Raw genomic sequence first — 144,179 nt, forward strand, 5'->3', positions numbered from 1 at the left:
GCATTTGAGGCTTTTGGAGCTAGATGAGAATGCCTCTCCTCTTTTTCCTCCCCGTTTTGGGTCAGAGCGGAGATTACTTTAAATTTGAAGAAGGAAGCTTGAGTTCCTCATTCTCTATGCCAACAATCCTGAGCACAACTAGATCTGCTATAATGTCCAACAGTGAGAGGGAAGCATTAATCATATAAGGGGGTTTTTGTTGGTTTTTGATGCACATTAGAAATGAGTAAATAGCACATTTGCATGCATTTCCTCATGTGTAGAAGGACGTCAACAACCTGAAATCAAATCTGGTTTTTGTTTTAAAAGAATTATGAGTATTTTTAGGTATTGTACCTGCCCTTGTGTTCCCCGTGCCAGTTTATGGTTTCACAATCACTCATTCCTGATAATATTTTTTCTTTCCCCTGTTTGATTGTGAAAGCCAGACCAAGCATGACACTGACTGGACAGAAACTTTTGTCAAATAAATAAGCAAAGTGGGAAACTCTCCCATCTCTTTCAGAGAAAGTCATTCTACGTGGCATTTCTATCCAAGTCAGTTTAAAAATAATTCAAATAGATGTGTGTGGGGTTTTTTTTTTTAGTTTTGTTTCCTTTTCTTTCACAGAAGAGATTCTTGCACATGAGCTCTCATATCTTTTTAAGTATGCTTATGCAGCCCACAAAAGTCAAGGTGCTACATAATTTGAATTCATTGTTGTTTTTCTGTAGCACTGAAACTAACATCAGTGAAAGCAGCTAATGTCAAAACAGGATGATGGTACTGATTAAAAACCACTAACACTGGCTAAATGAGATGAGAAAAATAAAATTGTCAAATGTCCTGGCTAATTGAATAGATATTATGTGTCAGATACTCTTTTCCACATAAGAAGACCTGGAAGGGGAGGTTTGACCTAAAAAATTCCACTCCAAAACCGTCTAATCTATTAATGAAATTCACCCCTACAAAGAAGAACAAGGTCTGACTACACTGGAACTCTATTTTGAATACTTAAGAGGTGACTAGGCATTATGCGATCTCTGTACAGAATTTCACCATGTGTACTGTTGATGTGCCTGAAATGGAAGTAAGTAATACTTGTGGTAGTAAACACTGAGCTTAGCAGTAAGTGTTGGCAGAACTAGGCCCTCCAGCAGGGTCTAAGTGATGCACGAACCTTGTGAGGTCTTTCTGTTCAGTGTCTGGGCATTTCCCCAGAATCTCTAATAGGTTTGTTGTATTTTTTGTAGATCTCAATTGTAATATTTTTTTTTCCTAGCCAGGCATGAGTTACTATCAGATCTCTCATTTCCATAAAGTCTGAGTGCTGTGTAGTACTAGAATGAAGAAAATTGCTTTGGTGAATATATGTTGTTATAATATCTGTGTGCTTAGCCTGAACTTTTAATTTAGAGACCATTGCCTTGGAGATGTTTTGCTATTTTGAGCTTTAGTTGCATTAACAATGAAGTTTAGTCTGTTGCTGGTTGCAGCCTGTTTTCTGCTGCACACTGCTAAGCCCACGAAGTGTTGTGGAGGTAGGATTTAACTATAAAATATTGGTATCAGTCCAATATGTACATCTGGCTTCCTCAGTAAATGTACTTCTGCAGCAATAAAACAGTAGAAAGGGGGAGGGAAGTGGAATAAAGTAACAAAGTAAAGAGAAGCGATTAATGAGTAGAGATAGAATCTGAAGAAAAATAAGAAAAATAAACCCATTAACCCCACAACTTCTCACCCTGCTGGAGATCAGCCTTCTGAGTGTATCCTGGAAGGAAATCAAACTTCCATTACAGACTGCAGAGTGTCTCAAGCTTTTCTCATGTCCCCAACATTTTTATTAGGTATTTTTCCTGTATTTTATTTTGGGGGGGGAGGGGCTATTATTCATCCTATGAGAATTAAATGCTAATGTTTCAGAAGGGCAATAGGGAACTGATGATATGTTTCGGTCAAAGGGTTTGTGCATTCTGAAGCGGTCATGGTTTTATTGTTTCTTTGTACGAAGCATTTGAAGAATAGGTGCATGTCTCAACGGATTGTCGTCAGTGAAGTTCTCTAGAGAGCTATGAGCTAGTTTGCATCATAGCCATTTCAGCTTTCCTGTTCAGGTTGAATGTTTGTAGGCATGGCAGCAAAAGATAAAAACACACTAAGAATCCTGCAGGAAGCTCTGGTCAGATCTGAGTCTTAATGTAGTTCTCAGGTTCCCCTAAGTCTATGGATTTATGACAAATATAAATTCCTTTGAGTTGGCAGATATGTTGTGCTCATCAGTTCAGTGGGCAGCTTTAATCTTTAATACCTCTTTCTTAATGATTTTGAAATAAACTCAGGGGAACAAGTGGCTGTCCACCTGTACGTGCAAAGCTGTTTCTTTAGTCTCTCTCTCTTTTTTTTTAATCAGCTGCAGTAGACTGAATACAAATAACTGACACAAGTTAAAATCAGAGAATAGATTCAGAGGTCCAAATATTTAAACTTGGATGCCTAAAGTTAAATCCATGTTTGGGCACTGAAATAAGTGGCATGATTTTCAGGGGTGCTGAGCACCTATTCCTTAACTTGAAGCCAATTAAAGTTGTGCACGCTCAGTCTCTCTGAGAATCGGGCCATTTCTATTTAGCTGCCTAAAGATGTCTCATTTTAGACAGATAAGCTTGAATATTTTGAGCAAAAACCTATAATCTCGAGTGATAAAGTCTTCTCATTTGTAATCGTTAGCTTACAACAGTCTTTTGTATGAGACACTTTAATTCCTGTTTTTTAGGTCAGAAAACAAGAGGGCAGGATGATATCCTGAGCAGAGCATGTTACAGATAATGCTCTTCCTGTAACAGTGATTACTCTTTATATTCATTCTTCTCCCAAAAGGAAAAGGGTTCAGTTTGCTATTTGTTGGCCATCTATGTTGACAGAACACTGCAAATTAACGGGAAGAAAATCTTGTCAGTTGTATGCATTTTTATGATTGCTTTGGGTATTCCTGCAGTGACAATAAACAAGGTAAGCGGTAAAGAAGCTTTATTCTGCAATATGTAATATAATTAATTTGATTACATTCTAGTTTATTTCAGAAAATTTCCTGTTATACAGGTAATACAGAAGTATTTGGAGAACTAGCACCTCAAAATCTATAGGCGTATGGCAACTGAAAGACAAAACAACAGTAAAATGCTTTGTGTTAACAAGTCATCTTGCATGATGGTTCTTTCACTCATATTGATTTTTGGTACATTTTATTTTAGACTTGGTTGTAATAGTCCATTAAAGTACTTCCCCTTGAAATGCTCTAGTGTCTTGAGGTTGTTGCAATTTACTTCCTACATTTTCAAGGATATACAAAACACTGCTACAGACAAGTTTTTTTCTCAGAGAAAGTGAGTTACAAGCTAAATCCAGATTCTAAGCATTTTTGGCAGCCATTCTTGTTTGCCAGCAATCAAGAAGAATAATGACATCTTTCTGCTTTTTCCAGAGTTGTTTAATGTTTGATAATTAATATACATTTTAAAACATTTTCATTTCTAAAAATATTTACACTGTACTCCTATCAAAATTATAGTTGCTAACTTAACTTTATAAAAAAGGCAGTTTTATAAGAAAACAAACAAAAAAAGCGATAATGCTTTTTGTGTGTGTGTGTGAAAGAATTAATCTGTCTCCACATAATCAAGACAAAAAGGACACAATGTTGTAACAAATCTGTCTGCTTTTGTATATAACTGCTGGTTTAGATTGAGGTCAGAAACATGTAGCTCTTAGGCTCAGTTCTAGTTGTACTGTATACTCCGTCGAACATATGGCAAAATCAATATCTATTAAGATCAAATAAAAGTGAAAGTTAAGGAACACAGACTTATTAGATGAAATGTTTATAAGTAAGGATTTTAAACAGGAAAACATATTTTAAGTAATTATATTAAATCCATGATGTAAAACACAAACTGTACCATACATGCTAGATCATTTGAACTAAAGCCAGGTAAATAATGTTTAGCAAATAATGTATCTGAAAATTTTAACCTCCTTTTTAGTTTGTGAAATGCATACAAGCAGTTTGTAATTTTCTTGAATTCGCTATTTACCAAATAATTTAGACAAATGCTTCAAAGGGCTGTAGATTGTTACTGAGCATTTCATTGTGACTACTATATTGGGCTATGTCTATACCATGTGAAAAACACAGCCCCCTGACTGATGTCAGTTTCATCAACAAAAGCGCCGGTGTCCACAATGCTATGTCAGCGGGAGAGGCTCTGCTACTGACATAGCTACCACCGCTCATTGGGGGTGACTTAATTAGGCTGGCGAAAGAGCTCTCTCCCATTGGCATAGAGCAGCTACACAGGAAACCTTACAGCAGTGCTGCTGCAGCGGTACAGCTGTGCCGCCGTAAGGTCTGTAGTGTAGACATAGCCTTGATTGGTCTTGATTGGATACATATAATTACGTGTTGTTGTTTCTGTTCCCTGACTGGACAAGCATAACCTTTCGATTCAAGTTTCTGGTGCAAATCCTCACACTCATTCAAAATTCATTTTCAATGCATATTTTTAATATTGACTTCAAATTTACTGCTTCAACAAATATTCTTGCTAGTAAATTTATTCGCTACAATATTTGCAGAAAGCTAACACATAAGGGGGTAAACATAACAAAACAAATGTAATTTTTATTGGAACAAATATTAAAATATTTTTTAAGTTTTCATTCAGCTGTAGTCTCCACAACACACATGCATATAATTAAGTAGGACACGTAAATAGGCTTTACATTTTTAATAGTGCGTGGAAATGGATCACAGACTGGTGGGAAGAGCGTACCCATTTTTGTTCACATGAGGGTAGTTAAACAGTCAATAAATGTACTAGAGCTGGGTCCTCATTCAATACTAAGATGCCACAATTATGTTAGTTTTACCCAGACAACTTTAAATGATATCACACTATGCATCTGCCATATTTTGTGCCTATAGTGAAGTTGCCCCTTGGTAGACGAATGTAAAGTGAAAAATAACTTGTAGGGAAATATTTCCCTACATTTGACTATACCAAGCCCTCCTGTCTCCTCTCCATCTCCTGCTTTCCATCTATGTCCTTTTGGTCCTCTGACACCTCTCCAGTTCCTCTTGGCTCCTTGCTCATCTCCATTCCCTCCCCATGTATCTTCTGTATTCCCTCAGCAGCCTTCTTGCAGAGGCTCTGCCTGAAGGGGATGACAGCCTAATAATAATAATTAATAATAAAAAAGACAAAAACAAAAAACTGTTTTTGTTTCTTTGCACCTGACTTAAGGACTTGGTAATGGTTTGTTCCAAAAGAAACCCAGGTCATAGGCCTCCAATTTGGAGACAAAGTTATTGGAGATCATTAGCTCTGCTTAACAGATTTTAGACAAATTGTTGAGAATAAGTGCTCCACAAATACCATCTTAATAACCATGTGCACCTGTAAGGGTAGACAGTCAGACAGAATATTTGCTCTCATTTCACATATCCTATTCACAACTGTTGTAACCACAAAACATACATAACTTAATATTATACATGTGTTGACTAATATATGCTGGCTAGCATACGTATATATTATGCTGATAATACTTCCTGCCATATATATTCCAAGCATTTAAGTATACATATTAAGTATTAATATCAGTTATATAGGCCAAATTGGCCTGCACTTTATTGTAATCCTTTTCACTTATGCTAAGTATTCCATGACAACTTGCATTAGCTGGAGGAAGTTTTGGCTTAAGTAGATAGGAAAACTGTCAGTATCAGGACATATAATAGTTTCTTCATAGCAACAGAAAGGGAGTTACCCTCACAAACCTATTTATTCTAGTACAGGCCTAGGGGGTGTCTTCATGCCTCTTAGTACCTGGAATGCATGTGCTCAGAACAAAGATAAGGCTACATCATGACCTGGAATGCCTGGTTCAGAACAAAAGATAAAGGGGTATACCATGGTACCAGAAACAAACAAGGTAAAAAGTGGATTGAGTTCAGTTTCAGGCGAAGTATATAGTATCTTTTACTGGTAAATAAGTAGGTTATAAAAAGATGGTTTTAGGGATGTAACTTTGCAGGGCATACCTTCCATGTAAGGTGAATGTAACATTGATGCTTTTTGACACTGGTATCGTACAGAACCTTTTCCCTGTAACATAATAATAAGCCTGACTGATATTGGTTATTTGGTCTCTTGAGTATATTTCATTTAAAAAAAAAACCAAAATGTGGTCAAGCAATTGACTATACAATTTAAACACATGCCATACCAAAAAATGGTGAGAGCATTAAGTTTGCAAAATTACATACTTCAAAGTCAGGAAAATAATTTCTTGATCAGTGACCGCTAAGAAGCTAATACTTTGCACCCCTTTGGATGGACACTTGGATCAATGATCTGTTTGATATTGCAATATATGAAAGACTCACTTTGCTAGACAAGGTGAATTTTGATCGTTCTGTGATCACTAGTACAATTTGATAACTAGTTGGAGACTCCTTTTGGCTCATAAGCCATATGTGCAATTGTGATGGATAAGAGTTGGGGACTGAAGATGTGTAAAGAGGATGTAGGGTTTTGTTCTATTAAGGATCTGTCTGTCTGTCTGTGTTCTTATACCATGTCTCTCTCCAAGTCCTTAATTTAGTGAATTTGCTCAATCTTAATGGTAAAACCTGGACTCAGCATTCAGCCTGAGTACTTGAGCTCTCTGTTGGAGAAGTTTGTCCAAATGAAGGGGGAGTAACTCCATGGCAGGTACTGCAGCCTTGACCCTTACATCTGCTGACTGCACCACCTCTATGGATCCATGCAGCTGTAATTCCACCACCCAGTCTCCCAGCTGACCCAGCACTAAGGCATAATTAAGCCCTTCATGACTACTACTACTATTGTTATTATTTCTTCATTTGCATTATAATAGTACCTAGAGGGTCCACCAAGAGCGGAGTGCCATCATGCCATACAAACACATAGTAAGACATAGCAGTCCTTGCGCAGAAGAGATTACATTGTAAATAGACAAGAAACACAAAGGGTGCGAAAATGAGGAACTGTGGCACAGAGACACTGGTGTTTTCAAAAATACTTAGCATTTGCTTAGCTCTACTACCACAGAAATCAACAGTAAAATTACCATTGACTTCTAAATGCTCTTGAAAATCCACTGTAAGTGTTTTGCCCAAAGTCACACATAAAGTCTGCAGGAGAACCAAGAATTGAATCCACATCACCTGAGTGGAGATGGCCAAAACTTGGGATTTTTAGTTTTGGGGAAATTTTGAAATTTGGTTACATTGTGATTCAGAATGAAACCAATTTTTTTTGTAATTTCCTGCAAACTGGAAAGTCCGAAGAAAAAGTCATTTCTGCAAGACTGCCACATGGTGTTTCTGAAATAAAATATGTTCCCTGGGACTTCCACAGCCGCTGACTTATATTTGTAAGATTTAAACATGTAATATCATAGAAGAAAGCTAATAAAGTACAAGTCATTTTGCTGAAACTAGTCAATGCTAAATTCTGACTAAAAATTGGCACTAATCTAAAGGGCCTTAAAATAAAAATGTAATCCAAGGATAAAGTGGAATGCATTTCAAGACTTTATTTTTTTTTTTTTGGCTAGTGTTATTGTATACTCTGTCTCAGTCCAGTATTCTAATACAACCTACCTCCAACAGTTTTGACATTTTTTGGCCAAGAGTAAATCTCTGTACAGCTCAGCAATTTATTTCAGCTATTATAGTTCATCAGTAAGAAAAACTGATATTATTTTAGACCCCAAGTTAACAAAGCACTTAAGTGTGCACAAGCGTGTGTCATGATTTTAGGTTAATATGTGTTTTGAAAATAGGCCTTAGGTTCCTAGGTCATTTAAGGGCTTTTGGAAATTTTAGCCTATGTCACCAAAGATGATTGCAAAGTACAGGAGGTAAAATGTACCATTTCCTTTTTCTTATTTCTGGATGTCTAAAAGTCTAATAATATTCCATTACTCCCTCTTCTAAGAAGACAGCAGTTTTTAAAGTTCAAATTCAAAATGCATTCAAAATGTCAAGGAGGAATTTGACCTTTGATGTCTGATTATGTTATGTTCTTTGGGGGTTTTTTTACATTATATCTTAAGTGTGCACTTGTCTTTCATCTTAACAAATGACTTGTAATATGAATGATACCTTTTATACAAATATATTTAAAAAGACCAAACTCTTTTAAAAGAATCACTGTAAAATCTGTAACTAAGGCAACTAGACTTAACAGGTATAGGGACATGAAAAATAATGTAAGCGCTCTTTAAATAGTTTTTAAAATCTCTTTTCTGTAAACCATCTGGTATAAACAAAGCATGTGAAGGTATTATATAGTATAGTATAAAGTTTTAACTGGCATTTTTAAAAATGGCCACATAATTTATGACAGTCTATCACATATACTCTATATTGTCTGTGAGGACCCCAGTCTATAAATAAAATCAATAAAAATACTGTACAAATACAATTTATCCAAAAGAACTTTGCAGACATACAGAAAAGGCATCCGTTTTTTTTTTAATACAATATTTTTTCATCCAGTTGCTAAAAACAAAATAGACCACAAGACTCAATTTACTTTGTAGTCAAAGAAATCCAAAAAGGGTAGAGAGACTGTATGAAATCCTGGCCCCATTGAAGTCAGTAGGAATTTTTGCTATTGACTTCAGTAGGACCAGGATTTCACTCTTAGTGCCTTTATACCAAAACGAACATCAAATAACGAGTAACAGATTGCATGGAAGAGAGTAAATGCTAAAGTGAAATTAAAAAAAATGAGTGCCTGAGTCATAATTAACATACATGTTTGTAATAACTTTAAAACACACCTACTATACGCAGTAGCTGTTACTTACCACAAAGAGGATGGGGGTGAGCCAAAAAGTTGTAAATAGGGAAGACAATGTGCTAGTTCTCTCAACCATAACCTACAAATGTTATGATTTCCTGAATCACAAAGGTCTAGATGAGATCTTAAAGAGAAGGGGTTGCAATTTTAATAAGGCACTTATTTAAGTTTGGTTTGTTTGGACTTTATCTAGTTTGGAAGGACTTAAAGAAGGCTCTTTTGACACTCGTGTTTTATTGTCTGAGGCACTGTTCAAAACACATCCATATCCTCTTTTCAAATATGTCTTTAGCAATGTTTCTTTTAAATGTTAGGGTATCTCTTTGGAATGATGATCTGTGAACTTCCAGTTCAGAACAGTTCCAGAAAAGAAGTCATACGCATTTTCAGAAAGTGATCCTCCACACTGTCAAGTTTGATGTGACTTCTAACATAATTTTAAAAGAATATTAAAATTTTAAACTTGGGTTTCTTGTGAAAGAGAGGGCTTTGAGATGGTTTGTTTTCAACATTTGCTAGTTTATTTGGCTTCCAACATTTTATTTTTGATTAATAGCCAGGGCATAATATTAGAGTGGGTCTGATGATCAACCAAAACTAACTGTGTATTGCAGAACAGTTAATAACAATAGTGTGTGTGTATATATATTACCATGACCTTATAAGCCAGTCAATGACCACTGGCAAAGGGCTCGTTATCCGTAACTACAACTGTTATCAGACCTGACAAATTCCTCCTTTTGCACTCTGATTGCTTATCTGTTATTCTTATTAGATAGTCTTGACACCATGGCAAACTCCACTATACATAACACAACCGTTGTCATAATTGTTATCCAAAAAGTATCTTGTAACGTATTGCAGGAAAACTGGTGACACTCAGATAATTAATAGTTTTGTGTGTTACACAGGGTTAGCCTGTAAAAAGTTATGTAGGAGTACTAGAAATATGTTTGTTTGGACCAAGCAATCCAAGTAGAGCTGATAAACAATTTGTCCTAGACAAAGGAATGTTGTTTTGTCTGTTTCCCTTTGTCTCCAGTGTAAATTAAGCAAGGTGATGCCAGAGACAGTGGAAGTTATATTTATATCTGAGTCAACAGGAAAAGCAAATTGAGAGAAGGGCGAGGATTGGAACACAGCATGGTATCAACTTCCTGGAGCACAAGCAGCACAAGAGAAAAGCTTTATCTGGGGATATACTCCAAAATAATACATTTCAAAGGTTTACTGGACTATAAGAAGGGGAGAGAAACCCTTAGTTATCCATCACTTAGTGGACAAAGGGAATTAGTGAATAGTGGATCTTCCTCCTGAAGGGCTGGAGATGCAGACAGCTTGATGGAAGTGAAAAAGCTTTAGTCACTGAAAGTGTGTTATTTTGTTTTACTTGTAATCATTCCTGATTCTTTTCTTGCTTAGAATCGCTTAAATTCATGTTCTTTATTAATAAATTTATGCTTAGTTATACTGCAAATCATCTCAGTGCTGTTATGTTAAAGTGGGGTGTGCATCCTCAGTTGAGCCAACAGGCTGGTGTGGCAGTGGACTTGGTTATTTTCTGAGATCGTCCAATGAGAGGGACTGGACATTTCAGAGATGCCTCTAGGTAATTTGGAACTGGATGCATTAAACATTACCTGCAAGGCAAAGTTTAGACTGTCGAGTCTCAAGGAGTTTGGTGGTGAGGCAGACAGAGTGTGTGGTAGGGAATTGTCACAGTTTAAGCTCCAGCAAAGATCTCTTTTGCTGAGGCAGGGAGGCAACACAGTGATTTACGGTTTTGGGTTCCCTGAGGAAAGCATCACAAGATCACAGGTATAAGAATTTAGCTATTGGATTCGATGGGCCATAGGTTTGAGCCAATATGGCAATACTAGTCTCGGACAGTGATCAGCACCAAATGCTTCACAGGAAGATGCAAGAAACCCACACATGCAGATGTGGGATATAATCTGGACCTTCAGTGAAAATCTCATCCTAATCCTTATTATTTAAAATTAGTTTTAATCTTGAATTGTGAGGCTTCACAAATATTACTTTTTAGCTTCAAACTGCTGAATAAACATTAGTTACGGTATTCCCATTTTGACAGGTTTCAGAGTAGCAGCTGTGTTAGTCTGTATTCGCAAAAAGAAAAGTACTTGTGGCATCTTAGAGTCTAACAAATTTATTTGAGCATAAGCTTTCGTGAGCTACAGCTCACTTCATCGGATGCATTCAGTGGAAAATACCAATTCCCATTTCATCCCTTCCTTCTGACAAACATAGGCCCTTATCCTGCAAACACTGACACACAGCATGCATAACTTTAAACAGATATGTCCGTGTTTGCAGGTTAAGGGCTATAGGGCCTGCAAAGAGTTACCCATCCACATATCCTTACTCCCATAGGCAGGAGCACCAGAAGAGGGGCGGATAGGTGTGAAATCCCCCACTCCTGACACATTTGGTAAAATTTTGTCCACCAGCTGGTAGTGCTGCTGTGGCCTTAAAGACAGCTTGGTGCCAAGCTGGTGGGTCTTCTCCCCTGCCCATAGAGATTGGCAGCAGAAGAACTCAGCTTGCTACTGCTGCCAGCTGGTGTGGGGTGGCGCTGCCCCTCAGGGGCTTCCCACATGCTGTCAGGGAGGATGCTGAGGAGCTGGCTGTGGTGGTGCTGGCTCTGGAGAGGGGGAAATTGGTGGCCTGGGGAATGGTGCCAGACATTTTTTTTTAACTGTGCAGTCTGTGCAAGCCTCCTCCCGCCCCAGAAGTCTGAATTCCACTGCTGTCTCCTAGTAATGCCGGAGGCAGCACGGGGTGAGGCTGGCTGTCCCAGATGTTTGACCGAGCGAAGGGTCCAGCCCGACCGTCAAGTGGTGCTAGCGTGGAGCAAAGGGGATGGTGCAGAAAAGTACCAGCCCTGCCCAGCAATTCAACTTTGTGGCTCAGGAATCGGGATAAGACTTGGTAAGGCCCATCCTCTGCCTGCCTTGACTCACCCAAATCTAGCCTCCAAACCCTCCCCTTCTACTCCACAGGGTGTCTCAATTGCCTCCCTCTGACCCTGCTCCTATTCAGTAAATTTTGGAAAACATTCTGTAATTTTTTTTAGATTTCACCCTCCCGCTGCTTATGACCCCAAGTGGCTCTCTTGCCACTTGTAGTCCCATTGAAATTGGAACACTTTGCAGGACCTGGTACATATTTTAACTGAATTCTGGATCTCTTAATTTGCCATATACCTGTATATAAAAGTAAACTGTTCTTTGCATTACTGGAAACTTTGTTTTAGGGATGGATGGGAAATGCTATGTATTAAAGAGAAATGGGCATTGGGAGGACAACACATTTTAAGAGGTAGGTCCTTCTGCTCACCGAAAGCAGGAAGCATATCCATCTGGCCAAGTTCCTTTTTATTGATTTTTGTAAAAACTGCATTTAGTGAGTGTAATTTCTCAAAGGAGAGGAAAAACTTAAGTCCTAAATATTTAATAGCATTCAGGGAGTACTGATATTAAATTGCATGATCTTACTTTTTACAAAAAGAAAAGGAGGACTTGTGGCACCTTAGAGACTAACAAATTTATTTGAGCATAAGCTTTCGTGAGCTACAGCTCACTTCATCGGATGCATTGAAGTGAGCTGTAGCTCACGAAAGCTTATGCTCAAATAAATTTGTTAGTCTCTAAGGTGCCACAAGTCCTTTTCTTTTTGCGAATACAGACTAACACAGCTGCTACTCTGAAACCTTACTTTTTACAGTGAAAGCTCAGTGGGAATATTTCAGATGTATCATTGTTTACAGGAGACCAAAGAAAGCAGGATCACTGAAAGTTTCTTGATGTAGAAGGGCCTGATTTTCAAAAGGTCAGGCATGAAATTGCATATGCAAAAAAGTGCGTGCGGTTATGAGCCTAATATGCTCATGCAACTATTCTGATTGAATGAATAATTCAGGCAGTTGGTACATAAAAATAGTCAGACTAAGTGGAAAGCTGAATGCCCAAAACCTGCATTGCATAGGCAAACAAAGTAATTGCATGTATACATTAGATGCCCAATGGTATACTTTATTTTTTAAAATGCAGCACTTTGTATATAGAAACATCCTTGATTTTCATGCTTGCTTTGGTTTATCATAGTATAAGTCTAAGATGCTCCCATTGTGTAAAACAAACAAAAATAAAAGCCCTTACAATTCCTTCAGCTGAGACATGACAGATTACTTGCAAGTGCAAATGCCCTTATCCATGTGCATTTTTCATAATTATGATGGATTTATTAACATATTTGCACATGTAATTATGAATTTGACTTTTTTAAAAATTGGGCCCAATATAATTTGGAATAATTAGACTAGTATAATTAACTAGAGTGAAGAAGGAAGGGGGGAAATGCTGCCTTATTCACATATCTAACAGCTTGTCTTGGCTATAGTGTTAGCTCAAGGTATAAATTGAGTATTAGCTCTAACCTGACTCCCATTCATGTGCAATTGGGTGAGTTAAGTGGTACATTAAACTCTAGCTAGCTGGCCCATGGGCGTATGAGTTGAAGCTTGTTGAGAGCTGCAGATACTAGATTTAGTAATATCATAGGTATGCAGCTACAGACTATAGCTGCAGTTAGCATAATATATCAGATGCTAGTCCAATCACTTTGTGCTGCTAATCAAATCGCTCTGTGTAGCTTGAATGCAGTTTTTCAGCTCTCACTGGAGTGAGACTAAATCAGTGGAGTGGCTCAAGTTTAAGTAACTGGAGCTACCTGTTGCTTTAAACTGTAATGTTTACTTGCAGTATGCTATTTAGCCACTAGATGTCTCCTCTGCTGTACAGCGTTTCAGACATGGTTTTGGTTCTGGTAAACAAAGAGTTAGTTAGAACTCAAGCTGTGTGGAACTCCATTTGTCTTCAGTTCATAGTTTTCCTTAATAGTCTCCTGTTTGAGAAGGGGTGTGGCTCTCTATAGCATGACAAGCAGTGCAAGGTCGTACTTCTCTCTGATTCCTCTCCCTTACTGTGAGTCGTTTGTGTGTGTGTGTTGCAGAATGTTCCCCAACTTCCCCCACAACATAACATGAAGTGATTATTTGAATTCTAGTAATCCACAAAATGAGCTATATTCTGCCCACATCTCCACGGGGAAGGACAAGTCCTTGCTCACGTGGTAAGACGGAAAGCAGGATGAGCACTGGAGGGAGGGAAGCGATGGGAGTAGGTGCAGAATTTTCACATTTGCTACCTGCATGCTGGGGGTACGGACAGGCTCTGTGGGAATTCAGCTCCTGTTTTAATTGGTGACAAGATCATTTCCCAGCCCCAGCCAGTGAATGAGAGAAGCTCCTGCTGAGAGCTCCAGAACACCATCCGCCTCTAACCCCCCAAGGAAGCGTTATTGAAAACTTCCCGTACGCTCGAATCTGCTGTTGGCTTCAGACTTGCAATTATCCCCGTTGTGAAGATGCTCTCCTGGTCTGCAGTGCGACGGACACCGCGATGCCCTAAGGGCAGAAGGGGGCGGATTAGTGGTGCGGCGAGCTCACCAGGAACCGATGAAAAGGGGGAAGCAGGAGGGAGGCTGAAGAGGTTCGGGAGGTGCAGGGTTGAGAATGAGGGTAATACAAGGGGACTGGAGGGGAGGAGACCGGGGAGAACATGGATGGGGTGTAGGGAACTAGGAAGAGGGGGCAGGGTAATATGGGGCATGCCTGGGGGAGGGAGGCAGAAGTGGCTCACGGGAATGTGCGGGGGTAAGAACAGAGTAAGGAAAGAGGGGAAGCTGGGCAGCACGAGGGGTGGGGCCGATGCTGGAAAGGGAGAGGAATCGCTAGGGCAATACAGGGGGGCGCACAGACGCGGGAGCTGCCCTGGGGAGACACCAGAGCTGCAGGGGCGCTGGACGCAGCGGCTCCCCCCCCCCCGGGTTGGGCGAGGCGGGGTCCCGCTGGGCTGCTCGCCTGGTACCGGCGTGACGCGCTGCCGCCGGCCGGCCCCGAACCCGCAGGCCGAACACTCCCCGCGGGGGCTCAGAGCTGGGGCGCCCAGCTCCGGGGGGCTGGGCTTGTCCCCCGCGGCGCCTCCGGCCTTCCTCGCCGGGCAGGGCAGCCCAGCCCAGGCCCCGGCGCTCCTCCTCCAGCCCAGCCCCTCGGCGCCGGGGAAGGGGCTGGCAGCGGGGGTGCTGCCGGGTTGGGCGGGGAAGGGGCGGCCGGGCAGAGCCGCGTCATTTCGGGGACAGGGGCGGGGCGGGGCGGGCTGTTTCCCCTCCAGGCCCCACGGCAGGAGCCGCTGCCAGTTGCGTAAAAGCAGCAGCCGGGGCGGGGAGCCGGGACACCATGCCGCCCTGACCGGTAGTGTCCTGAGCGCGCCGCCGAGGTGAGTGCAGCCGGCCCCGCCGCCGCCCGAGCGCCCTCTGCTCTGTGCCGCTCTCCGCCTAGGGCTCCCCCTCCCTCCACTGCTCCCCAAGCTCTGTGCAGCTCTTCCCCTGCTGACTTCCGCCCCCCGGCTCCGGCTACTCGCCCCCTGCTGGCTTCGCCCTGTCCCCCCAAGCGCTGTACTCCTCACCCGCTGTTGGCTTCCCTCTGTGCCCTGGATTCCTTACCCCAACCCTGCTGCCCTCTTCCTCAGCACCCCCTGCTGCTTAGCCCACCGCTGAGCCTGTGTACCCCATTCCGCTCTGCACCCCACACTGTTCACTCCCTGCTTCCTTTCCCCTTGCTCACCACCCTCCGGTCCCTATTTTCTTTTCCACTGATTTTTCTCAAACCCAGATACAGTTTAAATGAACAAATCAGAGTTTCATCTGCAGCACAAAACAATCGTTTGCAGGGCTGTTGTAGCTCTGTTGGTCCCAGGATATTAGAGCGAAAAGGTGGGTGAGGTAATATTTTTTTTTTTTAGTGGACCGACTTCTGTTGGTGAAAGAGACAAGGTCTGGGGCTACACAGATCTGGAGAAGAGCTTGTCTCTTTCACCAACAGAAGTTTGTATGAAACAGCCTAAGTTAGGAGCGGAACTAAAACATCCTTCCGCACCCTTTCATGGACTGCATAAGAAGATTGGTTGAAGACAAGAAACTGTTACTTGAAAGGTGATAATTTATCTTGATGCATTTTTTAAATTAGGTTGAGTTATTGACATCTACTTGTAAGCAATTTTTTTTTCTTTTTTTTTTGGTTGGCTTAGGAAGAAAGTTACACTTGTATTGCCAAGTTTTACCTCTTGGCTGGTCATGCTTATCTTTGCTAAACTAAACCCTATCTTTCCTTTCTTCCAGTTTTAATAAGCAAATGGAAAGCTAATGTCTTGTGTTTTAAACTAAGTTGGGAAGTCTCTAAAAATTCACATGCACTTAAATATTGTTTTAGGTTTGATGCTGTTGTGTGTCAGTTAGAGTAGTAATAGCAACTGGTATTGTAGACTTCCCTGAAAGGAAATAAAAATGTTATCATTTGATGTAACATGTTTCAGAGTAGCAGCCGTGTTAGTCTGTATTTGCAAAAAGAAAAGGAGTACTAGTGGCAGCTTAGAGATAAATTGGTTAGTCTCTAAGGTGCCACTAGTACTCCTTTTCTTTTTGATGTAACATGTTACCTATTTAAATATGCTTTTGAAAAAGCTTATATTAAAAATAAGGGTCTGACTTAAATTGGGAGATAGGGAGAGAGCTAGGAAATTCACAACTTTAAATTCTAGTTTAGATGTCATGTCCACTGTATCCTAGGAATGGATGGAGTCCCTGAACAGAGTGTAATCTTTCAAACCCTCAAGTAAATTCTTCCACTGAAGGTTATTGCATGCATAAATTCCCAGCACATGGTGAGAACTGACCTCAACACCTGCAGCAGTACACAAATACAGTGAGTTCAGGATGAATTAGCTGCCTTAACTTTGAATTCCACAGGTTTTTTTTTCTTTGTTTAAACCTGATTGATAATGATTTATTGTAACTTTCTTGTTTTTAAGTGCATTTTTGTTCTAACAAAACTACTGAATGCATTAGAATCTCTTTAATAATTCACAATAAATTTGACAGGGTGCTCTCACCTCTCAGCAGGTAATAGATGCTGTAGCAGGGTCTTGCATTGTAAAAATAATCTAACCTTAACAAGTATTTTAAACCGGGGTTCTCAAACTCATTTTTTGATAGTGTGGACCTTATCTTAATCTCATGGGCTACCTCCCCTCCCATTTGCAACATATGGACAATAGTCTCTCCTATTCATGATCATATAATGTTCATATGGTATCTACAGCAATCGCTTACATAAAAGTAATATTCGGAAAATATGTAATATAGTTTTAGCTTCTTTTAATGAAACTTATCAATTGGGAAAAAATAGTGGCACCTGCACCATGTTACCAGCCAGCTTTCCATAGACCACCACCAAATGCTCTGGACTGCCAGTGGTCCATGAATTAAAATTTAGAAACCTCTACTGCATTATCATAAATGCTTGAAATTGAACTATGATCAACAACAACAACCCCAAACAAAAAAATCCCCAAACAAAGTGTGTTGTTCATTTGTATGGAATTTGCAAAATTCAGTAATTTGCAGTGGTTATGTGAATTAGTGAGATTGACTTGTTAGCTTCTATTTGGTGTTATATTGAGTTTGTGGTGCTTTACTAGTCGATACGGTAAGAACAGAATGGAGGCTATTGAATTAAATACAAAAATGAAAAATAGGCAGAGAAGGCCTTGTTTATTTTTCTAGTTTGTTTCTAAGATGTGGTAGATTTTGACAATGGCTAACCACCAGCTGGGGATTTTAAACATGGTAGGCAGTTCTGGATTGTGGGAGAAACACATTAGCTGTTCCTGCTACAATGATCATCAGTGAAATAGTTAATGTTGGTAAATATATTGTCATCTGAACGTGTCAGAACCATCAGTCTGTTGAGATGAAGTTTCCCCCCTCTTCATTAAAGGCCTGGTCTTGCAAGATGGTGAGGGTGCTTAGCGCGTCACAAGATAAAGGTTCTGTGGTTACTCTGTTGCAGCCAATTATCCAAATGTTGCTAGAAAGAGCTACCATGTCTTCGTTCATAGAACTCTCATGTGTAGATTGTGCTTTTAGAGCACTGGCATGAAAAGAACAAAGTATGTTCAACTAACAAAGTCTTAGTAAGGTGACAAAGTCTTAGTATGGTGACAAAGTATGGTGACAAAGTATCACACTTAGCATTTGAGACATGTATGTAAAAAAACAAATTGTAATAGTTATGGGACACATTTTCAATACATCCACAGATTGGGTACCTTGTTTAGGTGTAGCCTTAATTCTGTGCTTCTAATAAAGTTTGTTAACTGTAATTTTCTTGGAAGATAATATGTATGAAATCACCATGCCTGCAGTCTTTACATCATCTTAATTAACTTTTGTTGAGTGTAGAGTATACTATATGATCAAGTTTAAAATGTTGTCCCCACGGGATAATTTATGCACACAGGGATGTCCATGAAAGTATAATAAGAGTTGTACAGCTAAATCCTTGGAATTAAAGCATATTTTTTAGGGTATCTGAAAAACTGGCTTCACGATATTTTTCATATTTAAATACCTTGCAGATTGTCTTGATGTGTGTGAGGATATTACCCTGCAATATTACGCACACTTTAAAGTTGAGACAGTTTTATGTGCGCCTAAAGGGAAAAAGGTAACAGAAGGCTGGGAAGTAACGTAACCAAAAAAAAAAAAAAAAGTATAATGCTATGCTGAGGAAAGAGTAGATCTTTGATCTGCTAGACAATGATAGCCTTCCTTTTGAAGAAACTTCAGTCAAGAAAGTTACTTGGGTGCATGCTATAAATAGACTTGCAATGACACATCTGAATTTACTGGTGTAGGATGACCTGTTGCTCATTAGAATTAGGACTGTACAGCAACAAGGAAAAAACAAGGCCCTTATCTTGCCGTGTCTAGTTCTTTGAAATGCTTAGTCCTTGGAGGTCCCACTTGTGGAAATCCACAAGTCTGAAATCCTTTGGCCAACAGTGTTGGGGGCATGTGTGCCCTGCATGTCTTCATGCCCCCTTACCAGGGGGACTAAAGGAGCAGTGCACCTCCAATTACCACTCTGTTTGCTTGCAAATCTAGAATCGTACTTGTATAGGAGGACTCTGAAGTAGTGGGGAAAGGGAGTGAGTCATAGGATTGGCATACATCTCAAAGAACTATCAGTTAGCAGTGCTTCTAAAATGAGGGCTCATGACCCCCAGGGGCATTGTGGGACAGGTTTGGGGTCGGGGGGGGTGCAAGTTTAGGGCTGGCATTATGGGGTGATAAGCAGGGCAACTGCCAGGAGCCACACACCACAGGGAACCCCGGGAAGCTTAGTTACATGCTTCAGCCCCTCGTTGCCCGTAGCTGAAGCCCGAGCCCCATTGCCTGGGGCTGAAGCATATAACTTAGCTTTGTGAGGCCCCTGTGTCATGGGGCCCTGGGCAATTGCCCTGCTTGCCAATACCAGCCATGAGTACTAGTCATAACTTAATGATATTTAAGATAGGGGGTTGCAATTTTTTCAAGTCTTAGTAAGGGAAGGTCACTATTTTTTTTAGCCCAAAGGGGGTCACCAGGTTGAGAAACACTACTGTAAGGTAAGTTTCAGAGTAACAGCCGTATTAGTCTGTATTCGCAAAAAGAAAAGGAGTGCTTGTGGCACCTTGGCGACTAACCAATTTATCTGAGCATAAGCTTTCGTGAGTCACAGCTCACTTCATCCGATGAAGTGAGCTGTGGCTCACGAAAGCTTATGCTCAGATAAATTGGTTAGTCGCTAAGGTGCCACAAGCACTCCTTTTCTTTTTACTGTAAGGTAAGGGCCTTGTTTTTCTTCAATTATTGTGTGTCTGTGTCCCATTCATGGTGACTAGTAAGCAATTCCCAGACCAGATAAGAGGAAAGTCTTAAGAGTCCTGGCTAAATAAAATGCAGAAACATTCTTGCAAACCTGGATGCCAGGACCCACGAGTAATATTTTGATATGTGGATAAAGCTCCAGGTAGCCACTCAGCGAATCTCTTGAAGAGAAACATTCCTAAGGTAAGCAGCATATGTTACCCAGAGTTTTCAGAACCCATAGCAGTGGTAACTTTACTGTTTCACTCCAAGCAGTGTCAAGAATAAATCAATGGGAACACAGTGCTTCAGCTGATGAAAGATTAATACAAGTAAGCATGCTCTTATCTACAACTACAGTTTGTTAGATTTAAGCACACACGGACACAAAACAATAGGTTTAGAACATCCCAAATATTTACGTAAAATCTGGAACGGTATTGAGTAAATTGCAGCAGTTCAGCAATGGCCGGTTGCTTCCCTGCCAGGGAGTAAGGTGTCAGGAAAAAACCCTCTCAGGATAGCTTCAGAAGACTGCTCCAAAGTACACTCTCTAATCCTTCTACAACTAGCTTTTACAAAACACACATCATAATGACCCCTACTAGGTCATCACTTCTCCTAACATCAATACATTATTTATCAACAAACATTCCTAACAATCTTAGTCATAATAAACTTCTATATCAAAGGCGCCCAAACTCCAAGGTTCTCGTTCACTAATTTGCTTTCCTCTCAGTTGTTGACTTTTTCTCTCCTCTCCTCCCATTCTGATTAGTAGAGACTACAAGCCTGCAAATGTATTTGACCTTGCCTCTGGAAACTTTGCTTGTTCAGATTAACCCTTACGTAGGTGGTGGTCCATTTTTATTAATTCATGATGACTGAATGCACATAATATGATTGCAGTGGGCTCAATCAAAATCTGGGGTACACTCACCCCTCAAATCTGGGGTAACACGTAAGCCGCTTTAGATTTAGTAGAATGAACCCTGATACCTGTGGGAGGGGAAAGGCCCTAATGTTTTGTAATAAATAAGGGTATGCTGCCTAATTCTTGTATAATTGGCCTGACCCAGTATAGCCATTCTTATGTACAATCTCTCAAAATAAATTGACCCCTGGGATTGTCCCTGTGTGCTACAAATAAGAGAGATCCTGAATGGCATTGTTCTCTGTAGATACTAACAAAGGTCTCTCTTTACATTTAATGTGTATAATCTAGCTTCCCAATGGTCTGAATGGGGTTTAGCAAAGAAGTGACTGACTGATTCATGTGAAATTTGGAAACCTCTTTAGATAAGAATTTGCAGTGAGACCTCAACATCTTTTTATCCTTATGGAATCCTGTATACTGTGGATCTGAATCTTGATTCAAATCAAGGTTTGAATCTTGCTCACCCTCCTAGCTTAGATGATGGCCACTAGGAAAGGAATCTTTATGGAGAGATGGTAAAGTGAATAGTCATTCATAGCTCAAATGGGGGTTTTATAAGAATGGTTAAGACAATAGTTTGGTGCCAGGGTGGAGGTGGTTCTCTGGTTGGTGGAAAGGAATGGCTCAGGGCTTTAAAGCACTTGGTCACTATGAGGTGATAGAAGGCTGGATTGGAGGGTGACAGATGAAGTTTGCAGCTAAGTAGGACTCTGACTGAAGTGATGTTGAGTCTTGTTTGCTTTTAGTTGGAGAACATAGGATTTTACAAACAGGATCTTTTTGAAAGAGTCACACCTTCCTGGGAGGGCCATATGCAGAATTGTTTCCACTTCCTCTTGAAAGGACTCTGCTGGATGGTTTTCTCTTTTAGCTGAGATGTCTTGTACCTCTGCAGAACAAATGCTGTTTGTGTGGCTCAGCCAGCTGACATGTATGCTATGAAGTCAGGGACTTTGGGAGGGGGTGAAGAATCTGACCTTGGTTCTGAACAAAGTCCCACTCTTGAATGTCCTGCATGTGGAGGTCTTGCACTAGGTGTAGCAGCTCTGTGAACCATAATTGTCTTGCCCAAGAGAGAGCAATGAGGAAAACTCTGGCTGCATCATGTGTGATCTCTGTGGTGACTCTGAGAATCACAGGAACCAGAGGGAAGGTGGCTAATACATCTTTTGACCAGGAGAGGAGAAAAGTGTCTGATAGCTGGGACCTCTTCCTTCTTTGGAACAGAAAAGGGGGCACTTGTTTGCAATGTTGCTGAACAACAGGTTGATAAATTGTATAGTCATTTGCTTGACCAGACTTTGGTTCATTATTTCATTATGAAATATACCTTAGACCAAATCAATATCAGTCAGGTTTATTAATATGGTATAGGGAAAAGGTTCTATATGATACCTGTCTCCGAACAGCGGTCCCATGCAGTGATGTTACATACACTTTATGCAGAATGTGTGCTCCCCGAATTACATGTTTCAGCTGGTATTATTTATGATTTTACAAGTTACACATGTCTTCACACATCACTAAAATCCAGCCCAGCAGTTTGCTCCAGTTCCCTAACTTGTTGTTCTGTTCCTTCCTTACCTTTGTTTTAGATACTAGCGTTCAATGAAGCTACTGATCCGTGAAGCTTGTACTAAGACATAGAATGAATGTATCTTCATTTTGACAGGTTTCCTATCTGCTTGTGCCAAATACTTACTTAGCATAAGTGAACAGGGTTATGATATAGGCCTTTTTAGGCCATATCACTGTTATAATATTTGTGCTTAATGTTGTTGGTACTTAATGCATACTAATATATGGTGCGAATAATGCATACTATTAATATGATATATATTTAAGTTCTGGGTCTGATTGCCTAGGAAGGACTACCACAGAAAGGGATCTGGGGATCATAGTGGACCACAAGCTAAACATGAGTCAACAGTGTAATGCTGTTGCAAAAAAAAGTGAACATCATTCTGGGATATATTAGGAGGAGTGTTGTAAGATTGTAAAGAAAGACCTTTGTTAGTATCTACAGAGAACAATGCCATTCAGGATCTTTTATTTGTAGCACACAGGGACAATTTCAGGGGTCAACTTATTTTGAGAGATTGTTGTAAGTAAGACATGAGAAGTAATTCTTCTGCTCTACTTTGCACTGATTAGGCCTCAACTGGAGTATTGTGTCCAGTTCTGAATGCCACACTTCAGGAAGGATGTGGACAAATTGGAGTGAGTCCAGAGAAGAACAACAAAAATGATTAAAGATCTAGAAAACATGACTTTTGAGGGAAGATTGGAAAAATTAGGTTTGTTTAGTCTGGAAAAGAGAAGACTATGGGGGGACATAACAATTTTCAAGTATGTAAAAGGAGGAGGGAGAAAAATTGTTCTTTTTAAACTCTGAGGATAGTACAAGAAACAATGGGCTTAACTTGCAGCAAGGGAAGTTTAAGTTGGAAATCAGGAAAAACTTCCTGTCAGGATGGTTAATCACTGGAATAAATTTCCTAGGAAGGTTGTGGAATCTCCATCATTGGAGATTTTTAAGAGCAGGTTAGACAAACACCTGTCAGGGATGGTCTAGACAATACTTGGCCCTGCCTTGAGTGTAGGGGACTGGACTAGATGACCTCTCAAGGTCTATGATTCTATGATTTATATGATAGCCAGCATATATTAGTCCACAAGGGATAATCCTCCAGAGATCACTTGGGATGCTCTGAGTACTTTCTACTGAGATGGTGTGCCAGGTCGTTACTTATGCCTGTTTAAGTGAAGGACTGTGGGAATTATGCTCTGTTGAACACACCAGTTCCAGAACCTGATTGCTTCTTGGCACAAGGTGGTGATGGAGCTCCACTTTGCATGTTGTAGTGGTATTGTCTTTTGGGATCTGGCGGGTGGCATCGGACAGAAAGCCTTGCCTACCAGGCAAATTGCCCCAAGCTCCTGTATGTTTACATGGAGCCTAGCTACTTGAGAGGTCCACAGCCGTCACTAGTGCTGAGCTCCCCATTTCTGTGTATGGAAATATCAGTCACTAGGAATGAGGGGGGAAGGCAGGGAACAAGAGTGTGGAAGGGGGACTCATTTGCAGACTGTCTGGATTTATCCCCCTGTTTAGGGAGACTAGAACAATAGAAATCATGAGCTGAATATCCATGTTATGTCTGAATAGTACACTGACCTCAGCCAGCCTTACAGGTGAAGTCAAGAGGTATTACTTATGTGCCCGAGTCCACATGGTGTTGTAGTTTTAGGCAAGTTTTTGCAATGGTGTGTGTATTTCTTTGATGTCTGAAATGAAGCTTAAAATTGTTTGGGATCTTTTTTGTGGAAGGAAGGCCTTGGCTGGAGTCTAGGACTGCTCTTATGAGCTCCACCAATTAATTTGGAGTGGGTACGATTTAGCATACCTGTTTTTCAGTTCCAGAGAGTGGAAGAGTTTGAGAACCAGTTTGAGCTATTAGTGATGTCCTGAGAAGACTTTCCCCAGATGAGCCAGTTCAGGTATGGATAGATGGTGTATTGCTGAGACTCTGAGGGCTGCTACTGTAAAGTATGTGGTTAAAACTTGAGGTTGTAGGGAGTCCAAATGGCATTACTTTGATAATGCATGTTCCCAGCTGGGAATCGGAGCTTCTTCTGTGTGCTGGAAATATTGCCATGTCCATGTGCAAGCATACATCCTGAAACTCCTTACCTACAACTCCCATTTCCTAATCTGGAAGTTGTTTCTCCATACCTCAACAGAGCACCACACTTACTAATTCCATACAGTATCTGGGATAAGAAAAATGCTGTGTTACCAGTAATTCCTCCCAAATGTAACTTGAGGAAGTAGTATCTAATATAGTAGTATCTAAGACTAACCAATTTAACTCTATTAAAAAAAAAAAAACAGATTGCTTTGGAAAGAGTCTCTTCTCAGCAAGGAAACTAGGTTGATTCAATAATCATCTGTTATAGACGAGGATTCATTTAAAATCTTCTTGCTAACAGTAATATTTGGAAGGGAAATGAAAAGGGTAGCTTAAAGAAAATGTGTATGTTTGGGCAAGAAATGTTATGAATGTAGCAATGTTAGGAGGATGTTCAAGATAACTTACTTTGGAATTTAAATTTTTCTGGTCACTATTGCAAGGCAAGCTGACAAAGGAGCAGACTAGCAGTCCCCTCTAACTTTGACACACATAATAAACTAGAAAAAAGTGTACTACAGTCATATGGAAAAAAACTAGATACCATGCCTCACAGGATATTGTGAGACTTACTTGACTAATGTGTGCAAGTGCTTTGAGTTCCTCAAATTGAATGTGCCAAGATAATGCAAAATATTATGTTGTTACTTTCAGCTGCCATTTTAGCAGAATGAAAACTTAACAGTAGATTCAGAATTTTTGATTTGTTTTTAAAATGTTTATTTCAGCTATTGAATACTTTCCTTTTCCTTTCCTTTCTATGTGATTATTTTTTACAGGACACTTTTCTTGTCTCTCTCACTCCCAGAGAATGTTACAAAAAGATAAAATAGAAGAAAGATTATATCCCCATTTTTAGTGACTCCATTGTACATAATTTTCAGGACACTGCACATTATGTAGTTTATGTGACGACTTCAGATTATTTGGGACCTAAGCACTTTAAAAATAAATTCTTAGTCCTCATGGCTTCAGAGAGAACCTGCCAAAGCAAACAAAGTGAAAATGCTGCAGTGACATCTGCCCGAGTCTGCAGACAGCCTGAATCAATGATTCAGTTGAACTCTCTTGTTTTTATTAATCTCACTGGAGTGACAACTCTAAAGCCCAGTGATGACACTTAAATGCTAATTTTAACTATTTAATTGCTGACTATATTAGCAGATAGACTGGGAAAGGGAGTGGGAGTGAAGCCCTTGAGAGGTGTGGGTTTGGAATGGCTGCCTGAAAAGATAAAGAGGAAAACAAGAGACACGGAGAACAGGGAGCGATGGAGAAGGAAGAAATAAAACAGAAGTCGGTTCTATCGATAAATGACACTGAATAAATAATAAAAGTTTGGTTACTACATAAAAGCTGTATTCTCCCATTGATCTCTTCATAAACCTCCAACTGACATCAGGGGAAGCGCTGTCATGGTTTGAGGGGAGTATGACATCCTTTTTTATATCCCAGTTCCTGGACCATAATTGAACATGGGCTCTGGTCCTTTCTTCTGAATGAGTTTGACACTGTGCTGGATCCATCCACGGTATTTTACTGTTCTCTCTCTCATATTGTACATATGAGAGAAGCCTTATAACTCAAACTTTTATGTAAGCCATATACACAGGGTAGGTGGTCTGATCTCCCTCTCACTTTGAATATATTATAGTCACCCAAAAAGTGCCAGAATCATGTCTTCTCTTCTTAAAGAGTGTCATCACTACTTTTGAAACGTATTTTTGAAACAGTTAGTAGGTTCTGGGTTGTCTGGCTACCGTGGATACCTGCACTCCTGGAGTTTTGTTCTTTTGAAGACTTCAGCCAGTTATAAATACAATTTCTCATGATCCTCATTTTTGATTAGCTGTTAAGAGAAGTTCAGTATTCTATACTACTTTGCTCTTCTGTAGTATCTTCCACCAGGGGATTTCTAATGCTGTGATCCAGCTAAACTCCTGCACACATACTTTAAGCACATAAATTATCCTGTTGACTTCAATGGGACTATTTACTTGCTTACATTTAGGTATGTACTGCTATACCTAAATTTAAGCAAGAATACTAGTATCACTGTGTCCCATGGATTATCATTCCATCAAGTGACACCTGTTATATCCATATCCTTTTTTAATATGAGACACTCATGTTCACCCATCTTAGTATTTAGATGTCTAGTGTTTGTATACAAGCACTTATAAAATTTGTCAATATTTATTTTTCTGCCTTCATGTGGTGTAATTGAATGGGACTCTTTTTCAATGGCTGTTTCTTTTCTGTTCCTACCTGTATGTTATCTTCTATCTTCTCCTCTTTGCTAGGATATAGCGTATCCCCTTTAATAAATCATACCCTAAATGATGTGTCACCACACCTGTCAGCTTTCCCCCAGCCCTTGATTTATAAACTCTTCTAGGACGTTTTTAAATTTTGCATGCCAGCAATTTGGTTCTGTTTTGGTGGAGCCCATCCCTCCTGTATAGGCTCCTCCTTCCCCAAAAGTTTCCTAAGGTCATGTCTACACTAAAAACTTAAGTTGAGCTGTGTGTAATGTAGATCAGAGCTAATAAACGTGACCCTTCCTCTGAATGCCATTGTCTCATCCCTTCACAGAGACATTTGAAAAAGTCTGAGATTTTTGAGCCTTCAAAAAGTCTGGGTTTACAGGATGCAGAAACCCAGCTTTTATTTTTCTCCTGGCTCGCATATTAAAAATTCTGTTCTGCCTTGTCTGAGACTCTCTACAGCTTACTGATTACACTCTGCTTTCCATTTCATCTGACTTTCTAATACCACCATCTGGGGGAAAATAAACCACTTTAAATTGTGTTCAGTAAACAGTGTGACATCAAATATTCACAGTAACTTTATACATTATGTAGCCCATCGGGGTTTCTCTCATTTATTAAAAATATTTATTTATTCTGCATTCCATACTATTTGTGTGTTTCTTTATGCACCTGCAGCATGTGGTTTATTTTCCTTGCTTTTATACATGTGGATAAGTAAGGATAGGTTCTTAGTAAACAGTCTATCATTACAGTATATAGACATTTTAAAAATTGGTGGAGGAAAATGTGTGCCTGAGAAGGAAATGTCCTTGCACTTAGATGTGCTTAACCTGACTTCATTGGGATTCCTCACATGCTTAAAATTAAGCATATTCTTAAGTGATTTGCTGAATTGGAGCCTTGATACATTTTGAGACTTTGTTGAAGACTAATGTTTTGTTTTTGTCTTTTGTGGGATAAAATCCCTGTGATAGCTGATAACTAGGTTCCAGGCAGGTAAATTTGTACATGTCAGAATTTCAGAAAATCACCCATGCTTTCTGTTTAACATATCAGACTTTGTTGCTAATTGTGAGCCATTTTGCATCCTTTTGTTCATCCCCCTCCACCTCTCTTACAGTCTGGATTTCCATCTCTACCTTTTAATCTCATTGCTCCATACCAAACAATAGTCTGGCTATGGGCTAAGAAAGCTGTAGTGACCAATGCAAGTATTATGTTACATGAAAGAGATGCCCTCTTTGAGGTCTCTGTTCAGTTTGAGATTACACTGTGTGAGAGAAGTTCATGAGCAGGAACTGTAGTTTTATAGCCAAGAGCCACAGTATTAGCATCTTTTTTTTTTTTTAAATGACCTGCGCAAACAAGAAATCCTTAAAATATTGTGTGTTAAAGAAGCATTACGTTATGATGGAGTTCGGAAGTAAACTTGTTTTGCTTTTTTAAATAGTCTCTCAGGATTGGATGCTTAGAGGGCTCTGGAATAGTGACTCTGAAGGTTTGTAAGTGTTTACCCAGGATAATCATTCAAGGCCAGAAGAGGACTTGGCTCCTCATCTTGGCTAGCGTCAGACCATGTTCCAAGAATGGATTCTTTAAATTCTTTTTTAAAAGGGTGCTAGTAAAATGTTAGGTGCCTAAAATTAGTCCTCTAAATCCATACTTAATCATCTAAATAAGTGTGGCATGAGCTTCTAATGTGTTGAGCATCTACAACTTCTACCGACGCCAACAGCAGTTGTGTGTCCTCAGCACTCCTGAAAATAGGCCTTTTCTTTTTAGGCACACCCATGTTTGAAGGTAAAACTTTGATTTCCCAGAGATCCTGTTAGCAGTTTGTAGTTCTGGTTATTGCAATAGCGACTTTAAAAAACAAAACACCTTTCAAATACGCAAAAAGAAAAGGAGTAATTGTGGCACCTTAGAGACTAACCAATTTATTTGAGCATAAGCTTTCGTGAGCTACAGCTCACAATAGCTTATGCATGATAGCTTATGCTCAAATAAATTGGTTAGTCTCTAAGGTGCCACAAGTACTCCTTTTCTTTTTGCGAATACAGACTAACATGGCTTCTACTCTGAAACCTTTCAAATATGTTAATCTTTCCCCTGTGAAGTAGAGAGAGATTCCTTTTTCTGGTTGCCAGAGTAGTAACACCAATTTCTGGTGCTTTAGGTTTCAATTTAGGAAAACATTCCTATTTTGAACCACTCTTAAGCATGTGTTTAAAGTTAATGACCTGTTAAGCACATACTACTTCACCCCTTGAGTGGTATTTAAGCATGTGCTTAAATGTTGCTCAGAATAAAGCCCTTTAATATATAATGGATAAAAAGATGCAAAGCTTTCTGTTGTGGGGGAGAGGAATATAATTTTGAGCATTCTTACATGAAAGGTCCTCTGTACTGTGTAACATAGGACACCTAAATTACATGGCAGATTTGCAGTGAATTCTGAACAACTTCATGACAGCTATGTTAATTCACCACAAAATCACTGGATAACTTTCACTTGTACTGGAATAATTCCAAAAATAACCGCAAAGTAAAAATAGATAACCAGTGAATCTAGCTGTAGCTCACGAAAGCTCATGCTCAAATAAATTGGTTAGTCTCTAAGGTGCCACAAGTACTCCTTTTCTTTGTTTTAGGAGGTGCACCATCAAGGATAGATGGCGAAAGCATGAAACTCCCCATAAAAAGCTCCTCCTTCTGTGTAGTTCAGGAGGCCGAGATGCCAGCCAGTGTTTCTTTCAAACCGCCCCTAGCTCCCCATGAAACCAGTGTTTATAGCTCTTGCTGCTCTGGCCACTGTCATTGCTGCCTTGAATTGCAAAGGATCTCCCTCTTGTTCTGCTTTCTTCCATTGTAATTGTGGTGAGACAGGGGCTGCAGAAGGGGAAACAGTGAATTCCTATTGTGGGTGAAACATGCTTGATGTGGAGAGTGAATCAAAAATGGTAGGGGGACAAGCTGAGTTGAACAGGAGCTGGCAGGAAAATGTCCACTTTATATAGTACAGAAAGACTTAGGCTGTACCTCAGCCAAAACATGTAAATGCAGTCATTTGCACACCTATATTGTGCACAGGGCCTTAGTATTTATTGGCATGTCTACTCTGCAATTAGACACCTGCAGCTGGCCCAGGCTCGCAGGGGCTCGGGCTGCAGGGCTGTTTAATTGCGGTGTAGATGTCCAGGCTTATGCTGGAGCCTGGGATCAACAACCCTGTTAGGTGAGAGAGTCCTAGAGCTCTGGCTGCAGCCCGATTTGGTATGTCTACACCACAATGAACCAGCCCCGTAGCCTGAGCCCTGTGAGCTTGAGTCAGCTGGCCCAGGCCAGCTGCAGGTGTCTAATTGCAGTGTAGATGGGTGGGTATGTTACTGTCTAAAATCATCCATAAAGTACAAATGAACAGTAAAACCAACAATTTCAAATGTGATGTTTCACTTTAAAACAAAAAGTCAGTAACATAAAATCGTTAGTGTAAAGGATTAAAATTGAAAAATAAAAACCATTCTTTCCACCATAGAATTTAGAATGACAAAAGGAAGAAGGAAATTTAAATAATTGTTATATGGCAGAGAGGAATGAGCAGAGCTGCACTGTAAACTTGTTGATTGTACAAGACCTCTCATTCATGGTAGTCTTTTGAATTTAATTTTGATTTTTCTGGAGGGAGAGGGGTTTGGTGGTTCTGTGGCATCTCTTTCCCACGTGTCCCTGGAAGAACAACACTTGCCCTTAAATGGAAACTTTTACAAATAGCAAAATGACGGTCCCAAGCAAGTATTAAAATCAGTTTTATGATATGATGGAATATACTTGAATTTCAGCATTGACTTCCTGCAACATTTCCTAAACGTTTGAAATGAATTATTTTCAAACAATTACTGTAGGTTGTCTTGAGACTGTGTGCCAGAGAGCCTTACATTTCTTGTTCAAAATAGAGGAAAAACTGTATTAAATGGTCTCCTTTGTGAAATGGCACTATTTAGAGAACATTTATCAGATCAAACTGAAGTAGGATTCTTTCATAAAGATAAAATAAACTTTGAATACCTCCTCTGGGTTTGGTTTATACTGTTAAACAATAAAAAGTATTAACTGGTGGATCTGTTTTGTTTTGTTTTGCCTGCACTATCTGAAACTTTTGTGATTTGAGTGTTAAATTCAGGCATTTTATCTTAGAGTTAAGTGTTACTCTTATATCTGAAAATTCTCAGATCAGGTTCATGTCTTTGGGTTATGAGTCTGCTCTAAAATGTCACACATCTGGTTGGTCAGAATTATTGTACTAGAACACTGTTTGTTTTTCAAACTGCGGGTCAAAACCCAGTACTGGGTTGTGGAATGTAAGGTACCGGGTCATGGCAGCTATGGTCAGCACTGCCAACCGGCTGTTAAAAGTCCCGTTGGCGGTGCTGCCCGGCTAAGACAGGCTAGCCCCTACCTGTTCTGACACCGCGCTGCACCCCGGAAGTGGCCAGTAGCAGTCCGGCTCCTAGGTTGGGGAGGCGCAGCTCCGTGCGCTGCCTTTTCCCCGAGCACCCGCTCCTAACTATGAGGAGTGGGTGCTCGGGGCGGGGGCAGTGCACGATGCCCCTTGGGCCCGGCCCTCTCTCTCCCCCACATTTCTCTTTTCTCCGCCCCCCCCCCCTCGGCCTAGGAGCCAGACCTGCTGCTGGCGCAGTCCGCAGTGCCACGAAGCCTGCCTTAGCATGCCTGCTGTGCTGCTGACAGGGAGCCGCCCAAGGTAAACCCACGCCCCAATCTCCAGTCCTGAGCCCCGCCCCCCCAACCCCACCCCAGAGCCTGCACCCCCCCAGCCCAGAGCCCTGACCCTATCCTGAACCCCTCGTTCCCAACCTCACCCCCGCACCCCAAACCCTCTGCCCCAAACTTGTATTTTGCAACTGCAGCTGTTTTTAGTACCAGGAACACACTTACAAGGCATCTTGGGATGGAGCAGGAAGATCCTGATTCTCGGGCTCTGGTGGAAGAGCTGGCACAGTTTTTCCTCTTTCTTTTGCGTAGCCAGGAACTCATGAATCGCTTTCTCTATCTGCGGCCTGAAGATGTGGTTTAGTTTTGGATCCACCACCTGAGAAAATTGTGTCCACTCCAGCTTCCAGCATCAACAATTTTCTTCAACTGGGTTGCCAGAAAAAAATATTGAAAACCACTGTACTAGAGGATATCTTTGTTTGATCCAGTTTGCAATAGGTGCTGTCTTTTGTAAAGAAGGCTGAGACTTCAAAGTAATTTGACTTTAAGGCTACATGTTGATTTTTCTTAAGTAAAATCTGAATCAGTATTTTATTTAGAAGTCTAGTAGTTGAGTTTAGTTTACAATGCACATATGGTAAGAGAGCCATTCTTCAAATGCTCATGAAACATTGAACAGTAAATCTGGGAGTGGGGATTAAGTAAATGAGGTTGGGAAATAGCTATGAAAAAATAAAGGGAAGAATGTTGAAAAGTCCATTTGCCACAAGGAGCAGGTGCAAGGAACTTTGGGATAGTCTCTAGAGAATTTGGGCCAATTTGTGCGCTGTCCTCTGCTGTTCCTTCTCTAGCTAGTGTTTCAATGCTTTTAGCTTTCATTATGTGTATAGGAGATGCATTGTCTCCTATAAAAGGGTAATCCAGGCTGTTATTGAACAGGCTGGTTCTCACCCTGGAACAGTGGAGTATCAGATTTTGCAGCATGTGAGACACAAAATTCCCTGCTATTTCTCAGAATAAGATTACCATTGTAATTTCTCTGCTTCATCAATGTGCCTGGCATTTTAGAATATATACTGTAGGACTCCTTTGTTAGTAGAGGAGAATAAAGAGTCTTTGTCTCGTTATTGGTAGGCTCTTATTTCTATCATTCATCAGCACGTGTTATTTAACAGGATCTATAGTCTTTAGTAGATCAAGCTTCACATATATTCAATTTACTCAGCTTTCTCAAATATCCCACTACTAGCAATTTTAATGGGATACATGCTGACTTTCAGAACGCTGCTAGCAGTAAATATGAGACAAAAATTGAAATATAGTGCACATTATGTATCTTTTAAAGCAAACCATAAATTAAGATTTGTCAGTTCTGAACAACTGGCAAGAATGATGGGGGGTCTGGGAACCATATTTTTAATGGGTCTTTGTCACTAGCTCCCTCAAAGAGAGGTTGCTAGCAACTGGAACAAAAATCCTTCTCTATGTTGGGTGATAAGTGCCAGGGTCTGGAGAGGTCATGTAGCTCCCAGACTTTGTGTCACAACCCACGCAGCTTGGCAAAGAGAAGTATCATGAGACCTTGCTGAACAGGATGCAGGTGATCGGCTTATAAAACCATTCCAGACACACCTTTCCTAACAACAAAGTTGTGCTGTAAGTCAAAATTACTGCATGCAGAACATCTATGCTTGTCCTGATTATACATGTTAACATAACTGCATCTAAGGAAGGGGGGGATGGGTGTAAATATGCTATGCCTGAGATTTGTACATATTAAATGAAAAGGGGCCTTTTTGGTGCTTAAAATATGAAGTGAAGGGAATTTCATGCTTCACTTATTGAAGGGAGAACAATGAAGAGTTGATTCAGTTTCTGCATACTGTGGAAATACACGTAGGCATTCTCTGCATAACCATTGTGGGGTTTGTGCTGACATACTGTCTTACTGTTTAACCAGTCACTTCTTAATGACAAAATTATACACAAAAACATTTAATTAAAAATTTGAGGGGATCAGCAATTACTGTGCTGAAATGCTGAGAGATTCAGTGGTTAGATTCCCTATAGCAAATTTTTTGTTAATAAGGTTTTATTTCATTTATGCACAAATGTTTTGAACTGTTATGTTATGGCAAATTCTGGCTACTACGATATTGGTACAGTATAAATAGCGAGAGCAGAGAGAGACGCATATAGTCACGTAACACACATGACCTAAACTATCTGATTGTTTTTCATAATCATTCATTTATTTTTTTCCCCCCTTCAGTGACCTTATAACATGCAAGCCATTGATCACAGGGGGAATTCCCCTGTTTTCCTTCAGCCTCAGAATGGGAGCAGTCATCGATCTTCTGGCTATGTTCCAGGGAGAATTGTTCCTCTTCGTCCATCCCCATGTCCAAAGAGCCAGACTTCAGCCAAATTTACATCTGCAGGACAAGAAGCCCATGCAACATTTGCCCTCTCGCCAGAGGAGCAGCGCCGTCAAGCAGAAGCAAGCAGAAAGAAAAGACACAAAAATACTCTCATTTGCTTTGGTATTTCTAGCTTTTCATTTTTTATTGCACTGGCAATTATCTTGGGAATATCTTCAAAATATGCACCAGATGGTAAGTTGTTGTAATAAGAATTCATTTACACAAGCTATGAATATAGTTTAACAATCATCAGTATTAATGTTAAAAATAAATATATATTTGATGTTTATATTTATCTATTTAAAAAATATATTTTGTTAAAAATAATATAACACATGGGTAAAAAAGGGGAAGTTGATAGCAGTGATGTTAACTGATCTAATTTGTAAGGCAATTTATAAGAGGAGCTAAGGGTATCCATGAAAACTATATGGCCACTAGGGCGAAGGACAATAAGAAGGAGATTTAAATAACTGGGAACAAAAGAAATCTTAGTGGTGCTATAGATCCGTTACTAGATAGGGATGATAAAATTGTCAGCAATGATGCAGAAGAGACAGAAATGTTCAAATATTTCTGTTCTGTATTTGGGGAGAGGCTGGATGATGAATTCATAGGTCAGCGATATTTTTCTATTCCAACCGTGACTAGGGAGGATGTTAAACAGCACATAATAAAATTAAACTTTTTTAAATCTCAGTACCAGATGACCTACGCTCAAGAGTTTTAAAAGAATTGACGAATGAGCTCTTTGAACCATTGATGTTGGGTTTTTCCCAGTATTCCAAAATATGTTAAAGTTCCAGAGGAATGGAAAAAAACTAATACACCAGTATTTTAAAAGGATAAACGGGATGGCCTGGTTCACTGTCCTATAGTTAAACTTGATATCAATCTCATGCAAAATCTTGGAACGGCTAATAGGGGATGCAGTTAGTAAAGAATTAAAGGATGGTAGCATAATTAATGAGGATCAGTTTGTTTGTTTGTTTGTTTGTTTTGGAAAATGTCAAAACAGTTGATTAAATTTTGTTAGTATAGGTAACTCGTAATGTATTTGGACTTTTGAAAGGCATTTGACTTTACTGCAAGACATTCTGATTTTAAAAAAATTAGCACTGTACAAAATCAATGTAGCGCATATTGATTAGATTAAAAACTGATGACTGATTTTAAGAAGTAATTGTAACCTCCATCCAGTGGTGGTATTTCTAATGGGGTTCCACAGAGATCAGTTCTTCACCCAGTACTATTCAGTATCTTTCTTCAGTGATATAGAAGAAAATAAAAATTGGGGTGGTAAATGACAGGTCAGGTCAGTTATATAGTGTGACCTTGATCACTCGGTGGTAACCTGGACTCATTTGAACAACACATGCTTTAAAACAGCCAAATGCAAGTGTGACCATGGTGCCTGGATGGGCCACACTGAGAATGCCACACTCTGGGTTAACTGCAAGGAATAAGGCAGACAATCCCCCACACTGGTGGTTTATTCTATAATTAGATTTCACCAAGCCAATAACTAAACCGCTTCTGTATTACCACACTGGTTACCAAGAAACCAAACTACAGCCTCCTTTAAGCAATCCCATCCAGACAGCCAAGTCTAATATAGCAAGTGATTACTAAAACCTTATTCACCATACTTAAAGTTCTACCAATCCCCAGGGACCGGACATGTTGCCCACTAGGTCAATGAATATTTCAGATCTCACCCAAATACACACTTACAGCCAATCCTTATTAACTAAACCTAAGATTTATTAATCAAAAGAAAGAAGAGAGTTGCTATGGTTAAAAGATCAATATACATACACATATAAGTAAAGTTCTCAGGTCAGTTTCATAGCAGAGATAGTGAGGCTGCTGACTTGTAAAAGTCCTTCTGGAATCCATTTTAAAAGGTTATAGTCCAATAGGCAGTCCATGTGCTGAGTTTGTTCAAATTCTTCCATGAGAATTCCAGAGTTAATCCAGAGTAGACCTGGAGACCTCAGTCTTCTGGGCTTAGACTTTCCCTGTCAAAGTTTAAACGGATGGGAGATTAAAAAGTTTCAGGCCCAAAGCTTTCTTTATAGTTGCAGCCAGACATCAATCAGAGCAGTGCCTTCCTTGGATGAAGAATAGGTAATGTATACTGTTGCTTTGAAGCTAATCTCTGTTTCCTATGCATACACAGGTAACCATTAGCATAAGGCAATTAACCATTCAGGCAGTTCAAAAGTAGTTTACTATGCACAATTTACAAGTTTCAAAGAGAAACGAGGACAATAATATTACAGAATATTTCCCATCTAAATGATGATATCCCCTTTTGATCACTGAATCAGTAGAATGCAGTAATGAAGCATTATGAGACAGGAACAGAATTTTAGCATCTACAAGCTAATTAGATCACATTGTTAAACTTCTAACAAGATATAGGTAAACATAGACAAATATAATTAGTATCTACCCTTTTAAGTCTCTAACAATAGTAAGTAAACATATTAAAGTTTCTAGTCTATTTAACATGGCTTTGATAACTACCTGCAGGGAATGGCCAGGGAATCTGTTTATCATTTCAGTACCTCCTGTGAAGTTGTTATGGGTCATACGCCAGTTGACCAGTCTGTCCGTGTCACAGGAAGGCCACACGTGAGAACAACAAAAGTCAACCCCTCTTACAGGGTGTGGGACTGTCTCTAAGTTCTTCTCACTTTCCATGAGATAGTCAACTGAATATGAGCTCCCAGTGCAGTGCTGTGGGATCCTTGGATGTGTCAATAGGGGAATATTCAATAAGAGTTGGGAGATGGTATTCCCATTGTAATTCCGTTCTGGTGTCAACCCTTCAAAAAAAGATATTGTAAAGGGTTCAAAAGGGGCTGCAAGAATTATTCAAATTCTAGGACAATCTGCTTTACAGTGAATAATTTAAGAGGCTCAATCTAGTTAGTTTTATCCAAAAGAAGGTTAGGAGGAGGTGACTTGAGAAGTCTTTTTTAAAATCTAGATTGGGAGACTTTTAAAGTGGAGGCTCTAAAAAGCAATGGATTTGTTGCAGAGTTTACCAGGTAAATTTCTTTGGGTCGGGTTATGCAGGAGCTCAGATTAGATTATCATAATGATCCCTTCTTGTCTTAATCTGTAAAATTATGAAAGAGTTAGTGTGCTTTTGTGTTCATATGCAGATTGTTTCAAGATGACATTTATTTGATCTGCAGTCATTCCTTCATCAGACTTTTGAACTAGTTGAATTTTGCACCCTCAATAGAGTTGTGCCTTATCAGTACTTGGCAGACTTCCAAGGAAACACAAGGTGTTTCAGGAAGAGGTGTTGATGATTCTGTAGGTGGCACTATTCTCTGAGTTATACCTTAATCACTTCATTAATATGGTAGTGAGCACTGGGTTCCTTGAGGTCCAGTCTACTTTGATGAGATCTACTTGCATTATTGGAGATCTCATTGCTCTCTTTACAAGAGCAGAAGTATTAATCCTGGAATTCAGGCCATTTTCAATACAGCTAGTTACATTCCGCCTGCCTAAAATTTATTCTGTGTGTCTTAAAATAAATGACACATTGATTGGAATTTTCCAAGTATCTATGTAAAGGAGAATTCCACTTATGCCCCTTTAATTAAAAAAAAAAAATCCAAATGTTCTGTCATGTGTAACCATGCTGAACTCTGCATTCCTTCTTCCCCGTCATAGTTTTTCAGCAGGATTGGAATCTTTATATCCACAGTGAAGACTTGTGTCTACCACTTGAGCCAATGGAGTAACTGGTAGCAGTAGTAGGCTGGTACCCTCTGTGAATATTAGAGGTGGGATGAGGCACCCACTTTGCCAATAGTTTTCACAGCTATTTAGTAGTAGAGAAACAGTGAGACTCGGGAACCCTGGGTTGAATTCCAAGTTTTTGGGGTGAGGGCATTGTGCTGTAGTAGTTAGACCCTTTCCCTCTAGCATGCCCCTCCATGAGCTTGTCCCTTTCTGTCCTGTCCTCCCAGCTTGTCCCTCTCTGCTTCTGCCCTCCTCCTTGCTCCTCTCACCCTATGTTCTAGTCAGTCTGTTTGGGTGCCAGCAAGGGAGACCATTGAGAGCACAAGGAGAGACAATCTCCCTGCTCTTGGTACCATTGTCGCATGCTACAAGTGACCCTTGGCTTCAATGAGGAGCAAATGTAGAGAAATTCTGTTTGGCACTTGCAGCCCTGGGCTAGATCATGCTGAGGGTAGACAGAATCTTCAGAGAATTTAGCTGCCAGACTCTTGCGAGCCTCTACCGAGCACATGAAAGTGGTGACTTTTCCAGAGGTTTATACCCCTAAATTTGAGGACTTTTTGTAGGGACAACAAAAGGTTCCTATGTGACCACAGTGGTGACACCTCTACCTACTCAGCCCCCTGCCAAATTTCAAGTTATTGCTCCGAAGCTTCTCAGTTAAAGAGTTAAGATTTTTTTTTTTAAACATTTGGAAAATAGCATATTTTTTTCCCTAAACTTGTTTTCAGAAACAGTTGCACTGCTTTGCTGAAACTTAAAATCAAGCAGCCACCCAGCCTGGAAAATTTTCAGCCTGAACCATTAGTTTGGCAAAGTTATCTTTGCCAAAGTTGCAAATAATTGAAAACAGGAATGTATACTGAAAAGTGTATCTGTGTAAAACACAACTTATCATTTTGGAGGGTGATATATTGTATTAGTATTAAATGCTGGCTGCTTCATTCTGGTCCCTGGTCCTGAAATATCAAGGAAGATTTTCAATGCACTTCCAACTGTGAAAAAAGTCTTAATTTTCTTCATAGCAATCATCAGAGAACAGATGCACATTCTGTGCTTCAAAAGCATATTTATGTTAGAGGAACTTAATTTGTGCCTGTGATGTTCATATCTCCTTTGTCAGCATTTAATTTATCAGAGATCCTAAAACAGTCAATTTTAGAATTGCTCTCTTATCCCTCTGCTTCCTATCTCTGCACTGAAGTTACAGTCCTTAGCACTGTTTCAGAGTAACAGCCGTGTTAGTCTGTATTCGTAAAAAGAAAAAAGAAAAGGAGTACTTGTGGCACCTTAGAGACTAACCAGTTTATTTGAGCATGAGCTTTCGTGAGCTACAGCTCACTTCATCGGATGCATAGCATATCGTGGAAACTGCAGAAGACATTATATACCCACAGAGACCATAGCACTGCACTTTATAGATCTTTTCATAGAACTTATAGTAAATTTACTGTCTCATTAGATCATCTTATTAAATTTCCCTTTGGTGTCCCTGGCAATGTGTTTCCCTACAGCTTTGTACAGTCTAATTCTGAAATAATGGGGCTTCCATTTCCTTTGGAGATTAATCAACAGTCTAGCAGATACTACTATTAAGGAAATGCTTCCTGCTATTTAGCTTAAATTCATTTGTTGAGTTTTATATCATCACCAGTTTGGACCACCCTAAACAACTCTCTCCTGCCCTGATATTTCCTTCCTTTTGTTTTCTTGTAGAGTTTATATTATCCCTTAGGTTTCTTCTGGCCATGTATTTACATATTTAGTTGTCTTAATCTTCCTTTTCTAAGTCAAATCTTGGCTCCTGTGAAAAAGATTGATATGAATTCACAGTGTAGAAAAAGATTGAAGTGAGAGCATGGTGTTAAATAAGTTACAAAATATATATATCAGAAATGCTAATGATTACATTAAAGATGAGATGAATAGTATCTGTTTCATTACAGGGTGGCAATCCCACTTCCTTAGATAGGGCTGTTTACAATTGTCTAGTCTTACATGCCCATTTATTTTCTGAAACTAAATTGCCTTTTGATGTAAGATAGTCTCTGAAGGAGAAATGAGAAGGCTAAATGGATGAATTCCATTGACATGGAACCATCCAACCATTGTTCTAACACTGGGTGCTGGCCTGTTAGTCTTGGCATCTGTTGTATTCACCTCCCCTACCCCCAATTTCTCCTTTTCCAGATGCTTCAGAGAGTCTCTCCAATCTCTGTCTCCACTCCTCCATACTATGAGAAGGCAGGTCTCTACCACTGCAATAGGCAGCTATTTTAACAATCTTAACCCAATTGTTGAGAGAAGAGAATTCTATGTTTTTGTAACTTCAGCTGACAGCATACGGGTCTCCTTGGTATCTAAATGATTGGTGCCCTTTTGGCAGGAGCATTTTGTAATGCTCTTATTGAGCTAAGTGGCTCAGTTGAAGAGCAAGAATACATTCCTTCTATTAAAGCTAGTCAGCCTTCACATACCCTGTCACTGTTTTTGCTACATAAGTTTGAACCCTGATGCGACTAACTGCAGTATCTTCTATGGTACAATTAGGAAAACAGCAGAAAGAAACAAGATCATCCATTATTTCTGATCCCATTCCATCTAATTTGAGAAAGAAACATGTTCCTAATGAATGAAACCTTCATGTTGCTGTAGAGGGAGGAGAACCCCTGACTTCTAGTTTTTTTTACTTTATATGGCTATGTGTTTGTGGTGTTTTTAATTGAATTGGTTATTTCAGAGAATTGTCCAGATCAGAACCCTCGTCTTCAGAATTGGAACCCTGGACAAGATACTGGAAAGAGAGTTATCATCAAAAAGGGAGATTTGTTTCGTCTGAATTTGGATGCTACGGTGCACTCTATAGTCATACAGGATGGAGGTGTGTAATGGCAAAACAAGCCATGTGCTTCAATCAACTGTTATGTCCCATTTTTTAACACATTTCTGATTTATGCTCAAAGCACATTAGACAGGTGTAGGTGAATGTGACAGTGTTGGTTGAAGAGGGAAGGCTGGTGAGGAGGGAAGTTGGCATATACAAACAAACATATACTTCCCTTTCCCCATTCAGGTGTTGCCGAAACACTTGCTCTTCTGCATTAGTAATGTCTGCAGAAACCCTGCAATGAAATATGAGAACTTCAATTTGCGTTTCATTTGAAATATTTAGTGAAAAACTTTGGAAATTAGCAATTGTACTTTAAGAAAATGGGTCTCTTTCACTCTGATGGCTTTTTTTAAAGGAAAGTTCAGAATTGAACATCATTCCAACAAATACTTTTGCATTGAAAATGTTCAGTTTCAATATGAAAATGACCACTTTGAAGAAAATAAAATTGGAGTTGTGAAATCGTCCAGCATTAAATGACTAATATTTTTGCACAAAACTACATACAACTTACTCATCACTTTTGCATCTCTACTGGTAACATGCTTAGGCTCTGTAGCATCTTGGTTTGTTAAGAGTAATATGTTGTGATGTTTTGGGGACCAGACAGATCAGTAAGAAGTTCTGTCACTGTCTGCCTTGTAAATTTTGAAGGCTTGAAACAGTCCCCTGCTTCCCCAGGCGTATGCACTCCACACAGTTTGCACAGCAGCAACCTGCCTGGGATAAAACCTAAATAAAAAGTCTTTAAATAAACACAGATTTAAAGATGAATTAGTAAGGGAAGGCAAACATATACAAGTCACATGGAAAATCAACATAAAAAGACAACCTCAGGCTTTTGCACGTTCATATCAAAGATAAAATCCCTTTTCTAATAAGAGTTACCTGTTGCCTTAAAGCAATTCTCTCCCACCCCCAAAAGCTACTCACCTTGAGCCTGTCCCCCAAGTTATGGATAAAAAAACCTCAGTTCCAAGCCTGCTTTTAAAAGGCTTCTTTAATCTCCCTCAAACCCCACCCTGCCCCATGGTGGTGACTCATGGTTAGTCAGTGTGGGGAGCCAGGATGTTCTTTTCAGTTTCAAATTCTCTGCGTCTTTCCGTTAACTCTAATGGTCCATCATTGTCTTTTCCTGGGCTGGACAATGGGATAGTTTCTTGAGGCTGGTTTTGTATAAACAGCTGGCTTGGGAGATGCCCCTCCCCATGTGACTACTCACTGGCCTGCTGAGAGGTAGCTGAAGTGCACCACAGACTGAGCACAGTTTTCTGCATACACAAATATGTAAATTCATAACCATAGCCTATATACATTACAAGCTTTCATAAAAGACCTTACCTGATGTGTTTTTTATAATAATAAAAATAACACAGTATGCAGTCAGTTGGTTTAACTGCTCGTTGCTGGGGTTTAAATCTTCTCTTCTCCCCTTGGGATGTCTGGACCCTGGTTGTCACACATACACTACATGCAAGCTGCCCACAGCAGGCAATGTGCCTGTATAGTGTTGAATGATTTATGAGTAGATCGCATAATGGGACCCAGGACTCCCATATATCTTCGAAGTCAAGAAAAATGGAGTGATGATTCTAATTCTTGGGAATTAGTTAATTCTTCTTTCTTTCCTATCATACTGTAGGCATTGGTAGGTCTGTCTAAATTTAAACAATTTTGTTAGATCATTCCATGTCCCATATCTGTCTGGTTGTCTTGATGTTCAAGTCATTATTGGTCCAGTGGTATTGCAGCTTTATCAATCACTAGCTCCTCAGCTTTTACTGCACTTCCTGCTTTTGTGTCGAGAGTCTCAAATATATAAACCGATGAACAAATGCCCCTGGCTCTTCAGTGGGACAGCTGCAAGAGACTCTAGGAGCCTTGTAAAGCAGGACTTGGACAGTAACTTTCTATCTGATTGGCGGAATCAGTATTGATGCATTGTTTGTTCAGATGTTGAGAAAACAAATTAGCAATTATCATATCTAGTAAAACTATAAGCCAGTTTTTCAAAATGTTGATATACTAGAAGTTACAATTCTGTTCCAGATAGATTTTAACGTATTACTGCCTGTAAAACCCATTTTCCTTTCCTCAATCCATTTAGAAACCAAAATTATTTAACTTCCCCTAACATTTAGGTTTTTTTATTGCAATGTTTGGCTTGCACTTTTTTTTTTAAAGCAAAATCTGTTTCTTTAAAACATAGCTTAATACTGAAATTATTTCCTATAGGATTGCTTGTCTTCGGTGATGATAAAGATGGATCCAGAAATATCACTTTGAGAACTCGGTTTATCCTGATAAAGGATGGTGGAGCGCTTCATATTGGAGCACAGAACTGTCGCTATAAATCCAAAGCAACTATAATCTTGTATGGCAAATCTGATGAAGGTGATGATGTGCCAACATTTGGCAAAAAGTTCATTGGTGTTGGCTCTGATGGAACACTGGAATTGCATGGGACTCATAAGCTATCATGGACTTTGCTGTCAAAGTCTATGTATTCCTCAGGGCTGGCCTCTGGTTCTTATGCATTTGAAAGGAATTTTTCCCGGGGGCTAAATGTGAGAGTGATTGACCAGGACACAGCACAAGTTTTGGTTGTTGATAAGTTTGATACCCATGAATATCAAAATGAAAGCAGGAGACTTCAGGATTTTTTAAAAGGTCAGGATCTTGGCCGCATTGTTGCTATTGCCGTGGGAGATTCAGCTGCTAAAAATCTCCTGGACGAAACCAGATTGACTATTCAAAATCTTCTGGGAAGTAAGCTTGTCAAAGGATTGAGTTACAGGTAAATAATTTTGTTTTCACTTCAAATCCACTTAGTGCCTCTAGATGTAGAATATATCCTGTGAACAGGGATTTGTGAAACCTTAAGAAAGTATGCTATTTTTTTCACAATCTAACACTGTTCGTCCAAGGTCTGTCCGCCAAAGCTCTTCACACTGGTACGGTATGCAAATAAATGTCTTATTTATGGATAATCCCTTACAGAAGTATTGAAGAGGATTAATTAGTACATTATTTAACAGTGTAAAGGCCTGTAAGTGCTTATTATAACACTGATAGCCGTGTGTATATATAGTGGATTTTAACACTTACTCTAGTGCACCAATCTTCATAACTTCTAATATAATTGTATGACTAGTGTTTATTTTCAGAACTTGTCTTTCTTTTAAGTATACAAATCAAAAGCAGGTGTTGACATCTGATGCATGTTACTGACACCTCTGGGGTAAGAAGTGACCGATTAGAAACCAAATGCAAAGAAGGGGCCCTAATCAGACCAGACCAGACCAGACCAAACCAACTTAACTTCCTCCCAGCCCCACAGAAAAGAGAGAGTAAAAAGTGATACAGACAGCTGCTGCATTCTTCTGTTGTCAGCACTTTTCTCTGGCAATTAATAAGAAACCAATATTCTGACACTGCATCTGCGAGGCATCTCAACTTCTCCTTCGTAATGTGGCCGCAACAGATCAGAATCCCATTCCCTCCCACCTGGTGGTAGAACCCATTTGAAAGTGTGTTGTAGCCTATTAAGTGAGTGTGCATTTGAAAGCCAAGGATATAAAATCTCAGTCTCCAGCTGTGTCTTAGTTCCTCTTTTTCCGCTAGCTTGAGTGGAACCCAATCTTCAGCTTACATTGGGATTTGTTAAATAAATATTTTAACTATAATATTCTAATAGTAAGTCAATAGTATGTCTTTGGTTTTGTGTCTTCGTGCCCCCTCCCACCATCACCTCCCCATATTCAGACTTGGGCTATTATGCTCCCTCTGCTTCAGCAGTACAGGAAAAATGTCAGGGTTCCAGCTTTTTGCCTTGACAAAATACCATTTCGTGTTTATTGTCCTAGAAATATCCTTGTGACTTGAGTGCCTTTTAAAGGGCTTTCCTGCAAGAAAGAGTCCTCTGAGCCATCAGAGAAGGATCTAGTCATCTGGGACTGGGAGGCTTTCCTAAGTCTGGATTCTAGCCTCAGAAGTTTTTATAGGAACAGCAGATATGGGGGCAGTAGAGCATACCATAATATGCACTGGTCCCCTGGATACAGTAAAGACTCAGTCAAAGGTTGGTTCTGATGTGCCCTTGTGTAGACAGCCACATTGGATCCTAAATCTCTTCCTGTGAGCATGAAGTGATTGCAGGGGGACACCTCGGATTCAAGGTGCCCAGAACTACCCCGTGACCTCCTGGGGTGGGTGGATGGGAGTTGGGAGGGTTGTACCTCCTCATTTGTATCGGCATTTGTTCACCTGAAATTGAGAAATTCCCTACCTCATGTGTGGGGAGGGAGCAGGAGGTTTTTTTCCCCCATTCCTCCCCTTCTTGATTCCTGGCTGCTTTCACTGGTAGGCTGAGACTCCCTTCTTAACAGAATTCTGTTTCCCATTATCCCAGCAGCAGAAGACAGTCACTCACAAGTAATAGTCACTCACATCTCATGTCAGTTTAAAAAAATAAAATAAAATAATGCAAAGGTAAGATGACTTCCCTCCCACCCAAAATAAGAGATCTTCAGTCTGACAGTATCTTTTTGAATGTTCTTTCTGTCAAATGCTTATTTTGACTTCATGGATAGTGAGGCTATAGAAAGACATGTTCAGTGTAACATTCTTGCATCGAATCATAGACTATCAGGGTTGGAAGGGACCTCAGGAGGTCATCTAGTCCAACCCCCTGCTCAAAGCAGGATCAATCCCTAGTTTTTGCCCCAGATCCCTAAATGGCCCCCTCAAGGATTGAACTCACAACCTTGGGTTTAGCAGGCCAATGCTCAAACCGCGGAGCTATTCCTCCCTCTTTTCTCCCCCTCCCCCCGATTATCATTGTGATTAGACTAGAATACAGCAGTTATGGAATTTGACCTGTAAAAATACCTGTTTAGACTTTGTTTTATATGCTTATGAATAAACTAGTGTCTTGGCTGAAGGTTTTAAGTTCTGCCTTTAATTGGTGAATGACTGGCCATCCAGCAAGCTGACTGGGTGGCACAGATTCTGTTTGGTATAATAGGATATTTATTTTTTATCAGATTTAGATTTAATCACCTAATCAGTAGTCCTAGGAATAAGGGTTGTACACTTAGTGATATGACCATGCTTGATTTGAGTCCCAGAGCTACAATAGGATTTTTGTCTCAAACCAATGATTGAGAGTGCTGACTATGCAAGTAATAAACATAGTATGGAACAGTGAATGTTTACTAAAAATGTTATTTATATATTTGAATAGGTTTGCTTTGTACAACCTCATCCAATTGCAATACCTTGCAATGCTCTTTAAGAAAATTACTGGAAAGTTTGATTCAGGTGGCTGTGTGATTGGAGTACATAGGGGTATAGTAAGAAAGAGAGGAATCTCAAGATGCTTATAAATTATATTAAGTCAAAACCCAGCTCTGATTTAAAGGGCAGAACACATGAAGATAGGCAGGTGTTAACGATGAAGGAAAGCATGTTATATGAAGATATGTAGTGAAAGTGGTGAATGAAGTAGAGGATGGAAGTCTGGGCTTCTGTTTCAAGTCTCCTGTCTGACTCACTATGGGGTCTTGGGCAAGTAATTCAGGGGGTGTCTATAGCAGTACAAAGTGTATGTATATCACACACACACACACACACACACACACACACACACACACACACACACACACACACACACACACACACACACACACACACACACACACACACACACACACACACACACACCTAAAAACTTCCCACTGTTACTACTGAAAGTTCAGTTCCAACAGTGGATTTGGCACTATAGTCAGGTCTCCAGGCTGGTTAGAGCAGGTTTGTCAGTGCCTACTCTACCCTTAGCACTACCATAGTTGGAAACATTTTAGCAAGTATTCTTTAGTGTAAACAAGGTCTGAATCTCTCTGTACTTTGTTTTATGCACAAAATAACACTTGTCACATGATCTTGTGGTTTGTAAAATACTTTGGTCACTGGACAAAGTATTAACAATATTTCCTGAAGTCTGGAATTTTTTTTTTTTTTGAGAGAGAGGGGGAGGGGAAGGGGGAGGGGGAGGGAGGGAGGGGAGGGGGGAGGGGAGGTGGAAAATGAGTGGTGAGCATTTTCCAGCCTGCTTATGAGAACAACCAAATATTTTCAACAATTATCTCTTGCATGAGGAGTTCCCATTCTTCTACTGCATTTTGGAATTCTATTTTAGAGAGTTTTGGAAAACAGGCAAAAGAAGAAATGTTGTATACGGTGTCTATTTGCAAAGGATTTAATTTAAGGGAATTTTGTGTTTAAACATTTACTTCATTTTTTGCAGGCAAGCCTGGGCTTTAGTCGGTGTTATAGGTGGTGGAAATTCCTCCTATAATGAGTCTGTGAGAGACTATGAAAATCATAGCACTGGGGGAAAAGCTCTTGCTCAAAGAGAATTTTTCACAGTTGATGGTCAGAAGTTTGCTGTGAGAGCTTTCAGTGAATGGAATGAAGGTAGGAAAGTTTTTGTGTTGTGTTTTTTTTCCCCTAAAATCTTCATAGGCAAAATGTTTCAAAAAACAATTTGTATGGATCATTTTCTAGAACAGTTTATTAATGCATGTTAACTTCCTAATTACTGCAGTGGGGTTTTTGTCTGTTTACCTTTAATGTTGCCTAACTTTTGGATGAAATCCAAATAGAGGGGAAGGTATCAAAAATGAAAACTTTAGAATGTTAATCTCCTTATCTGCTTCAGTGCTGTGGGCATCCAACACAGCATCCAGGGGAACCAGGGAACTGTATCCTTAATGCAGGGCTGGCCAACATGTGGCTCCTTGTATAGGCACTGATTCCGGGGCCGGAGCTACAGGTGCCAACTTTCCAATGTGCTGGGGGGTGCTCACTGCTCAACCCCTGGCTCTGCCACAGGCCCTGCCCCCACTCCACCCCTTCCCGCCCCCTCCCCTGAGCCGGCCATGCCCTCAATCCTTCCCCCCCCTTCCCCCCCCCCACAGCCTCCTGCATGCCACGAAACAGCTGATTGGGAGGTGCTGATTGGTGGGGCTGCCGGTGGTGGGAGGTGCTGGGAGGGAGGGCAGGGAGCTCATGAGGGGCTGCTGATGTATTACTGTGGCTCTTTGGCAATATACATTGGTAAATTCTGGCTCCTTCTCAGGTGCAGGTTGGCCACCCCTGCCTTAATACTTAAATTTAAAAACTTAGTTATACAAGCGTGCTGGAGAAATACTAAAATATAAAATCACCTATTGCAGGCTGGAGATCTGACAGGCTTGTGGGTTTTTGTATACCTTTTTCCATGTTTGCCTTTTGGGTTTCTTATCTTTAGTCCTGTTAGAATATTATGTTAATTGCTGTTGCTTGTGATGTTTGGAGAACTCTTAAGCATGACTGATTTTATTTTTCACAAAAGCGTCTCTGATTAGTTGGATTATTCTGACATGCATACTTCTGGCAGCCTGTTGGTCTGGTAGTAAGCAGTATCTGAACACGCAAGAATATTTCTGGTGGTGTTGAATCCTTAACTGCTTTTCTTATTCTTAGCTCCATGGCCTTGGTCCTGATTAGAAAAAGGAAATTGCTTCTGAGGTCAAATTCCTTGGCAATAAATGTTATCAGTACTAGGAGTTCATTTTCATCTTTTATGATGCTAAAGCTCAATCTTATCATTATTTCTTTTAAAAAACAAAAATGGATGCAGGCCACTGAGTCTGGTGACTGCTTGCAGCCTAGTTTTGATCAGGAAAATCTGCACCAAGGCCTGTGACCTATAAATATCCCCAAGTCCCCTTGTACTTTGTGAGGGCATTGTAGGATCCCCATTAAATGTATGGCTCTGCCTTGATGTAGCATCTTTGTCATGGGTAGTAAAGGCCTTTGTGTTCACCACAAAGCCAAGGAATATCTGTCTCTGGATATGTCGAAACTGCCCATGTTACATCGCGCCTGCAGCAGCGCTGTGACATGGGCAGTGTGGTCACACTTCATCACTGGGGGAGAGCTCTCTGGCAATAAAAAATAACCACCTTGAACGAGGGATGGTAGACTCCCGGCACTGAAAGCACTGTCTGTACTGGCGCTTTTCAGAGCTACACCTTTAGTCGTTCAGGGGTATGAAAAGACATCCCCTGAGCGCCAAGTTTTTAGCACTGAAAGTGGCAGTGTAGACACAGCCTAAGTCTCTATACTGGAGCTGTGATGGAATTTCAGATTAACAAAACTCTCCTCTTAATCAGTGGCTCAGTACAATCACATTCTTCTGTTTGCAGTTTGGTCTTTGGTCTTTAAAAAGGATATGTATAAGACTATGTATAATATTCTTGGACTGATTATCAGACTGAAGAGATACCCATGCAGATATGGTCTACCAGACTTATGAGATAGATATGGTTGGGGGATTAGTTGTTTTTCAAGGTCAGAGATACCCTAACTGGTCATGTTAGTGTTATGATGCTGTTCTTCAGCTGATTATCCAGGATGTATGCTGTGAAAGGTTTATCTCCCAATAAGATTTTGTTCTTTGTTCATCCCTTGTATTTTGAATGTTCTGTGATCTTCTTGAAATCCCAGTTATTGTCTGAGTTTGCATTCCTCTGGGATCCTCCCTACTCTAGTTCTGTAAATATATGCAACTGTTAATTTCCTAAGAATAGTTTCTCTTAAATTATTCCAAGAAGTTACAGAATTCCAGACTCTCCTTGTCATGTCATATTTTGGGGGTCACTAAACTCCCACTTCACCACACACTCTTTCAGAGTGCTGCTTACTTCTTTTAAACACCACCTCTCTGCCAGGCAGTTCACTTTCCTGGCAGCTTCTAGAAATTTAGTTTCTAGCATCATATGATTGTGAACAACTGAATTCACTTATCACTTTTAAAGTGAAGGAGTTCCACATATTTTTTCAGTCTAAGAAGATCTACATATAAAAATTAGTTTTTTTTACAAAGTTTTCCCTCACTGAGAGGACTAGTGCATATCTTTTATTCGTTTTGAGATTATACTCTTGTGGGTGATGGGCAAGGTGTGAGAAGGGAATTAACAGTTTGCTTTCATAATGACCAAAATGTTGGTTCTTAATTTTTCAAAAAAACTCTCTGAAAAGTGACTATGGAAAAATGGCACCATCTGTTGAATATGTATACTGAGTTGTATCTACCCACTTGAGTGACAAGTATGTTTGGCTTTTTTATTTGTTAGCCATCCTGGCTCTGTACTGCTAAGTGAGATAGAGCTGTATTCTATTCCTCAGGGCTGGCTCCAGGCACCAGCGAAGGAAGCAGGTGCCTGCGGCGGCCAGTAGAAAGGGGCGGCACGCCATCCGTCATCGGGGCTGCACGTCCGGGTCTTTGGCTGCAATTCGGCAGCTGGCCCTGCAGTCCCTCTCTTCCAGCTCAACCAGGCTTGGGTTTTGTTTTTGTTTTTCCTTCACCTCTTGGTGCTGCAAAAAAGCTGGAGCTGGCCCTGCTATTCTTGCACATGTATCAACAGAATTAATTTGTTGCTGCATCTGTGGAAACCCAGTGAAGGGCGTGTAGTTGCACAAGTGTCACTTGGCTTGCCAAGTCTTTCTTCTGGTGGTGGTGCATAAGGAAAGTACACAGCTTTGTTCTCCGATCCCAGGTTGTATACATAGGCTGAAAGGCACAAAAACTTACCATTTCTACTGGTAAAATGAGATCATTGCATCTGAATCAGACTCACCAAACATGAAGCCCTTGATGCTATTTTACATGCTCCCTTTTCAGGGCAATACCATACTAGAAAGTTTCTTACATTTTGGAAGATGTTAGTTAAATATCAGAGTTCCTTATTAGTTAAAATAACTAAGTATTTGTAAAATAGATGACATTTGAAGTTATAGCTTTATATATTGCTGCATGCATCATTTTTCCTTTTTAGGTGTCCCACGTTCAGGTTTCCAGGTAGAGGCTATAGATGGAGTGATACTAGATCTGTTGGAAGATGTTAGTAAGTGGGAGCCTGAAGACCAGATCGTAGTTGCAAGCACCGACTATTCAATGTACCAAGCAGAGGAATTCACTCTCCTTCCCTGTCCAGAGTGTAACAGATATCAGGTCAAAGTCAAAGGTAGGAGACTGATGAAAATGTAAGGTATGTACAATGTGACTGTGTAATATGTACTAATTAGGGAAATGGCCTCTTATACTGGGAACGGTAAACTCTTGCGAGTGACAGGCTCAGCCCACTCATCCATCTTTCCCTCCCCTCCCAGACTTTCTCCAGCTATATGCAAGGAATGGATTTCATTCTTTTAGTATACAGTTGTCCTGATCTGTGACCATGTTAACTTCACACCCATGAACGCTGCCTTTCGCCTCTTTTTTTTTCCTTTTTCCTTCCTTCGCTTTACTTTTTTCAGTGGACACTTCAGAAACAATCTGGTCCTAAAAATAACTTCTCACCTTCCTTCTTTCTCATTTGGTTCAATCTCCCCACCTTCACTCCCTGAACTGTGATTTTTCAATTCCTTTGCTTCTAGTGCCTTTATTAGCTCTTTTAAATGTGCCATGATATATCCTTATTGTCTTTAAAAAACAAACAAAAACCTTCCTTTGACCCTGATTTTCTCTTTGTAAATCTTTTTTTTTTTTTTTTTTTTCTTTTTCAGCAAAGTGTTTATGCAAATGACTGTCATATCTCTGACTGGTTGCAAACTGTCTTTGTTCTGGGCAAAACACAGAAATGTCTTGCCTACATGTAGTTGACCATTTCATTTTTTGCTGCCTACGACCCCCTTCTGTTTGACTTCACCGCAGTGCAGAGATGACTGGTGCCTGCTGATAGTGGGGGGGCACAATTTAAAGGGCCCTTCCAACAGCTTGTATCACGCCCCTGCTTACATGTCCCTCTCTCTTACTCTCAGCAGCCCCTCCCTGCAGTTCCCAGCTGTTTGCTGCTGCTTCTCCCCACAGCAACAGTACAGCTCCCAGTTTGCCAGCTATAGCTGTTGCCATGCAGGGCTGGGGCCCAGCTGCAAAATGTGACCAAGCAGGGCCAGCAAACTCGGGCAAAAATTGGGGCAGGGGAATGTTGCCCTCCCCCCATTGCCTCTGCAGCCCACTCCGTTCTCTGAGACTGCATCCTTAGCTGTATGGGCGTCTCTGGTTTTCTTATACCTCTTTGCTCCCCCTTCAAGCCAAAACTTTTCCTCTGTGGAGGGGCCTGCAAGTCTCCAACCTTGAGCTTTCATCCCCTTCATCTCATGGCTTTACCCTTAGCAATCACTTTTAACATTGATCAACTCACCATATAATTTGACACCTTCTAGGGATACCTCTGTCTGTCCTGTTGGCCTCTCAGATTTATGATTTTGCCTTGAACAATATGAGCACCTTCACACACAACTCTTATCTCCCCTATTTTTCTCTTTTAGACTCAGAACCCTTTTTTGTTCCCACTGCATGTAATTGTAATATCATCCTTACTTCCTGAACTTTCCTCTTTCTCCTTTGACCGCAGCTCTTTTTCTTACTGCCTCAGTGCCTCTGGTGAAACACGTACTGTTGCAATCATATCTTCTCATCTTGACTATAAGAACTTAATTCTCTAGCCTACGAGTCCTAGTCTCCAGCATCTGTGGAATGCTGCTCCTCAGTTGCTCTCATGTATGGAAGAAGTACAACCAAATTGTGCCCCTCCTAAACAGGTCTGTCTTCCTATTTGTTCTGGATCCAATATCCTTTCTGGTTCTGAAAATGTCTTCCCAGTGTTGGTGGAAAAAGTGTATTGTCTTGCCATCTGGGACAGAATTTTTGTATGTCCTCTCCTTACTGAATCACCATGTGTTTTTCACGTCATCCAAAATGTATTCCTTGTCTATCCCCCCCCCCCTCTTTTTTTACACTTTGAAGCTATTCTGTAACTCCAGAATTTGCGATACAGTCAGTAAATAACTATATTAAATCATATTGTATTTCAGTCACCTTCTAAACTTACTATTTATAAACGCTTCACCTTGGAAAACGTACCTTTTAGTCCATGTATGATTCACTCTAGAGTTGCTCTTCTAGAGCTTGTCAGTAACATTTTTACAGGGCTTATACTAGGGAGTCAAGTACAATGTGCACACCTTCTGAAAGGAAGAGTAATTTGGAGCTTTAAAATTTTTATGTAAATAGTTAGCACTTTCAGAAGAGAGGTGAATTTGCTGATCTTACTACTTTTCAGCATTAACTTAAGTGCTTTTTTCTCATAGTACAGTAGTTTGAAACCAAGTAAAGCAGACAGTAAAGGGAAATTTTATTATGCCCCAAGGCATGTTTTTGTTTTGTTTTTTTTTGTTTGTTTTTTGTCATGCAAACTTGTCAAGCCAAATTCTGTCCTCAGTTTGGTTGGGCGGGGGGCAGGAGGGAAGGGGGAGTATGGTTACAGTATGCCTTGAATCGGCCTCTTCTCACTATTTTCTCTTCTCACTGGTATTTGTATCTTGTACAAACGTGAAAAAATGAAGCAATTTGATAGTTGAGTTTGCCACCACAAGGAAGATTTTAGTATTCCCCTTCCTTAAATTTTGATAGCCCATGTAACACTTGTAGGATACAGAAGTTAGGGGAAAGTATTTTTTGAAGAATGCCTCGGTTTTCTTTCCTTCCTCCTCTCCATCATTCTTTTTTGAGGGGTGGGGAAGAGAATGAGCAAAGATTGCCAGCTTCAAGGAAAATATACCAGTTCTGGTCAGTTTTACATAACATAAGGCATAGTATGAGAAGTACTCCTATTGAAACTTTTCAGCTGGACTCTTTCTGTAGCAGTCAGAGCCAGCTGTGACAGAGATGTCAGCTTTGTATTAAAGGAAGAAGTTGCCTATCAATAGAGAGAGAAATGGAAAAACAAAAGAAGTGCCCCTTTATAGTTTAAGGCTTACTGGGATAATACTTCACATTATATAGATGAATGAAGGTTAATATTTCAGAAGAATTTGTGTGTGAGGGCCAAAATAGATGAAAGGTTTTGTTGTTTTTTTTGTTGTTGTTGTTGTTTTTTAAAGGCCTTTTTCACTAGGATTTTTAACTGTTATGGCAATGTTTCTCCCATTTAGGAAGGAGCCAAATTAGTTGAAAAAAGAAATGGAGCGATGAGTCTGGGAATTTTCTTTCGGTAGTTTTTTTTTTAATGGCTGTTTAAAGTTTTGCTGAATTAGGCTCTGCTCCTGCACTGTTCTACAAGTAGGCTTGCTTTATGCACTGTGAGGAGCCCCGCTGCAGTCAGTGGGGCTACCCACAGCAAGTAAGACTAAGCATGTACACACGTCTTGCGGGATCCAGGCCATAGACCTTGAAAAGGTGTTTGAATTTACTTATCAGTTATCACACACTTCCAGGTTTTCTGATTATTCTGTGTGGGAAAGATTAGCCAATTGGTTTTTTTTAAAGCAACCTCTCCTTTGATATCCTACTGTTTTTTGGTGTTTTTAATAATTTAAACATCCTTAATCTTTTCCATTTCTCCACTTCTATTTCCTGATTGAAGGTTACTGCCACCCTCCTTTCAGTCTCATGGGAGAGCTTCAACACTCATTCTCTTCAGGACCCCCCTCCTTTCCCTTATGGGGAGGGTACTAGTCCCTAATAGTCCTCTCAGTGCACTGTTGGGTGCTTATGTATCATTAAATTGACTACAATCTAAAAACCTGGCTATAGGAAAACTGGTGCTGTTCCTGGTGCCCAGTCTCCTATTCAGCAGCCCTCTGCCTTGTGGAGAGAGTGTTGCCTTCTGTACAGAACCCCATGGCAACAAATATTTGTTGCTTGATGATTATCACCTGCCAGTGATGTGTATTTTGTCTGCTCTAGTGGACTCTTCATCTCCAATGAGAAGTGTTTGTTAACCAATCAGAACATTAGGATTCAGGTATCCAGAATTCCAAGAGGTTTTAGAATACGATGTTGCCTACCCTATCTTCTAGTTGCTTAAGTGAGAATGTTTTATGTAAGCTAACAAATTACATTTCTGGTTTTAATGGATGAGAAGTTAAGTTGGTCATCTACCCTATTTTTCTTTCCTTGAACTGACTTTTTGAACAGAAAATCCCCAGTTCCTTCATATGGGAGATGTCATTGATGGAGTGGACATGAGGGCAGAGGTTGGAGTTCTCACTAGGAATATCCTAATCAAGGGAGAGACAGAAAAGTCCTGCTATGCTGGCAATCAGTGTCAATACTTCAATTATGATACATTTGGTGGACACATCAAGGTTTGAAAAACTTTTTAAGTAGCTTCCTTAGATTGAGGATGGCTTCTGAGCAAAAGTATTAATTCTAAATTTGGGGGGTGAGTTTGTTTCAATATCTTCTAACCTGATATTCACTAAATTCTCACTGAGCGGTTCTGTCTGTCAGTATTTCTTCTCAGCTTTCCTAAAACTGGAAATAATTTGCCAAGAATTAGACTGAAGAATCAAGGACAAGGAAATGTTAATGTGTATAATGTTGTTAGAAGCCTGTTGCTTATGTTTATATTGTGTATTGTTCAACTTCCTGATGATTTGGTATACAAAGGGCAAGATCTTCAAAAGCGACTGATTTTGGGTACCCAACCTGAGTCACTGTAATGGAGCTTGATTTTCAGAAAGTGCTGAGCACATACCATCTGAAAATTTGGGCCCTTTTATGGCATCTGCTGTTGAGCACCCAAAACCAAGAGTCTCCTTTATTAAAATAAAGGGATATAGAAGGATCATTAGTGTTACCACTTCTTATATCTTGCATGGCTATATGTTGAAGGAAGATTAAGGCTGAGATGGAAAGCAGTAGTATAGAAACTAATGGTTAAAGCAGCCGTTCCCAAAAGTTTTGCTGGTATGACCACATTTTAATTAATTTCCTCCCAGGACCCCAGACAGCATGGAGGACGCCAGTTTGAAGAACAAAATAATCTCCACTGCACAGCATGACTTGGCATACACTGCAAGTGAGAGCAAAATGGCTCTTCTGCACAGCAAAATGGTGTCCTCCATGCACATGACCTCACACACACCATACATGTGAGGTCACGCAGTGCAGAACAGAATGGTGTCCTCCCCATACTAGGGATCACCTCAACCCCATTTCGGGTTGAATCCCATAGTTGGGAAGCTGGGTTAAAGATAAAACTTGCCATATTTATTCCAATGGGAATAGATGCAAGGAGTGATTTGAAGTGTTACGGCGGTTCCCAGTAGATGTTAGAAATGTTTGAGGCTTCATCCTTTTAAATGCAAATTGCTTTGCTTTCACTGTTTTTTGTCACAGGCTTAGTCTCCTTTTTTAAGTGTTGGGTATAGATTTTAGTTTCATAATGCTGGAAATAATGGTGGGAAAAATCTACAGTCTCTCTTGTGCTGCAGCCTTTGTTTTGTGGGAGGGGAATAAATTGGGTTTTAAGTTTCCTATTGTGATTAAGATAATGCAGTGGAGAAAGATGTTGACAAGTTGTGAGCATTACAAAGCCTGTCTTTGACTGCTGCAATAACTCAAACTGAGTGGGCCCCTCAGATGCATGAAGATGGAACAGAGTTGTTGAATTGTTCTTGTGAGTCTGTTCTGAATAGTTGGGCAGATGTTGCTTAATTTACATTAGCATTTGTTTATAAACATCTACCACCGAGCATTTTTCAGCTTTTGTTCATTTTGTACTAAATTTGGGTAAAATAGGCTATTACAATTAGTTAAAATGTTTGGACCCAGTAGAAACTACAGGCTGATAAGACCCCTTTTCATGGAAAGAGTGGTATAAGTGTTGTACTGTACATCTGAATCAGGCCTTAATTTGTAGCTTTAATGTTTCATTACTGTGTGTGTTTAAACATTTAAGGGCCAGATCCTCAGCTGGTGTTAATTGGGAGCAAATGCAGCAAGGCCAATTTCTGTCAGCCCTCAGCATTACACTGGTCCTAAATGCTTCTCTGTGGCTCAGAACCTTGTCTCTTCAATAAAGCTATTAGAGAGACGAGGTGGTAAATCTAAGCTCAGTAGCTAAAAAGTTGAAATGGTCAAACACTGCTTCTTTAACTTGCCTACAACATGTAATTGTGTGTTAAGGTATTTATATTTGACAGTCTAATTCACAAGCCCTCAAATGTGCAATGTGGGTAAGTTAATATTACAATGAGAACTTAGTTCAACTCAGTTCTTGATTTGTCAAATTTGCAAACTTAACTTCATATAACTAAGCATTTGCGTTTAGTTTGCTTTTTTAAGACAGAAGGAAGAAGAAATATTTGCAGTTGCCCCATTGTTTTGTGCAATTCCATAACCTTAACAACTTTGATGTACAATACTTAGCTGTGTACTAGCCAATTATGCAATTTAATGTGAAAATCCATAGTTCTGAGGGAATTGCCCATCGTCATGTAGCAAAAGAGCAACCCACCTCTTGTATCTAAAACTGCAGGCTCAAGCTATGTCTACACTACAGATCTTACCATGGCACAGCTGTACCACTGTAGCTGAACTGCTGTAAGGTCTCCTGCGTAGCAGCTCTATGCTGACAGGAGAGTGCTCTCCCACCCCCAATGAGTGGCAGTAGCTATGTTGGCAAAAGAGCATCTCCTGCTGACATAGCGCTGTCCACGCTGATGCTTTTGTCGGTGAAACTTATGGCAGTCAAGGGTGTGTATTTTTTCACACCCCTAACCAACAAAAGTTTTACTGACAAAAGTGCTAGTGCTGTACACAGCCTTACATAGTGACTTCCTTTTGTGAGGGTTGGCCACATGTGAGCTGGTATAGCTGGATTTTGTTTTAGTTTAGTGTGTCATTTTGATGCTGAAAGGATTCTCACACCTTTACAGTCCTCACTTGTGGTGTTAAAGGGAATGATTATTGGGGGTTTTATTCAAATGGAGAATTGTTTGGGAATCTGAGTAATCGAAAGTGCAGTTACAACAAATGTCTACTGGAAATTTAAACTAGAGTATTTGCTTCAAGGAATGTTATAATAAAATACAGGTCTAGAAGTCTTTTGGTTTTGCTAAGTCCCTTATAGTGAGAGTTCAGGTTTTGCCCATTGCTTATAGTAATCACAGAAGATTCATTTTTAAAGATCAGATTTAGTAACTGGATTTTATTGTCTCTCTAAGGCCTTGTGTGCACAAGAAAGTTGCACCAAATTAATTCTGTTTCTAAACTGTGCAATCCCCTTGTGTAGATGCTTAAATTAGTTAACCAGTTTGAGTGTCCATACGATTGCACATGTTTAAATCAAATTTCTAAACCAATTTAGTTAAATCAATACAACTTTTGTCTATATAAGGAGAAAAATTCTTTCTTGTTTGAATACCATTTGGCTGTCTTTAAAGAATGTTTAATTTGTGAGAATTCCAGTAAGAGCCATTTAAAACTGACTTGCTGTAGCAATAAAATTCCTGATGAAACTTTTAGTTTTGGTAACATGAACATTTAGCTTATGTGCATGTCTCTCTTGTTTATGAAGGTCACCGATTTATAGATCTGGATAGAAAGCAAAACCTGACTGATTCTTGTAATATTCCGCTGTACTTGTCTGTGCCTGGAGGAAATCCGTTCACAATGGCTTTAAATTTAAACTTTTACCAATTTAAAAGGGTAATTGATTATTCAGTTAGATCTTCTTGTTACACACTCCAGATTTTGAAGAATTTCACATCTGTTCATCTCTCCCATGTGGAATTGAGGCAAATGGGACAGCAACTGATAGGAAGTTACCCTGTTCATTTCCACCGCTGTGGGGATGTGGATGAGAAAGGAGGTTATAGCTTCAGGACTTATCTGGAAGGCCTTTCCATTCATCATTGTTTCTCCAGATGTGTGACAATTCATGCAACTAATGGCTTGTTGGTAGGTGCCATTTCAAATTGTTTGAAAGTAAACGTTACAAAGCACAGTCGGTGTGAAAATACTTTATTCCATTTTTCAGTTTAAATGTGCAGAACATGACTAAAATATTAATACATAATTACCATGTGTAAACAATGACTTTTGTGACCCCTCTTGGTCTTTCTAATTGAATATTTAGAGCCTTGCAGTTAGCCAACATCTTCAGAAAAAGTCTCTGGGGAACAAATAAAACTTGACATTTAACTTGGCCATTATGGCTGATATTGAAACGTCATTTTGCAGTTATGCCAAGATAGTAAAACTAAACGGCACTTAGCATTCATTGAGATTTATTTGACATTGCTAATGACATAATGAACTTGTATTTCTGCAGATAAAGGACACCATTGGTTATGACACACTAGGCCACTGTTTCTTCATAGAGGATGGCATTGAACAGAGGAATATTCTGTTCCACAACCTTGGACTAGTCACCAAACCAGGCACTCTTCTTCCCACAGACAGGAATAGCACCATGTGTATGGCCATTAAGGATAAAGTATATGGAAATTATGTTCCAGTGCCAGCCACAGACTGCATGTGAGTGTCTGGCTAAGAAAAGAAAATTGAATTAGTTGCCATAATTAAATTTTTGAAAATCTCTTGTTGCTCTACAAATAGGCAAGATTATTTTTTTTTTATGTAGGCTACCAAAGGTGGACAGCTGGAATACAACATTGGCATTTAGAAAAAAGCATTAACAATCTGAACAACACAAATAGAATATATGAACAACTGTGTTGAAATACAGTAACTACTTGATATGGTACCTGATTCAGCAGACTTCTCTTCAGGCTATTTCCTTATTTTTATGCAAAGGCACCAGATGCTATGAAACCCCCATTTTAATGCTTAATTTATGAATTAAGGTATCAGATTTCTTCTGTAAAAGCCAAATACGATTATGCCACTTACTATCAAAATGGTTTATCATTGCATGAAGTATTTTAACCACAAGAGCTTGCAGGAGGACTTGTGAAAGAAACAGTTTTCTTTAGGAAAATATGACTTTCTTCATGATTTCTTACTTGAATCTCATGACAGACTTGCTTTGTATGTCAAGTTAGCACTCACTAATTTGCTAGATCTGAATGCAAAGTTTTCTGTAGGGATTTTACCAGTTATAGCTTCTGAATTATTTATCGTTTCTGAATAATATATTGCAGGGCTGTTTCAACTTTCTGGATTGCTCATCCCAACAATCATCTTATCAATAATGCAGCAGCAGGCTCACAGGTGAGGCACATAGACGTTCTTTGACACACACTATATTCATATTTCAGATAACTAAGACATACGCTGTAAAAAAGGTAGGCATTTCAAAGTTTCACATGTAGATGTCTGTCTTTTTATGGCTAGAAGTACAATGGCATTTTACATGCAAGCTGTCTTTCTAAATGGGCATTTGAAAGATACTGAACATCTTTGTTCTGAAGAGACAGGAGATAATTCTCCTTTTTCTGAATTCTTAATCCTCATATTTATGACTGTGTGTATAGTGAATCATTTGTGAATAAGGGATCTTCTGAATACATCCATGCTAATATTAAGGCTTCAATATTTTCTGTAGTTTATATTGTTAGCGTACTGTATGGCTACTGTTCAGGACTTAAAATTTGGTCATATTTAGTGGAATCCAAAATAGCTGTACTGTGTTTTTCTTACAGTGGACTAAGATGTGTTAATTGTCTTGGCTCTGCGGTTAGTCTGTTGTTTCTCAACACTGATACCTAAAATGACAAGCAGAACACAAATCCTAGAATGATGAGACCCTTCTATCACCAGATATAGAACGCAAGCAGGATTTTGGTGACTTAAAACTATTCTCTTCTCCCCCAATGGCAAACTGTAGGGTACAGCAAAGCAGCTCTATAGTCACTATTCAAGCCTTTTGGGCAAGAGCATCCCTATTTCTCTTAAGAAAAACCCTCACATAGCGAATGCTCAACAGCTCAGATCTTATAGCCACACCATATTAGCGCAGGAACTCTCCCCCGGTGTACTGGGACTGTGGAGGCTCCTACTCAACTACTGTGTCCTTGCCACCTCTCATGCAGGGTAACATACGGGATGGAGGGTTACTGGTAAATGTCACCTTTTTAAGAGCAGTTGTTTGGGGAATTTGAGAGAAAATGGAGAGTGACATAGGTGTGTGAAATAATTGCTGCATATTATTGGCTCCGAGCTCTGAACTGGCCAGACTTCTCAATTTTTTTGAAAGCTCTTGTGAGTGTTTTGGCTGTATCATTAAATCTTGATATGGGCATAGTGATGAGCAATTCTTAAAGACAAATAAGTGGAAAAATATTTGTGTATATTCTACAATAAAATAATTTTGCTAGCTAGTTGAACAAAATATGATTGAGTACACCAAAATGTAATGTGTCATTGAAATGCAAAAGGTTACAGTTTTTCCTAGCGACTTGGAGTTCAGACTTGAAATGTTCAAAATTAGGAAATCTTTGTGGCTAAAAATTTCCTTTTTCTGTGTAACCTTGTAATCCATGCATACAACCTCTTCAAATTTTTAGTTCTACTGCAGACGGTTTTTTTTTTTTTTTTTTTCCAGACAAGATCTAATGTGGAATTCATTGTGAAAGGATATGGGTTGTGTTTTCATTTTATGATTGTTTGAGACGTGAATTATTTTTAAAATGCATTTGATTTATTGGAGAAGTCAATATAGCAGTAATGATGATTTAAACCTGCTGGTGCTAGACAGGTCATTGTCACTTTTTTAAAACATGTTCTCACTCTCTTCTTTGCAGGATGCTGGAATATGGTATTTGTTCCACAAGATTTCAACAGGAGATTCTCACGGTTTATACCCTGAAACCAAAGCAGAGCTTACACCATTAGGCATCTTCTATAACAACAGAGTTCATTCTAATTTCAAGGTAGTGTAGTAATAGCTTGATACCTGGGCTTTAATAACTATAATAATAGTTCAATATTAAGACCTTCATGATTAAACAAAAAAATCATAATGGCAAAGAGAGATGACTGAAAGCTTGCTGCTCTTGAAATTTGTTGTCTAGTATTGTAGCAGATAGTATAATCAGGTACTTGTGCAGTCCTGCGCAATGCTCATCCTCAAAGTAGTTTTTGGTGTTTAATATTCTCTTTTTTAAAAGGTGGGGAGTTGTCGAATTTTGTTCAAAACAAAAATCCATAATTTTTGCATAACATGCTTACAGAAATGTTTAGTTTCTCAACATTGAAATATGAGAGACCGCTCAGTGTTTTAAGGCTATCATTTGGCGCTTTGAAGTGCAATGGTGGTTGACAATCAAGGTATAGCACAGACCAGGGTGGCTATGAACTGAAAGTTTGTAGTTCATAAACTGTCAGTGACCTGTTCCCTTTGGATCATTAACACACAAACTTCAAGTGCTTCTTTATAGTCTCACAGTATTTGACTTGAGAAGCCCATAAGCCATTTTATATGGTAGTTTGGCGTCAGTTCAGATCTAGTGTACCAGTGGGTACATGCAAGGGACTTTTGAGCCATTGAAAGTGATTCAAATTTATTTAAATTAGTAAACTTCAGTTGACAAAATAAGATACTCTCCCTTATAAATTCACAGTGAGCTCTTAAAGCCCTTCAGTAAAAAGCATTATAATTTCATGGTAGCTGCTTTTGTGTGGCAATTTACATCTTGATTTTATAAAACCATCTAGGTATTTCTTTACCCATCTATATTAGCTTAAAGGTGACATAATAGGAGTTCTCTGAAAGTCAGGTCCTAAAGAGTAAATTTTACATACCATATAATTTGGGATGTTAGAAACTGGCTTTTACTACTTTTCCGGTTATAATAACCTTTCCTGCCCCAAATAGCAGTGACAGTATCACAACATGAATGCACAACTTTATGGGGGCTGTAAATTAAAAACAGTTCTGTCTGAAAATTGATGGCAGTTATTGAGAGTTGGACAAATTTGTATTCAAATCAGAAGTATATTATAATGGAGGTGCTTAAACCAAATCACACATTCCTATTTAAACTAAAATGTGGTTGATGGTAGGGAATATTCTAAGCCAAGACTTCAAGTTTTTATGAGGTGACTATGCAGTAGAAAAGTTAACTACATTTTGAAAATAACAGATTTCAAATGTTTTTAATGAATTCTAAACTATAGTATTTCCATGAACATTTTCAGTCCTGTGATAGCACTAAGTATTATTTGAGATATATTTCCCCAGGCTATCTGCTTTTCTGCTTCCTTAGGAAGAGTATGTTAGCTAAGGGAAATGGAGAACTAAAAGAGAGTACGTTTAAAAAACAAACAAACCCAACATTATACACACAGTGACTCACTGTTTTGTGAACTCAATTTCAGATTTATTGTGAAAGATAATTTTGTAAAGCTATCTGGGGCTGGGTCAGGTAAAATTGTTTGTTTCTTTCCTCGCTTGTTTCAGGCTGGCTTATTTATTGATAAAGGTGTAAAAACCACCAATGCTAGTGCTGAGGATCCAAGGGAATATCTTTGTCTGGACAACAATGCGAGGTAAAATCTGTTCTTTCAATACTGTTGAATGCATATTAACATTAAAATAGCTAAGTTCTCAGAATTGAATCCTCTCCTTTCAAAATATTCGTAACCTAATATTAGAAAGTGTTTTTTAAAAAAATTATTTGCAGTTATCTGCAAAACATGATAGTTGTCAGATTTCTGTTTTATTTATATGATCTCACACCCACACCAACCCACCCACCAGTTTTTGAATCAGCAGAGCATGCCTTGTTCTGGGAGCTTGCTGCTCCTTATGCACCCTCATCCTGAGCTGACTCTCTCAACCATAGTAAGGCATTATTTTCAACAGGCTCTGAAAAATGTTTTCCTGTCTGATGTGCAAAGTTGAAAACCTATTAAAGGCTGTTGAATGCTGGACTCCCTAGCTTGTGGTTCAGTCTAAAGTAGTGGTTCTCTGTCAGGGGTATGCAGAGGTCTTCCAGGGAGTACATCAACTCATCTAGATATTTGCCTAGTTTTACAACAGGCTACAGAAAAAGCACTAGCAAAGTCCGTACAAACTAAAATTTCATTCGGACAATGATTTGTTTATACTGCTCTATATACTATACACTCAAATGTAAGTACAATATTTATATTGCAATTGCTTTTATTTTTAGTTATATGGTAAAAATGAGAAAGGAAGCAATTTTTCAGTAATAGTGTGCTGTGGCACTTTTTTTTGTGTTTTTTTTTTTTCTTTTGTGTCTGTGTCATAAATATAAAGGGAAGGGTAAACCCCTTTAAAATCCCTCCTGGCCAGAGGAAATCTCCTCTCACCTGTAAAGGGTTAAGAAGCTAAAGGTAACCTCGCTGGCACCTGACCAAAATGACCAATGAGGAGACAAGATACTTTCAAAAGCTGGGAGGAGGGAGAGAAACAAAGGGTCTGTGTGTCTGTCTATATTCTGTCTTTGCCGGGGATAGACCAGGAATGGAGTCTTAGAACTTTTAGTAAGTAATCTAACTAGGTACGTGTTAGATTATGATTTCTTTAAATGGCTGAGAAAAGAATTGTGCTGAATAGAATAACTATTTCTGTCTGTGTATCTTTTTTGTAACTTAAGGTTTTGCCTAGAGGGGTTCTCTATGTTTTGAATCTAATTACCCTGTAAGGTATCTACCATCCTGATTTTACAGGGGGGATTTCTTATTTCTAATTACTTCTATTTTTATTAAAAGTCTTCTTGTAAGAAAACTGAATGCTTTTTCATTGTTCTCAGATCCAAGGGTTTGGGTCTGTGGTCACCTATGCAAATTGGTGAGGCTTTTTATCCAACATTTCCCAGGAAAGGGGGGGTGCAAGTGTTGGGAGGATTGTTCATTGTTCTTAGGATCCAAGGGTCTGGGTCTGTAGTCACCTAGGCAAATTGGTGAGGCTTTTTACCAAATCTTGTCCAGAAAGTGGGGTGCAAGGTTTTGGGAAGTATTTTGGGGGGAAAGACGTGTCCAAACAGCTCTTCCCCAGTAACCAGTATTTGTCTGGTGGTGGTAGCGGCCAATCCAAGGACAAAGGGTGGAATATTTTGTACCTTGGGGAAGTTTTGACCTAAGCTGGTAAAGATAAGCTTAGGAGGTTTTTCATGCAGGTCCCCACATCTGTACCCTAGAGTTCAGAGTGGGGGAGGAACCTTGACAGTCTGATTTTGTAAGCAAGTAGATTTTAAGTGAGGTGTGACTTGAGGGTATGCAAGACAAATCAGACTCCTGGTTCTGTAGTCTGGAAAGGTTGAGAGCCACTGGTCTAAAGGACCTAGTGAGAGAGACTTTCAAAAGTACAACTCAAATTGCAAGTCAGTGGGAGTTGGTCACCTTTGAAAATCTCTCACTAAGTCTTCCAGCAACTTATTGAATATGTAGCTCAACAGTGCAACTTGAGAGAATCTATTGCAGGGTATTAATTGATTCAGTACACATAGACACATTCCAAATTCTCTCCAGGATTCCTAATCTAGCTTGCTCAGTGGAAGAATAGTGGAGAGGTTCCTTCTTACAGGCTGGCTAACTATTTTTTTTCTTGCATTTCAAATAAAATTAATGAGGAGAAACTGAATAGTTACATCTACCCGTACCCTGCTGTAGAATTTAGTAAAATAAATTACCTTCAAAGTCTTGATTTTTCCTGAGCTGGAAAATGTCATTGGGTAAGAGGACTATATCTGTGTATTTGAACTGACCTCTGTTTAGGAAGGGGACAGTTGAATGATAGGTGTGGACGTAGAGAGGAAAAGGCAAGACTCTGAGAACATACTGTACTTCATGCTTTGGAAATGAACTTCCGGTTCAGAACTTATGATGGAAGGCAGATAAGACCAGTGTGAATTACCAACAAAGTAACCATAGTTTGGGATTTGAGACAAAGTAGTACGTGACATCTTATGAAAATATACTGTAGTCTCACAGGGAACAAAGAAGAGCATTGAAAAACTGAAAGTATTTCATAAAACATTTTAGAGGGCTAAAACAGAGCATGAGCATCCAAGGAAATAAAGTAAGATTCTTTACACAGCAGATTATGGGGGAGAGGGTGACGTTAAATCATAGTGGAGGAACTTAAAACATTATTTACCTAGAATAACTCAGAAATTTCAAGGTGCTGAATGGTATCTATGTGCTGGAGGCTGTCTGGAAACTGAGGGTATGCTTACACAGCAAAGGAAAAGCCTGCATTTGGCCTGTGCCAGCTGACATGGGCTTGCAGGGCTCAGGCTGCGGTGCGGTTTCATTGCTGTTAAATGTCCAGGCTTAGGCTGGAGCCTGGGCTCTAGGATCCTGTGGGGTGGGAGGGTCCCAGAGCTTGGGCTTCAGCCGAGCCTGAAGTCTACGCAGCAAGGAAACAGCCCCGCAGCCTGAGCCCCCTAAGCTCAAGTCAGCTGGCGCAGGCCAGCCACAGGCCTTCTTTGCTGTGTAGACTTACCTTGAGGGACAGGAGTCAGGATGCACATGTATTTGGATAGGCGAGCACTTGGGAGGTAAATGCTATGGCTGGGGGGGGGCGGGTGGTACTAGAGCACATGTCCAAAGAGGCTGGAGGGGGAACCAGTATTTATGAGATGAGGTAAAGGCACATATCCCTGAAGCAAGAATGGATGTTTGGGGAACCAACTCCTTGGAGGGTGTCCGGTGTGGTGGTTGCATGATCAGCAGCAGCACAGAGGAAGGTTGCAAGGAGAAAGAGAAGGATCTGAGCATTTCTGTCTGTCTCTCTCTCTCTCTCTCTCTGCAATTCACTGAGGAAAAACATACCTTTGTGCAGGGAGGGAGTCCATATTAGTATTTAAGAAAACTTCGGTTTCCTGGTAGAGGATGATCATGGCACCTTGAGCAAATAATATCTGTGAGATCATGCATCATCCATCCTGCAGACAGAAACCTTGAGCTTGTCTGAGTTAATTGAAAATAGTTTCAGTGACTATATCTTGTGAAATCCATTGTCTCTCTGATCAGAGAAATGTAACCTTGTCATAACCACTGTCTTTAGTTAAGATTGCACAATCTGCCCTTAAAAGAATCTGACAGACTGCATACGTATGATTATTCGATAGTATTACCCAAAGAAGAATTTAAAATAGTCCATTTTTACTTTAAAGTTGGACTTCTCCTTCACTAAGATTGAAATTAACTCATTGTAAAGTTACTTTATGTAATATACTGCAACAGTTTTTCCCAGATGAAACTGCAGAAAAGTCTTTCTTTTAGTTAATCTTCATACATTTCATTGTTGCCTGAACTGATGTACAGTGACATGATTATTGTGTCAGACTGGTCAGCCATCCATAGTTCTTAAATTCAGGCCCAGATGTTCTTGTCCCAGCAGAAGTCAATCTGCTGTCAGAAAATTTTCTTTTTTAAAAAAGGTTCCTTGCCGCTCTGGATCACTGAGTGGGCAGAAGTAGGCCAGCTGTGAACTGCTTCCTTCTCCAGTCCTTGTCTCTGCCCCTTCTCTGCTACTGATGCTTCTGGGGGCAGAGTAGACAGGACTGGCTGAGAGGAAGGAATAGTGTCTTTCAACTTACTAAACCATAAATGTGGTGCAGAGAGCTCCCTAATGCGTAGGATTGGGCAAGTTTCACAGCAGTTACTTTGTGGGTTTCCCCCTTCGATAAATGTACCTGTAACTTTTGATTCTGTCTAGTTACTTTTGTGTTCATATCAATAAAAATACAGAGTGGGTATGAATTATTTTCCACTTTCCCAGTTAGCTTAAAACAGTGGAACTGAATATGCCTTAAGCCCCCTAGGCTCTCATGGGCTCCCCAACTGGCAGCACCCCCAGGCTATTTCTTCCATCCTCCCTGTTGCTTTTGTGTTTGTACTACGCTGCTAAACTGGGTCAAAAATAGACTGCAGCTGCCACAATGTGGGACCAGCTGGGCAGCAGATATGGAGGAGTGGAGAAACATGTGTCCTACCCAAATGAAGAGCACTCCACAAAATATAGGTGTACTTGAGAGGTCTAGGAGCATTCAGCACCCATCCCTCCAGCCTTCTGTCTAGTGTAACTGCAGTCCCACATGCCCTCTCAGTGGCAGGGTCAATCTTCCTCCTCTCTCTCCATACCCTCAGATTAATGCTTTAAGGAGAAGGGGAGGGAAGAAAGACACCAGGGAAGGCAAGAGAGAAGAAGGGGGTGAGACTCAAGTTGTGGGACAAAGGAGTCGGGGAACAGGAAGGTGCAGCTCAGGAAGAGTAGGATGGGAATCCATAGTGGGAGATATCCTAGCCCTTCTGGGAAGGGAAGAGAAGCTTAATGCTTCGTCTCTTTTTATTGCTTCTTCCCAAGAGTAGGATGGTCAGATCTCTGAAGACACTGCTGTGGGAATGGAGAAATGTGGGGGCACTCTCCATGAAATTAGGGTTCTAGTCTCTGTCATTTTTCAGCATGGGCCTTTTTGTCTCAAGCATGTTGCAGGAGCTGATTTTGCCTGTCCAGTGAGTGCAAGTGTTTATATCTTGGTATATACCACAACAGTGTATATGTGCACAGAGCATAAATCAGATACCTTCTTTTCAGGCGTGTTGGTTTTTTTTCATCTCTTTCTAAGGTTTCGACCTCATCAAGATGCTGATCCTGAGAAGCCCCGAGTTGCTGCTCTGATTGACAGACTAATCGCTTTTAAAAACAATGATCATGGGTCTTGGGTCAGAGGAGGGGACATCATCATTCAGAACTCCGGGTAGGTATCCAAGAGCAAACCTCTACCTGCTATAAAAAGACATTCTCCTGGACTGCGGTATAAAAGCTAGTAGAAGTGAGAGTTGTAAAGTCTGGAAAAGCCTAGATTAACGTAGGGTTATGAGAGAGCATGTCAGAGCTAAACCATTGAAACTGTTTGACTGTCTCATTCCACTAATGGGCTGAAACTAAGTCCATGCAAGATTACATGGGAATTTCATTTAAATGGGAAGCAAACAAAGATTTAAAATTTACATGATAGAGAAAAGTGAAGTCCAAAAATTAACTGAGACCATAGAAAGTACTTTTAAAAATTTTGACTTTTAGTATATTTGAGGTTTCTCTGAAGCTATCATATTACCACTTAACAAAACTATATAGAAACAGTTATACTGATTTTAAAACACCAGAAATCTCTTAAGTATAATAGCTATGGTATTTTTTTTTTGTAAATTTCATTTCATACACAGATCAAGATTCGATTCAGTTTGAAGTGAATCTGTGCTCTGACGCTTTGAGAAGCTAAAATAAAAATACACATTTAATGAACATTAAAGTATTGTATTGTACGTGGTTTGAAATTTGCTTTGTTCAAGAATAATTTTCTCTTGTAGGTTTGCCGACAATGGAATAGGTTTAACTTTTGCCAGGTAAGTATTTTTGTACTGGATTTCATCACTATGTTCAGTCTTCCTAGCTTAATTTTTGTCAGTATATGTCAAATAATAAGTAGTAGATGTGATACTGGGGCTATTTAGAAACCCAAATGTAAAAATATTAGAAATGTGAAAATGATGACAAGAAGGCCAAGAGGGTTTATATAAGGGGAATGTCTCATCAATTTTGACCCTGAGTCTGCTTCTGCTGGAGCTCTGATACATCAAGTCATGATACTAGATAATTAGATGACATGACCAGAACTCTAGGAAAGTGTACAACATCCTACCTTTTCACCTTGTATAATTAAAATGTTCCTAATACTGAATATACACGTTTTAAAGAGGGGACTGGAGGACAAGGGGAACAAGAAAATATAATACTTAAAATCAACTGAATGTGCATTAAGTCAATTAATTGTAATTTTTTTTTAAGGCTGGGGTTTTTGAAAAGCAGAGATTAAATTGTATATTGTAATACACTTCTAAACAAAAGGCTTAGCCTGCTTTGATTAGATAAAGGTAAACAATAGTTAGAAATTGTAGGATGTCTTTGTATTTCAGAGCAATATAACTTTCCTGTTTGCTGTACTATCATATCCGTAATCTCAGACTTCATTTTGATAGTGATGGAAGCTTCCCAAAAGATGAAGGCTCCAGCCAGGAAGTATCAGAATCTTTGTTTGTTGGTGAGAGCAGGAATTATGGCTTTCAGGGTGGCCAAAACAAATACTCAGGAACCGGAGGAATAGACAATAAAAACCGCACTTTGCCTAGAAATCGGTAAGTGTGTTTCAGTGGGTAAAACAAAGTTGCTTTTTACAAAAGTTACTTTCTGTCTGATTTGAAAGTAGCACTATACATTTAGAACTAGTATTACATAGCACAGAATTAAAAAATACTCCAAGATAAAACATGGCTACAAGGGGGTCTGCATGGTTTGGGGACTTGATGACCGTGTGTACCACCTTCTGCTTCTGGGTTAGTGGTTTTTTAAGGTATTAAACTTACTTCAATACAATTTGTAAAGGAAATTGCCAGCCGTCACAAACCGTACTGCACAAGTTTCTTTCTACCTAACCCAAAATAAATCATCAATAGTTTGAACATCAGTACAAAACAAAAAAATGATTTACTGTGCAGAAACTTTCAATTCCAATATCATTTGCCTGCGAACCGCAATGGGGTAGAAAAAGAAAAGTCCTTTACTAATAGTGATTCTGATAATTTCTCTCATTTATTATTTTGGAAAATACTTTTGATTGGGGTAAAAGTATTTTGGCATGAACGTTACATTTTTTCCTTTCTCTCTTTTTCCTTTTTTAATGTCAAATTTGTTGGAGGTGAAAGATCTCAAATGGAAGGTTATGCACCTTTTTTTTAATAGAGTATATGTGGCGTGGGCTATTTCACTCTTTCATGTGTTCTTGCTGTCAAATCTTCATTGATAAGCAATAAAAATTAAAATGTTGGTAATCGAAAAAATTGTGCAACTTTGTAATGAAACAATAGTAATGAGAAAATAAAATTTATTCTCGTACTAAATCCATAATAATTAGTTGAAAGCCGCACATATTAACAGTTGATTTCTGTGCCTTCAAGAAACTAATTGATATGGTGAATTGCATCTTTAACTTCATGTTTCCATACGTAATTTCATGAATTGCTGTAACTTTTAGGTCTTACAACACTAGCAAGTCCAATGGGGTTTGAAATAATTGGGACTGGTAGAGACTAGAAAGTCTGTGGCTAGGGGATTTTGAGTGGCTGGTTTGGGACTACTATGCATAGCCAGTCCCACTCCCCTCCCTGTGTCAGACAAGCTCCACCTCCCCAACGGCTTGCCTTCGGGAAACTGATTCACCCACTGCCAGCTATCACCCCATGCCTCACATAAGAAGGGAGGAGGTGTAGGGCAGATTCAGCTCATGGCAGCTCTGTGCCGGTGGGCCATCTGACAGAGAGAAGTTTAAGATGGTCTGGAAGCCTGAGGCTTCCTGCCTGCCCAAGCACATGGGACTCCCAGTTGGGTACTTCTGCTGTAGGGGTCCCAAAGCATCCTAGGAGGGAGAGGCAAAGGGCAGGAGTTGGGTGAGCTGCAGGCAGCTTGGCTCCCTTTTCTAATTCTAAAATTTGAGGTGTAGGAACTTACCTGTAAGTTAATAGTGGAGGGAAGACTTCATTTGTCTTTAGTGTTCCACTCTACAAACCATTGTCTTAGCACTGCATTCTTAATGCTTTTAAATGAAGGGAAGCATTGCCCCTCAGGGACCCTGAACCAAGACTTCTAACAGGTCAAGTATGTATGAGTGTGTGTGTGTATTAAACATATTCTGTTTTTAACAGGACATTTCCAATCAGAGGTTTTCAGATTTATGATGGACCCATTCATCTTACCAAATGCACATTCAAAAACTTTGTGCCGACTGCTGATAGATACACCAGTGCAATTGGATTCCTATTGAAAAACCCTTGGCAGTTGACACCTAAAAACAACATTTCTCTCATTAAATTTGATACAAATGTAAGTTTATGGAAAAATTCATTTTCAGTGGATGAGGTGGAAAGGGGAGACTTCATGAAGTAGGAAGGGATGAATTCAGTGTCTCATGCAGGAGATTTATTTTGAAAGAATTTTGGTGATGTCCTCCTATTTCTTCAAACGGGAGTCCCATGTGCACTCCCGATATTGCCTACACCTGCCATATTTCTGTGCTGACTGCCACCTCTGGGCCTGGGTTGCCTTTTCCCTGCCTCCCTGCAAGTACCTGCTTTTCTTCAGGCGGATGTGCCCAAACTGACGTCCCCCAAGTAATGTCTGCTGAGCAAGGGAGTTGTAGTTTGGAGAAGGGGAGTCTGACACATTTAAGGACCGTTTGGGCTGCTGTAGAAGGCTCCAGAAACATTGAAGAGGCTGGGAGGTGAGATTAAGCAACTTCTAGGGGACATATGCATGTCCTACATTTCCCATTTTTGGTGTCTGTCCCATGATAGCGTTGAGATGGATGGGTTTGGATAAAATGTCATCCAGCTCCTCCTGCCTTTGCTTACAATTAAGACTGAATTGGACTTTTGAGGGTTGAAAACCATACTTTCCTCCATTGTCACATGCCTTTGAACTTCCTGATTTGAGCCAGAAATGATTGTACTAAAATCTCATGAGAAGTGCTGTTCTTGTACTATTTCTGGCTTACCAGGAAGTACAGGAAATAACAAGTGCCTGTTCGTGTGCAGTTTCTAGCCCAAAGAGTTCCCAGTCCAAACTGCTGTTCAGAACAGAGCTTCCAGACTTTTTTTTAAATTTGCACATCATTAGTTTAGAGTAATCTGTTCTCTATAGCCAATTACATTTACAAATATGTATTCTCTTAGTTTGGAAACTAACCTTTCTTTTTTATTTTGTTTGGTTGCTTGCTTACTTACTCTGGTTACAAGAGTTACTTAAATCATGGCATTCTAATATAGAATTCATAGTGAAGTGAAGAACCACCCCTATTAGGCTGTGCAGTTGCTAACAGAACTGTATAGTGAGACATGAAACTAAAAGACCAGTCAGTGCCTCCCAAACTGAGCTCAGCTGTGGAGACAGGGAATAGACCAGAAATGGGGTTTTGGTTTGGGTTTTTAATGCTTGCTTTGACCTCAAAAACAAGTGATTGTGGACGTGTAATGATAATAATGAGACCAGATTCTTTAAGACCTGAGGCAGCTGAAATAATGAATTTGCATTTATAAATATTAACACAAAATTCTGAAATATTTAGCAGAAGTCTGAACGGGGCTTTGTGTGTTAACTGAAAACCGTGACTACTACAAAATAATGAAATTCTGTTTTGCAAGACTATGTTGTCCTTGTTAGAGAAATTATTCAGCTCATAAACCTTGTCAGATTCCTGATGATCTTTACATACATGGAAATGTTTGTGTGTTACTAACTGTATACATGCAGTAGCACAACTGAAATTGGTGGCTTTATAAGAGAGATTTAATTGGAATGTTTCACTTCCCTTTTATGATCAGGTTTCTCTGAAAGTCTTCTTTGGTAAACCTGGTCCCTGGTTTGAAGACAGTGAGCTGGATGGTGACAAGAACTCAATATTCCATGATGTAGATGGTTCTGTGACAGAATATAAGGACACTTACGTTGGTAGAATGGATAATTTCCTGATCCGACATCCAAAATGTATTAATGTTACACAGTGGAATGGTGTGGTCTGCAGTGGGACCTATGCACAGGTTGGAACTGTTGCAGTTTTTTGTGTATTCTATATTTTATATATATTCACAAGACTTGAAGAAAAATTTATCAAAGCCATGAAATGCCCTTCCTCTTTAGGTTTTTAAAAATTGATTTTACACTTATTTTGCCTTCTAGATGGTTCTGAACAACTTGTTGGGGGAAGGGAGGATTATGATAGCAAATGTAATAAAGCAAATCTTTATGCAGTGAGTTGACTTGCCATCATCTGCATAACATAGTCCTGTTGGCAAAAACATTTTAAGTATAGGTTTCAGAGTAACAGCCGTGTTAGTCTGTATTCGTAAAAAGAAAAAAGAAAAGGAGTACTTGTGGCACCTTAGAGACTAACCAGTTTATTTGAGCATGAGCTTTCGTGAGCTACAGCTCACTTCATCGGATGAGCTGTAGCTCACGAAAGCTCATGCTCAAATAAACTGGTTAGTCTCTAAGGTGCCACAAGTACTCCTTTTCTTTTTTCATTTTAAGTATGGGGGCTTTCTTACACTTGTGGTTCTGTTTCTCACAATATTTTTAAAAATGTGAAATATAGTTTTCTAAATACAAACCCCTCTGCTGGGATCAGTTCCTAGCTGATCACAGACTTTGTGTGACCTTAAGAAAGTTACTGAATCCCTCTGTTTCCGATCTTTAAAATGGGGAAAATTGTTGTTGGCCTTGTCTATTTAGGTTGTAAACTCTACAGGACAGCGGCTATCTTTAACTGTGTGCACAGTGCCAGGCTCACTGGGGCCTCTAGGCATGACATCTAATGTTCTAGTGATAAACAGTATTTTCCCTCATGTATTGTTTCTAGTGAAACTGATCAAAAATTGTCAATTACTTCAAATCTCTCCTCCTCTTCTGTCTAAGGCCTTTTTTTTTTTTTTTTTTTTTTTAATTTTTAAATTAAAGTTATACATCCAGACAAGGAACCCACAGAACCTTACTATGACCATAGTACGAGATGAATACCCATCCAGCACCATGGCACTCCGAGGTATTAACCAGCGAGCTGCCTTTCAACAGTACCAGCCTGTAATGATGCTTCAGAAGGGCTATACGATACATTGGAATGGACAAGCTCCCCAAACCACTTTTCTCTATCTCATTAATTTTAACAGGTATGTTTCCTTTCCTTTCGTTTTTGCCTTAGTATTCCAATGGTGTCTTTTGAATCAATATTGCAAGGATAGTTATACATTCAATATTACAACCATGAGTCAGACTGGAACTTGATTTATCTGAAATAGCAAATATTAAAAGCAAAATGTGTACTGGAGACCTAGACCAAAAGCTGTGTAGAGCTATACAGAAAACGCTGTAAAGAAGCATTTAAAGGAAAGCCCTATTGCTTTATTACTGCGTGAAGCTGTGCAGAGTAGAACTGCAAATGGTTTAACCTATCACTGGCCTTGCGAGTAAGATGCAGTATGTCAAACTGAAAAATTTTAAATTTGTATCCAAACAGGGTGGATTGATTTAAATCAGTAACTTAAATCATTGAAATTTTTATCCTGATTTAAATCAGCAAGTAGGAAATAGATTTTATTCATGTTTTGCATTTGTACTTTTTAGTTACTTCCCCCCCCCCAAAGTTGATTTGCATTGGTTGATAATCATTAAAACATGATGATTGCAACTAAATATACCTTTACACTAAATTTGATCCTGCTTTTTGCTAAGCAGGAGGATACTCTATATTTAAGCAGACATGCTTAACTTTCAGCTGGATGACTGAGTTTTGTTTTTTCCCCCACTTGAGATTCATGTCAAGCTCAGTTTGGATGGAAATTGAAATTCAGTTAAAAATGCACAAAAACATTTTAATTTTTTTATTAACTAAAACTACCTAGAATGTGCTGGCTACATAAGAAAAAAAAAGTTTTTATCAAAACACGGTTTGCATTTAAAACTAACTGATTTATTAAACAAAGGAAGTATTATCTGTAGTTAGTTTCTGGTCCCAATGCCCTTCAAGATTTTAGAACTAGTGGACCTCCTCCTCTCACATACAGCTTTTATTCATAGATTGGAAGAGAAAAACAGCTTTTCTGCATTTTTCAGCTCCAAAATGGTGTCTTAACTTTGAATGATTAGTGATTGAACTGAAATTGTTGAATAAAATGAAATGAAAATATTCTCTCTGCCACTCTATTTGTGTCCACTACCACAAAAACAAGAAACTTGCTCAAAAGAATGAATTATAACAATTTTGTTTCACTATATTTCCAGGAATGACTGGATTCGGGTTGGACTCTGTTATCCATCAAGCACAACTTTTCAAGTAACATTTGATGTCTTTCAAAGGCAGACATCTGCTTTCTATAGTGTGGAGGACTATACATCAGTAACTTCGATGATGGAGCTGCAGAAAAATCGATCAGAGAAGAAGTTTTATTTTGATGACAGCACTGGGTAATTTTATATAGATTGATAATAAAGGGATACATTATTTAATAGTAAAATTGCAAGTTCGGTAGTGTTAAGAATTGGCTCTGATGGCTGCTTAAGAAGGGAAATCTTATGGAGAAACACTAAGCATGTCGCCATGGATGTTTGGAAGAGGAATCTACATAACTTGTAATTATAAATGTCGTGGCCATCAAATCAGCACTTGTAAATGTATACCACAGCTACCACAGTTATTTCCTATTCTAAGTATGGGGAAAACTGTGGTATCTCAAATACCACAGAGAGGTACCTTTTTGGCCAGTAACTGCTTTGTTAATTTAGTATGGCTCAACTGTAAATGTTTGCCCTTCACCTCTTAAACAGAGTGTAAGAAAATAGGCCTGATTCCTTCTGGACCAACAGGAATTTTCTTAAACTATGGAGTAAAATTTTCAAAAGTTACTTAAAGCATGTCACTTTTGAAAATGGGACTTAGGCTCCTAAGTCACTTAAGCACTTTGAATGTTACCACTGAAGACCATAATAAAGCTTCCTTTAGAAAAAAACTATGTACACATTTTTTTAATGTTGTGGTTTTTTATTTTGTTTTTGTTCCCTATTTTTATTATAATCAGAATATTAGTATAAGATTTTTGGAGGGTTTTTATTAACTAGTTTGGGATACTCATGTAGATAAACAGATGTATGTAGTCTTTGATATCATTTTAGCTTTTCTTTTTTCATCTAGAAACTACAGTGACAAGCAGCTATAGAAAAGCTGGTAGAGCTCATCAGTATAATAGTCTTCCAGTCAGGATGTTTTTGTTGGGCTTTATGCACACTCAGAGCAATAAAGATCTTTTTTTTCCAATGACACTCATATATTTTTGTATTTTGTACAATAAGAGCACTGTTTTTGTTTGAGTAATGTCTGATATGTTAATTGCCAAATAGCAAGTTTAGTGAACATTTATTAAGATGTATGGTGTGACAGTTACTGGTGGGAGATGGGGGGTGGTTTATGCTGGCTAGATTTTTTTTCCTCTGATCAAACAAATCCTGTCATGACTTTTCTCTAACAGTTGGAGAGTTCTAATATATATCACTTAAGACTTCCCTATTGTTGTACTTATTACAGAACATTTTACAAAGTACTGTAAATTTGTGGAGATTTAAAAAACAAAAACACATGACCATTTCCCTGTCCCTGAAAAGCTTGCAGTCTGAGGTCTCCTGTGTTCACTAATCAGTACATTTGACGAAATTTTGATTATGTAACTTTCTGTATTTTTATCAACTAGTTTTCTAATCTCTTTGTTTTGTTTTGTGTTTAGATTGCTGTTTTTATATCTTCAAGCCAAATATAATAGGGATGGTCACAGTTATTGTTCAGCTCAGGGATGTGAAAGGGTCAAGATTCAGGCCACTGTTCAATCAAAAGAAATCAGTAACTGCATGACAAAAGCTTATCCAAAGTATTACCAAGCACCAACTGTTCTACAGCCAATGCCAGCCAGAACTACTGTACAGTGTAAAAATTGTGGCACAACTCAGGTAAAAAAATTCATAAATGTGTATGTAAATTACCAATAGATATTAACTTCCACATAATTGCCTTAAATATGGTTTTCATGAAGGAGTGAGAACACTTCAGAAGCAGATATAACCTGGAATAAAGTTCTTCTATTGTGTATATTGTTTACTACATAAAGGGCAAGTCAGTTCTGTTCAAATTTATTCAAAAATTTTAAATTTGTTTAAAAAAAAAAAAAAAAAAAAAGCTTTTACAAAAACTAAGGTTTGTAAAAATGATCCAATAACATTTTTTTTAAAATCAAAGGGAAACAGCCCCTCTGCAATGTTTTTCAACTTGAATATGCATGTACTTCAAGGGCTTCTGTGCATTTTCAGTTAGGGTTTTGGTGTGTCTCTAGTGTGAGGCTATGGAACTGTAAATAACAAAGCCATTCCTGCTGGGGAGTGCTCTCATGCTAAGATGACTTAATTAGTTCTATCTTTATGAGAGCGCACATGCGCACGCGCACACACACACCTCTCATTTCCTTCACTTCCACAGAGAGAGCTAAATGGAACTGCCTCTTGTGTCTGTGATCTAGGTAGCGTATCTTCTTATAGTTACTTAGACTAGTTGGGGCTACTTGCCTTGTGTTATCTCCACTGCTGTGTCATACCCGGATCCTACAGAGGACTCAAAGGGCATGCATCCTCTTCAGCCATCTTTCCAGAGAGGGACCTACATGCTTGATGCCTCGTGTTGCTGGGAGAAGCTCATGGGTTCCAATACAAAATTTACCATGCTTTCACTCCTCAGATGAGGAATGACAGGCACGTACAACTGCAGTGGCACTTGGCTTGTTTGAGCCTTCAGCCAGATCATCCATCAGGAATTTCCAGGTCCTCTTCTTTGCTGAGGTCTTTTGTAAAGAGACATGAGATGCCCTGTCACCCCAGCTTTTGTGTCGAGCCTAAGAACGACCTCCCCAAGGCACACATTTGCTGGTCCTGTGCCTCTCACCTGACGCTGTCTGGCACTGCAGCCCCCATCAAAATAGCTTTCAAGCTGCTGTCAGCACCAAAAATTCCCTCAGTGCTCTAGTCAGCACAGATCAACTTTGAGGAATCAGGCTTCCAAATCTTCTCATGTCCCCGTTTCAGGGAAGAAGGAAAAGCAGCAACATTCTGATCCACCAAATGGGGCATTGTTCTCCTTCTCCAAAACCACATCACTTTTGGAGACTCCTTACTAGTCTTAATTCTGCCTCCTTTGTAATTCTGCCGGCATGTAATTCTCCTGCTTTGAGGCTCTGGTGCTAGGTGACCTTGGCACATTGCTGTTTCACATACCTCTGACAGTCGATTTTCCCGCTTATGACTTGGGGGGGAGGAAGGGCCTCTTTCAAGGCTTTTGGCAATGCCTCTACTGCTTGACTTAAAGCTTCAAGAACACATCTCTCTGTCCTCGCCACCAGTACCAAAAAGAGCTAATTGTATACCTCCTGTACCCCTAGAGGGTCCTCAGTTTTTGTTGTTGTTTGTTGTAATGTCCCTTGGCTAATTCAAAGCTGGTCTCTCTAGCCCAGGAACTCTGCAAAACAAACAGTGAATCCGTGACTGCTTCCTCAGATGGAGAAAGAGAGGGGCATAAACCATGGATCATCAGGCCTTGCTCCAGTTTCACACGCACCTATTTAAGGGGTCAGGTCTTTCTAATGATAAAACAGATGAGACTCTGGAGAGAATTAAGATGGCATGAGTTACAGCCTGATCTCCTAGGGCTTTCCCAATCCTTGTTTACTTCAGAGGAGCTGATCTTATATTTGGTTTCAGTACCACAGAAAGGCTTCCTCTGTGAAGTAGCAGGGAAATGGGGCATAGCAAGAGGAAAAGGGGCATGGCTGAAATGTCCTTACCACCAAACACTGCCTGTGGTTTCAGCCCCCTGGGGGGCCATTAGTAGCTGTCCCTCCCATCCTTTAATTTGCACCAGGTGCAATTTGGCCCTTGTTGAGGATCTAACCCGTTATGTTGCTGCTTAACTGTCCATTATTCCAGTAACATGTTTTAAAGGAAAAATCTTGCTGTTCTTTCATAGAGAAGGCTTGGTTTCTCTACTTATAATGTGCTTTTTCCCCTTTTGCAGTAACTGGATTTTCCTCATCTTTTTCTTTACTTCTGTTTGGCAGGGAAAATGTATTTTCTTTCCAGTTCAATAAAATGTTCATACTCCTATCATGTTCCATAACTCCATTCTCTGTCCCCCATGACAAAAACAGAACATGAAAAATAAGTTCATGACTTTTTTTTTACCATTTCTTTTCTGCCACTTAGATCTTTTTGTCACCCTTCTCATCTCACTGCAGTGAGCCAGGTTTTGTTCTCTCTGTGAATGTGATTTTTTTTACAGTTAGAAGTCTGCTTTATGGTGATATTTTGTGGAATCTACTTTATTCATCACTTCTTCATTTTTCAGTTTCCAGTTTGTTGTCGTGCAATTTCTTCCCCGGACAGTACCATCATACCCAAAATGCTAATTATTAATGAGAGTCTAAATGCTGCAATTTTTACTCAGGAAAAACTTCTGTTGCTATCAGTGGGAATATCGCTAGCATAAAGATTACAAGATTAGGGCTACAGGCACCTTTGGTATCTTCAGTGCTGTCTTGATCCTTTTTTCCAACATATACGTTACTTCATACTTCTATGTTACCAAAAAAAAAAGCAGAAGTGGCTCAGAAACTGATGTCCAGCACAAGCCTAGGGGCAAGACACCAAAAGATGCTGTAAGAACAAAGTGCCATTGCTCAGACTTGAATACATTAATGTCCTGGTTTTCATCCATACTAATACATTTATATTACAATAGCACCCAAAATCTGTTAGGCACTTTATGGATATATAGTTCCCCTTCCCTGAAGAGCATTCAGTCTAAAAGTATCCATGCATTTTGACAGTGTTGATTTTATTAATCTTGGTTTTTCCAGTTGGCAGTCTAGAGTGTCTATCAGAATAATTGTTGATTATCAGTATGCTATCTAGTGTTTAAAATAAGACTTGCTGCCCAGAGTTTCTGGGAAAGGGGGAAGTGTAAACATGTTAAAATTTTATTTTTTACATCTAGATGGCATTTACCAGTGATCCTCACAAAACCTACCTCCTTGTGCAGATTCAGTCAATGAGCAAAGTAGAATTACAAAGTAGCCTTCCATCTTTTATCTCTGTAAGTATTTTTATGGCCTCTTTTAACTGCTTTTTCCTTAGCAGTTTGAATTATGGCAGTTGCACATTGGTGCAGTTCTGTATCACTGAGCATCCTTCTGCTGAAGCCAATGAGAACTGGTGGGTACTCAGTACTATGTTAAATCCAAATCCGTGAAATAACTCTTTTATACTAACAGACTATTACCTAATAGTACCAGTCCTCCAACATTTTGTTCTGTTAAAGCCCTTCAAAACTGTGATTAGAAGAGAGGAGTCATTATTTTTTGTTTACACTCCAACTCAGTGGTGATAAATGTGATGATGTAATGTTGTTTAACGCTTGGTCTGTTGCCATTTTTCCACTTGGGAACCAAGAGAGAATTGTATGTGATGCTGGAGGTGAGGGTTTGCAGGCATTCTCAGTACCCCAAGGGTGAAATTTTAATTTATATTTGTCCTATAGAGTAATGCATACATTGTGTTTGTGAAATAGTAAAACTCTGAATTATTTAGGCAGAGAAGTGCAGGCTACAACAGCATGTTTGTAACATCATAAATGCAAGCTTGTAAGGGATTTTATGTGGCTTATTTTTAATAATATTCAGTAAGATGCTTTGTTAAATATAGTACAAATTAATCAACTGTGGAGGCTACATGCTCTGCTTTTGTGCACAGAGTGAGTGGTTGGGTCTCTGAATGGCACTGTCTCCGGACAAGTGAGCTACCTCCATTCCTTGTCAAGAATGGTGGTGGCTGAGATAGGATTCGTGTCCTTGAAAGTGATTACAGTGAAGTGAGGAAAAGCTAGGTGACTCTCAAGGCTCCCTGAGGAATAAAGAAGTCCCATCAGCCGGGTCTTTTTGGGAAGAGGAAGAATGGAGAATCTCTGATAAATTATTGGTTGTCAAAAAGGACACTAATGTGTCTATAAATCAAATTATGATAAATGTGGCCAACTGACAGGTGCAGAAGAATATTATTGTACTTGCAAATCGCTGGCAAAAGCAGGCAGTGATTTATGATGTCTTTTTTCTCACTTCAGGTCAATGGAAATAAGTCTCCCTTCAAAGATATGGGTGTATTTACCCTAGTAGTTGATGCCTGTGTTGGCACTGTGACAGAAAAAAAGCTTTTTCTTCAAGCAAACATTAAAAGCATAGACGAATATTTAAAAACTGGAATTCCGCAAAGGTATATGCTATTGTAAACCTATCCTTTTATTTACAATATGTATCATGAAATATAGACTTGAACTGGAGTACAAAATACACTGGAGTGCTTTGTCGTGATAGTCAAACCCTTGCTAGAGAACAGTATTTGCGGGCTGACAATTCTAGCTCACTTTTAACATTGCTATGAGAACATTTTTAAATTGAGGGAGTAAGTAGAAGCACACACACATTTTAAAGGGACAGTTTAGCTACATTTGAGAAAATGGACCAGGTAAACTTTAAACATTTGGATTAAATCCCAAAAATATGCTTTCCTTTTCAAAGGATTCATTTTAACGAAACATTACATAATCACGTTTTTTAGCTAACTGTGGTAGGAAGAATAAACCTTGGTCTGTGGAGGACATTGTGCCATGAGAATTTTGACAAAAGTGCTTTAATGGTAATAAGTTAAAGATTTATTAATTTCTGTTCATACATTGACAGTAATAAAAATGTCACTAAAACAGTTTTAATAAGGTGCCCATACTAAAGCTGGTTGAAAAATGAAAAGCTAAATTCACAAAATAGAAATTGCAGTTTTCATTTAAAAGGTTTCAAAAGTGCTCCATTTTACATTTTTGCAGAATTTTTTTACTCTTTCTTGAAAGCATTATCAATTTTCTTTTACCAAGTTTTCCTTAGACAAACTTTTTTAATCAGTGATAACATTTCAATAAAAGTTTTTTAATTAAAAGTCACAATTTTTCACAAAGTTTCATTTTCTAAAACAGGACACTTCAACCAAACAAAATTTTTTTCCCCAACCATTTTTGGTCAGCTCTCTATATAAGTGTTGCCCCAAATACAGTGAGCTAATAAGCAAGCTAATTTGTAAAGTGTGTAAATATCCGTGATGATAAATATTTAGTTTCTTCATCTTACTACTTCCTTTCTGGTCCAGGTCAATAGTTTTGCTAAGCACAAGAGGTGATATAAGAAACCTTAATATTTCGGAAGCCTTAATGTCCCTGGGAACAGCCAAACCAGCTCATCTTCAAAACAAGGGTTTGTTTAATTTTCTCACACAGTTTCTATTTTAAAATTCCCTTTGACGAGTCCAAATTCTTGAGGTGTTGCATGAGTTGTTTCCAGTTAAGATGATGTCAAACTATTTTATAATAAAGAAGTTAGTGGAAAACTACTAATTAAGGTTTTAAAACTTTCAAAAGTGGTGGTGTGATGGCTTTTAAAACCATAGTGTTTGGCTGCGTGTGAGGATGGCTGCATTTACTATTATATGAGGTGGAGGGAAGGGAATTATTTTCTCCTGTGTCACCTTGTTGTAATGTCCATTTGCATGTAAATTGTATGTAAAAGGTGTCTCTTTTTCCTGGCTAACTTCTGATTCTTTTACTCTGAATTGTTTCGTTGCAGGGAGCATAGCCTTTCTTGGCTTCAGAGGAAATTTTAAACCTTCTTGGGCTAAGCTGTTTACCAGTCCTGCTGGGCAGGGCCTAGGTCAGATAGAAAAGTTTATACCTTTACAAATGGAAGAGTATGGCTGCACCAGAGTGAGCTCTAGCAAACGGAAAGACTTGGAACTTTTAAAGCAAGCTTCAAGAGCACACTAGAGACTAAGTACTAAGTGCTGGAAGAAAATGTGAACTAACTTATTTAATTTATGGCATTTTAAACTATACTTTTATCCCAAGTAAACCATTTTACTGTTTTGATAAAGACATATGCCTACGCTGACCGTTTGAATGCCAGTCTGTGCACCTTCTAGTTGTACAAAATGTTAAAGAATTTATTACTATTTGTATAGACAGGTTTTTCAGAGATTTGTTTTCTGATGTTTGTATTTACTGTAAACAGTTTTTTTTTTTTATTTTATACTTTTGTAGCCTGAGAATTTGAGGATGCTCATAAGGATCAGCCTGGAGAAGTGTTGGTAGCAATTACTGGATGGCTTAGGGTTTTAAAAAAAATAAATTAATTAAAATATCTGTCTCTTAAGCAGTTTGAATTGGTTATTTTAATCCGTCTGTGCATTTCCTTTTTCCTGTTTGTTTTACGCATTCCTGAGATCACATTTAACAATCAGGCGAGTTATGGGTAGGCTCAGCAGAAATCAGTTTTGTTGTAAATTCAACAGTTAGCCTCTATTTTTAATTTTTAACCTTTTCTCCTGTTTTCTATGCATTTTAAATTTCCATTTTCTCAGGGGGCTCCCTTGCAGCTGCAGGGCTTGGGATACTGGATCCTTGTGGGTACAAGGTGCGGGGGAGGCTCCAGTCCTGTTTGGGCAGAGCAGAGACCCCTGGCCAGCCCCACGAGGAGGAGGGTGAGCCATCTGCTGCAGGGGATGACACCCTGCTGTTGAATGCTCCTGCCTGGAGACAGTCTCCACGCTCCCAGCTGATGAACGAGTGAGCAGGGCCATGACGGAGGGGCTGGAGGGGGCTCCCTGTGGGGCCAGTGATACCGGATTCCTGAAGGTGCATGGGAGGTTGTGCTTGCCAGCTGGATATTTTTTTCTTTATTTGTGTGTGTCAGGTGAAATCGATGTTTACTGACTCTTTGAATCAAATCCTGCCAAGCCTAGTTATGGTCCATACCCACTTTTCCAGATATTAAAGGGCAAGTCCTGTTCCCCTACCCACATGGGTACAAAGAGCCCTAACTGTAGCAGAATTTCTGTAGTTCAACTGCACATGGGGAGAAGAGGTCCGGATTCCAAGACCCTGTGCAGGGGCCTGTACCTTAGGTATGTCATGAAGCGATGTTCTGCAGAGGCTACCTGTGCCTCGGAGTGCGGGGGATATATGGGGTGCTGTAGGGCTGGAGTGAAGACAAAGCCAACGGATGCAGTTATGTAGATCCTCTAACTCAGGGGTGGGCAAACTTTTTGGCCCGAGGGCCACATCGGGGTGTGAAACTCTATATGGAGGGCCGGGTAGGGAAGGCTGTGCCTCTGCAAACAGCCTGGCCCCCGCCCCCTATCCACCCCCTCCCACTTGCCACCCATCCAACCCCCCCCTCCCCCCGGTCCTTGTCCCCTGACTGCCCCCTCCCAGACCCTTGCCCCTAATCACCCCTGGGACCCCACCCCCTATCTAACCCCTCTGCCCCCCCAGAGCCTCTGCCCCATTCAACCGCCCCATGCTCCCTGTCCCCTGACTACCCCCAGGAACCCCCTGACCCTTATCCAACCCCCCTGTCCCGGCCCCCTTACCATGCTGCTCAGAGCAGCATGTCTGGCAGCCCTGTTGCCTGGCCATAACGAGCCCCGCTGCCCAGAGCGCGGGGGAGGGGCTGGGAGCTAGCCTCCCCTGCCGGCAGCTCAGGGGCTGAGGAGGACGGTCCCATGGGCTAGATGTGGCCCGTGGGCCATAGTTTGCCCACCTCTGCACGTCAGCTGAAGAGAGAGAGGCGAGAGCAAGGCCCATGGGGGCTACTACAAAAGCAGCTACAGCCTAGGATGAGACGACTGCTTTTCTCACCCCCTTGACAATCTCCAGCCCCTAGTCTGGTTATTCAAGCTATAGCTTAAACACAAAATAACTCTTTAAAATTCAATTTTCAAACAGTAGAACAACTTGTGCAGAGCAAATGCTTTTTGACCTGTGCCATGCAAGTTAAACTTTTAATTTGTATTACTGTACTTTGAAATTGGTGTGAAAGATCCACGCCTCTAACCTTTGGTTTGCGCTGCTCTAATTGTATATTTGATTTATATTTAGTGCTATTTTCATTCATGCTATAATCAGGTGCTTCTTGACCTTTAGGTTTGAATCTTTCTTAATATAAACAAATGGATACCTCCTCTGGGTTATACACTAGGTTTGTTTGCGTCCTTTTCATTTTCAGTCTAGTCAATCCTTTTGCAAATTGTGGGAAAGCCACATTGAAGGATTGCAACTCATGCAGGTACTGATTTTAGGAGGTTGTGCCCTTTGTCTTTGAACATAAATATCAGTATCTCAGAGAGCCCAAAGACCAGTTTCATAAAGGTGGGGGAGGAGTAGAACTACATTGTACGCACAATTCTAAATGTACCATTGATTCCAATTGTAATATATGAGAGTCTCCTTTTAAATATACTTCATATTTTGCATTTAAAATGAGTATCTTTGTGGAGATATCAATCTGTACATTTTTTCTTCCTGAAGCAAATGCAAAGGCTGTCTTGTGTCTTTAAGGGAAAAATGCAGAGAAGCTGAATTATGGTTGGTTGTTACATTACAAAGTATACTACCTCAAACTGCTATCAATAAATCATTCTAGATCTAATAAACTTCTCTGTGCTAATGTGTGTTCCTTTTAATCCAGGGAGCCATGTTACTAACATTTGACAAGGAGTATAAATACATTTTATATCTGACAACTTCCAGGCGATAAATGATGGGCTATCTTCATACTCTTTCTATGTTAAATACACTTCTTTAGTTACTTTGGTCTAAGGTTTTCAAAAACTTTAATTTCTCAAGCCCCAATATACTTGTGAGGGTAGGTATGGTCTGTATGCTTCCAGATTTATGGAGTGGGGAGAGGAGAGAACGAGAGCAGAAAATGAGGAACCAGATACTAAGTGACTGTGCCAGGGCACAAGCCACTTGGAAACAAAGGTTTCCTGACTCAATCCTGTTCTATAAATCACAGGGCCTTTCATCTTGTGTAGGAGTAAAGTATATCTGTGCACAGATGTACCATTCTGACTTGGGAGTATTCTTTACCAATTCAGCATGGTTATATAAGGTGCAAGGCAGTGACAAATCAGACTGTTAAAATTTACTCTGGAGTTTGTCCAAGGTATTTGTTTCAAGTGATGCTTTTAATTATGGATCCTATAATCTAAAATCCTGCTATGGGCCTTCCAGATAAGGGGATATGTATCCTAATCCTCCGACCTGGCTGCTTGTCTTAAAATGTGATGCTCCCCAGTGGTATCCTGGGTTCTGAGGCACCTCACCCTCAATAGCTGTCAGCGTGAGGGAGTCTCGTCTGTGACGGCTGTGGGTCAATTCCCTGAAACAACCAGCCTCAGGCAACACAACCATGGTCTTCCGGGCCTCCATGGACCTCGCGCTCTCTGTACAGGACATGCCAACTCTTGAACCGCTGGAACCTTCCCTGTAGTGTCCAGTCCCTTATCCACGGAACACTCTCAGGATTTCCAGGCCTGCTGTTCCCAGAGTGGCAGCATACATGCCAGCTTGTATACTCAGGACCAGCACTTTTCTTAACACACAGCACTTGTATATAGTAAAAACAAGAGTAAGGGTTTGGGTTTTTTTCTTCTTTTTCTTTCAAAGAACAGGGATTCAAGTGATTGTAACATTTGTTTCCAATATTCTTACTAATAAACTAAATCATAACATGCTTTATAGAGCCTAAACTAACATGTTATCCTCCTGTCTGAAGTTTCTCTCCCAAAGTTCTCCCGTGTTTTCAAGCAAGCCTGCTTGAGACCACTCCTTTATGAAGCAAATTCGCTGCCCGTTTACTTCCTAAGTGAAAGATGAGTAGGTGTCTTCTGTGTCCCCCAAGTGTACTAGAGCAAACCTTTGATATGTATCTGCAGTTAGATTTCTTCCTGTTAATTTTCTCTGAAGTTTTCACAATCGTTCATTAGTATTCAGTTCAGACAGGTGAGAGGGGACCTATTGTGAACATTACAATACATACTTTAAAGAACATGATTTTCAGTGAATCTAAACTTCTTACACAACATCTGCACATGTATTTTGCAATGATAAGGGTGCTACAAACCCAGGAGATCTCTGTAGTCCCCTCTATTGCACCCTCGCCGGTTGGCAGTAAGAGGTTCTTGGGTCAAAGAATAGCTCTGGTTTCATTAGCCATCTTGGGCATTTCATAGTTATGTAAAAGAATCTAACAGGTCGGCAAAATTTTGCCTCTGACAAAACTCTTCTTTGTGACCCCCTCATGGCGTCAGACTTGCAGACAGAATCCTCCTAGCCCACCTCCACTTTCTTCTGCCATGTAACACACCGTCCTTCGTTAAAACACAAGTTCAGAGCTCTTATGGCAAGACTAATCAGACACCTGAAAGCGGTACAGTAGTCTGGAAAGGTTGAGAGTCACTAATGTAGAGACATAAAGCATTCCATCAGATGAGGTCAACCCTGTTTAATGACTCGTTCTTTTGCACCCTACCCTCCCTGCCATTTCCTTCCCAAAACCCATCAGCACAAATACAGTGCAAAAGAATTTTTAAATATTGAATGTTCCCCCCCGCGCACGCACACACTCTTGAGAAGTTTTTTGTTACCATAATGTGGTTGGTATATTAGTGACAAGGTTGTATGACTAGCTCACAGGGGATTTTAAATTATGTGCCAAAAAATCTCAAAGAAGCCTGTCTGCTCCATGCTTATCTCTGATTAACTCTTGAACAAAAGGTTTACAGCACAGCATTTTGGCCTGTTCTGTTAAACTTGAAATATGGGGCACAGCTTAGCTTCAGCCTGTGAGTCTAACACCCTGTCTCCTATTTGTCTCTGCTAACGAGGACCACTGGATCTCCCTGGAACCGACTGCAGTAACACGCTTTAAAGAGGAATTCTGAATGAGTGACCTTAAACCACAGAGCAAATACAAGTAGTAAAAGTAAAATACAAATAGTAAAAGATGTCTAGCATTTATGTGACAGGCCAAAATGCAATATGAAAATAAGGAGAACATCTAGATAATGCATTACTGTAACTAATAGGTTTTGTCTGCGTAGGTAGAGAAGATAGGTGCATAAATAATGTACTCAGCAGAGGAGTCCTTGGCACAGTTGAACTTCAAGTTTAACTTTTATCTCTGATTCACATGGTATTTCTAGTCTTCAACAGTCTGGGTCACTTTAGTACGTGGGTTTTGGATGAGAGGGTAGGGTTAGGGTTGCCAGTTTTGATTGGACGTATTCCTGAAGGTTTCATCACATGACAATCTTTAAGTTAAGATTAATCTTCCATGCCTGGAGACTCCAGGACAGTCCTGGAGGATTGGCAACTCTAGGTAGGCTGGGATTTTAGCCTCTGGTAATGATCTCACAAGATTAAAGGTGTCAGTTTAATTTCTTTTAGGTTTTTTTTTTTTATTGTGGGACGGTGTCCTACATTTACAGGGTATGCGTGCTGATCTAATAGCTCTCTTCCATCTATGCTCTATGGCTTAAATGATGTTTGTGGCACATAGTCTGAGTAAAAGTGGATAAGGCCACAAGTAGCCATAGTCTCCTGTAACATCCATGTGTGAAGCATGTGTGATCCTATGGGTAATCCTAGCATCACCCACTGGCATACAATGTGTGTGTCCACTTTTTAATGCTTAGTTTTATTAATCCATTAAAAAAAAGTATTACAAGTGTGTGTCCTGGGATTAAATCTAGTGTATCACTGGTGTAATGCATTTTTCCCAGATCCTTTGCTCTCTTACACATGAGCAAAAGCATGAAATGTTATAAGACTGTCATTTGTATTATAGTAGCATCTAACCGTTCCAGTCAAGATGTGGCTCCTCATTGTGGTAAGTGGTGGAGAAACATAAGACACTACCTGCCCCAAGAACAAGATTCACCAGTTTGACACAGAAACCTATTTATTTTCCTCATTCAAAAGTAATTTGCCTGATTTTTTTTTCTTTTAACTCTAAAAGTCTCTCCTTTGTCCCCCTCCTTTCAGTTGAAACAGAGGAAATGGGAAATACTTCCATCTCCAGGAGAAGATACCAGAACTCTGCTCCAGAAAGTGTTTCTGTTTCCACTAGGAAGCTCCATCTCTTGTGTTCCAAATGCCCTGCTTCCCTTGCTTTTCCTGAGGAATGGGCTATCTTTCTTCTCTGTCACCGATATTTCCAAATCATTGTGGGAAGCTGGAATGGTGATGCCTTTTCAGCTGCTCTTCCCCCCCCCCCCCCACTCCTTTTTCTACAGAACCCACTTTAAAGTTCCATCATTCTGTCTTAAAGGAGCCATTACCCTGAAGAGATTTCTCCCAGAAATTCTGTTCCAATTACACTACTTTCTGGATAACAGAGTGAGTCCAATGGTAGCTATGTGTTCCCCATTGTACAGATACATAGAACTTTCTATTGAAAGTGAACATATCCTAGACTTTGGCCCCAGGCTGGAGTCACCCAGCCAGCGAAATTGAGGGAATTAAATGGAACAGAACCACTGTGAAAACCTAAGTCTCTGCTGCCTATTCAGTATACAATGCTATTTCTTTCATATCAGACCCATTGTAAACTGTGGTTAAAGGTTGGGTTTCCATTCTTAAATGGCTTGTGTGTTTATTGTACAAGAGTTTTATAATTAGCATGATATGAATTAGTGATGTGAAACTTACCCCAAAAAAAGTGATGCTGGTGCTTCCTGTCAAGTTTTCTATTACCTGCTACTCCAGTTTCATTACTTTCAGACCAAAGTCTTTAATTGAGGGTTGTTTTTTTGTTTTGTTTTAATTTTCCGAGGGAAGGTCCAAAGCAGACTGCATGACATTGTTGTTAAAAGTGGCATGTAAACTGATTTCTAAAACAAGGCCAATAAATTAAGGAAACACTGTTAGCATGCTTCTAAGATACTGTTTAGGTGAAGAATTAAAGCTTAGAAGAGACCAGAGTATTAAAAGTGAACTGCAAAGCTTTTGCAAATATCCCAAAGCAGAGTTAAAAATTACAGAACTATTCTTTATATGACAGTTCCCCTGCGTAGTTGCTAAATCCTGAAATTAGAGTTCCAGGCAAGAATAATTGACATTATATAACTTTAGGAAATCTGTTTTAGGTTTCAGTTATGCAGTCTATTATTGGCGGGAAAAGGCAAAACCCTGAATGCAGATCTTTATAGGTAAGTGTAGCGATGCGACGGCCCACCAGTGCGGCGCCTCCTGCTGGTTGTCTTGGAATTAGCTCTTTCCAGCCTTCAGAGCGCCCTCTGCAGGCCGGTGTCTCACCTGCTGCTGGCCCTGTTTCCCTCCCAGACCCTGGTGCCTTTTTTCTCTGGGTTCTGCCCCAGCACTACCCCCACTCTGGGTCTCCCCTCCCAGGGGAACCCCCAACCCTCTATCCCCACCTTACCTCAGCAGCTACTGCCAGTCATCATCTAGCCCCTGCTCACTGGGGCAGACTGCAGTCTGTAATGGCCACTCATCATTGGCAAAAGGTATGACCAGCTGCCTCTGCAGCCCCAGTACCTTTCTGGGCCTTGACCAAGGCCTGCAGCCTGGGGGTTTACCAGGCTGGAGCTCTCCAGCTCCCTTTGCCCTTCCCTAGCACTGCTCTACCTCAGGTACCTTGCTCCCAGGCAGCCAGCCCTTCCCACTCTAAGGCTAGATTGAGACTCCTTCAGCTTCTGGCCCACAGCCCTCTTATCCTTTCCCTGCTGCAGCCCTCTCCAGGGCTGCTTTTAACAGTGCCACCCAGAGGTTTCAGGGGGCCTTGGGCAAGGCAATTTTGGGGGCCCCTTCCATAAAAAAGTGTTAGTTTTGCCGCCCCAAGGTGGCGAAGAAAAAAAAACAACCCAAGTCGTGCTGCTGAAGAAAGAAGAGGACAGGAGGACCGCAGAAGACGGAAGCGGAGCGATTGAGCTGCTGCCAACGAGGAAAAGAGGGACTTAAAGACCCGCTACCGAATTGCTGCCGAAATTGCCCCTGCCCTGTCTGCAGGGCCTGGGGCAAATTGCCCCACTTGCCCCCCATCCCCCGGGCGGCCCTGGCTTTTAACTCCTTTTCTGCGGGAGTGGGGCAGCTGCCCCACTACAGTAAGCAAATAGTCTCTTCTGGGTTGTATTGTGTTAAGATTTTAGTCTGAGTCAAATATCCTTCATACACTGTAGTAGATGTCCACAAACACTGAAGATAAATTTAAAAAAGAAAGTGAAATCCATAGCTGCATCCTTACTTTTCATCATTTGTTTCCTAATGATACTGCAACAAAGTGTGTTTACAAATGTGAAAAAAGTTGGAGTGATATGGAAAGAATGACAGCAAGTTTATGACAAGCTTTAGATCCGTTTGGTAAAAGAGACTACAATATAAAAATAAAAAATGAAATTGTTTATAATGGCTGTTTATAATTATTGCATATTGGTTAAGCACGGCTACTACAACATAAATGTTGTTAATAATGTCCTGGATGTTCTACAGAACACAGAAGAGGTCATGGTCCAGGCATTGGCATCCTGACAGCAGGATTGTTTGGCTATGTAGACTCCCTCCTCAGGCCCTACGCTACCGGCACTCCCAGCTACCTTCGAGACACCACTGACTTCATGAGGAAACTACAATCCATCAGTGAACTTCCTGATAACACCATCCTGGCCACTATGGATGTAGAAGCCCTCTACACCAACATTCCACACAAAGATGGACTACAAGCCGTCAAGAACACTATCCCCGATAATGTCACGGCTAACCTGGTGGCTGAACTTTGTGACTTTGTCCTTACCCATAACTACTTTACATTTGGGGACAATGTATACCTTCAAATCAGCGGCACTGCTATGGGTACCCGCATGGCCCCACAGTATGCCAACATTTTTATGGCTGACTTAGAACAACGCTTCCTCAGCTCTCGTCCCCTAACGCCCCTACTCTACTTGCGCTATATTGATGACATCTTCATCATCTGGACCCATGGAAAAGAAGCCCTTGAGGAATTCCACCATGATTTCAACAATTTCCATCCCACCATCAACCTCAGCCTGGTCCAGTACACACAAGAGATCCACTTCCTGGACACTACAGTGCTAATAAACGATGGTCACATAAACACCACCCTATACCGGAAACCTACTGACCGCTATTCCTACCTACATGCCTCCAGCTTTCACCCTGACCACGCCACATGATCCATCGTCTACAGCCAAGCTCTGCGATACAACCGCATTTGCTCCAACCCCTCAGACAGAGACAAACACCCACAAGATCTCTATCAAGCATTCTTACAACTACAATACCCACCTGCGGAAGTGAAGAAACAGATTGATAGAGCCAGAAGAGTTCCCAGAAGTCACCTACTACAGGACAGGCCTAACAAAGAAAATAACAGAACGCCACTAGCCATCACCTTCAGCCCCCAACTAAAACCCCTCCAACGCATTATTAAGGATCTACAACCTGTCCTGAAGGATGACCCAACACTCTCACAAATCTTGGGAGACGGGCCAGTCCTTCCCTACAGACAGCCCCCCAACCTGAAGCAAATACTCACCAGCAACCACATACCACACAACAGAACCACTAACCCAGGAACCTATCGTTGCAACAAAGCCCGTTGCCAACTGTGCCCACATATCTATTCAGGGGACACCATCACAGGGCCTAATTACATCAGCCGCACTATCAGAGGCTCATTCACCTGCACATCCACCAATGTGATATATGCCATCATGTGCCAGCAATGCCCCTCTGCCATGTACATTGGTCAAACTGGACAGTCTCTACATAAAAGAATAAATGGACACAAATCAGATGTCAAGAATTATAACGTTCATAAACCAGTCGGAGAACACTTCAATCTCTCTGGTCACGTGATTACAGACATGAAAGTTGCAATATTACAACAGAAAAACTTCAAAACCAGACTCCAGCGAGAGACTGTTTTGAATTGGAATTCATTTGCAAATTGAATACAATTAACTTAGGCTTGAATAGAGACTGGGAGTGGCTAAGTCACTATGCAAGCTAACCTATTTCCCCTTGTTTTTTCCTAGCCCCCCCGCCGACGTTCTTGTTAAACCCTGGATTTGTGCTGGAAATGGCCCACCTTGATTATCATACACATTGTAAGGAGAGTGAGCGCCTTAGATAAGCTATTACCAACAGGAGAGTGGGTTTGGTGGGGGTGGGGGTGGGGAGAAAACCTGGATTTGTGCTGGAAATGGCCCACCTTGATTATCACACACATTGTAAGGAGAGTGAGCACTTTACATAAGCTATTACCAGCAGGAGAGTGGGGTTGGGGGAGAGAAAACCTTTTGTAGTGGTAAACACCCATTTTTTCATGGTTTGTGTGTATAAAAAGATCTTCTGTACTTTCCACAGTATGCATCCAATGAAGTGAGCTGTAGCTCACGAAAGCTTATGCTCAAATAAATTGGTTAGTCTCTAAGGTGCCACAAGTACTCCTTTTCTTTTTGTGCATACAGACTAACACGGCTGTTACTCTGAAACCGCTCCACGTGCAGCAGTTTACAGTCTAAAGAGACAACACAAATAACTCACACACAAATATCACACACACACATACTGGGAGAAACGTTGTTAGGCCTCATTCCCACAATGAGATCCCTGCACTCACACAGCTCACTGCAGGATTGGGACCTTCAAGTGTTTTTGGTTTTTGTTTTGTTTTTTATATAAAATATATATATATAAAAGGCTGTCGATTAATTGCAGTTAACTCGTGCAATTAACTCAAATGAATAGTAATTAAAAATTAATCATGATTAATCACACTGTTAATAGAATGCCAATTGAAATTTATTAAATATTTTGGATGTTTTTCTACATTTTTATATATATTGTATTCTGTGTTGTGTTTGAAATCAAAGTGTATATTATTCTTGATTACAAATATTTGCACTGTGAAAGATAAAAGAAATAGTATTTTTCTTTTCACCTCATACAAGCACTGTAGTGCAATCTCTGTGTCGTGAAAGTGCAACTTACAAATGTAGAACTCTTTTTGTTACATAACTGCACTCAAAAACAAAACAATGTAAAACTTTAGATCCTACAAGTCCACTCAATCCTACTTCTTGTTCAGCCAATCGCTAAGACAAACAAGTTTGGTTACATTTACAGGAGAGAATGCTGCCCTCTTCTTACTTACAATGTCAACAGAAAGTGAGAACAGGCATTCACATGGCACTTTTGTAGCCGGCATTCCAAGGTATTTAGGTGCCAGATATGCTAAACATTCATATGCCCTTTCATGCTTCAGCCACCATTCCAGAGAACATGCTTCCATGCTGATGAGGCTCGTTAAAAGAATAATGCGTTAACTAAATTTGTGACGGAACTCCTTGCAGGAGAGTTTTATGTCCCCTGCTCTGTTTTACCCACATTCTGTCATATATTTCATGTTATAGCAGTATCAGATGATGACCCAGCACATGTTCATTTTAAGAACACTTTCACTGCAGATTTGACAAAACGCAAAGAAGGTATCAATGTGAGATTTCAAAATATAGCTACAGCACTCGACCCAAGGTTTAAGAATCTGAAGTGCCTTCCAAAATCTGAGGGACAAGGTGTGCAGCATGCTTTCAAAAGTCTTAAAAGAGCAACACTCCAATGAGGAAACTACAGAACCGAACCACCAAAAAAGAAAATCAACCTTCTGTTGGTGTCATCTGACTCAGATAATGAAAATGAACATGCATCGGTCCGCACTGCTTTGGACTGTTATTGATTAGAACCCATCATCAGCATGGACGTATGTCCATGGGAATGGTGGTTGAAGCATGAAGGTACATATGAATATTTAGCACTTCTGGCACGTAAATATCTTGCGATGTCGGCTACAACAGTGCCATGCAAATGCTTGTTCTCATTTTCAGGTGACATTGTAAACAAGAAGCGGGAAGCATTGTCTCCTGCAAATGTAAACAAACTTGCTTGTCTGAGCGATTGGCTGAACAAGAAGTAGGACTGAGTGGACTTGCAGGCTCTAAAGTTTTACATTGTTTTATTTATTAATGCAGTTATTTTCTGTACATAATTCTACCTTTCTCAGTTCAACTTTCATGATAGAGAGATTGCACTATAGAACTTGTATTAGGTGAATTGAAAAATACTATTTTTTTGTTTTTTATAGTGCAAATACTTGTAATCAAAAATAAATATAAAGTGAGCACTGTACACTTTGTATTCTGTATTGTAATTGAAATCAATATATTTGAAAATGTAGAAAACATCCAAAAATATTTAAATAAATGGTATTCTGTTATTGTTCAACAGTGCGATTAACCACAATTAATTTTTTTAATGGTGTGATTAATCGCAATTTATTTTTAATAAGGGCTGTCTTGTGTGTGTGTAGAGAGAGAAAATATATATTCTGCAAACACCAGGGCCGGCCTACAACATTTTGGCACCTGAGGCGGGGAGCTCAAATGACTTCGCCATGCCCCCTTGCTTGGGCCAAAACTTTGAAAGCTCTCAATTCTGCCTTCTTCCTGTTTTACTCCTCTTGTGGTACTGCTCTGCTACCTACCCCAATAAAGGAGAACTAACAACTTAAAATGCCTTGTTCAAAAATTTTAAGTAACACTTACATTTGCTGTTCAGGCATTTGAAAGTTAACTTTTCTTCTCTGCATAGTAAACACTGGCATTTTTATCTGTTGGAAAACACCACTTTGATTTTTCAGTGCCTTCTTGGTTGCAAAGATTTGAACTGCTTCCTGCTGAAGGTCCACAGTCTGGGCCAGCTCATGCTCTATTGAGATGGTTGCAAGGCCGACCAGCCTCTCCTGTGTCATTGTGGAGCATAGATTGGTTTTTTTACTTCAGCTTGGAGAAGCTGCGTTCTCCACTGGCAACTGTTACAGGAAGTGTTAGAAGTATGCGCAGAGCAAAAAAAGCATTTGGAAAGAGGGTGGTCATCTTGTTTGTGCACATATATTCCAGAACAGCCTTTGGAGTTGATCCTACTGAAATGTATCTTGAAAGGGCTTTCAGTTCATCACCTAAATCATTCGCATCAATATCGCGCATGTCATCATGTGTCAGCACTATCTCTAGTGCCCTGCATTGCTGGTGTAGGTCTTTTTCAGGTATACTGAGGAGTTTGGGAATATCATACAACATCCCAAATATACTGCTGCGTTCCTTGAGCTGCATGAAACGTTCTTCAACTGACTGTGCTGCACAATCTAGCACCTGGTTAAAGAATTCAACATTGAATTGTTGTTTGGGGCCTCTTATGGGATTATCCCATGCCTTGTAATCAAAATGTCGTCTTCTTCGGTGACTCTTGTATTCTTGAATCGGTGAGAAAATAACTTCAGTGTGTAGTTCCTCTGCCAACTTCTGTGCACTCTTCAGAACGTTTGAAATCCCTCATCTGACCGGTAAGACTGTAGGTATGACTTTGCTTTGTCCAGTTGTTCCATTGCTCCAGATATATCAAGGTCAACACCTTGGAGTCTCTTGCTTACAACATTTATTTCAAACAGTATGTCATGCCACAATGCTAAGCCACGCAGAAATTTGAAGTTATGTATGTTTTGGGTGATTCCATTTCCCTCTGCCACTGCTCTCCCACAAACAGTTCCTGTCATACCATTATTCTCCATAATGGCAACTATGGCATCATCTATCTTCCCAGTTTGGTGTTTGACAGACTTTATTGCCTCCACTTGACTTTCCCATCGTGTGGCACTCAGTGGTTTCAGTGTCAGAGAGGATGTTCCCAGATGTTGCTTCAAAATTTGCCATGGATGAGTTGAGGCAGAGAAAAATACATAGATGCTTTGAATTACATTAAAAAATTCAGCAGCCTCACTAGAAGCTGATGCAGCATCACTGACCACCAAGTTCAATGAATGACAACTGCATGGGACAAAAAAAAGCTCGAGCGTTTAACTCTCGGATCTGTGTCTACACTCCTCTGTTCTTTCCTCTCATGTTGGCACCATTATCTTAGCCCTGACCTCTCATGTCAGCTATTGCAATTCCTATATCTTCCAGCTTTTTAAGAAGCACATTTGTCATACCAGCTCCTGTAGTATCATCAATGTCAATAAATTCTAGAAAATCCTCTGACAATCACCATGGCAGGGACATTTTCACTAGGTTCTGTTGTTGTTACAAAACGCACCATTAAAGTCATTTGTTCCGTATGGCTGATGTCGGGTGTGCAGTCCAGAATAACAGAGTAATATCTTGCTGACTTCAGATCTGCCACAATCTTCTCTTTGACTTTTGTTGCCAGTAACTGCATGATCTCATTTTGAATTGTTTTTCCAAGGTAGTGGTGTGTGTACATTTCTTGGGTGGTGACTCTTCTAAGATGCTCCTGGAGTACAGCATCAAACTCAGCCATCAGCTCCACAGTTTTAAGGAAGTTTCTATTGTTTGGCACATACAGCTGATCTGAAGTGCCATGCAGTGCTCGCTTTTGGATAGCAAGCATTCTCACAATGGCAATGAGCCTTTTCCGAACATTTTGCCAGTAAAGAGACTCTGATGCAATCTTCTCTTGATGCTGATCATCTATGGTGGCCTTTAACCTTCGTCTCATCTCAAGCTCTTTCCACCTATGGAATGCTTTCTGGTGATTTGCTGCCTTCTCATGGCATGCCAGATCTCTAGCCAGATTTTTCCAGTCCTTTGTTCCTGTAGAACCCAATGTGGCTGGAAGAGTTTGCAACAAAAACAGTATGCAGCATTCTGGGTTTTTGAGTACATAAGCCATGGCCTCTCCACTTTGTCACCATTGGGGATTTCACACCTGTAATGTGTTGGATGGAAACTTCTATTTTCATTTTCTTTGGGGAACATGAAGTTTTTCACTTGCTGTGGCCCATGCAGTACAAGGAAGTCCCTCAGGCTATTGCTCAAGTGGGTCCACAGTCCTGGATCGTCTAGCCTTAAGGAACTAAACTCAGCAGCAGCTGTTTCTTGTGCCTCCACCAAACTCTTCTCTGATCTACACTTTTCTTCAGGAATGTGCGTGGTTACATCCATCTGAGATGGCGATATGGATGCTGTAGTAGCTGCCAGGTCACCTGCACTCTAACTGGAAGATCAGGCATCTCCTCACCACTCACATTCTCACTGGGGCCAGAAGGCTCACCATGAATATTTGTGTCTATGTATGTCAGGAGAGCTCCTTCCTGCTTAGATAGAAAAGCTTCCTTTGCTTTCTTTCTTTTTCTGAATGCTGCCCCAGAGGGGTGTTTTCTTCTTTCACTCATGACTGCTGTTCTGGGCCAGCTATAGTGGCTCTCAACACTCAGTTGAAGGGGAAAAATAAGCAGGCTGGTAGCAGGGCCTGAGTGAGGGAAGATATTTAGCGTCTTAAGGGCCTAAGTGGCTCCTACTACTTCAGTTGACTGCCTGTTCCCCTCAAGTGGGTTCAGGGAAGCAGCAGGAAACAGGAAGCTTCCTGAGAAGCCGGTGTTAATCAATCCAGGCTCCTGGGGGTGCTAGAGGTACATAAGAGGCTCCTCCTCCTCCTCCTCCCCTCTCTCCCTGCAGCTCCTGCTGATGTCTGTTATTCCCTCTCACCTTTTCTCCTACCTGCCTGTTATGTCTCTTGTGCCCTCCTTCCTCCAGCACAGCACTCCACCATCTCTGTGCATCTAGAGCAGAGAGAATACACATGCACCAGCAGCAGACACAATTTTCTACACTCTGGGTCCTAGTGGTGGCCTCCCCCCACCAGTCTGGTACCTGAGGTGGCTGCCTCCGTTCTCCTCATGGTATAATCAGCCCTGGCAAACACTTATGCACATGAGTAGTCTTAGCAATTACTCACATGCATCTATGTGCAGGCTCAGAGCCTATATGTGTAGTGGGTGGGTGGCAATGTTTTTGGTGTGGGTTATTGTTTATGAGCTTTACAGAAGTGAATTTTGCAGTGTGCAACTGGACAGAATATTTTATTCTGCTTTATTTAATCTGTTACTTTTGCTTTATTTACCTACCTCATGGTGCAAAAGGGAACTGCATTCTTACGCTGTGTATGTAAGGCCCCTTCATTTACAGATTATCTTCACTATATGTAATAAAGGCAGTGGGTGAGGTTTTCAAAAAAGCCTAAGGCCTGGGTTACACACAGTTTCTGTACCCATAAAAGTATGTTGGGTAGGGGCATACCAGCACTACCCCTTAGTGTGGATGCAGTTACACTGGATGAAAGTGCGTATAAATGTGTAGCTATTTCCTCTAACAGGGAATAAGCTATACCAACAAGAACAAGCATGCTTATCCATATCTGGGGAGTAGGGGTTGGGGAGTTGTATTGCTTTAACTATAGGCTATAGCTAAAGCAGTTCAACTTTTGAGGTAGACATGGTTTTAAACCTGAGCTTCAATAGGTTTTGAGTGCCTAACTCCCTTAGCTCTTTAAAAATCCAAGCTAGTTATTAAATGGAACTACTGAGTGTGTTTAAGTCTTCAGTGATTTATTCAGTTAAGGATCTTAAAATAGTTGTTTTAAAGTTTGGCAATTGACTTTCAAGCTGACAGCTCAAGTTCTTCCAGAGGTTTCCTTTCATGGGTGGTGGTGGGGGTGGGGAGGGGGAAGTGGAGGAAGTCCTAAAGAAAGATGCAACCACTGCAGAATACTGAGAACACAGTAAGAGAAGCGGATCTGATTCTGATAACGGATGATGGTTATAGAAAGAATGTCTATGAACACTGGTGAAAGTTAAAATGTTTTTTTCAGATAAAAAATGTCATAAACAGGAATAGGTTCTCATGCAGGAAACATTTCTTCTGTAAAACAGGGCAGAGCACAAAGTGTATTCGGACATGGCAGCAGTGGAGCAAACACAACAAGGACAAGCGGCTACTGATTTCCTTCCTCTGTTATGCCAAAGCATAATTTATTGCAGTGAAGCAATTTAGTGCTGCTTTCAACATATTCTTCCCAAGTACAGAACAATTTAATACATGTTCTCATCACAATGTGGATCAAAAGGCATCTGCTTAAGGAAGAACAAATGCAGCCAGCTGAATCAGTTTGTGGTCAGTGTATCTGTTGGAATTATTCAAGTTGAGATGTTAGCTGGAAGGAGGAAGTTCTCTTACTAAGGAAATTATTAAAGGGGAAAATGAACATAAAGACTGCAGAAGATTGCCATTATATTAAAAGAATTTACATTCTTTGTACAACCAGTTGGCTGGTGTTTATATATTGCAGGAAGTGCTGAATGAAAGAGATACAAGGGAGATTTAGAATAAACATTTCCTTTATCGGAATTGCTCAACTGTAAGAGGGAAAAGACCTCACAGGGCATTTCAAGGCCTTACCCACACAGTAAACATACATGAGCACCAACATCAAAAAAGCTTTTACGGAAGCAGATATCATATTTGTACAGTTCACCAGAATGACTGCAAGAGAGAGCATAGCAAAACAATCCAAAATCGGAATAGTAAAATGATTCCACAGCCAAAAAGGAAGAAAGTAGTGCTTTCTTTCTGACTCATAAACTTATGCTTATGCTTATATAATACAGCAGGGCATTCCAATCCTGGCCAACTTTTGTGTTGGCAGGAACTGCTGGCATAGTCTACCGGATGGAAGCTACAGTGTTTGCTGATAACAGCCATTTTGTGTGGAGCTGTAAATCCCCTTAGAGGTTTATAGCCACAGTAATCTCAATCCCATAGGAAGGGACTCTGGCTAGTGCCTACTATGGGGATCTTTTGTTATTTTAGCACTTGGCGCCTGCCCAACAGAGGCTGTTGTCTCAACAGAATTGCTGTCAAGGAGAGGGAGAGACAGACAAAAAAGACTTATCATATTAACTAATTAAGGGAGAACTGCTTTAATAGAAGGGGGGTCACTTTAATTATTGGGTTAATGTGAGCCACTAAATTGAAACTGAGGGAGGGAATTAGAATAACCTTTGGTAGAACTGAGTTAACACCATTTGCAGAGTTTCAGTGTAAAGAAATGCAAAGCGCTGTTGCCATGGATACGAATGAAAGGATATCTGGGGTGGGGGTATTGGGGGAGTGAGGGATGGATTAAAATAGGCACCACAAATGACTTTGACTAAAGACGAGATTTTCCATGTCTCTAGCTCCACTCAGTCTAGAGAATTAAGTTCCAGATGTTCACTACTGAAAATCTCCAACAGATGTCCATCCTCAAACAAAACCTGTGTGTTGGATATTTAATAAAATATCAGACTCCGCCATCTCTTTTTAAGTAGGACAGGGTGCCACATTTTAATCAGCACAACCATGTTATTTCTTATAGCTCTGCTTGCACAAACTCTACTTCTGATTTACTTGGATATTAAAAAGACTGAAGAAACTTTTGAAAGCTGCTGTCTGCTGCATCAAATATGGTGAAAATGCATGCTGTATAGGGACAAACTGATTTCTGATGAAACGGGGCTCCATTCAGCTCTAGGGTTGCCAACCCTCCAGGATTGCCCTGGAGTCTCCAGGAATTAAAGATTAATCTTTAATTAAAATTTTGTCATGTGATGAAACCCCCAGGAATATGTCCAACCAAAATTGGCAGCCCTATTCAGCTCCTCTGTCTTTGCTGGTTCATCAGAGTGTTTTATAAAAAGCTATGCTCATTTCAAAGCACCAGACATCATCCGTCAGTACTAAAGAGCACATCTGATAAAAAGATTACTTGTTTTACAGAACAGATTTAGGAAGTTCTTAAGCACCAGATAGAAAAGAACAGAATGGAGAATGGCTCAATCTTTTTCTCAGGTGCTTGGGGTCAGCTGGTGCTACCACCACACTATACTGCCAAATAGCTGGTGCCAGGTTCTGTTTAAACTTAATACTAGTGCTTCTTAGTCTTCAATCAACCCTTATATAATACCTCTTCAGCATTATAGAGACCAACCTGAATCCACTATATATGTCCTGGTATTGAAGGAAAAAAGGAGCTAATCAGACCAAAAAGCTTCCAGATAGGTGGCAGCAGTCCTTTCTCCCACTTCCCCCACATATTGCTCCTGAAGCAGCCTTTCAGATGTGGGAACAGATGCTTTCAGATTAGTCAAATATCCAAAGCTCATTAGTCAACAATAGCTCTTCCTTAAACAGCTAATTAGATGTGCATTATTTCAGACTCAACTCCCCCACTTCCATCTTTAGTTGTCCATGGTTTTTCCCAAGCCCGTTAAAAAAATTCAACCCAACAATCAGTAAAAGCCTACTTATTAATAATCCTTCCTCTTTCTAAGTGTTAGGATGAAATGCTAATTTCACCTCCTCCACACACACCTGCAGCAGAATAATATAATCAGGGTTTTAATAATCTAATATAATACTTGCTAATCAGAATCAACTATTACTTTGCAGTTACTTTCCTCCACCTTCGTAAAAGACAGACAAGGTAGGTGAGATTATATCTTTTACTGGCCCAAGCATTCCCACCCACATTCGCTACTGCATCAGTAATGTCAGACTAGCTCTCTGAGACTGTCATTGTAAACCATGCTATGTGGATATAGCCTCCACATAGAATGAGAAATGAAATTGTTGTACCCAAGAACATTACTGTAAAGGGAAAGCCACAGGTACTGTAAAGCCTTTTAAGACCACTTTTATTGTTTGCACATTGAACAAAAACCATGGTAATGTCATGCCTGATGTGATTTTGAAATGTTATGTGTGTTTTTGTTCACAGCTCCATATTTCAGCAGAGGGCACTGTGATCTTACTTACAACTCAGTGTTTTAATTGGGCCACTTGGGACTAGGGGAAAGTCCATAACATTTTAGTTCTTAAGTCGTAGAGTTCTATGTGCTTGCTATACAGTTGAATCATTCTCATGATCTCTGGTAAGTGATGTGAAGGAGAAAAAGACACTTCTGTAGAATTAATCTGTATTTTAAAAGCCTTTATGTTTTAATATAGGAAAGCTGGCTAAATAAAGGCTTGGACTTTTTCCCCCGAGATAACTTAACTTTCCCACTGCACAGTGTCCAATGGAAGCATTTATAGCAAATACTTTATAGTGACTGCTTAAATTAATAAAAGAAAGGGAGAACCCCCGCATCTCTCCCTCAAATTCCCACTCCCCTCAGGGACTTACACTGGTATATGAAAGTACAACATGCTATTGAATAACTTCTTGGGATCATTCACAAACAATGTGGCTAACCCCTATCTTAAATTACACACAAGCATCTCCAGTAAAATCAATGGAATTGCATAGGTGTAACATGAGCAGAGAACATTGTCTTTTGTAATCAAATTGACTGCTTTACTCACACTATCTAAAGTATTTGGCTCTTACCTTTTCTCTTACTTTTCTATAATCCTAGATGGGAAACTGTCTTTTCTTCCATGCCCCTCACCTGTCAGCGTTTGGATACAGGCATTACAATATCAGCCTTTAGGTCTGCATTTTGAATACAGGGTCTCTACTAGAGAGCCAGTCTTGCAGAGATGTCAAGCCACAGAGAGCCACAGCAGTGCAAGAATCCAGACACCCGAATGGTATGTTTGGAGGGTGACTGTGGGTCATCGAGACAGGACATCGTCATGCAATGATACCACTATTGCAAAGCAGTGTGAAGATGGTGCAGCATGATCATTCTGAGCCTCTGAGGCCATTTGACCTGCTAACACTACGAGGAACCAGAAATGGCTCTACAGCCTCAAGGTGAGGGTCATTACACTGATATGGCATCTGTCAGGCAGGGATGATACCAGGCTTCTGATACCTGTGCTGACCTATCCAACCTGCTCTCATACACTACTCCTTGCGGTTCATTTTCTCCCATGCATACTTCCCTTCCTTGTCAGGCATTAGGGACTGTATCTCCATCCTTCCATCAATGAATGAGAGAAACTGACAGGTGGGTTGGGGGCTTCCCCAGGCTTAATCTTCCCCAGGGAAAAGGGGAATCAGCTAGTCCCCCTGAAGTAGTGGTGGGTAGTGGAGGTTTGTTCCTTCCCTGGTCTTTCTAATCAGATGAAGCAGGAGCAGCAGATAATCTCTCCTAGTCTAACACCTATGAAAGGGGAGAAACAAATGCTTTTCTTCCTCATCCCATTGGAGAAGAGACCTGAGGAAGGGCAGTCTTGCTTAGGCTGAGCCTGCCTGTCTCCTTACTTTACCACCACCGGCAAGGAGAGAAGGTCCGTGGTTTCCGTCTTGTGTCCAAGATAGAATGCTGGATTCTGTTCTCACTTATGCTAGTGTAACTCTATGAATGTCAGTGGGCTTACTGCTAATTTAGACAGATGTGAATGAGAGGAAAATGAGGCCCAGAGCTTTCTCAAAAGTTGAGAGACCCAGTTTAAACTTAGGCCATAATAATATGAAAATGTTTTGGGCTCTGAATGAATACAAGGAAAGAGCACATTAAGCAATAATGTGGTTCTATATGAACTTTTTTGTAGGCAGAACACTAATATAGGCAGACTGCTCATTGTCACAAGGTGTAAATTGCTATAATTGGAAACATACCGATAATTCTGTCAGTGCAAAGCCAAGCCATACTGTAGTAACACAGTTCCAACATTGTAACATAAGTAACCTGGTGGGAGATTAATGACTTCTTTAGTGTTCGGGGGATAAAATGTCCCTTCTAAATACATTTCATTATTGCGTAGCCTTATAATGTACTAATTACACAGCTAGTACTTATAAAATGGGGGTGGAGGCGAACACCTAAACAAGAGAGATCTTGTTTAACACCTTGTGAAGTGTTATGGTTCTCAGTAAATACTACCAGTAGGACAGATTCTTCTTTTTTTTAAAATGTGCATATGTCTGTATGTGTAGCTGTGTATCTATGAGAGAGAGAAGAAAGCACAAAATAGTAGCAGCCATCCATCCTTTGAATTGTCTCCACCATCAGAATGTATTGTATCCAACAATTTTTAGTTGCCATTTTCCCCCCAGAGGAGATATTTTTATTCCTCGTGAACCACACATGATTTGGCAAGATAATACAGTGGTTGCTTGGAGCTCCCCAGTTAGGAAAGCTTAGCTAACATCTACTAGTTCTCTCCATTTGCTTTGCAGCTTTTTGCCGATCTTTTCAGAAAACCAGCTTAATGTCTTCAATAACATTTCTCTTTTCCCTGATAGGATTCATCATGCCATACTTCTGATGCAGAATCTTGGACACCCAGAGCTAGATCATAATAGCTCTTTGTGCTTTCACTCTCAGACCGGCAAACCCTGGGTACCACAGAGATAGCAGTGCAGTTCTCTCTAGGTTTATTATTTTAATTTAGGAAAACAACCCATTTCATTGTTCTTCATAATGTTTTGGCTTAGTATTGGTTGCACCCAGTTTAATTCCTGCTTCCACTGAAAGATCTCTTACATCGGGGTTGGGGACCCTGGTGGGAACAAGGTCTGCAAGTGTCGAGGGCTGATCCTGGAGATCAGCTTTAATGATGCTACCAAAAGGTTTTCCTTTAGCTGAAGTGGGAGAAGCTTGTATTTTTGGAGCCAAGCATCCTAAATCCTATCCCCAATTCCACAACTGACACCCGTGATGGCTGTGTACTGTATACAGCAAAAGGTTCATAACAGCAGCACTAGCCTCCTTGCTGACTGGACAGATTGCTTTGGAAGTGCCTATCAGCAGGATCTCTTTAATGAGAGACATGTTTCTTCACAGCAGATTTAAAAACAAACCCATCTAAAAATAGGAGCCACAAAGCACCCTAAGAGTGATTCCCATTTAATTGCTATTCTTATTGCTTGCCCCATAGCTTGAGGAAGAGTTTGATCAGTCAAATTTCTTTGACTTTTTCTGCATTTTTGATATGGGGGGAAATGACAGCTGAAGTGAACAGCGACAATATATGACAAATTGGGGAAAATGTTTTGTTCTTTGATTTCATTCACATACCATTAAAATGTTGCCAAACTTGCTCCTTTGTGGAGAGTGACAGGTCTGACTGACCAGCTCCATTTGCCTGGAGCTGTTTTCAGGATGACCCCTCTGGTAGTAAAAATGACCCGAGTATTAAAATCAAAGATCTCTTCATGACTGTAATGATTGAAATGTATTTTAGGGTGCATTGTTCAACATCTCTCTCTCACACACACACGTGAATGGCCATACTGGGTCAGATCAAAGATCCATCTGGCCTAGTGTCCTGTCTTCTGACAGTGGCCAATGCCAGGTGCCCCAGAGGGAATGAACAGAACAGGTAATCGTCAAGTGATCCATTTCCTGTCGCCCATTCCCAGCTTCTGACAAACAGAAGCTAGAGACACCATCCCTGCCCATCCTGGCTAATAGCCATTGATAGACCTATCCTCCATGAACTTGTCTAGTTCTTTTTTTAATCCTGTTATAGTCTTGGCCTTCACAACATCCTCTGGCAAGGAGTTCCACAGGTTGACTGTGTGTTGTGTGGAACAAATACACCCCTGAGTCATTAATGGGTCATTTAGATGGACAATTGAATTCAGGTTTTGAATCTCCACATGATCACATAAGGTAACTGGGCTTTGTCCACAAATCTTTGTCTGGAAATCCATTTAATTAATAGGACTATTAAATGGTTGACTTACGCTATCACCCACAGCCCTGCCTCTTCACACAAACTCTCCCAGAATTATATTCATGGAATATTCCAGAACTGGTATTTCATGAGCATAACCTTTGAATTAATTGGAAAAATATGCTTGATTGATATGTTAGTTACCAGCAGCTCTGTTTACAGACTATCCCTTGTTTCTAAACATACCTCTGCTATTTTCATTTTTTAAAAATTTAAACAAACATGCCACATCATGCTAAAAAGCCAGCTCATGGACCATTTCCAGCATTCAGATAGCACTAATTTCCAAGAAAGTGGTCACAGCCCTATTAATCTTAGTCCCTCTTCATGAAAATACCTTATACTGCACACTTACAATACAGACAAGGCATTTTTTTCTGTCTTTTCAATATTTTTTCCTTGTTTACATACACAATGATCTGAGTGTGAAGAATTAATTTTTTTTAAAGTACATACTCTAGTGTGAAATGATCAGCATGGACTATTTTCTTGACATGAACACACAGAATTTTGTGGGGAAGAGTTATTGTTTTGTACCTGTGGATTAAAAAAATTGTAAATGATTTGTGATTTTTTTTTTAACATTTATGGCTAATACATTGAAATGTAATTGAGTTAAAACTTCATTCCTTTACTGTAAATAACAACATTTCCTGTAACCCTAGATCCATTACTCTGCATTTCTGGTGTTTCTTGTTATAAATACGTAAATGAAGGAAAGCATCAAGCTTGAGTGGAATGTAGAAAACTTTGGCTCTAAAATAAGTGATGTCCTTTGAGTGAGGGACATTTCAGATGTAAAGTTAGGCATGCTAGCAGAGACTGGGGAAGTCTTACTCTTTCTAGGATACATAGTGGTAGCTGGGGAGATAGGAAACCCTTCTAAGGGAGTGGGATGAAAAGATGCATCTGGGACATTCTTAAAGTGAGGGATGGATCCTCCCTGGGATTAGGAGCAGGGTTAACAGGGAATCAGTGGGATTGGCTTATGGCAGTTCAGCAAGCCAGGATCCTTCTATTGTGGCTGCTATTTTGTGATCCAGAATTTAAGCTTTCATTTTTAAATATAAGCCTTATGGCTGTAAACAAAACCTACAAATTGACATCTGCCTGACTCTGCAAACAGCCCGAAGGAATAATTTTGAGAAGGGTAAACTGTCCCCCTTTGTTTCACTGACTTGTTAACAATGCTGACATTTACATCACCATCATTAAGCTCCAATGTTAACTATTTGATGGCTGATCAATGCACTTAAAAAGGGAAAGAGGGCTGCTAGTATTCTGAAGTTCTGCACAATCTGCTGTGACATCTTGGGCTGGGTGAGCTGAGCGTGTGGACATGGGGTTGGGAGCTAAGGCTGGGAGAATGCCACTAATTACCTCTTTTCCCCCACAATCTGATTGCTTTAATCACAAAGCCAGCATGAAGGACCACAGCCCAGAGTCTCCTCTGCACCTGACAGTGAGCTGAACCAGACGATCCCAGCTATAGCCTGGTCGTTATCCAAACGCCAGTGAGTGGGGAACCAAGCCAAACCCCTCAGATGCTGAGTGGAACCCAGGACAGGCTATTAGGTTATCTGAACCCCAAAGAAGGGCAGCTAAGCTTGAAGAGCCCATAGAACCCAGAGGGTTTTCTGTGATCATATTGTGAACATCTGCACAGTCTCCTGTGATTTGTTGTACTGTCTGGAGTGGGTGGGTGCTCAGCTTGTGGGCAGAGTTTGGAAGCGTAACACTACTTACATTTTCCCTCAGATTCAACATCCTTGGGCTGGGGAAGGAGCTACATCACTACGAGTCTCTTTGGAGGTAGGTTGGGCCTCAGCGAGGAGTTGTATTGTGGGAGTTTGTAGGAGAGAGAAATACCTGTGGATAGGGAATTACAAAGATGACATGGTTACACAGTCTTCTCCATATGCAGCTCATTTACTCTGGCCATCCCTCCTCAACCCTCCTGAATTCCAGCCTGTAAATATTCTCCTTTTCTTAAAAGACAGCATGTCCACCTTTGTAATCTTGTACTGCCACTGCTGAACAGTAAATATATACAATGTATGGTATTAGCACCAACAATTATGTTAATACCTTTAAACCACTAATCCTATTAAAGCTACCTGCAAACAGTTTAAGGTAATCCGTATACATTTCAAGGGTTCAGTATTCCTGCCTTTAATAATACTGCAAGTTTTGTGAACCCGAATGGCCAGCCTAAGCATGATAAAAGTGGTATAAACATAAACAGCTAAGCAGTTGTGATTTACACTTTACAATCACTTGGTTGTGACTTCTTGCTATAACATCTGATCATGGTGAATCAATGGATTTGTCTCCCTTCATCTTCCTTTTATCAGAAGCTCTGATTTAGTTTTGCTGATTACTGGTTAGCCCGCTCAGCAGTGGTATTTTTCATAACAGATTTTTTTAGCATCTGTTGCTGTGTGTACACACTGAGACTGGTGATTAGGAACTCACTGGATGACAATACACACATTTCTTTATCTAACGAAAATGGTGTTGGTTGAAAGATCTATGCCTATTTTCATAATGCCAAGGCATTATCAAACATTTGCAGATACAGGGTGTTGTGAATTGATTGAAGTCAGTATCTGTAGGAATGTGAGGAGAAAGTAACTCTCCATATATTAGTGATGGATCATGATTTGGTAGCAATCTTTCCTGAAGCTAGGGGGATGCCATGATTCATAGATTTCAAGGCCAGAAGGGACCATTGTGATCATCTAGATCAGTGGTCCTCAACCAGGGGTATGTGTACCCCTGGGGGTACATAGAAGTCTTCCAGGGGGTACATCAATTCATCTAGATATTTGCCTAGTTTTACGACAAGCTACATGAAAAGCACTAGTGAAGGCAGTATGAACTAAAATTTCATACAGCCAATGACTTGTTTATACTGCTCTATATACTACACACTGACATGTAAGTGCAATATTTATATTCTCAGTGATTTATTTTATAATTATATGGTAAAATGAGAATGTAAGCAATTTTTTAGTAACTGTGTGCTGTGACACTTTTGTATTTTTATGTCTGATTTTGTAAGCAAGTAGTTTTTAAGTGAGGTGAAACTTGGGGGTACACAAGACAAATCAGACTTATGAAAGGGGTATAGTAGTCTGGAAAGGTTGAGAGACACTGATCTAGATTGACCTCATGTATAGCACAGGCCACAAAATTTCCCCAAAATAATTCTTAGAGTAGATCTTTTAGAAAGATATCCAATCTTGATTTAAAAATTATTTATGATGAATGCACCATGACCTTTGGTAAACTACTTCAATAGTTAATTACCCTCACTGTCAAAAACGTAAACTCAGACTGGAAATAAGGTGTGTCTAGCTTCAACTTCCAGGCATTGGATCATGTTCTACCTTTCCCTGCTAGACTGACAAGCCCATTACTAAATATTTGTTCCCCATGTAGGTATTATATACTGTCATCAGTCACCCCTTAACCTTCTGTTTGTTAAGCTAAATAGATTGAGCTGTTTGAGTCTATCACAATAAAGCATGTTTGCTAATCCTCTAATCATCTTGAAGCTCTTCTCTGAACCCTCTAAATGTATCAATATTCTTCTTGAATTGTGGGTACCTGAACGGGACACAGTATTTCAACAGCGGTCACACCAGTGCCAAATATGGAGCTAAAATAACCTCTCTATTCCTACTTGAGATTCCCCTGTTTATGTATCTCAGGATTGCATTAGTTCTTTTGGCCACAGCATCTCATTAGGAGCTCTTCCACATTCTGTAAGTATGGCCTATTATGTTCTTTGTTCCCAGATGTACATGTTTACATTTAGCCATATTAAAACATATCTTGTTTGCTTGCACCCAGTTTACCAAGCACTCCAGAGTGCTCTAAATCAGTGACCTGTCCTTTTCATTATTTACCAGTCCCCCAAGTTTTGTGTCATTTGCAAACTTTATCAGTGATGATTTAATGTTTTCTTTGAGGTCACTGATAAAAACGTTAAATAGCGTAGGGCCAAGAACCAATACCTGTGGGACACCACTGGAAACACCTGGTCAGTGATGATTCCCCATTTTCATTTACATTTTGAGACCTATCAGTTAGCCAGTTAGCCAGTTTTTTAACCCATTGAATGTGTGTGCCATGTTAGTTTTATATCATTATAGTTTTTTAATCAAAATGCCATGTTCTACCATGTCAAACACCTTACAGAGGTCTAAGTATATTATGTCAACACTATTACCTTTAGGGTGATCAGATGTCCTGATTTTATAGGGACAGTCCTGATATTTGGGGCTTTTTTTTAATATGGGCTCCTATTACCCCCCATCCCCTGTCCTGATTTTTCACACTTGCTATTTGGTCACCCTAATTACCTTTTATCAACTAAACTTGTAATCTCATAATAAAAAAAATCAAGTTAGTTTGACAGGATCTATTTTCCATAAACCCAACTTTATTTGCATTAATTGCATTACCCTCCTTTAACTTGATTAATAAAGAGTCCTGTATCAGCTGCTCCATTTTCTTGACCGGGATTGGTGTCAAGATGACAGGCTTATAATTACCCGGTCATACTGTTCACCATTTTTAAAAATTGGCACATTAGCTTTCTTCTAGTCTTCTGGAACTTCCCCAGTGCTCCAAGGCTTATTGAAAATAATCATTAATGTTTCAGTGAGCTACTCAGTCAGCTCTTTTAAAACTCTTGCATGCAAGTTGGACCTGCTTATTTGAAGATGTCTAACTTGAGTAGCTTCTATTTAACATCCACCAGAGATACTAGTGGAATGGAGTAAAATCAGCCTAGATCATCTGTCTTTTCCTCCCAAATACTGTGACAAAGTTCCTGCTCTACCTTGGTGGGTCTTGCGCTTATTGGCGGATTTGCTCGACTTGGAGCTTCATGGCAGCCCTCAGCTTGGCCTTTTTTCTGAACCCACAGTCCAGGTCAACTCCTCCTGTATCTAACCAGGAGTTGGGAGGATTTGGAGGGAACCCGGGCCCACCCTCTACTCCGGGTTCCAGCCCAGGGTCCTGTGAATGCCGCTGTCTAGAGTGCCTCCTGGAACAGCTGTGTGACAGCTACAACTCCCTGGGCTACTTCCCCATGGCCTTCTCCCAACATCTTCTTTATCCTCACCATAGGACCTTCCTCCTGGTGTCTGATAATGCTTGTACACCTCAGTCCTCCAACAGTCCACGTTCTCACTCTCAGCTCCTAGTGCCTCTTGCTCCCAGCTCCTCACACACATACCACAAACTGAAATGAGCTCCTTTTTAAAACCCAGGTGCCCTGATTAGCCTTCCTTAATTGATTCTAGCAGCTTCTTGTTTGGCTGCAGATGTTCTAATCAGCCTGTCTTAATTGTCTCCAGAAGGTTCCTGATTGTTCTGGAACCTTCCCGTTATCTTAGCCAGGGACTTAGCCTGGGGATAATATATTTGCCTTCTATTACTCTCCTGTAGCCATCTGGCCCGACCCTGTCACAATACATAACAGAAATATTTATTGGAGGTTTCTGCCTTTACTGCATTATTACTGGTAATTCTACCAGTTTCATCTAGTAAAGTACCAATTCCATTTTCAGGATTCCTTTTGTTCCTAACATACTTTAAAAACTCCTTATTGTCCGTAACTCAGCTGGCCATAGATTTCTCCTGGTTTTCCTTTGCTTCCCTTATCAATTTTCTACAGTTACTAACTTCTGGTTTATATTCATTACTATCAACTCCCCCTTTCTTCCATTCATTATATATTATTTATTTATAGCTGCCTTTCCTTCTCCTCTAAACCAGATAAGTATATTAGCCAGGACAGCTTTCTTTCTCAGTTATGGGATAGTGGCTTTTTGGACATCTAGTAAGGTGTTATTAAATGATTCCCAATTATCATTCACATTTGTCTGATTAAATTCTTCTTCAGAGCTAATATGGCTGGTAATTGTTTTCAGCTTTGTGAAACTGGCCCTAATAAAGAATGCAATACATACATTAATGGTCTGGACTTTATCCTGCTTGCACATTATACATATGATCAAGTCACAACCACTTGTACCTAAACTACCATTAATTTTTAGTGCTGTGATCGGTTCCTCTCTATCTGTTAGTACAAGGCCTAATAAAGAATTCCCCCGTGTTAACTGCAACACTTTTGGAGTTAGGAAATTGTCATCTAGAAGGCTTAGAAATGACAAGGATGCTTTAGTATTGGCTTCAGCGTATATTATTCAAATTGAAGTACCCCATGATTATGCAGCTTTTTCCTATTATATATAGGTGCATAAGCAGTTGGTCATTCTGTTCCCTAGTGTGATTTGGTGGTCTGGAGCATATACCAACTAATACCCCATCTTGTGTTTTATCTGTTAGATTATTGATCCATAAGCATTCAAGATCATTTTCTTCTCAGTTATCAGTGACTCAGAAATAAGGTATTGCCATTTTTGACATAGTGTCACTCCCCTCCTCTTTTTTCTAAGTAGGATATAACCATTGATTTTAACATTCCAGTCATGCAAATCATCCCACCTGATTTCAGTAATACCAATTAGATAGAATTTATGCTAATAAATAAGCAATACCAATTCCTCTCATTTGTTACCCAGGATCTTAACATCGGTATAGAGGCAATTCTAGAATTTCTTCTTTTCAAGTCCTTTGGTTCCTTGATTAATTTTGTTCTCAACATCTTGATTTTATGCAGAGTGCTCATATCTTCCCTCTTTTTACCCTCCCATTTTGCTTTTAGTTTAACCCTCTTTTGACTACTCTAGGCAGCCTGTCTCCAAGGTGATTGGTCCTTCTTCTACTGTGGAGGCCATCCAACCCATACACTCTCCTTCCCCTATAGAAGGTGGACCAATGTTCCACAAACCAGACCTTGAATCAGTTTAACACCCATGCTTAGACCAAAGCTTTCCCAGCTTTTCTAATGAGAATGATCCCAAACTCCAGTATCAACTCCCTAGCATACTGGCCTGGCAAATAGAGTGGTGTATATGGCCATCACTAGCATAGGTGGCTGGTTACAAATGTTTCTTCTATACACCCACTAGTATGCAGTCTGAGCATGTGTTTACCATAATAGGCAACACTGTACTGTACACTCACTCAAATGCAGTCTAAAGCCAAGAGCAGCTGAAGAATATTTTTCATTAAGACTGATCTCTGATAAATTAAAAGTATATAGGCAAGCCCTGATGGTGTGAAGATCTCAGAGGATACCTACAATTTAAATAAAATCAGGATTTGGAAAATTATGGCAATGTGTAATAATCCTAATGTCAGATTGGGGGAAGACATAGGCATTTTGGATTATATGTAGTTTTGTAACACAGCTGTTTGTAAAGTAAGGATTTTCCTGCTTTTGAATTACTGATTTACGTTTGTTACAGCAACAGTTCTGCTGGTCTGCAATAGGCAGGTTGCTTTTTCCCTGCAGGGGTCTGGTAGTTATATTATGAAAACATGGTATTAAAAAATTGTTGACCTGAATTTGATGGGTTAGTTGTTATGGCTTGCCACTGATTGCATTCGACCAGAAGATTTATAGGGTTTTATCCAATTTAGACTAGAGAGTTCAAGAACTCAAAGAGTTCTATATCGGGAGAGGATTTTTGGGGTGCTTGGCAAGAACACGTACACTGAGGACAATACCAAATTGATACAATCTTTATTGAAATTAATATAAAAATAAGAAATGCAATTAAACTTGTAACTGCAAAACAGTAAAAGAATTTTAAAACTTTTGGTGGTAACATTTTTATTATAAATACCTTAACCTAACATACTTACACCCTTTTTTGAGGACCCGGTAATAGGAGGTGAAGGACCAGCCTCACTTCTGGAATGCCCAATTACACAATGGTGCTGGCTTTTCCAATGGTTAGGAATGTTGAGTAGTTATACTATACTGCACAAGCTGAGCTGATAGCGTGATAGAAGATAGATAGATGATGAAAAGAGTAAAGCACTCCAAGAAACTGAAGCTTTAGGAGTTAGAAGAGCTTAGAACTTAGAAGAGTTTAGCACCCGGAAGAGCTACGAAGAGCTCTTTTACAAGGTATTTTATAGGATTCTGACCTATGTAATTTAGGTCCAACCTACTATACCCAAATTTTATTTTTGTACCCTAAGAAATGTATGGGTACCCTTTTTCTATAGGTTAGTGGATTATGACACTTACTTTTTAAACATATTAATAAGGATTATATTATTTTAAAACTGCCAACCTAAGCTTTCTTGATGACCTTTAAGTTGTGATGTACCCTGTGGTTACTGACTGGTTGTAGATGCCAGATAAACCTGTGATGTGATGTGGATAGTTTCTTCCTTTGGTTTTCCAAAGTTTAGGGACCATTCTTATTTGTGCCAAAGGTTGCCAGCTTTTATGTTGACATATTTATAACTGATTATACTTTTTGCTATATAGCAGATTTTACCGGATTTTACAGGCTGGTAGGCTTTTAGCATTTTAGCAAAACTTATTATTAGGAAACACATGCCTTAACACATTTAAAATTTTAAGGAATTAATACTGATAAAATACAAGAATAAAATGGATTAATTTTAGAAAAAGAAACCTATTAATTGATACCGCTGGCTGGATTAGTAGGATTAGCTAGCAAAATAATTCTGTGCGCTACAAATCCGCCCTTTGATGGGGTGATTACTAAAGAACCCCATTACACTGACTAAGGGACAGGTAGTTTAGTTGTGAAAACAGGCTTTATTTTTGTATATATTTTTAGAATGGGCATTATAGAGGCATAATTGGTGGGCTACATTGGAGGTGTTTGTTTTTGTAACTTATTGATTTTACACTGCATACATTTTAAAGTGATGAAAACAATTTTGGTTGCAATACCTTGGATGATGATTTATTTTTTTAATTTAATTTTGTTTTAGGGAGAATTTACTTTTGGCCTTTTTTATTTAATAACTGGACAATTGCTTGTTTATCCTTATTTACATTGTTTATTTGGATAAGGTGGGGTTTTTTGGGGGGGATACCAATTGTTTTAATTGTAATTTTAGAGAGGGAATATGTACCGAAAATGTTGGGGTATATAGGATAGTTAAATTCTGATAAGAGGGACTAGATTTAACAATAGTTGTGTTTTTAAAGGCAGGAATAGGGCAAATTACTTGATTTTTAATTGAGGTAAACTGCTTAGGAGTAAAACAGAAGTTTGGATTTGTGACCTGACACTTTAAGGAGCCATATAGGAAACCATTTTGGTTGGTTACTATGCAAAATTGGCCATTTTTAGCATAGGTTACCCTTTTCGTAAGAGTTTTTTATTTGGTTAGTTGGACCATACACTTTAATGATTGATTTTGGAGCATTTTTTGCCGTTTACACAAGATAGTACTTGCCTTAAACACATTACATCTGCAGATATACTGAGGCCCTTTTTTAGAGCAACAGGCCATTTGCGGAACTTTTTATGTTTGGGTTGCAGTGTGATAGACTACCAAGGGAGGCACATTGACACGTTGTTTATAGATGCCGTTTTTGAGGTGACCTAAGGACTGTACTGCAGCCAACCACTTATACACATTTTTGTTTAAGTTAAACATGGGTAAAGAGACTGTGAATGAAACATACAAAGATTGTGCTACAACACAATTTTGAGAAGATAAACAACTGTTTTGATTGGGATGTGGTGTTACAGACCCCAATTGTTTTATAGTTTTAATGGATACATGCGGACATGTATTTAAACATACGGATTTTTTTTTTTAGGCTTTTTAAAACATTTAGGGCAATACCAATTTAATAATAGCTTATTTTTGATTGGGGATTTTTTTTTTAATTTTAGGCATTGTAATGCCTTAGTGATAGTGTTAATAACATAGTTTTATATGCAGAGCATATTAGCTCTTTTTTGTAACACATAATTTATCTGCTTACGGATTTTTTAAACATTTATATGGTTTTACATTGACATTTTTGAACCAAATAGTTTTTTACATGGATTTTAGAACTTCCAGTGGGTTTAAGCTACGTTTTTGCCTAGAGGTATATGATTTTGTTTTGTTATTTACTGCCAACATTGATACGTTTTGTACTTGTTGCTGATAAGTTACAATTTTATTTACAAGGAGTACTGAGAAAAAGGAAGCTACTTCGGTATGTTTTCAGTATTTAAACTTTTCCAGATGTCAGTTGGACAAGTTTAACACCACAGGAATATGCATAAATTGAACTTGATTAATTAATACTCCAAACATGGGTGTTGTGGTGAGACAACTGGCTGGTTTTGGGTTTGTTGCAGGACAAATTAATACATTACCAATGGTGGTGTTGTAGTTATAGTTAATTATTGGGTTGCGAACCTTAAGTTTAAAAGTTATATTTAATATGTATTTTTTTATTTTTAAATTTAGTTTGAAAGGTAGGTATGAGACAGACTTTATGTATGGTTAGACTATTTTGGTTACGGAGTTTTTACAGTTGGCCTTGTGTTGTTAATTCCCATAGGGAATTTTATGTTTGAGGGATGTGGAATTGGTTAGTGTGAAGATATAGGTGTTACATTTTTTTTGTTGTTGTTTGGAATTTTTATTTAATGGATGATTTTTTTTGTAGCCGCTTGATGACAGTGAAGTTACCCCTGTTAATTGATATTTAAAGGTGACTTTATTTTTTTATTTTTATTTTTATTTTATTTTATTTTTGCAACATGTTGGATTGGATGGTTGATGAATTTAGGATGGGGATTTAAATTGAGAACTATTGGAAACTTATTTACGTTAGGTAGTTGAACAATTAATTTAGGATGGCTTTACCAAATGCAATTATTTGGCAATAGTTGAAGAATTGTACAAATTTTTGCTTTGTATGTGTTGGACATATATGTGGGTACATTGTGTATTTTTAATACTGTATTAGTTTAGGCGGATAGTTTGGTTCATAGTTTTATTGCTGTGACCAATTTTTTTTTATTTTGTTTATATTACCAATTTATGATTACCTTATATTTTTTTGACTTTGAATTACGTGAAGGTGAAGATTTAGGGGTTTTTTTAACCCCAAACAATATTTACCATTCCATTAACACTTAAGATATTTACAAGATGTGGGAATGAGTTTGTAGAGCCATTTACCAGCAAATTGGCATATAGCTTTAAAGTAAGTTTATTACCTTGATTGGTGATAATGGTTTGTTTAATTTTTGTTAGCTGTGCGATATGTTTTAAATGTTTAAACACCTGAGTGTGGAGGCATTGTTGGGTATTATGGTTTTGGGCAGCTTGTGTACTTTATGCAGGAATTTAGTCCCAAAGTTTTCATTTTGGCTTAGTTTTATTTTTAGGGCAAAGACGAATGAGTAGCAGATTAGAAATTTTAATGTTTATTTTATGACTGCAATTTTTTGAACTTTTACTACGGTGGGTTTTTAGGAGACTATTTAGCTAGCATTTGGGAAGCAAGCTGCTCCAGGGACCTGGATGGTTGATACAGCTTTAACAGATTAGCAAGGTAGATTTTTATTTTTAGTACGCTCGCCTTTTGTTACTTTAATTTTGTACACTGCTGAACTGAGTTTATTGATGATTTGGAAAGGTTTGATTTATCAATTACACAGCCTATGCTTTGGTGCTTTGTAGGATAACAGCATTACTAGATTACCGATCTTTTAAGTATTTTCTGGGGGGAGGGGGCGGTTATTAAAGTAGGCCTTAGGCTTGCGTTTTGATTTTTTTAATTTTGCGGTTACCTGCAGATGGATTTGATTTAAATGTTTTTGCAGAGAGGTATTTATTTTGATTTTTTTAAATTAAGTGCCACTGGTGTGCCAAATTAGATGTTTTGGCAACCTTATACTTTGGCCTGTTATTACTTTAAAGGTGTTTTATTGGTAGATGCAGCAGGAGTTGCCCTAAATGTCATGAGAATTAGGGGCATGAGGGAATTCCAGTTGCATTCATTGGCATTTACCAATTTTTTTAACATTACTTTTATGGTTTGATTTGTATATTTTACCATCACAGATGACTGTGATTTGAATGGGATGTGTAGTTTTTGCGGGACTTTTATTAGTTTAAGGCAGTTTTTGAAGAACTGCCCTGTGAAATGTGATTTTTGGTTTGGTTTTACTTTTGCAGGGATTTTTTAATGAGAGAAGACTTGTTTTACCAGGACCTTGGCTGTGCCCTTTGCAGTATTGGTTTTTAAATGAAAGGCCTTTACCCATTTTGAGAAAGGATTGACAACCACCAAGAGGTATTGGTTGCCTTTTTGGGGATGCGGTAGAGGGCCTATGAAATCAATCTGCAAAGCCATTTACGGACTTTTATACACTTGAGATTGTAATGATGCATTATACTTCGAAGGAGTTGGGTTGACTTGAGCACAAGTCAAACAGTTGTTACAGTACTGTTGCACATTTAATTTAAGAAGAGGCCACCATTTTACAGTTAAGAGACGTTGAACCGTTTTGTTTACTTTTTGATGTTTTTTTGTTGGAGTATTATGGACCGTGTGTGTGTGTTTGTATATATATATTTTTAGAGAGGTTGTAACCACCCACACTGGAAAAAGGCCTTTTGTGTGCATGAGGATTTTATTTACCACCTGTAGATGTTGTTTATACCTTTTTATAAACAGGGTTTAATATAGATGACCATTTATTTTTTTTTTTGTTTTGGAGAGTTTTTGAATTATTTTTACTATATTTTTATTTGATGCTTGCATTTTTTTTAAGTTTGGAATATTAGTTTTTACTGCCTTGGCAGCAGCAATTCAACATTTTGAACCAAGGGTTCTGAGGGAATGTTTTAATTTTTTTTTTTTAAGCTTTTTTGATTGAAGGTTGGGTTTTTGGTTTTTTTTGGCTAATTTATTGGCCTTTTTATTTTTGATTACATAGGGTTTTAATTTGGAATGGGCTTTGACTTTTTTTACCATGACTGGCCACTCTGAGATGGTGATTTTTAATGCCAGGTTACGGATGTACTTTAACAGTGATGCATACTTGATTGGGGACCCATTAGAGGACGTGAACCCATTTGCTTTTTAACAGGGCAGGAACTTAGTTAGAGAATTGCACACCCAAGCGGCGTCTGAAAACGGACCAATATTTTGGTACGATGTTTTAAGGGAGGCCTGTACACAGTACTTTAATACACAAGTCACCGCTGCTAACTTAGCATATTGTGCTGAATGAGGGGTACATGAGAGTGCCTTTTTTTAAGGCTTTTTTTTGGGAGGAATGACATAAATCCAAAAGCCGGTGCACACATTTTTTTGAGGATTGATAGCTTGATTTGTTTACAAAGAAGTGGTGCTCTTTAAAGGAACCTTTTTTAAGGGGTGGGGGATTAGAGGCAGGAAGAAGATTTTTTTTTTTTACCTTTTTTTTTTTGGACTTTGTGTTTGGACAGTTATGGGTTTTTTTATATATAGTAAGGCTGTGGGCAGCAAAGATGGCATTTTAACAGATTTTACTGCAATATATATATATATATAATACACACACACATATGTAACAATAAAGCCAAATGGGCTAGGTGGGTGTTGGAAACTTGCCCATTTTTAACCCGATTAGATAGCAGAAACTGAAGGGGGGGGGTGTGATGAGTGTAATATGATTGGGCTGAGGCCAATTAGGAAAGCAAAATGCTGTACGGCCCAACTAGTGGCCAGTAAGTACTTTTTACAGTTGTTGTATTTAAGTTTTACTGGAGACATTAAATGTGAGACATAGGCCAAGGGTTTGAATTTTTTATGCCTTTTTTGGGAAGCAACAGCCGCTAATGCATTGACACTTACCGCCACCTTTAAGTGATAAGGTATTTTAGGATTTGGAGTGATCAACACCGGAGCCTTGACAAGGGCCTGTTTTAGCTGGGACACTGCTTCCGTCTGTTGTTCAGTCCATTTTTATTGAATTTTTTTTTTGTTTTTTGTTTTTTTTAGCAGTTGGTACAAAGGACCTGCAATGGAAGCAAAATTAGGAGTGAAATTCCGGTGGAACCCAGTTAAGCCTAAAAAAGGATTTTAACGCCATTAGGTTTTTTGGAATTGGCAACTTTTAGACTGTCTTCACTTTTTGCTGTGAGGGACTTTGATCCCATTTTGTTAGAGTGAGACCTAAGAAAGAGACAATGGTTTTTATTAGTTGCGCCTTGGCACGGTTGCACTTTAATTTTGCTTCCTTAAGAATTTGCAGGAGCTTGTTTAGCTTTGCCAAATGCTTCTTTTTGGTGCGAGTTGCTAAGCACAAGTTGTTTACATTCTGGAATAAAACAGACCGTTTATAGAATTGTGTTAAGACTTGCCTCCTTTGAGCATGGAACAATGTCGGGCTATTTTTATATTTTTGAGGTAATTGGGTCCAGGAATATTGGACCCCCTGGAAGTTAATGCAAACCTGTATTGCGACTTTTGGGCCATTGGTAAAGTTTAAAAGCTGTTACTGATATTTAGCACAGAGAACCACTTAGCCTTTGGGTTAAAGGACTTCATGAGGTTTGGCATTTTTGCCACAGTAGGGGCACAAGTAGGGGTGACCTGATTTAACCATCGATAATTGATGGTGAGATGCCAAGAACCATTTGTTTTTTTAACAGGCCAAATCGGGGAATTGGCTGTCGAAGTGCATTTACCCAGGACTTTTTGTGCCCACAATGACTTGATTGCCTGGTTTGGATAGGCATATTGTTTTGTGGGGTTTTTTTTGTTTGTTTACAACAATAGTGACTGACATGCATTTGCAATTATATTTGTGTTCAGCAAAGGCATTAGCATGTTTGTGAAGTATGGCTTGTAACTTTGGATAGAGTGCATATTTGGCTATTAATGTGTTTAGGTGGTATTCGTTTGGTTTTGGTTCCTCCGCTTCGGCATACCACGCTTCGGCATGACTACTAGTGGGCAACCCTACTTTTGTTTTACAGTAAGACACAACGATTGCTTAGCTAATCAATAACGCATTTTTGCATACCTAGGAAATCAGACCCCAACAGATTACTTTTGGGGTCTGACAATGTGATTAATGCAAAGACAAGGGTCTTGCGCAGGTGACCAATTTGTACTTTGATAAGTTTAGATAGCATGGCCATAACTTGGTAGTTTACAAATGTTGATAACATTTTTGTTTTTTTAGATGCCAAAACAGAGGATCTAGGATCCTTCACATGAATGATACTGATTGCTACTTTGGTATTTACAACAAAATTTAGGTGGCGGCCCCCTACCACTAAAGATACCATGGGTTTTTTACTTGCGTTTCTTCCTAAAGGGGTTGTGATGCTTTTTGGGGCTGACTGGCGTCATGCGCAGTAATTTATGGGATAGATAGGTGGGTAGTCTTTAGGCTTTTTTACGTTTAACATTTTAGGGGTAGCTTAACATTGGGTGGCTTATTCTCAACCCTGCTTGAGAATAAGCCACCCAATTAGGAGGAACGCTTGAGTGTACAGAGGCCACTGGTTGGTTGAAAAGATTTGGATGTTGACTTTTCAACACCAACTTGTTTAGACGTGTTTGGAGTTTTTGGATATTCTGGCATTGGGTCTCCAGGGTTTGCTGCACCGCCTTGACCATTGACATCCCTGAGAGGTTTTCCTTCTGACAAGGCGGTGGTGACCTAGAGCCTTGAGGATAAGAAGAGTTTTGCGCGGCACCAGCAAAAACAAAACAAACACGATTTTGAGGCCCCCTTTGGGGTTCAAATGCATACCCTTGTTGATTGTTTTGTGAATTGAAATTATTGGCCCAGCGCTGAGATTGAGGGGACCTGGGATTTGTTCAGTTTTGCCTTTGAGGTGCCCCGGTAGGACCCTTAATTTTTACTATAGGAGCACCCTGTGGCCTTTGTAAAGTTGCAACTGGGGCTTTACGTTGACCTGCTTTAGGGTTTTTCTGAATATGGCCCTTGGCCAGCAAATCTAGGGCCTCCTCCAAGGAGTTTTATTATGGATAAGCATGTTAACCATTTTTTTAAAATAGGGAAGAGAATTATTAAGCAACAAGCTAACATACTGTGTACCCTTTGTATTCTTTTTCATGTGACTGCGCCAGGCTGCACTTAACCGTAGATAAAATTGGTGGGGAGACTTTTATTTGGCTTTTGCTTTAAATTAGACAGGATAGCCACTTCAGCTTGTTCAGGATGCTGATTACGCTTAATCACTGTTTCTGAAAAAGACTTTTTGCCCTTTTTAAACTTTGGGGGCAAAGTGCTTTATAAGGCTTCATTTACTGTATGCTGTAAGATTTTAACCCAATTATTACTTGGCAAACCAAATATTTGTGCTGTTTTCTGAATCCGCTGTGCTTGTACTGCAACAGAAGAATTTTTTATTATTTTTTACTTGTTTAGTTACCAAATTTAGAGTTTTAATATTTGTAACCACTGCTATTGGACAGTTAGGAGTTACTGGAGAGTTTGGTTGACTTTTACTGGAATTAGTATTTGAAGTGTTTTTGTTTTTTTTTAAAATCTGGAGGCCTTTTTTTACCCGAGTTAGTACCTTTTTTATTAGAACTATTCGATATTTTTCTTGAGTGGAACCTGGGAAATATATAGTTAGTGTAGCGTTTTGGATAACTTTTATGGAAGGTACTTTTATACCAGACTGACACTTTTACTGGTACACGTGGTGATGTTAACACATACCATGGAGCTGGAGTTTTCAGGTATTCCATGAACCTGGGTGGTGCCGGTGAGTGGCTTGGTTGCCAGGGCAAAAGACCGCCCCTTTAAGGGAATCCTAAAAAACCTTTTAAACTGGATGGTGCCACCACATTAGGTGGGGAATGACATTTTTAGGCTGCTTTTTTTTTTTTTTTATTTTGGTGATGATTGTATTACACACATTAGATACCTGAACTACTTTTGATACAGCACTCTTTATTTTTTGAGGAATTTGAACCTTTAAAGGTGCTTTTTCTGCTCTGCTAAGAGCTGAGACCGTTTTTTTTTTCGAATTGCCTTTTTTGTGTGTGTGTGGGTAACATTTACTTGCTTTTTTAAACACTTTTTAAAGTGTTTGGTTTACTTAACTTTTTTGGGGGGGGCGGGGAGGGACTATGACTGGAGGACTTTTTTTTTTTTTTTTTTTTTTGCTGCACACTGGCTTTTGTTACTTTATTGTTAACTTTTTTTTTTAACTTACCAGGGTTTTTTTTGTGTTAGCAGCTTTAGAAGCCATTTTTGCACTAGTGAGTTTTTTTGCCTTTTTTTTTTTTTTTGTTACTGGCCCCACGGGCCGATTGATTTTTCTTGGTTTCACTAACCCAATAGGGATAGGAACCGCTGCTGACTTACTTGGGGGTGAGGTTTTTTTTGGCTTTTTGGCCATAATTTGTGGGGGCTTTTTTTTTTATTTACAATTTTTATTTGGACCCCAGTGCTTATGGTTACCTGCGCTTTTGTGGTCTCTTCCATACACTTTACCCTATTCTTTTTGAGTGAATTACAACTGCCTTCTAACTTTTCGATTTGATTTAATAACCGACCACGCTTTAGTTTATAACATTTTAGTGACTTTAAACTGGCAGCTACTTGTTTTTGCCATTTATACACTTTTTTATACAGCTTATGATTATGATGCTGACTTTGTTTTAACTTTTTTTTAACTCCTTTCCTTTACAGAAAAGAGAAAATCACTTTTTAGAGGCAATATATAACTGCTCCTTTTAACTTTTTTTTTTACAACTTTTTGTGCCTTATTGAGCAGCTTTACTTTTGCATTTAACTTTTGTTCTAGAAGCCCACACGCTGTTAACAAACACTTCATTGCAATCCCTTTTATTTTCCTCTTTTTTTAATTGTAAACACCCAACTTACTAGACCCCACAGGTTACTATGCTCGGAGAGAACTTTTTAATCTTTTAATTGCTTCAATCCTTCTCCATGTTTCCTAATGTATTTTTTGACAAACGTTTCTAAGGCTATATTGCAGGCAGCCTCTACAGGCTCTGCCGCCCTTCTTTTACTTATTTTTGCTTTTACACTGAATATACTTAACCACAAGGAGGGAAACTTAACACTATAACTTAACTCTAAATCTTAAGTTAATAAATTTAAAGGCGCCTTACAAAACTAATAATAGTAATAAAAAATATACCCCAGACCTGTTCAACAATACTTTAAACAAGTCCCAAGAGAAAGGAGGGGGTAGGATCCTTCTCTTCCCTCGATGGCCAATGTGTATTAGCAAATCAAGAGGAAAAACCCCTGGCGGGACCTACTGAACAGGGGGGCAAATACTGCTCAGAGACAGCTTAAGGGGGCAATCCAGGGGAGCTGAGGGGACTATCAAGGGGGTAACTGGAACCGTACAAGTTTTGAGCTAACCACGTTAATTAACTTCACCGCCATCACAAGTGTGGGTTATTGGGCCCAATGCAATTGCCTAATTAATACTCAGTACTAAAAAAACCAAACACCCCTTATCGCACGTACACTACCATTACTCTTAATATTTGGCCACATAAAACAAAAAGACATAAAACAGTTAAACCATTTAACCCGCAAGCTGCAAGGAGGAAAAAAAAGGAAGTATTATAAGTTCTCTGGGATCGATACCCAGAATTTGTCTGTTACAAAGGGAACTGTTACCAGACTATGCCCAATGACTAGGTCACACAAAGTTTTGCTTTTTAACATTTTAAGTAAGTGTTTGTCACGCACAACTCGAGACTTCTGCCTGCTCGCCAATCTGTTGACCTGAATTTGATGGGTTAGTTGTTATGGCTTGCCACTGATTGCATTTGACCAGAAGATTTATAGGTTTTTATCCAATAAACTACAGAGTTCAAGAACTCAAAAAGTTCTATATCGGAGAAAAAAAATTTGGGGTGCTTGGCAAAAACACGTACGCTAAGAATACCAAATTAATAAAATCTTTATTAAAATTAACATAAAAATAAAAAATGCAATAAAACTTATAACAAAACAGTAAAAAGAAAAAATGTAAAACTTTTGGTGGTAACATTTTTATTATAAGTACCTTAACCTAACATACTTACACCCTTTTTTGAGGACCCGGTAATAGAAGGTAAAGAACTAGCCTCACTCCTGGCATGCCCAATTCTGCAATGGTGCTGGCTTTTCCAATGGTTAAAAATGTTAAGTAGTTATACTATATTGCAGAAGCTAAGCTAATAGTGTAATAAAAAATAAAATAAATGAAAAAAATAGTTTCTAAAGTAAAGCACTCCAAAAAACCAAAGCTTTAAAACTTTAAAAAGCTTAGCACCTAGAAAAGCTACAAAAAGCTCTTTTACAAGGTATTTTATAAAATTCTAACCTATGTAATTTAGGCCCAACCTACTATACCCAAATTTTATTTTCATACCCTAAAAAATGTATGGGTACCCTTTTTCTATAGGTTAGTAAATTATAACACTTACTTTTTAAATATATTAATAAGAATTATTTTATTTTAAAACTGCCAACCTAGGCTTTCTTGATAACCTTTTAAGTTCTGGTGTACCCTGCGGTTACCGACCGGTTGTAAATGCTGGATAAACTTGTAATGTAATGTAATGTCATGTAAATAGTTTCTCCCTTTGGTTTTCCAAAGCTTAGGGACCATTCTTATTTGTGCCAAAGGTTGCCAGCTTTTATGCTAACATATTAATAACTAATTATACTTTTTGCTATATAGCAAATTTTACCAAATTTTACAGGCCGGTAGGCTTCTTGCATTTTAGCATTTTAGTAAAACTTATTATTAAAAAACACATGCCTTAACACATTTTAAATTTTAAAAAATTAATACTGATAAAATATAAAAATAAAATAAATTATTTTTTAAAAAAACATATTAATTAATACTGCTGGCTAAATTAGTAAAACATAATAGCTAGCAAAATAATTCTATGGGCTACAAATTGTATTCTCTTTTGTAATCAAGAAATAGTGTTAAGACTTGAAAGAGAAATTAAATTGTTTTGATTGCGTTTCTTTGGGCTATGCAACATGCCTACTTTGTCTCCTTGTAGTAATAGGAGAGAACTCATGAAAACCTTAAAACAAGTGCAAAACTACAAACAAATATTTGAGATACAAGTGCTAGGTCCCACGCCTACGCCTGCTGATTCTCTGGATTCAGGACTGTTCTCCACCCATTCTGGTTATAGTGCTTCTGTCTTGGAACCACAAACTTTTGTAGCTTTTTTCAAAGTTATTTCAGTAGATTTTTTTTTCAGGTGCTTTTTATATTTAGATTTCTGCACTTCAACACATTGAACCTTACGGGAGCTTTTTTCTTCACTATCCATCTTCTCCATGCATAGTCCCTTGCTATGGGCCACTGCATCCCAATGGACTTCTTACACCCCAGAGCCTTCCATCCACATGAGCAACTCCTGGTACTTCACGTAGCTTCCCATCCCAAACTTCTGCATTGTCTTCCCTACAGTCCACCTAGGAACACCCTCAGGACCAGAATCCCCAAAAAATCCAGCTTGCTTCTCCTCTGATCCGTCCTCCAAAGGCTTTCAGTATACCATGATAGTATGGTAGAATGCCATGATCTTCTACCCCTTCCCCAACAAGATCTGTGCTTGAATCAAGATTCACGGCCACCAGTGATCTCCCCTACCACCATCCAAAGGTCTCTCTAAATGGCTACCAGCGTACGACACCCCCTCACTCCTGACAGGCTCCCAGGATTGTCCCTTCTCTATCCTCAGTCTTGGTCACCTTCTTCTCTATGCCTCAAGGTTCCTAGCAACCAATTCTAACATCCCTCAAAGTTCACACACAGCATGTGCTGAAGCAGTTCCGTTGGGCCTGCCGTATTGCACATTGGATGATGTTTGTATTGGGTGTATTAGTATTCACGATAGATTCAAGCTGTCAGAGATGAATGCTATGATATTCAAATTCTGATTTCATCCCCTCATTCCTGTAATGGGCTGACTCTCCTCATATCCTGTCTCATTTACCGTGAGCAATTTCCAGTGGTTGTGATAGGGAGACCTGGCAGCCCATTTTCCATCCTGTTTTATTGAAAGCAGACATTTCAACCATGTAAAATTCTTGTCAAGTGAGCACAGAAAGGCCTGTGGGGAAAGGATTTTTTTGCAAGTTTAGATATACTAATGGTCAAACAACGTAGGCTTCCTCTAGTAGACCATACATGTTACCATTTATTAGATCATTGTTCTAAAGCAATCTTTGTGGTGGACTTTGAGTTTTGTAAATAACTGGATTTTTTATTCTTTCTTTTTTCTAAAAAAAAATTGTTCTGTAGAACTTTAGGAGAAAGTTACTTTTCATTTTCTTTGTCTTCTGTTTTGGCCACTTGCGTGCCTTCTTGCATTCTTCTATTGTTTGATTTTTAATGACATACACATGAGCAACACAGATTCTTGTAAATGAGGCTTTTGTACCTGAAAGACAAAGCTAATAATTCTGGATATTTTTTTTTATTCACTATAAAAACTTTACAAACATTTGCGATTGCAAGTCTTTATTAAAACATGGATTCAGTAACCCCAGGGCACTAACAGGACATGACGATTTTATTTACCACCTGTAGATGTTGTTTATACCTTTTTATAAGCAGGGTTTAATATTGATGGCACTAACAGGACTCTGCCAACATTAGTGTGAGCTGCTGCTTAGTAAGATACTTGGATGAAAAGTAATGCTTAATAAAGGGGCTTGAATAAGAAAAAGTAGCTCCAAAGGCCCAGTCCTGCTATATGCTGAGACCCTCCTCTTCCATTGATTTTAATGGATGTTAAAGACACTCAGCCCCATAGGATCAGACCCTTAACTGTTGCTGCTTTGTTTCCCTTTTCACTTGTTTGTGCATCTTTGTCACAAAATTAATTGTTCTGGCAAATGGCTTACATGAAAAAGGGTTTACTTTATACTCCAAAAACTCAGGACTTAACCGAAGAAGCTACATTCAGGAAAAACTAAGAGATGCCATATGAATCAAACTCCTTATTTTCAAACTTCTTTTGACTGCCCAAGACCCAGGGAAGAAAGCTTCCAGGTGGTGGTTCTCTTCTCCTCTCTTGGAGGCTGAAAACGTAGGTAGTCCCTGGCTGGTAGGGGATAAATTATATTACAATTTATCCCTTCTGGGCATTTTGGGGGATGGTCAGTTGGTTAATCCGGTGGTCGAGCAGCTGAGTTGCTTCCTCATTCTGCTCCTTCAAGAGTCCACAAATATAGGCAACCCCCACACCTAAATCCTAGAAGAGCCATCTTTATGCTGTCTCTTCACTCTCTATTGTTCAGGAGCAAGGGGATTGAAATATACTTAATACCATTGCTTCCACTGGCTCTTTGAGAGAGGCCTGAGGCAAGATTTTCTTTAGGCCATGTGCACTATTGTGGCATCTCTTAGCAAGGAGTCAATAGGCCAGTGGCGGCGGCAGCATGATCAAGAGCTTTACTGCTTCAGTGGGACAATGTGGGGCAGCCTCTAAGGATGGATCCAGCAGAGAGGAGGTGAGAAAGAGCTTACCTTTATGCTCCCACCCCTCCATACTGAAATGGAATAGGAGACATGGTCCAATTGCCCACTTCAAAAGAGACCAAGAAATATGTGGAGACAACTATCCCATCCAACAGATGTTGAGAGTGAGGGGAGTAAAAGGCTGCAGGGGCAGCATACTGAAGCTGGGACAAGGGTTAAGCAGATAGAACTGGTGCCTGTCAGACAGGAAGGAGTCCTGCATGTTCCCATGAACACACAAGCATGGGAGCACTAGGGGAACCGTGCTAGTGCGGATAGGAAAATCTTCACTTTTGACTGCCCAAGACCCAGGGAAGAAAGCTTCCAGGTGGTGGTTCTCTTCTCCTCTCTTGGAGGCTGAAAACGTAGGTAGTCCCTGGCTGGTAGGGGATAAAACACCACTTATGCCAGCATAAGTTGGTGCGCCTACAGTAGTTCTTGTCTGAGAAAATGAAATATTTGAATAGTTTGAACATAAGCTGAAAATAAACTGTCCTACTCATGGTGGCCAAGAAAAGAAATATTTGCATAACCGATCTTACCTCTAGAGCCTCTGGGCCAGAAAGACATGGAAGAGAGGCCATAATTTGGCCCTCTGAATTTGATTTTGCATGCTCTGGGTCTTGAACCGCCTACTTGAACAAAACAGTTATCCAGTCACTCCACGCTTCTCTCCCTTGTGTCTGGGTCCTTCTACCTTCCTCCCCCGCACCCTATCTGTCTGGAGAACAATGGATTGCAGTTTGACTGCTGGGTTCACTGACCATTGGGTAAGCCCATCCCAGGTCTTTGGGCATGGAAGACTGTCAAGCCATCGCCTGCCTATTAGGCCTGCTGGCCTCTGAGTGAAACCTGCCACAAAGGGGTGGAGAACGTGGGCACATGTGTCTAAGAGGACTTTGTTGGCAGTAGCTCCAGCCTGATGAGAAAATGGGAACCCAGGTAGCTGAATGAGTAATCTTGAAGCAGTTTATCCAAATCCTGAGGGCTGGAAGATAGGAGTGGGTGATGCAACAGCATCCCGAAGCCCTCTCCATGGTTGTAATGTTATCCAAGAATTATCTACTCACCACTGGGCCAATAGCGGAGACCTGACCCCACCCCAGCTGACACAGACCACAGAAGGGAGAGTGAGGAAGAGGGACATAAGAGGGACAAGTCCAGGGCTGCAGTTCGAGGGAGATAAGTGGGAGCTCGCCCCTGCCAGGACCCAAGCCTAGAAAGTGAAGCTGGCCCTATGAAGAGCCTCTCCCTGAATCCGGTAGGAGGTGCAGAAGACCAAAAGGGGATCTGCCCAGTGAGGGAAGCTTTGCATCCGGGCACCCTGGACATTTCTGCTGGGACTGCTAGTGCATAGACTGTAATTATGGCCAAGTCTGGGTGGCTGACCTATTTCCTCCTGAACTGGAACTTGGGTCACAGGCCCCAATATTCCCTAGCTCCGATATTGGGGAGCCAGGCTATGGACGGAACAAGAAAGACAAATCTAAAAAGTTTGGCCAGTCCTTCTCTATGGAATCAGTGTGAAACTAGAAATCAGTGAAACAAAACTGGTGTGTCAGAAACTAGGCCTAACTGGTGGACAAAATAATGAGGGAATGGGCTATTCTGCCCACCAGTCCTTTGTGGGTGCTTTAAAGAAAGAGACTTTGAGGAGAAAAATTGGAAACTGGAGGGAGCTTCATCATCATGACTCCCAGTCCCATCATCTCCTGGGACCCTGGAGCTTCATCAAAATCCTGAAAGATGTCCTGACTAGACTGGGACATTGAGAGGGACCCAAATGATGTCTCTACCTCTACTGGCTCCAGCTGAATCCCAAACGCCACTTGGGATGAAACATGATCAGACTTTAACAACCACAGCAACAACAGCTCCAGCCCATCACTTTAATTTCTTCTCTTTTTCCCAAGAGGACAGTTACCATCCTAGATACTATCTAAGAGACTGTCAAACAAGGGTTCTTTTCCCTTCTAAAAACTCCCTCCAACCAAAGAACAAGGGATGTTGTTCAAGTCAAAGCCTTATTTAATACTTTACATTTCAAATGCTTTAACTGTTTTCCTTCTTTTCTTTATCTTTAATAAAATGTTAAAAGGATTTTTAATGCTATGTTTGCCAGGATACTATCCAGGCTGAAATATACCAAACCCCAAACCTTGTTTATGACTGTTTAATGTTGAACAGTGACTGAATTATGTTCACACCTTTGGCCCATATATTCTGTCTAAATAAATACAACAGTGGGCTTAGTTCAGTTCTGTGGCTACCAGTCCATATCAGAGAAAGCAAACCAAATGCTCCAGCTCAGACAGCTGATTGCCTTAGTCTTGACTAAATTTGAGGTATCTGATGCTTTTTCAAGTCTCAGTGGTATGATGTCTTGAAAAACAAAGGTATTTTCCTAAAAGGTGTCAATATTCCCTGTCCCTCAGCGTGCCCTGCTCTGTCTTCTCCTTATATATTACACTAATTAAGGTATTTTAAGAAGGAAAACTGTGTTCATACCAGCTTCCTTGAATTTGAGTCCTCTTTTGGCATAATGTATCATTATTTTTCTTTTAAGAAGTTAGCATTTCACACATTTGTAAACCAGCCTTATCAAAAACAAACTAATGAAATGCAGGTTGTTCTCTTATGGTAAATGCCAGACTCCTTCAAGAAAAATGTTTGATGCCAAAATGTGAAAATATTGATGGAAATATGGCTCTTTAATATGAAACCTTTCCGTTTGTACTGACTTTTGATCACTTACGAAAACTGAAATGCTCTGCTTGATGAGGGCAATACATAAATTAACCTGTCAAAATGAAATTGCACATGTAATTTACGATCTAGCACTAGCACACTTTTGGTGCTACCTAAAGTAATAGATACTAATATAAAAAGAATATTTTCTATGCTTTGCCAATGTAATATTTCAAGTTTTCATATAATATTCATACTAGCCTTTGGACATTCAGCTTACACCATAGCAATTTAGATATCTTGTAGTGACTGATCCCAATGTTACATAGATGTTTGTCAGAATCTTTCTCAGCAAGTAAAATATATGCAGATGGTATCTGTACTGGAGAAAAACTTAACCGTTTAATAATAGAAATGAGGAAAATTCAGGTGCAAATTTTGGAAGACTCATCTTAATTTCTCTTGCTGGGAGTATAACAACCTGCTTTTATGTGTGAAAGGACAGTCACACTTGTAAATTAGGTACATGTAAGGCTGAATACTGAATTTGTGTTTTTTCTCATGCACAGATGCCCCATAAATATTGCAGCTGTAGCTATGGAAACCCTTTGAAAATTTGTCTCCTTGTGCTCAAGTTATCGATGGACTTTAACTATAACTCCAGATCTGAACATGCTTGTATTCTCCTAGTAAAGAATCTTGTGTTACTTTTTAAGGGCCAAATTCAGACCCCTGTGAATCAGTGGATTTGCATGTGCTTAACAGCAGGTCTGCAGTTGGCCTGAACTGTTAAACAAAGATGAAATCTTTTAATCAATATAAGCAGTGTCAACAGGAGACCCAAGTATAGTAATGTAATTAAGAAAATTAATATAATATTAAACATATTTTGCAGTTTATAGATGGCAAGAGTTGCTTCCCTCTATGTGAACGTTCAAAGCACTCTGCTGAGCAATATAGGTGAAGTTTTGTAGTAGGTGTTGTTGACTGATTATATTTGGACTAAGAGTTTGCCTAAATGGAAAGTTATGTTAGTACGAGCTAAGGCGTGAACTTAAACCAATCTTAGTGATATCAATAGGATTTTCCTTGTGGACACTTTTATTCCATTTTTTTATCAGTTTATTTTGTGTTGCTTGGGAAGGCGTTTGTTAAACTGAAAAAAAACCACTCTTATTTCAGAATAAGGAGAGTTTTATATAAACTCATATAACTATATTGGTTTAACGATTATACTGGTATATCTGGTAGAACTTTCCTGTGTAGACAAGCCCTAATTTGTGTATATGTGAACCACTGGTTTAATAATAGGAGTCATCCAGAGAAACTAATATTCACTTTGCCCTTGAGGTCACTGGCTGGTGTGCATGAGTAACATATCCCCTACTGGATGGAATCAGATCTGCTCAAGTATTATCCTATTGCCCTCTAGTGGCTGACCTAGTAAGAGGCTCCATATTTCAACCCCCTGATTAGACAACCTGCTTAACACTGCATAGAAACATACAGAGGCAAACTAAGGGTTACTTGGCCCCCGGGCCAGAGCAAGTGGGGTGCCCCCTCCCCACCTCTTCCACCTGTGGCCCCGCCCCCTTCTGCCTGCTCTATATGTAACCCCACCCACAGCCCCACCCCCTTCTGCCCCTTCTCAGGGGCCCTGCCCCTGTTCTACCCAGGGTACCCCTTATTCTGCCCCACCCCACTGTGGCCCAAGACAGGAGAAGCTCTGTCCCCCTGCTGCAGACTGTGGCCGCGGCAGAGAGTGAGAGCTGTGCAGCAGGTAGCGAGAGCTTCTCCAGTCCTGGTGCCACAGTGGGGGTCCCGATGCTGGGGCTTCCCCTGCTGCCCCCAGTTTCTGCCAGGGTCAGAGTCGGGGGGCCTTGGGGGCTTCCCCTGCTGCCTGCCGCTTCTGCCGGGGATGGGGTTGGGGTGGCTGCTGGGGGCTTCCCCTGTGGCCCCCCTGGCCTCTGCTGGGATCGGGGGGGGGTAACTGGGGGCTTCCCCAGCTGCTGTGCCCGACCTGCCCAGCAATGCCATGAGGAGTGGGGTCTTTACCCTTGCCCCCGCGCCCAGCATGGCCATTGGGGGTGCAGGGTGCCTCCCCCGCTGCCACCCCACCCAGCACTGCTGCCTGGAAGCGGGGTCTGGGGTCACAGGAGCTTCCCCCACTACTGTGCCGCCCCTCCCGCCCAGCACTGCTGCCTGGGAGTGGGGCCTTTCCCCTCCCGCACAGGACTCTGGGCCCTGCAGTTCGCTGGGGCCCCTGGGCACGGGCCCAGTGGCTAATCTGGCACTGGAGACACCCCCCAAAAATTCATACCTGAGTACCTAAAGTTATGTTCCTGAATAAAAATGGCCTGATTTTAGGAAGTGATGCTGCAGTTTCCTTATGTATGAGGCTAAGTATGGATTTAGGAGCCTATCTTTAGGTTGGTTTTAATCCTCCCTTGCTTCAAATTTGACTCACTAGATTTTGTCATCCCCAAAATTTGCTTTCCTGGAATCTAATACCTGGATACACTGGAATTCTCTCAATCTATTTCTCACTATGCTGAATTCAGGTTGCTCGAATTCATCAGCAGGGAGCCAGTGTGCAATCTGAACTCAACAATGTCATTTGTAGATGTTAAAAGTGAACCCAAACCTTCATATTCACTTGAATGTTCAATTTTGATTATCTCATGTCTCCAAGGAAGCCAAGCACAGCTGCCTGCTGTCCCCAACAAGTTCTGGGTCCCTTTAAAGACCTGCAAGCTAAGAAAGAAAAAACCTCCTCCTCCAATAAACCTCTCCTTGTTTTGAGAGCTAAAGAGGCCTCACCTAGTTTGAGCTGCATGGTTTCTGCAACCCCTTGTGTCTCTTGTGCCCCTGTTCAGGCCACTGGATGGCCTTTCCCCAGCACCAGATCTGCTGGTTACAACAGCCCTTCCTCAGTGGGACAGTGTTAGACAGATTGCTTAACTATACACCTTTGGCCCCACGCTAGCCATCTTGGTCCTTCCAGAGGCGGCAATAGAATTAACCCAGTAATGAGCTGTTGGGATCCTTACAACAGGAAAATTGAGGGAAAAATTGAAAATAGAAGGCATAAGGGAAGGAGAGAAGGGTGTCACATTTCTGTAAGTATTAATAGGTTTCTAAATTACACCAACCTCACTAAAATATTCAGTGGAACTTCGCCTCCCCTCTCCTCTGTCCTTTTCTGACCCTTACACACATGGTTTGTAATTCAGAACATTTGTACATTCAACATCTTCCTTCCGGTATCTGTTTCATTTACATTTACATTTAGCCATATTAAAACAGATATTGTTTGCTTGGTAAGCTGGGTGCAAGCAATCTGGAGTGCTCTGAATCAGTGACCTGTCCTCTTCATTATTTACCACTCCCCCAATTTTTGTGTCATCTGTAAACTTTATCAGTGATAATTTTATATTTTCTTCAAGGTCACTGATAAAAATGTCAAGTAGCACTGAGCCAAGAACCAGTCCCTGGGGGACCCCACTAGAAACACACCTGTTTGATGATAGTTTCCCATTTGCGGTAAAATTTGAAGAGCTTGATTTTTGCCCTGTTTCTGAATTACTTCCTTATTATGTAGGTTGCTTCATTTTAAGGAGGTTTCTTCATGTCCAAAATTTAAGATTCAGGGTAAAAGGGAAGAACTAAAATTGAATAGGATGAGATCTAAAACTGGTACACAGTTATCAGAGGATTAGTAAAAAGCTTCTGACCCTTTCTACAACAGATAAGGTGTTAATCCTAGTGTCCTGGACAAATTCCAGAGTTCTGCCTAGCTGCCATGTTTCAGCTGAAGTTACTTTTAATTACAAAAATGTTGTGTGGTATTGCTGGAACAGAATGCCTAGTGCATTCCTTTCCAGGGTTGTTTGTATTTTAGCGGCGAATGTGTGATTCCAGGTTATATAGTTTGAAAAGCACTTGGAGACCCTTTCTGGATTCTGGATGAAAGAGATGTTATGTTATACCCGCTCAGTTCCTGTAGCCTAGTTGTTTTCTGAAACTTCTTATTACATGGGGACAGATTCGTCCTTGGTGTAACTCCACTGAAGTCAGTTGAGTTGCACTGAGGATGAATTTGGCACATGATATTGGAATGGGATCAGAAAACGCCTCCGCTCAACACAAACTTGTCATTTTAAGATGAGAAAAAAATTGAAGGGTCTTAAGGAATAAAGGTGCATATTAGGTTTGGGATATTAGAAAAATTAAATTATCCAACTAGTTACATAAACTGGATGAGTGAAGTAGGTCAGTCAAACTAAGATATGACTCTGTTTAGAAATGAGAGGAAAGTCAAACAAGTAAATGTTCCAGGGACAAATATTTTGCATATTTTTAATTGATAAATTGCTGCAGCTATTTTATCATGTTTTACTTTGTATTTTATCTAGCTTTCATTCAAGGATCTTAAAGCACTTTACAAAGATGACAACCCAAGCAGTAGCGTTCTACAGTTGGGGAACTGAGCAGAGAGAGCCTGAGTAATTTCCCATAGTTACAAAACAGAGTCCTTCATAGATTGTAGGTCCTATCTTCTGCCTCAAGACTAAACACCACTAACTCCTAATCATGAAAAACTTCCTGGGGGGGGGAGGAATCACCAAAATGAATTTCAGTCATATCTAAATGACATGAAAATTTCAAATGGTCTGAAATATTTCCAGGTTGATGTTCAATATATCTCCACATGAATCAAAATCGGCAATGAGGTCTGGTTTGGGTTTGGCTGTCTTTTTGTGCATTTCAATCTTAAATAGTTGTTAAGCATTGTTTAGCTCAATTGTGTAAAATAGAATCTCCCAATAAAAATAGCGTGTTACACCAGTCAAATCAATCCAGCGGCTAAACATTCTCAATCCTCTTAATTTGAAATGAGTTATCTTGTTTAATGGATCATCCACCAGACTGCTCCTTTGTCACTGTTGAGGGAATTTGTTTTATTACTTTAAAATAAATAAAATGTTGTTGTTTGTGATGTGTCATTTCTGTGGTTTCCCCCACCTGTTAATCTTTGATTTAACAAAGAGCTTCTGTTCAATAGCTTCTGGATAATACCAAGATCAGCTACTGCCCATATGAATCACAAGAGTATTTTATAATTCTATAATGACTGGTAGGAAAGAAATCATATAGTACATTGTACTGTAGAATATTCATGTGCTAATGAGGGCTGCTCATTTTATACAGATGTTTGTGTTTCATTTATATGAGGAATACATTATGTGATAAGTTCTACCTACTGAAAATGCTCAAGTACTAGAAACGCTGCCTATTTTCTCTACGCAGGTCAGGTGCATCTTTTTGATAAATATGCCATTCCTAGCGATCTCTAGGACTTATATACCTCATTCTTGTGTTCAAAGTTCTCTGCATGCATAAATAATTAATTGTCATGATATCCTTGTCAGGTTAATAATAATGATTATCCTCATTCAATTTCATAGATGTGGAATTTGAGACCAAGAGGTGAATTGACTTACCCAGTTAATCAGCAGCAGAGCCAAGATTAGAACTCAAGACTTCCTAATTCCAAACCCTGTGCACATTCCTCCAGCCTCTAAGGCCTCTCCCACTAACTTGTTTAGACTGCCTTTCTCTTGACAGTTTTTAAACTGTTTGTGAGTGGCTTTGTTGTGCTTATTTGTATAAGGGTTTGATTTTGATTTTTTTTTTGTAAACTCAGGATGGTTTCTGTGACCATCAACTGGTGACATTGTCTCTGAAGACATTTGACACCAAAAAAACTGTCAGCTTCTTCCAAAGTGGACTTATGTGTCTGGAGATTTGATATGTTTGGGAGTTCACTAAAAGAATAGTCTCCATGATATGAAAAGTATTGAATACTGCTGGCCTCAGAGGGACTTTTCTAAGCTGACACTTGGTAACAATGACCCTGTTCAAACTTGATTGGACCAGGCTGCATGACTTTTAAGATAGGCCTCACACCTGATTTGCCTGAAGGCCTTGAAGGGAGGCACTGTAATGTGGAGTGAGAGAAATTTGTAAACCACAAGAATCAATGGTCAGATCACAAAGCCTTTTGGCTCAACAAGATGTTTGAGAGAAGACTAATGATCCAGAATTCCAAGAGCACCTTGGGAAGTCACAATGTCAACAGCCTTCAACCAGTCTCTCCATGCATCTGAAGGAGGACCGCTAGCAAGAAGCGCTAATTCCAGCTCTTACCCTAAGAGAGCCCAGAAGACTTTTTGCTCTGAAGAGTTTGTGAACTCTTTTTTTGTTGTCAGTATCATGCTCTTCCTATTCATACTTTCTGTCCTTTGTCTACTAGTGGGGAGAAGTCACAGCCTTTTAATTTTCTTTGTTTTTAGGGTGTGCAAGTCAAATTGTGGTTGTGCATTAATGTGTGAGAAACCATAAAGTTCACAGTGCACAATTCAACACTTCTGGTGGGCAGGTCCTAGATCATTTATGGCTTGGTAAGTTATAGCCAGTACCTTAAACTCTAGCTTGAAACCAACAGGCAACTAGTCCTGATCTCAGAGCACTGGTGCCTTGTACTTTACATCCTTAAGGTATTATGAGAACATTAAATAATTGTCCTTACCACTCCCTGTGCTGAAGATAGAAATTATCATCCCCTTTTCTATAGATGGGGAAATGAAACTACAGAGAGATTGGTGGCATTGCCTGTGCGAGACCCACACACTGAGTCAGTGGCCTCCAGACTACAGCTCACAGGTCACTAGCTCACTTTCATGCTCAGTCCACTAAACCATGCCACCTCTCAGACACAGGAGAATGCTACAAAATATTGCTGTCTACAGAGATCAAGAGTGTGTGAAATCTATCATAGCTACAAATGAAAGCTTATGAACCTCCTTTTCTCTATTTCACTAACAAAACAAAACCGTAACTAACTAGCTGGTTCTCAAGTGATTAAAAATTCCTGCTACTAAATATTAGAACTGAATTTTTTTGAGATTTCAAAAAATGTTCCTGTCCCAAAATGGGACAAACAGGCAAAATCTTGAAAATTTTTGTGAACTGAAATTCTGAAAAATATTTGGATCAGGTCAATTGAAATGTTTTGTTTTGATGATGTTGAAATGGTTTGTTTTCATTTTGACCATTTTTTTTAAAAAAGGTTTACTATAATTAGCTTAAATCTCTGAACAAAGTCATAACAACCCCCAAACTGGAATTTTTTACTTCAAAAATGTCACAATGAAATATTCTGACAATTAAAAAAAAATTTTTTTTTCAAAAAAAAATTGGAGTAAAAAAAATGGTTGAAACTGACTCTTTGCCACACAAAGTTTCAACAATGATGAATTGATATTTTCCAAAGGAAAGAAACCTGTTGTCAAAAAATTTTCAATCAGCTTTACTGAACATAGTTCAAAGAACATAAGCCATTGCTTCATAAAGCTTTCAGGGATGTGCAAATATAAGATAAATATTGCAAAAAACAGCAACAGGAAATTCTCACTGGCTGACACTATTGGCAATGTCCTTGCACAACATCCTAGGTTGAACTATTTTCTTGTTGCCGAATGACCCCCATCCATGCATTTCCACAGCCACTGACCTCTCAGACTGTCGAACATGAGAAGCAAGAAAGGATTACACATATATTTACTCTATCAATAAAAATGATTCAGCCAACAGGTTTTTTTTTGTTTTACTTATCTCTTCTGCCTGGTTTAATCTGTTTTATCATTTTGGCTTATTAAATAAACATTTCTCATCTTCCCATAGGTTTCTTTGCTTATCTGGAAGAATGTAGGATTCCTACCACCTCCCTGATCCCCTTCCCTCCCTATTTACACAAAATAAAAGCTAACTCTCAACGTTATATGGATACAAATGGCTCCATGGCCCCTGTTGTAGTATCTAGTTTTGCATAATGCAAGTCAGGTGTCTTTCAGTTCAATATAGCATGGGCTTTGAACATTTTAATACAGAAAAGAAGATTCCTTCTGATAATAATGAAATTTCATGTTACATAGTGTGTTTCATTGCTAAGACACCTCAAGCACTTTACAGACTGTCTCTTTCATTTTATACACACACCGAGGCACACAAACCATGCAGACATCTCTGGGTGGGAAAATGACAGCCATATATACCAACTGTTAACCAATATACTGCACAACAGTGGGGGAGAGAAATATTGGTCACAAATACCACACCAAACCTTCCTCTTCCAGAAAGAGCCAGGGGGTCTTTAATATCAATATAGAGCAGATGTCTTTAATCTCTCATCTATAAGACCAAGTCACACAAGGAACTTAATGGAACTCTGTTTAACTAGATGAAAAACTAAGAATTTGAACCTGTGGCTGCCAGGGAATCTAGGAATGTCAGCACCAATGCTTAGAGCACTAAACCATGCCGTCTGGTCTTGATGAGGCAACATAAGAGGGAGAAAGTTGTGGGAAAAAGCCACCACCATAACGAGCAATGAGAAAAAAAATGCCACTCTGCATTCTGTCAGAGGGGGCTCAGCTAGCAAGCTTTACAAGACACAGACTTTGAAAGATGCACAGAAAGGGTATGTCTATGCAGTTACTAGTGCTACGTGCCTGAGATGTGGATTTTATATACATGTGGGGTTGACATTAAGCAGTCACCCTAGACTGTACATTAGCATGCGGTGAATATTGCCAGCAGTCGGTCTGATCCTCCATGGTAACACTCTTTAGGGAGCGCTGGAAACATTTTAATTATTAAAATGAATCATTCCTACCAACATATTTAATTGGGATATACTACACATTTAAATGTGCAGTAATGGAACAGCTCTAAGAATCTAACAATGGAATACAGTATGCTGTTTGAAGTGAATTCTAGCACTATTTTTTCATCTAATAACACCATGAATTATTTATCTTGTCTCTTTTTAATGCTATCTGATAGTTTATATGAAGACAGAATCACTGGAACCTCAGAGATAAAATGCAAATCTGTGAATTACCCCCTGTGTGCCTGATTGCAAGCTCTACCTTATTCACCTCTCTCATTTCCTGCCTCCTAGCTCCCAAGGAACTAGCTCATTGAATTTATTTCTGAAGCATAAATTAATCCCACAGTTTCTTCTTGAACACACACACAAGCACAGAATGACCAGCAAAAGCAGCACTGCTACCCAAATTGATAGCTCAGTGTAGCATATAATGGGCCAAATTTGGAGATGATATAGAACATGGTGCAGAGGTTACATGTTGACAGGTCAGTGTGACTATGAGTTTCTGTAATTTACACACTGAGAGGGCAGAGGGCAAAACTGCAGCAGGAAAAGTTATCACAAAGGCATCAGAAGGTGTGAAATAAAGTGGTAGTCTGTTATAACCTCATCCTCTGGCTCTTTTGGGGCGTGAACAATACTGGGTTAGAAGGAACGTCGATTTGGCATGCACTGGCTAGCTCAGAAGGGTCAGAGTGATACAATGAGCCTGAGACAGGATCATTGGACACTGAAGAATTCAGGAAGGCTAAGTGCATTTGGGAAAGCTGAAGTAGTGGCAAAAAGTGATCTAGTGGGCTACTGCACATATTGGTTTTAGTTTGCAAATGCCTATTGATGTGAGTGGGAGAGTGTGTGCTTATACCTGGGAGGAGGGGACATTTGGTGTCAAATAGGGACTCAGAGAGTTATAGAGAGAGAGGGGAAAGAGTTCAGAAGGAGCTGTCTACACCATACAGAGAACGTTTTAGACAAAGAGAAAGAACCTTGATAACTAGACATATTGTATACAGAGATTATCCTTTAAAATCTTGCCAGTTTTATCCAAGATAAATAGATAAGGTAACATCCACTATTTGCATTACTCTCTCTATTGCTTCTCCATAATTACCATAGGAAATATTTAGTGAATACTACAAATATAGAGGCAATGTTATTTAAATATCTAAGGCAATTGTCAAGTTTTTAAGAACGGGAACTATATTTCAAGTTTCTCTAGATTTTAAGTTTTGAAAATTGGATCCTCTCTACAAATTGTCGTTTTTTTTAGAATTATATATATTCTATCTATATAGAGAGATTATATAGATAGAATATATATAATTGTAAAATATGACAATTTGTAAAGATGATCCAATTGTCAAAACACACGCACACACACATATATATAAAAAACACACACACAAATAACCAGAAATGAATACTCTCACTCTCTCTTGAGAGGTCACAGATACCTGGTGTCCTTAGCCTCAGCGTTATTAGTGTGGGAGCACTAGAGTGATCCAGTGGCAGTAGACTAATGCCATCTGAGCAGTCAAGTGTTTCTAGATGGTGTGGTGCAAAGGAAGATAGGAAAGAGATGGGCACTGCACTAGGATGACTGGTGCTACAATTTCAATTATTCTATCTTCCACCTTGCGGCCAGAAAATACATGGGAATTATCCAATAATCCAATTTGTTTTGACTGAGATGCCATTTTCTACACCTCCAACCAGTGCAGGATACTTGGGAAGAATCTGACTTGAATTTAGTGTCTACCTTTAGGCTATGGAAATAGGCTGTTTGGGTGATAGGGAGGCACATGAAAGGTTCACCAAAGAGGATTAAAGAAATCTAAACACAATATGTCCTATTTTTAGCGATAGTCCTCTGTTAGCTGATGAAGTGGTGAGAGTATATATAGTACTCATTCCATTTCCCCCATGCTTTGCTATTGTGTCCTGACCTGTTTCTTCTCTACTCATCTTCCCCTCCATCTATCTCCAACTGGTTACCAATCTGTGACATTTTTGCTCATTTGTTACAGTTGTGCAAGCTGGTCCTGCTGAGCATGAAAAAAGAAACGGTCTCATTTCCTCTCTGCATTGCCATCCCATATGCATAGCATCAACACAGGGCCCTCTCAAACGATATTACTATAGCAACTGGGCTCAGATCTTTCTCTCTGATCTGTTGTTTCAGTGACGGGATTAAGTACTATATTAAAGGTTCTAAACTGGATGTTTTAAGCCTTCCATGTTACTGGTTTTGTTACTGTAAAAAGGAACATTCAAAACTGTAGAAAAACATAAATGGTTTAAGTACCAGATAGTAAATATTCAGCTCTCTAAAGTATTCAATTTGCTATATTTTAAGACTGATGATTGTATCATTTAAAAAAGTTTTAAATGGAAGCAAACTTTTTTCAAATTCTTTTTTATTGGTAGCAATTATGAGGTCTAGCCTATAGTCCTAGATTTTGTAATTTACTATTTTTTGAGAGAAGGTTATAAACTTTCATACAGCATCTCACTCGTAGTGACAAACTGCTCCTGCGGCCCATATTTACATATGTGATTAACTATGCAGGTGAGTAGTCCTTTGAGTTTTAGGGGGCTACTCACCTGTGTAACTGTTTGTAGGATCAAATCCAATGGCTGATTTTTTTAACCCCCCCACTCTCCCCTGCCCACCCAAAATTCTAAACTTGAATACCTAAAGTTAGGCTTGTAAATAAGTAGCCTGATTGGCAGAAGTGCTGAGCATCCACTGAAAACAAAACCTTTTTGAGTTCTATAGATAAAAAGTGCCATATAATGCCAAGTGTCATTATCATGGTTTTAACTATTATCTGTATTTAAATGATATACAGATCTATGTTTCCATTTCTTTAAAACTGAGGTGGTTCATATCACATTATTTCTAGTTTAATGCTCAGTTTTATTCTTGTTAATCCTTTACTAATACATATTTTTCACTTAAAGGGAGATTGTTAATTTAAATTTGTTTTAAAATGTAAAACTAAAACCTCCAGATGTGTTTCAACAATTTAAAACAATTAATCATGGAAATAGTTATTTAAACAATAACACATGCTCCCAAACTAAAACCTGAAACAATAGTGAACCTGACTTCATCCACTTTCATTGTCCAAGGTGAGAGGAAGTTAAGCAGCAAACAAAGAGCATATATATCAACAAGAAAATGAGAACTTAAAAAATTCTTTAATAACCAAAGGTGATAAGCATGCCCTATGTGAAGAAATGTGGGTATTTTCAGCATATGATTTTTAAATGGAGACTGTCCCTTTAAATACGGACGAGCAATCTTTATTTTTAGATGCTATCACTCTGTGTCCCACCTTCTTTGTCTTTTTATTTTGAAATAAATGGGGTTCTAGTTACTCTTCTCTCCAGGATGAAACTGGAGAAATGTTTGACTTTCTCCTGCTGTTTCATTCACATATTATCTCAGTTGTCAAAACCTTCAGTGGGAACTGAGGTGAGCAGGATCAGGACTCTCATGTGAGTGAGTCTCTTCTAGCCAGCATCTCTTTCTGTTTTCTTCCATCTCCTATTTGTCTGCCTCACAAAGAATGGTCAGTTAAGGCCTAAAAGAATGAATTAGTCAGCACAAAGAATGCAGTCAAACAACAAACAGCTTAGCACCCAAAACAGGGAGGAAAACTTGATTGAAAAGGTCTTCCTGCCTGAAGCTGAGCCCTCCAAGGCATTGACTAGACTGAAGTTTTTTGTCATGCTTATTAACTTGAGTTAACATTCATCTAAGGTACTTACATGGCCCCAGTTATGTATTTACCTTCACACCCCTGCGAGATGGGCAGTGCTATCATCCCCATTTTTGCAGACCAATACGTGGAAACAGTGACCCACATAATGCAGTTATGTATTTATTTTGAAAATTGTATCCCTGATATTTTAAGTTTTTTACACTGCTACATGTTCCTATTTGTGTGCACTAACTCATATCTGTGGCCTTGA

At 39.7% G+C, this 144,179-nt stretch overlaps 1 protein-coding gene across 9 annotated transcripts; it reads left to right on the forward strand.

Annotated features, from left to right (window-relative positions):
* The first annotated feature begins 2,954 nt into the window (after nucleotides 1-2,954).
* Nucleotides 2,955-83,115, forward strand: CEMIP2 (cell migration inducing hyaluronidase 2). 9 transcript variants are annotated; one of them, XM_074953246.1, is made up of 25 exons: nucleotides 14,333-14,453; nucleotides 24,066-24,148; nucleotides 33,616-33,958; nucleotides 40,278-40,418; nucleotides 42,663-43,224; nucleotides 46,735-46,904; nucleotides 50,312-50,500; nucleotides 54,457-54,626; nucleotides 58,018-58,227; nucleotides 58,601-58,806; nucleotides 59,433-59,502; nucleotides 61,035-61,163; nucleotides 62,693-62,781; nucleotides 67,833-67,964; nucleotides 68,578-68,613; nucleotides 69,247-69,402; nucleotides 70,966-71,143; nucleotides 72,640-72,855; nucleotides 73,772-73,980; nucleotides 75,092-75,274; nucleotides 76,585-76,804; nucleotides 79,890-79,988; nucleotides 81,012-81,160; nucleotides 82,085-82,188; nucleotides 82,558-83,114. In XM_074953246.1, the coding sequence occupies exons 3-25, from the start codon at nucleotides 33,628-33,630 to the stop codon at nucleotides 82,752-82,754; spliced, it is 4,146 nt and encodes a 1,381-aa protein (XP_074809347.1). In that variant the 5' UTR covers nucleotides 14,333-14,453; nucleotides 24,066-24,148; nucleotides 33,616-33,627; the 3' UTR covers nucleotides 82,755-83,114. The 9 variants fall into 9 exon arrangements, with proteins under 9 accessions (XP_074809351.1, XP_074809352.1, XP_074809346.1 ...); XM_074953250.1 differs by lacking the exons at nucleotides 14,333-14,453; nucleotides 24,066-24,148 and adding an exon at nucleotides 2,955-2,995; XM_074953251.1 differs by lacking the exon at nucleotides 24,066-24,148 and having other exon boundaries at nucleotides 14,326-14,453.
* The last annotated feature ends 61,064 nt before the right edge of the window (nucleotides 83,116-144,179 follow it).

Source organism: Natator depressus, chromosome 5, assembly GCF_965152275.1.
Source record: "Natator depressus isolate rNatDep1 chromosome 5, rNatDep2.hap1, whole genome shotgun sequence".
Taxonomy (NCBI): Eukaryota; Metazoa; Chordata; order Testudines; family Cheloniidae; genus Natator; species Natator depressus.

Excerpts from the sequence above, each read along its gene's own strand:
- CEMIP2 (XM_074953250.1), top strand. The coding sequence starts at position 33,628 with ATGCAAGCCATTGATCACAGGGGGAATTCCCCTGTTTTCCTTCAGCCT. Across the intron at positions 69,403-70,965 it reads CGCACTTTGCCTAGAAATCG|GACATTTCCAATCAGAGGTT; the intron begins GTAAGTGTGTTT and ends TGTTTTTAACAG. Across the intron at positions 76,805-79,889 it reads AAAATTGTGGCACAACTCAG|ATGGCATTTACCAGTGATCC; the intron begins GTAAAAAAATTC and ends TTTTACATCTAG.